General features: G+C 42.8%; 1 protein-coding gene and 1 pseudogene across 3 annotated transcripts; one reads left to right on the top strand and one right to left on the bottom strand.

Moving 5' to 3' along the window:
• Positions 1-15,892: 15,892 nt before the first annotated feature.
• On the bottom strand, positions 15,893-27,832 carry LOC311619728 (high mobility group protein B1-like; annotated as a pseudogene). The gene is made up of 3 exons: positions 27,592-27,832; positions 24,986-25,065; positions 15,893-16,481 (listed from the first exon to the last, which is right to left on the bottom strand). The product of its transcript is annotated as a high mobility group protein B1-like (transcript).
• Positions 27,684-99,750, top strand: SLC4A8 (solute carrier family 4 member 8). 2 transcript variants are annotated; one of them, XM_084877358.1, is made up of 25 exons: positions 27,684-27,875; positions 37,413-37,494; positions 46,807-46,974; positions 47,463-47,598; positions 48,850-49,010; positions 51,664-51,870; positions 53,116-53,207; positions 54,115-54,272; positions 55,166-55,253; positions 56,711-56,857; positions 57,672-57,772; positions 71,524-71,698; positions 72,287-72,420; positions 73,535-73,780; positions 77,331-77,436; positions 78,198-78,359; positions 80,354-80,467; positions 81,161-81,322; positions 82,099-82,350; positions 88,448-88,516; positions 89,756-89,929; positions 92,738-92,875; positions 93,612-93,703; positions 95,770-95,865; positions 96,974-99,750. In XM_084877358.1, the coding sequence occupies exons 1-25, from the start codon at positions 27,831-27,833 to the stop codon at positions 96,984-96,986; spliced, it is 3,318 nt and encodes a 1,105-aa protein (XP_084733484.1). In that variant the 5' UTR covers positions 27,684-27,830; the 3' UTR covers positions 96,987-99,750. The 2 variants fall into 2 exon arrangements, with proteins under 2 accessions (XP_084733484.1, XP_084733485.1); XM_084877359.1 differs by lacking the exons at positions 71,524-71,698; positions 72,287-72,420; positions 73,535-73,780.
• Positions 99,751-107,111: the final 7,361 nt, after the last annotated feature.

Here is a 107,111-nt window from a genome sequence, read left to right as displayed (position 1 = left end):
AACAAATAAAAACAAACAAACAAACAAATATATATATATATATATATAATTGATATTTTACAGAGGGGAAGAGAGAGGGATAGAGAGTTAGAAACATCGATGAGAGAGAATCATCGATCAGCTGCCTCTTGCACACCCCCTCCCTACTGTGGATGTGCCCGCAACCAAGGTACATGCCTTGACCAGAATCGAACCCGGGACCTTTCAGTCCGCAGACCGATGCTCTATCCACTGAGCCAAACCGGTTTCAGCCCCACATTGCTCTCTTTCTGGGCACTGGACACCTCTGTATGGGTCTGGCTCTGTTATCTTTGCTCTGGCCTTCCTCTAACTCTGCTCTTTGACCCCCCCTCTGGGTCACGTGGTTCTGACCCGGCCCTGGAGCCTTAGTGAGGACCCAGCCTGACCTGAGGGTGTTAGCTAGGCTGCACTCCCAGCCTCTGTTCTCCCAGGACGGAGTCATGCCCTCCCACCGCATCCCGGCGCTCCTGAGAGGGTGGTGCCCGGTGTCCCAAGGAGCGCTTCACTCTCCAGAAGCGGATTACTCATCCAGCTTCACTGGAGCTGACTCTGATTTTAAACGTGACTTTGAGTCCCTCAGAATCATTAGTAGCCTAATTTGGAGGCACATGCAGTCTACAGGATGTGGGTCCCACCCTAACGCGTCATGCTCTGGGCTGTTCCCTCCGAGCAGGAAGGAGGGTTCGGGCTCCCTGGCCTCTGCTCCAGGAAGGTCTGTGACTGTGATCTCACCGGCCCTGGTGCAGCCACTCTTAGAAAGTGTTTGGAGTTGTTTTTTTAATTGAAAAAGTCATATAGGCACATAATTACAAAAACAAAAATAAAAATCAAGCACTATCTGAAGGTATACAATGAAAGATACATTTCCTGCTGAAACCGGTTTGGCTCAGTGGATAGAGCGTCGGCCTGCAGAATTAAAGGTCTCGGGTTCGATTCCGGTCAAGAGCGTGTACCTTGGTTGCGGGCGCATCCCCAGTCGGGAGTGTGCAGGAGGCAGCTGGTCGATGCTTCTCTCTCATCGATGTTTCTAACTCTCTATCCCTCTCCCTTCCTCTGTGAAAGATCAATAAAATATATTTTAAAAAAAAAAAGAAAAGAAAAAAGATACATTTCCTTCCTCTCTAGACCTTCAGGCCTTCTCACCAGAAATCATCTATGCACATTTATGACACACTCTTCCTATCATCAAGCATTTCTGCAGGACATGCCTGAATTGCCTGCTCCTCAGGAAGCCCTGTGAATTTCATTTCCCCCTCGCAGTCTTACTTTAATGCTGGGCCATTTTAGAATTTGGTTTTGGGGTGTACTGAGTTTCGTTTTTCACATCAGTGTGCTTCAGGGGGTTCCCCCACCGTACAGCAGGAAATACGGTAGCGAGCAGATCAGCGGGAGCAAGTGAGACAAGCCTAACTCTGAGGCTACTGGCATCAGCTTTGGCCCTTTCCAAGTCCCATCTTTCCATGCAGTGCCTGGAAGGAGACACCCACCTCGGTGTGGGCCGAAGGAGGGAGAGTTGCCCATCCGGTGGAGGTGCTGCTGGCTTCACTTAGCGGGAAAAGTTTGTAGAGAAGCTGACCCGAGCTGGCCTGGGAGGTTAGGAGGTGGGCAGCTGGCCTGCTGACAACCTGTCCGCCCTGCTCATGACTTTACTCTCCCACCGAAGGAACCAAGCAAGTCCCTTTATCCTGCTTACATCTCAGTGTGACATTTGTAAAGTGGGGTTCATGATGCCTGGAGTGGTTGTGAAACTCAAGCAGATAACTGAGGTGAAAGTGTGACAGTTTAGTTCTGCTATATCTGTTCCCCCTTCCTTCTCAACTCCTTCCCATGCCCAGAAGAGAAACCATCAAAGCAAAAAACCTACAACTGTTTCAAGTTCTGTCATAACCATTTATGCATAGAGTTCACTCACCTCTGTTTGCCTCAATTTCCTCATCTGTAAAATAAGTATAATATTAATTTTATTATTGAGTTGTCAGGTTAAAATAAGTAAAATGTTTAACCCATTGCCTAGTACACAATAAGCATTCAGTAAGATCAGAATGTTAGTCATTATCATTAGCTGTTTTCCTTCTTTTTTTTTTTTAAAAAAATATATTTTTATTGTTTTCAGAGAAGGGAGAGAGAGAGAGAGAGAGAAACATCAATGATGAGAGAGAATCATTGATTGACTACCTCCTGCACGTCCCACACTGGGGATCAAGCCCACAACATGGGCAGGTGCCCTGACCGAGAATCAAACAGTGACCTGCTGGTTCATAGGTTGATGGTCAACCACTGAGACATGGCAGCCAGGCCCTTCTTCCTTTTCTACCTTCGACAAAATGATGTTGAAGCCCACCATGGGTAGCTTCTGTGCTAGGCATGGGTAGGACACAGAGATACAAAGGTAAAAAAACACATCTTTCTCCACAGGACATCTATAGTCTAGGAAAGGAAGTTGATAAATGTAAAAAAGAGTATGGCCCTGACTGGTTTGGCTCAGTGGATAGAGTATCGGCCTGTGGATTGAGGGGTCCCAGGTTCGATTCCAGTCAGAGTCATGTGCTTTGGTTGCAGGCGCATCCCCAGGAGGGGGTGGGCAAGAGGCAGCTGATCAGTTTCTCTCTCGTTGACATTTCTAGCTCTCTATCCCTCTCCCTTCCTCTCTGTAAAAAAAGTCAATAAAATATATTAATAATAATAATAATAAAAAAAGAGTATGAGTGGGGTAGAGTCAGGACTATGCTAAGGTGAGTGAGGCACTTGCTTTGGATGCAAAATTGAAGGGGGCACCCCAAAACTTAATGATCAAGTAATGTTTTTAAAAAATCAAAATTAATGCAAAAAAATCTGTGACAAAGAAAATATCAACAATCTATAATAATAAAAGCATAATATGCTAATTAGACTAGATGTCTTTCTGGATGTCCTTCAGGGGCTGCTGCTGCGAGGGACAGGGTGGTAGCAAGGCTGCTGCCTCAGCTCTTGGACCCCCTTGCACGAATTTCGTGCATCAAGCCTCTAGTTTAAAACAAAGAATAGTGCTCTGCTGAGCCATTTTGGAGCTTGAGGCAAAAGAAAAAAAAATGTACCCCATATTCATGTTTTTCCGTATATTTTAAATAGTTATTTTTCTAATAGTAGTAGTTGAAGGAATATTTAAAAATTTAAAAAGTAGGTGTATTAAAACTCTCAACATTAATTTAAGTTTTAATATTTTATTTATACCCAAACAGAATATATTGATTTTATTTTAGTTTAAGTTTATTAAAATTTATTTAAGATCATCTCTGGGTCGAGAGAAATTTTCAAACATGGCAGTTTCTCAACTGAAAATGAAATAAGCAAAGAATTAGATTTTGAAAGTAACATTGGTGAGTTTACTTGCATTAAAGTCAATTTTCTTTTTCCTCAGGCTCCAATATAGCTCAGCAGGGCACTGGATTGGGGTCTGAACAAAGCCTGGAGAAAATGGAGGGGGAAATAAGGGAAAGAGAGAGGGTTTGAAGAGTTGGAGGGTGGTTAGTATAGTATTTATTGTTTTTATTACTTACCCAAATATCATATGTTTAGAAAGAACATATACACACCAAAACACAAAGAAGAAAATAAACTACCTATAATAATTGTATTTAGAGATAACCCCTGTTACTATAGTGGCATAATACATTCCATTTTTTTCTAATCATATATAATTCACATACATATGTATTCCATCAATTCTAAGATGTATATTTTTTTAACATTTCTGAAATCAGGATGTGTCTTAAATTGTTGGTATCATAATTTATTTATTTATTTATTTTTTATTTTTAAAATATATTTTATTGATTTTTTACAGAGAGGAAGAGAGAGATAGAGAGCCAGAAACGTCGATGAGAGAGAAACATCGACCAGCCGCCTCCTGCACACCCCCCACCGGGGATGCGCCCGCAACCAACGTACATGCCCTTGACCGGAATCGAACCCGGGACCCTTCAGTATGCAGACCGACACTATCCACTGAGCCAAACCGGTTTTGGCTGGTATCATAATTTAATTAGCAGTGTTTTTCCTTTACTGATATTCTATATCAGTGGTTGGCAATCCATGGCTTGTGAGCCACGTGTGGCTCTTTGGGCCCTTGAGTATGGTTCTTCCACAAAATACCACGTGTGGGCATGCATGTACAGTGTGATTGAAACTTCATGGTCCATGTGCAGAAATCAGTTTTTGGCTCTCAAAAGAAATTGCAATCATTGTACTGTTGATATTTGGCTCTGTTGACTAATGAGTTTTGCTGAACACTGTCCCATATAATAAAAGCCTAATATGCTAACTGTCCAGTCAACTGGTTGGTCATTCAACCAATCAAAGCATAATATGCTAATGATATGCTAAGGCCACTCAACCACTTGCTATGATGTGCACTGACCACCAGTAGGTTAGCATGCTGCTGGGGTCTGGCCAATCAAGACTGAGCAAGATGGGTCAGACACGCCCTGTAGCCCTCCTGTGGTCCCTCCCTGGCTGGCCAATCTCCCACGTCCCGCCCCGACCGGCCCCGATTGTGCGTCAGTGGGGTCCCTCGGCCTGGCCTATGCCCTCTTGGAATCCGAGACCCCTCGGGGGCTGTTGGAGAGCTGGTTTTAGCCTGATCCCACAGGCCAGGCTGAGGGACTCCACTGGTGCATGAATTTGTGCACCGGGCCTTAAGTATAAATAATGATTTGTCTTTAATCCATGTTAGATGATTATATGTATAGTTATGAAATTATATATATACATATATATGAAATTACATAGGTATATAATTACTATGTATATTACAAAATTGGAATCATATCAAATATACTATTTTATGACTTAAATTTTTTTATTTACTATATCATATATTTTTCAAGGTGATGAAATCCTACCTAATAAAAGAGCAATATGCAAATTAATCATCACTCCGCTCACCCACAAGCCATGCCAGCCAGCCAATCAGAGCGAGTATGTAAATTAACCTCAACCAAGATGGCTGTGGCCACAGAAAGGAGAAGAGAGGCTAAGGTTGCTCCCGGTGATAGAAGCCAAGCTTCTGCTGCCCTGGCTGGCCTAGGCCTCCACTCCAGGCTACAAAGTTTCAATTATAGAAGGTAAACAAATCCAAACAGAAATGGTGTCAGCCACTGAGCAGCAGGAGGCTTGGTTCCACTCCAGGCTACAAAGTTTCAATTGTAGAAGGTAAATAAATTCCAGATACCAAGGCCTCCGTTTGGGTTGCCAGGGGCATGGCCATCCTGCAAACCACCACAGGCCCCTCACCCTGCCTGCCCCACGCCCCAAGGGAACCCCCACCCTGATCTGGGACACCCTTCAGGGCAAACCAGCTGACCCCACCATGCACCAGGCCTCTATCCTATCTAATAAAAGAGTAATATGCAGATTGACCATAACTCCAAAACACAAGATGGCTGCTCCCATGTGGTCAAAGATCCTGTGGACACAAGATGGCCACCACAAGATGGGCAGCAGGGGAGGGCAGTTGGGAGGGACCAGGCCTGCAGGGGAGGACAATTGGGGGTGACCAGCCCAACAGAGGAGGGAAGTTGGAGGCAAACAGGCTGGCAGGGGAACAGTCAGACATCAATCAGGCTGGCATGGGAGTGGTTAGGGTGATCAGGCTGGAACGCAGAAGTGGTTAGGAGCAATCAGAAGGCAGGCAAGCAAGCAGTTGGGAGCCAGCAGTCCTGGATTGTGAGAGGGACGTCCAACTGCCCATTTAGGCCCATTGGACATCCCTGGAGGGGTCCCAGATTGGAGAGGGTGCAGGCTGGGCTGAGGGACACACCCCCCCCCACCCCCCATGCATGAATTTTGTGCACTGGGTCTCTAGTCTCATATAAGATTATGAATCACTTTATGTAGATAAATCTTTTTTTTTTTTTTTTTTTTTTTTTTAATTTAACCAACCATTCATTACAGCAGTGTTTCCCAACCTTCTCTCATGATGAGAATCACCTGGTGGAGTTATTAAAACACAGATTCCTGAATCCCAACTAAGAAGTGCTAAACTAGAATTTTTGGGAACATATAGGTAAAATTGTATACTTAACTAGTGCTCTAAGACAGATGTTATATACAGAGCACTAAGTTAGGTATGCAATTTTACCTATATGTTCCCAAAAATTCTAGTTTAGCACTTCTTAGTTGGGATTCAGGAATTTGTGTTTTAACAACTCCACCAGGTGATTCTCATCATGAGAGAAGGTTGGGAAACACTGCATTACAGGACATTAGGTTGTTTACCTTTTTTGTTTTTCTATTATATGTAGTTGGCTATCCACTAGAGGTTAAGTCCATGTACAGGTTTTTCTTTTCCTCTCTGTCCCACCTCAAGTGAGAGAGGAGTCAGAAAGTCACTTACATTGGCATTTATAAGATAAATCAGCTTGAGTCCCTGATATAGTTCCTTTTTCTCCAAGAAATAGCACGGGCACGTGTGTGTGTGTGTGTGTGTGTGTGTGTGTGTGTGTGTGTGTTAGCTAGCCTGGGAAGCACTGAGGGGACCACTGAAGGTAGTCACAGAGTCTACAGGAAAGAGATTTTTATCAGTCTCTTTGTGTTAAGAGGACCTAAAAGAAGAAATGCTAACTAACCTCTTGGAGGTGAATAAGGGAAGGAAATATAGTTTGAGAGAGTGGTGGGTCAAGGAGGCCCTTTATAGCTGGGAAGTGGCTGTGTTGATTATTTTTTTAAAATATATATATATTTTATTGATTTTTTACAGAGAGGAAAGGAGAGGGATAGAGAGCTAGAAACATCGATGAGAGAGGAACATTAACCAGCTGCCTCCTGCACACCCCCTACTGGGGATGTGCCCACAACAAATGTACATGCCCTTGACCAGAATCGAACCTGGGACCCCTCAGTCCGCAGACCGACGCTCTATCCACTGAGCCAAACCGGTTTTGGCTGTGTTGTTGATTAATTTTATGTGTCATCTTAACTAGGTTATGGTGCCCAATTGTTTGTTCAAACACTAGTCTAGAGGTTGCTTAAAAGGCATTTGTGAATGTCCTTAACATATACAATCAGTTGACTTTAAGTAAAGCAGATTACCCTTCACAATGTGAGTGGATTTCATCCAATCAGTTCCAGGCCTTAAGAGCAAAGCCTGAGGTTTGAGGGGTAGAACAGGGATGGGGAGAGAGAATCAATTCAGCCTCAAGATTGCAACATAGAAACCCTATCTGAGTTTTCAGCCTGCTGGCTTGCCCCATAAACTTTACACTTGCTATCACCCTTGGTCATGTGAGTCAGTTCTTTAAAATAAATCTATGTTCTGTTTCTCTAGAGAACCATGACTAATACAGTGACCATGCAGGAGATAAGATTGTGGACATTGGACAAAAGCTCCTAACAGAGATTCCACTTGAAAGAACAGCTTTTCACAAGTTTAGGCCCAGTTGTCTTGGCCTCTACCCCCTTTGCTGCAGAAAATGCTGGCATCTTTATCTGTTATGAAACCTGGTTTGACATAGACAGCATCACTGGAAACAACACCCCTTCTCTCGGAAGGAGTAGAAAAATAGGTACTATGAGTATCTTTTTTTTTTTTTTTTTTTTTTTTTTTTTTTTTTTTTAAGCGAGCAGTATATAAGCACAGCAGGTCCCTATGACTCAGTGTCTAACTCTTTGCCACTACTTTCTGCAAGTCCCTTCATTTACTTGAATTCTTAGTTTATGATCTCCAGAAAATTTTCTGGTGCTCTCCCTCCCCAATTCTTACAGTTTCTTGTTGGAATTACTCCTCAGTATTTTATATTTTGGTTCCTATTGTAAATATTATATTTTCTGGGAGACTCTTGGTCCATTTAAAAAAATGTAACAGAAGTCTTCTTATATCATACAATGAATAATTTTTCCTCTCTTGGGAAACACGTGGGATTGGCAAATTGTGACTAGGCGCTCTTCTACTTAAATAACTCAAGATTTTCTCCTTAAAAGTACTCAAGATGTCTAGGATCTGTGTGTACCTTTTGCAAAAGAGACATTTAATAATTGTGAAGAATAAAACACATAAATGTTGCAAGGTTTTGTTGTGAGAACTCCTTCTTCCTAAAATTATGATATCTGATTGTTTAATGGCGCTCCGTTTCAGAAGGTTCAGTATGCACACTGAACCTTCTGAAACAGAGGTAATTGGATCTCAACCTAATAATTATTTTGCTCAAAGGGAAGTAATAAAAGGAGTAAAAAACTATCCCCCAGAGCAAACCACGAACCAGCTAGCAGCAGCAAATCCTGTTATCTTTCCCTAAACAATGAGGAAGGAAATTCCTATCTTCTTAGTGTTTGAAAAAAGCAATCTATCTGATAGCATCTAAATGTTGTTCAATATTGTTTTGGATTAAAAGTAAAGGAGAGACCCATGACTATATGGTCAATTAATATTTGACAAAGGAGGCAAGAACATACAATATGGTAAACACAGTCTATTCAGTAAATTGTGTTGGGAAAATCAGACAGATACATGCATAAAATGGAACTAGGCTACCCTCTTATACCATATACAAGGATACATTCAAAATGGATTAAAGACATCAATGTAAGACTCAAAGCAATAAAACTAGTAGAAAGCATAGGCAGTAAAATCTCAGACATTTCTCTTAGCAACATTTTTCTCCTTGGGCAAGGGAAACAAAAGAAAAAATAAGCAAATAGGACTACATCAAACTAAAAAGTTTTTACACAGCAAAGGAAACCATCAACAAAATGAAAAGACAACCTATTTAATGGAAGAAGATATTCACCAATGAAACATCCCATAATACGCAAAATTTATAAAGAACTCATAAAACTCAACACCAAAAACAAACAAAGAAACAAAAATCCCACAAAAAACAAAACAAAAAAATCAGCCAGTTAAAAAATGGGTAAAGGACCTAAATAAGTAATTGGATCTCAACCTAACAATTATTTTGCTCAAAGGGAAGTAATAAAAGGAGTAATAAACTATCCCCCAGAGAAAACCATGAACCAGCTAGTAGCAAATCCTGTTATCTTTCCCTAAGCAATAGGAGGAAAATTCCTTTCAAAAAGAACATACAGATGGACAATAGATGAAAATTTGCTCAAAGTCACTAGTCATCAGAGAAATACAAATTAAAACCACAATGATAGTTCAGTTGTTTAGATCATTGTCCTGATATGCCCAGGTGAGGGTTTAATCTCTAATGAGGGTACATACAAAAAGCAATCAATGAACACATAAATAAGTGGAACAGCAAATTGATGTTTCTCTCTCTCTCTCTAAAAATCAATAAATAAATTTAAAAAAATTTAAAAAACACCATAATGAGATATCACCTGACACCTGCCAGAATGGCTATCATGAATAAATCAACCAACAACAAGTGTTGGAGAGGTTGTGGAGAAAAGGGAATCTTGCACTGTTGGTGTGAATGCAGATTTTTGTAGCTACTGTGGAAAATAGGGTGAAGGCTGGTGTGGCTTAGTTGGTTGAGCGTTGCCTCATCACCTGGAGGAAACTAGTTTGATTCCCAGTCAGGGCACATGCCCACCTTGTGGGCTTGATCCTCAGTAGGGGGGCACGCAAGAGACAGTTGATCAACGATTCTCTCTCATCATTGAAGCTTCCATCTCTCTCTCCATCTTCCTTACTCTCTCTGAGATCAATAAAAACAAAACACAACAACAACAGTGTGAAGGTTCCTAAAAAAATTCAAAATGGAACTGCCTATGATTCCACTTCTGGGTATATAGGCTAAGAAACCAAAACACTAATTTGAAAGGATATATGCTCCCCCCCCCCCCCCCCATGTTCATTGCAGCATTATTTATAACTAGAGGCCCAGTGCATGAATTTGTGCACCAGTGGGGTCCCTCCGCCTGGCCTGTGGGATCAGGCTGAAACTGGCTCTTTGACATCCCCTGAGGGGTCTCAGATTGCAAGAGGGCACAGGCCAGGCTGAAGGACCCCGCCGGTGCAAGATTGGGGCCCAGGAGAGATGTGGGAGGTTGGCCAGCTGTGGGGGGTGGGGGGGACGACGGTGGGAGGGCTGCAGGGCATGTCTGGCCTGTCTCACTCAGTCTCAATTAGCCAGACTAGGGGTGTCGAACTCAATCAGAGAAGGGGCCAAAATCTAAAATCCAGCCTAAATCGCGGGCCGAATGGTTTACTGAACAGTCATAAACTGACAATGTCATAAACTGACAGCGGAGTGCAGTGATGACAGCGCGGTGCGGGCCACATTGCAAGGCCTGGCTGGCTGGATTTGGTCCGCGGGCCTTGTGTTTGACACATGTGAGCCACACCCTAGCAGCAAGCTAACCTACTGGTTGGAGCATCTGCCCCCTGGTGGTCAGTGCACATCATAGCGAATAATTGAGTGACCTTAGCATATCATTAGCATATTACACTTTGATTGGTTGAAGGGCCAACAGGTTGGCTGGATACTTAGCACATTAGGCTTTTATTATATAGGTTGCCACGATATGGAAGCAAACCAAGTGGTCATCAATTGATGAGTGGATAAAAAAGTAGTGGTATAGCTCTGCCCAAAGTATTGTCCTGTATACACTGAAGGGTTGTGGGGGGGCACATATCTAGGTTTTAGGTTTGATCTCTAGTGAGGTCACATAGCAGAGGAAACTTGTTGATGTGTCTCTCTCATTGATGTTTCTCTCTCAAGTCAATAAACATTATATGTATATATATATATAATTTATATATATATAATTTATATATATATATAATTTATATATATATAAATTACAGGCCCGGTGCATGAATTCGTGCATGGGTGGGATTCAGCCAGCTTGGTCAGGTAGAGGAGACATGGGTAGTTGACCGGCCTGTCTGCTGGTCGAACTCCTGGTCAAGGGGACAATTTGCATATTAGCCTTTTATTAAATAGGATATACACTGAGTGGTCAGATTATTATGCATTCAGAGATCATAATCTGGCCACTCAGTGTATATATCTTAACATTTGCAACAGCATGGATGATCCTAGAGGTATTGTGTTAAGTGAAATAAGTCAATCAGAGAAAGATAAATACCATAGATTTCACTTATATGTGGAATTTAACAAACAATATAAAGGAACAAACAAAACAGAAACAGACTCATAGATATGGAAAACAAACTGATGGTTGCCAGAGGAGAGGGAGGATTGGGTAAAAGAGGTATAGGCATTAAGTACAGATTGGTAGTTAGAAAATAGTCATTGGGATGTAAAGGACAGCATAGGAAATATAGTCAATAATCCTACCTACTACAGAGCTAATATGCTGATTAGACTGAACAGTAAAATGACTGTCCAGTCGACCTTCTGGACAAAGCTGGGGTTGTGCTGGCTGGCCGTGACTATGAGGGCCGAGCCTGGTGTACAATTTGTACATTGGGCCTCTAGTATTATAATTACTATGTATGGTGCCAGGTGGGTACTGGAAATATCAGGGGGACACTTTGTAAAGTATATGATTGTTGAACCACTATGCTGTAGACCAGAAACTAATGCAAAATAATAATGCAAAATTAATAATAATAATAATAATGAAAGTAAAGGAGAGGCAATAGAATTCAATACTTGTTCTAATGTCCTGACGTCGCCTTCTTCTTTTTTTTAAAAAAATAAGTTTTTATTGATTTCAGAGAGAAGAAGGGTGATGGAGAAATAGAAACATAAATGATGAGAGAGAATCATTGATCAGCTGCCTCCTGCAGACCCACTACTGGGGATTGAGCCCACAACCTGGGCATGTGCTCTGACCGGAATTGAACCAGCCCTGGTACATGGGACAACACTCTAATGTCCTAAAATTTTTGGCATACTACTTATTAATTCCCACGGAGTCTTATTTATTTTCTATAGGTAATGTCCATACGGCACAAGAATTAAAAGTTCAAAAGTCTTGTGGAGTGTAAGTCTCCTTCCTACTACCCCTGGTGACCCAGTTTTCCTCCCTGAGGCAGCTATTGTTACTGCCCAGAGCCATGCTGATTTTAGTAAGTACCTTAAATAGTAACCTTTTTTCATGATATTGTCTGAAACGGTTAAAGTTATTTTAAAAACAGTCAACTTACTGAGCTCTCTTTGTGGTTCTGATGGATTTCCAGTTGGTTCTCTGGGTTGTACAGGTAGACAAACACACCGACGGCATACGGTTTTGACAAAGTGGAAACAGTTTTGAAGCGAGACCTGAGCCGAATCCTGGCTCTTCCAGTTCCCTGCTATCTAACGTGAGATCCAGCCTTTATAAAGATTGGCCCTCTCCAAAGGCAGCTGTAGGTACAGAGTGGTCCTTCCCCCAGGTGTGGCGGGCGGCGTGGGCAGAGGCCACACAAAGCCAGCACTGTCCCTCTGCGCCCTCTGGGATGTGTTCCCCCTGGGTCTGGGTGTGCAGAGACCGGAGGGCTTTGATCTCAGGGATTTCTAAGGACCCAGAGATCAGGAGAAGAGACTAAAAAGGAAGCCCTTGACGAAAATAGTCTTTTCTTTACTAATGAATGGAGTGTGAGCTAAGTTTGCTGAGAGCAGATTAAAATAGATTTTGTTTGAAATCAAGGACATACAGAAGCTCTTTGAAGAGCTACTGATTATCAGTGAGGTTCCGTAACCCCCAGCCCTACCACGATGGTCGCGGCTGAAGAGCCCTACACAATGGAGATGTCTGTAGGTTTTGTCAGAGTTGGGACCCCGGCCAGAGAGCGAGTTGGTGATATTTGGCGAGGAGTGATACTAAGAAAACCTTTGGTTAGTGAGGGGAAAAACACTTCTCACTTGTCCCCTGTTCCATATAAACAGGGTGCTGCTGTAAAGTCCCATTTCCCTAGGGGAAACTTCTAGACGTGGAACTTGCTGGGTCAAAGGCTATGAACAGTATTAAGGTTTTTTATTCTCGTTCATGGAGGAAATATTGTCCATTACTAGAAAAAGAGATGTAAAAAGTCCCTGCCCTTGGCAACGTGGGGAGAACGGATGGCCGAATAATGGACGAGGTGGCCTGTTTTTCTGAAAAACAGACATGCCACAATGTCTATACTAAATTAAATTAAGAACATAAAATGTGGTCTGGGTGCAGCAGATCACAGGGCATTAAACAAATTGGACTGCCTGGAGATTCATGAGACAGAAAACACCGGAGAGACAGAATGGGGTTATCAGACGGCTCCTTGGAAATAGGAAGTGTGGTGGTGGCAGCAGCTGAAGTTGCATTTACTAAGGGCAGCTTCTGCGTAAATGGGGATAGGACGAGAGGAGTGCAAAGAACTAGCATGTCTCTCTCAGGGAACTCTGTATAATGAGGGAGATCACCAGCTACAAATAAAATTATTCCAGGAGAGAGATTTTTCCCCCTGGTATAAGCAAGAACATTCTAACATTCTAGCTATAGTTGGAAAGGTTAATGCGTATGAAAGCTTTGTGGAAGCCATAAAGTGTTATTGGTGGGGGGTACAGTGCTAGGTACGAGGGAGTCAGAGATGAAAGACTAGTCTTGCCAAAACCGGTTTGGCTCAGTGGATGGAGCATTGGTCTGCGGACTGAAGGGTCCCGGGTTCGATTCCGGTCAAGGGCACGGGCACGTACCTTGGTTGCGGGCATATCCCCAGTAGGGGGTGTGCAGCAGGCAGCTGATCGATGTCCCTCTCTCAATGTTTCTAACTCTTTATCCCTCTCAATTCCTCTCTGTAAAAAAATCAATAAAATATATATTATATTAAAAAAGAAAAGAAAAGAAAGATTAGTCTTTGTCTCCCAGTCTACGGAACCATTTCTCTAGAACAGGGGTCCTCAAACTTTTTAAAGTGGGGGCCAGATCACGGTCCCTCAGAGAGCTGGAGGGCCAGACTATATGAACTACTAATTCCTACTGTAACACCTCGGCTGCGCTCACTGCCCAAAAAACCTGGCGGGCCGGATCAGACTCCTCTGCGGGCCGCATGTGGCCCGAGGGCCGTAGTTTGAAGACCCCTGCTCTAGAATGTGATAAGAGCTGTATCAGAGAAATGTAGATGGGAGGCCCAGGAGGGAGTGATTAGTTTACCTGCTGGAGGAAGAGGTGACATAACCAGATTTGTGAAGAACGAGTAAAAATTTGCCTGGTGGGTTTGAGTGAGAGAGACGCAGGTATAGTGAGGGGCACAAGGTGACCTGGGTGGCCCCCATGATTTGGACTACAAGTAACATGCCTCGGCTGTCCCCAGAATTTAGTGTTCCAGGCCCCACATGCAGCGTTATCAGATCCAGAAGTCCAGTCTGGGCCCCCTGAGGCTCCACGCTGTCCCCAGGATCCTTGGGGTACTAGTGTTATGGAACAACAGAGCCAGCTTGGTCCTGGCTAGGTGGGCTCACTGTGGCAGGAGACTGCACTTACTGAGGGGGAGCCAGCCCAGGCCAGGAGTCCTCAAGGGGGAGGCTGCACAGAGTTAGGAGGCATGTGAAAGCGAGGTCTTGCCCCCAGCGTATGTCTCTCAAACGTGAGACCCTTGCACTCCTAGCTTGGACAGGCAGAATTTCCTTTCATTTTTAAAAAATATATTTTTATTGATTTCAGAAAGGAAGGGAGAGAGATATAAACATCAATGATGAGAGAGAATCATTGATCGGCTGCCTCCTGCACGCTCCCTACTGGGGATCAAGCCTGCAACCCAGGCATGTGCCCTTGACCAGAATTGAACCTGAGACCCTTCTGTCTGCAGGCTGACGCTCTATCCACTGAGCCAAACCAGCTAGGGCTATTTTTTAAAGATATTTTTTTATTGATTTCAGAGAGGGAAAGAGAGGGAGGGAGAGAGAGAGAATCATTGATCGGCTGCCTCCTGGAAGCCCCCTACAGGGGATCAAGCCCCCCAATCCGGGCATATGCCCTAAATGGGAATCAAACTGTGACTGCCTGGTTCCTAGGGGGACACTCAACCACTGAGCCATGTTGGCTGGGTCAGAATTTCCTTTTAAAACTGTTGACAACTTCCACCGGGTGCTCAGCTGCCTGCCTAGTGTGGAATGCACAGATTCTGACTGTAGATAGCTGTATTCATTTCCTAGAGCTTCTGTGACAAAGCACCACTAATTGTGTGGCTTAAAACAGAAATTTATTGTCTCATGGTTCTGGAGAAACCTGCAGAGCTATGCTCCATCTAAAACCTATAGTATAGAGGAACCCTTCTATGCTACTTCCTGGCAATCATTTTTTTTTTAATTAAAAAATTGTATTTACTTAGAAGCATTCAGAATGTCAACAAAACAGCTGCAGTTTTTTTTTTTTTTGTAATTACAGAGTGGTATTCAGTTAACAGAACAAGAATTATTTCACATAAGTTGCATCAGAGACAACTGAAGATGAAAAATCTACCATCCCCCTATATTACTAATTTGCGCTGTACATCAAGAACTGGCTTTCCATGCCAATTTACAGCCCTCATACTGTACTAGGCAAGGTTAGTGATCATTGAAAATACCACCAGGACAGGGCTATCTAGACACATTTGGCACTGGCCAGCGTGGCACAGTGGTTGGAGCTTCAGCCAGGCACAGAAGGATTGTGGGTTCAAATCTAGTCAAGGACTCATAACTGGGTTGCAAGTTCATCCCAGACCCCTAAATGGGGCACCTGTGGGAGGCAAGCAGTGGATGTCTCTCCCGCAGTGATGTTTCTCTTTCCCTCCTTCCTTCCGATCTACTCTTTCTGAAAAGCAACGGAAAAAATATCCTCAGGTGAGGATTAACAACAATAAATAAATAAATACACATTAAAAAACACCGTACAGTTTTAAAACATCTTATACAGCTTACATGTTAGTTGTTTTTTTTTTTTTTCTTTAAAAGGAATGACTTGTGTTCAGGGCTGTTAAATGCTTTATAGACAAGGGGGGAAATCCTGTGCTAGAACCAACTTATTCATCATCATCTTCTAATTCATCTTCCTCCTCCTCCTCTTCATCTTCCCTGCCTTCCTCCTCTTCCTTCTTTTTCGTGCTTTTTTCAGCCTTGACGACTTCCTTTTTGGCCACATCAGGCTTCCCTTCAGCTCGGTAGGCAGCAATATCCTTTTCATATTTCTCCTTTAGATTAGCGCCTTCTTTTCACAGGGCTGCTTGTCACTGGCTGCAGTGTGACTCCACAGCTCTCCCAGCTTCCTGGCAACGTCACCCATGGGCAGGCCGGGATGCTCTCCTTTGATTTTGGGGCGATACTCAGAACAAAACAAGAAAAAGGTGGAAGGAGGCCTCTTGGGCATTTGGGATCCTTGAAATTCTTTTTGTTTTTTCTTAAGGAGGAATATAAGTTTTAATTTCTCTTTCTTGATGACCTTGTCCGCTTTTGCCATGTCTTCAGATTTTTCTCTCTCATTAGTTTTTCATCTCTCTGAGCACTCTTTAGAAAACTCTGAGAAGTTGACTGAAGCCTCTGATGCTTCTTCTTATGCTCCTCACAGCGAGTTTGCACAAAAAATGCATACGCTGACATTTTACCTCTCGGCTTCTAAGGATCTCATTTGCCCATGTTTAATTACTTTTCTTCTGCAAGCTCACAGTCACCCAGTGCCATTTGGCTCGAACTTGCCCCGGCGCTGTCTCTGCGGAGCTCAATGTATTCTCTTCCTATCACTCTTTGTCATTCTTTGGGTTGTAGATGCATCACTCCAATTCTCCGTCTTTGCCTGGCCATCTCTTTATAAAGGCACCAATTATATTGGATTAGGGGCCTACTCTAGTATGACCTCATCTTAATTAATTACATTTGCAATGACCCTATCCTATATAATAAAAGCCTAATATGCTGAGTGTCTGGTAGTCTGTTCATCCGTTCGACCAATCAAAGCATAATATGCTAACGATATGCTAAGGCCACTCACTATGATGTGCACTAACCACAAGGGGCAGATGCTCCAACCTGTAGGTTAGCTTGCTGCAGGGTCCGCCCAACTGGGACTGAGTGAGATGGGCCAGACACGCCCTGGAGCCCTCCCACGTCTCTCCCCGGCCCCGATCTTGCACTGGTGGGGTCCCTCAACCTGGGACCCCTGGGGGGATGTTGGAGAGCCAGTTTCAGCCCAATCCTGCAGGCCAAGCCAAGGGACTCAACTGGTGCACGAATTCGTGCACAGGGCCTCTAGTTTCCAAATAAAGTCACATTCTGAGGTACTGGAGGTTAGGACTTCAGCATGTCTTTTTTTTGTATGTGTATGGGGTGCACAATATTTAACCCCATTTCAGATGACAAGGGCTGGAGATCCCAGTGCTTTGGAGCTGCTCAGGGTGACAGCTCAGGAGCTTAGTGTTTACATGTCTCTGCTGGAAGACCCACGCTGCCCAGGATTGTGGCAGTGGCTGGGCTACAGGGAGCGGGAGCTCTGCCACACGCAGTGATGTGCAGTGTGGAGGAAGGGGGTGGAGTTGAGTCTCTGTCAGGGAGCCATTTGGGAGGCCCTTTTGCAGTCATTCTTTAAGAAAAGAGGCTCTGGCCGAAACTGGTTTGGATAGAGTGTCGTCTGCGGACTGAAAGGTCCCAGGTTCGATTCCGGTCAAGGGCATGTGCATTGGTTACAGGCACATCCCTGGTAGGGGGTGTGCAGGAGGCAGCTGATCGATGTTTCTCTCTCATTGATGTTTCCAGCTCTCTGTCCCTTTCTCTCCCTTTCTCTCTGTAAAAAAAAAAAAATCAATAAAATATATATTAAAAAAAAAGAAAGAAAGGAAGAAAGGAGGCTCCCAGTGTAATGTTCACTCTGGAGCATTTTCCTTCCAGAGCAGATGGGAAGTAAGGAAGGAATCTACCCATTTTTGTTGTTGTTGTTTTATGTTTTTTGTTTTCCTGGATAGATTTGCTTGACCATTAAAAAAAATAAACCCTTTTGGTAATGTGTGTGATATCCTGAAATTTATAGAAGAGAAAAAGGGGAATTAACAGCTTTCATAAAATTGAGCTTTTCCTACCAGACACAGGGTATGCTATTCCATTTGCTCAAGACTTCTTTTGTGCCACTCAGTAGTAATTTTTTTTCCCATGTAGTTCTTGCTTAATACGTGTTTGCTTGATCTTTTATTTCTTTGTTGTTGTTGTTAATATTCACCTGAAGATTTTTCTATTGATTCTCGGAAAGAGTGGAAGGGAAAGGGAGAGGAATCGAACCTGTGACCTTTCCATCCTTGTGCTGATGCTCTAACCACTGAGCAACTGGCTAGGACAATATTTCATTTTTTTGCTTATTACTGTAAGGGGAATAGTTTCTCTCGTTCTATTATCTAATCAGTTGGCTTTGTTTTATAGGAAAAGTATTGATGTTTTGCATAATAATCTTGTGTCCAGCCAGTTTTCTGAATTTTCTTATTGTTTGCAATGGTTTTCAGTTGAGTCTCTGAGGTTTTCCAGGTTTACAATGTTATAATTTAATCTCTTCCTTTCTGATGTTTCATATATTTTATTATTTTATGTTGTCAAGTTCCACTGGCTAATCCCCTCCCTCCAGATTAAGTAATAATGGTAATTGTGATAATTATTTTTATAAAATTTTTATTATATACTTTACATTGAGTATTTCAGAAAAGAAAATAATGACAATGATTTCAAAATGCAATCCCTGGATTAAATAAATATCCTTTATATCTATATTCAATTCATATCTAGAAATGTATGTAGACACTAAGTCAGCTAATAAATAATAAAATAACTATGTAAACTAGAAACCTCAGGGATGAGGAACATATATGATCAATTAAGTCACTTTGCCACCATGTATTTTAAAAAACCGGATTCACATTTGTTTCAATCACATACACATGTATTCCAAGAGTTAAATTAGACAGCTGATGCTAACAACTTAGCACTATGATCTCTGTTATCTTAAAAGATAATTTAATTTAATACAGAGAAAATCAAGAAAAAAATGTTAGGACCCTTGATCAGAAGCTTTCGATCCTCTGATGCTCATGAAGGTTCAAGTAAGAGTGCTTCCTTCCACTGAAACATGATCAGAAGAGAGATGAGCTAAGCACTCTGAACACTAGCTAGTCATCAAGAAATTATTAATAAAGGACTCATGTTAGTAACTAGCCGTGTTAAAAAAGCCTTAGCCAATATTACAAAAACAAAACTTTTAGAGTGATATTTACGAATGCAAGCATAATTGGTGTTTTGCTTTTATACATAATCCTCTTTGAAATGCTGAAAGTGAGTTTCAACTGTGGTTCTTTTGAGAAGCTGGTGGTGCACATGGGATGATCTACCGACTTACCTTCTCAAAGTATTCTTTGGAAGCAGATGTGGCTTGATCCTAGGAGAATCCAGTGTCCAGTTTGTGGAAGTCTCTTGTCTTTTTGATAACAGCCATTCTAATAGGTGTTATGTGATATCTCACTGTAGTTTTGCTTTGCATTTTCCTTATGATCAGTGAGCATCTTTTCAGGTACTTATTAGCTATTTGTATGTCTTCTTTAGGACAATGTCTGTTCAGGTCATTTGCCCATTTTAAAATTAAATTATTATTATTATTATTATTATTATTATTATTATTATTTTTGCTGTCGAGTTGTATGAGTTCCTTATAATTTTTTTTTAATGTTTATTAATGGGTATGTGGGGTAGAGAGTGAGAATGTGATGGATGGCACAAGCTGGCCGTCTGGTGTCCTCCAGGTGAGGTCAGCTTTGGGTCAGACCAGAGTAACATTTTGTGTTACATGACCATCAGGCAGCACAGCCTCTATGAACACTCTCCGTTGGGAGCGCCCGTCCTTCTCCAGCATGTGGCCGCCTTTGTAATCAGCAGAGAGGACTGCCAGGCCCCTGGGGCTTTGCCATAACCCAGTCGTAGCAGTTGGAACAGTCGTTCACCGCAGATTGGTTCCCAAATACATCCATCTCCCTCTCTCTCTACCCTCTCCCCGCTCCCCTCTCCCCCCAAATACCTCTGCACATTCTGACTGTCTGAGTCATCTTGCTTTAGGCATGACTCAATAGTTTGGGGATGATCTGTACTTTTGGCATTTGGCCAGCTCAGGGCAGGAAGTGTTCTGAAGTAGTGCTCACTGGCCTGAGAATTTGTTGGATGGAGGTCTCTTTTCGTTTGATAATTTATGTTTTTGAAAATATCTTTATTTCTCTTTAACCTCCCACTTCTATTTCCAAAATCTTAGTTATGAAAAATTTCAAACATAGAGAGAAGATGTAAAACAAGGACAACAAACATATCTGTAAAGCCTCCACTAGTCTCCACAATTGTTAGCATCTTTCCATATTTACTTTCTATTTCTCTCTCTTTTTATCTCTGCCTAGGCATATCTTTCTATTTCTATATCTATATTGCTATAATATTTGAAAATAAATAGTATGCATCATGATACACTACTCCTAAATACTATAGTGTGCATCTGCTAAGACTAATCACAAACCAGTATCACATACGAAAACAAACATAGCGGGATCTTTTTAAATTCTGTATGTCATTGCTGGAAGTTCTCCCAGTGGGCTAGAATTACAGGGGGGCTTGCTGGAGACAGTAATCCCATCCTGATCATGGCCTCTCAGGAATATAAGAACAAGGGAGGGGATCAGAACTGGCTATACTCTTTGAAGGGCCGTCATGTGGAAGAGTGAGCAGATTCTACAGAGAGGAGTAATTGGAATATTCTAGTAAAGAGTGGAAGTTTCAAGGTGACAAATTGAACCAGGAATGTGGCTACTGGCCTATAATCAGCAGTGAGCTCCCGATCACTGGAAATATCCAGGAAACATTAGATGGCCCCTTCTTAGAGGGATGCTGTGGAGAGAAATTGTGTTGATTAGAAAACTGGTCTATAGGACTTTTAAGTCCTTTCCAATAATTTTTAGGGGACAGGGACAAGAAATTCTAGAGAGGCCCAAACTGATCTTTAGGCTACAATCAGATTGTAACGCCCTTGTTCATTTTGTCTACCCAGCAAAGCTGATTGTGTCTACTTCTGTCTTAAGGCTGGATTTGTTATTTGATATTTATTGGGGCCTTGGTAGTTCTTAGTAAATCTAGCATGTATTCTTTCTTTTATAAGAAAATACCAGAGAAATTTGCCTTCTTTAAAGAGAAGGCTGGCCTTTTCAATTTGACAGTGGGAGTTAAAACAACAACCACCACAAAACAAAACAAACAAACAAATGAAGATAAATCAGTGAAATGCCTTCAAATTCTATGCCTATTCTTTCTTGCCTCAGCTCAAATGTCTAAATGGATCACTTTTCTTTTTTATTAACTGCAAAATAAAAGGCCTCAAGGGATGTTTCATGGAGAATAAGAGTGGCTTGGGTTGAGTTTATATCTGAGTCAGATATGTGCTTCCTGAGATAAAAAGCAGTAATAGTTATTTTCAGAAGAACTTCCTGAGTTTGTTAAGTAAACTAATGAATGGGTATCATTACAAGCTTTCCAAAGTGAAAATTATATGAAACTATCATCTGATAGGAAAGAGTAACAGAGGAGAAACCTTGAGTTTTTGCTATGGGGAGTTCATGCCAATTCTAAAAGAAATTTGTGTTCTCACTGTTCCATTGAAATCAATTCAATTCCATGCAAGAAGTGGCTGAATGGAATTGTATTTCTAGGAGCCACTCAATAAAGTGGAAACTATCAGTAGTTTTTCTTTTCTTTTCTTCTTTTTAAGAAGACCTGAGATTGGCTTTATTTTATTTTTAAAATATATTGTTATTGATATCAGAGAGGAAGGGAGAGATAGAAGCATCGGAAATGAGAATCATTGATCAGATGCCTCCTGCATGCCCCCCAGCGGGGATGGAGACTGCAACCTGGGCAGTGCCCTGACCAGGTATCAAACTGTGACCTCCTGGTTCATAGGTCAACACTCAACCACTGAGCCACATGGCTGGGCAGCATCAGTAGTTCTTGACCCAGCTCGGCTATTAACTGACCTGGGCAAGTCCTCCTTCTAGTCACATTGCAGCTTCCGAGTCCATGAAATGTGCTGTGTACATTTGCAGACGCATTGAAGGGAAATGAGATACGGTGATAAAGAAGTTAAGAGTATATAGAATTATACAAATATGAGGTACTGAATTTGCTGCCACCCTAAGGATTATCCCAGGTCTATTGGCTAAAAGTAAGAACTTCCCTATTCCTACTTAGTATAACAAGCTCAGGAGGCCTTATCCCCCGGTAGATAAAATGTAGAGTGAAACTACTGTACGCAAACCTGATTTCTAAGCAGGGCTTGGTTGGGTTAGAAACAGATAAGATAGATTATATTTAATTAATACAAATGTGTTCAGCTCTGACATCAAGGACTTGGCAAGTGGTCCCTGGTTAACACTTGATTCTCCCAAATTCTGGAACTACTTCCCATATGGGTCTGGAATATTCTAGTAAAGAGTGGAAGTTTCAAGGAGACAAACCGAACCAGGACAAGTTACACCCAAGGCCCGCTTTTCTATTTTGTCTGCCCTTCTACTGGTCCTTCCCGCCACCTCTGTCTCTGTCCAGAGATTCTCGTGACTCCTGAGAAGGCAGAAAGTAGGTTTTTGCTATTGTACTTGTGTTTGGCCTCACTTAGTTTGGAGCAAGATGTAAGTGAGTACAGAACAGGGCATTTCTATGGGTAATGTTGGCGATGACAAATGGAGGGGGACTGATTTTCCCAGTCAAGCGTCAGTTTTTGTGGCGCTTCATTGTTCTTCCCTGTGATGTGCAGTGTTCCAGGCTGGCAGCATGCTGTGAACAAAGGAACTTGTATTCTGTAGTCTCTTTAGCTGTGCTGTGACTTGGCAAGGGCTGAAGGCAAATTGTGCACCTGCATAACCTCTTCGGCTTGATGAAGAATGGTATCTCTTTCCCACTTCCCCTCCCTTCACAGAAATTCTCCCAGACGACAGCACAAACAAGCCCTAATTAAGTCTTTCCTTGAATCTCCACATTTTTTCCACCAACCTGTTCTTGGGTTGAGATGTGTAATTAAGAGGAAGTGGGAGGAAGTAAGTCAGGTATGAGATGCAGCTGGGAATTGGGAGAACCTAATGGCAAGCAAAGACTAGAACCTCTGCCCTGGTGGCCCTTTGGACAGTTTAAATGGCAAGAGGCATGGGAAATTGATGGAGGAATTAAGATGCTTTAGAGTTTAGAAGGAAGAGTTGGTTGCAATTGTATGAGCACATTTTCTTAGACCTTTTGAGTTTGTGTTTTTGCCTTTTTGTCTCTGAATAAGAGAATTTCAATGTTTCTCAGCCAACAGTTAAAGATAATACATGGAAGGTACCTACTGCTTCCCTGGGAAGGCTGTGAACATGCCTTATAATTATACTAGAGGCCCAGTGCAAGGAATTCATGCACTTGGAGAAGGCTCAGCCTGGATTTTGAGAGTGCGCAGTCCAGACTGAGGGACCCCCTGGTGCACAATCAGAGCTAAGAAGGGATGTGGGAGGTTGGCCAGCCGGGGTGGGACCGTGGGAAGGCTCCAGGGCATATTGGACCAGTCTTGCTTAGTCCTGATAGGCTGGACCTTAGCAGCAAGCTAATCTACTGGTTAGAGTACATGTGTCAAACACAAGGCCCGCGGGCCAAATCCAGCCTGCCAGGCCTTGCAATGTGGCCCGCACCGCGCTGTCATCACTACACTCCGCTGTCAGTTTATGACATTGTCAGTTTATGACTGTTCAGTAAACCATTCGGCCCGCAATTTAGGCTGGACTTTAGATTTTGGCCCCTTCTCTGATTGAGTTCGACACCCCTAGGTTAGAGCATCTGTCCTATAGTCCCTTAGTAGTCAGTGCACATCATAGTGAGTAGTTGAGTGGCCTTAGCATATCATTAGCATATTATGCTTTCATTGGTTGAATGGCCAACTGGATGACCAGACACTTAGCATATTAGGTTTTTATTATATAGGATTCAAAATTTGGGGCTTTTGTGTACTTATCAAAGGACAGTCTCATATATTTTACAGGGGGTTCAAGACCTACTTTTTCTCCTTCCTACCCCCTACCACTGGTATTACGGATCTAGAGATACAAATCTGGAAGGATAGCCACATTTGGAAGCCATGAAGAGAGGTTGGAGCCTATAAAAGTTAGAGAAGGATGGAGGTCCAGGCAGCCCCATGAGAGGCAGTAGGTGGTTAAGCTTTTGCACTTATATTAGATACATCCGATCTCAGAGCCCAGTGTCACCATGTATTAACTGTGCCAGCTGTGTGATCTGGGCAATCTACACCATAAGCCACAGTCTTCAGTTCTCTCATCAATAATATGGGAAGACAGAACATACCTCATAGAATCATTGCAAGGATTCATTAAAGTTATCCATGTAGCATGCCTCCTTGCTTCCCTGTTGATGTGTATAGTCTCTCTCTATGTGCATTTTGAATTGTATGCCTCATTCCAGGCCAAGCATCCTGTACAGGCCTCAGAAGGCTGAGTTATGTTCTGCTATTTGGTTGGTTTTTCCCCCCTGCTCTCTTTAGAAAAGTAAGAGTGAGGTGGTGTCCTTGACTGAATGTCCTTTTCCAGCTCCCCCAGCTGGCCGGCTAGGCTGAGAGCAGCATATTTGCATTTTTCCAAGCAGTGTAGGGAGCAATGAAAGCTAGGAATCTGGAGCCTGGAGGGTCTCTCAGGGAATGAGACCAAATTAGTCCCGGGGTGGGGGCCGGGGGGCAGGGCCTATAGGCTGCAACTCCCCAGGTGGCAGCTGCCTCAGGCAGCCTCCGAAGCCAACTCTGTGGCCTAGTTCCTTTTGTAATTTTCACAATACACCAGAAGATGGAGCTCTTGACTCTGAAGTCAAGGGCCAGAGGCTCCGACTTGTTTTATGATTGAACTGGAGGGAAATCAGACCCATCAGAGCTCCTGGGAATCCTCTACTTCCTCAGTCCTCTCTTTACTCTGCCCACTCATGCCCACTCCCATCGCTGGGAGCTGTCTTTCTGGGGGGAGGAAAGTGTGGGCATATTTTTCCTTTGGTCACATCCTTGGCCCCTCCTGAATTACCATGTTGCCAGAGCTAGTCTAACTGACCCCCTGCCCCAGGTTTCCTCCTCTAATTGGCTTGCGCCTAATAGCAGATGTTGGCAATGGTACCACGTACATGGGATATGCTGCATGGAGGCCAAGAACTAGTGGAATCAGACAGACCTGTCCTTGACTCGTCTCACAGAAGCAGCTCTCCTCCCTCCTCAGAGAAGCCCTCCCTGAACACCCCATTTAGAGTAGCTCTCCCCAACCCCATGCCAGTTACTCTCTATCACATGACCCGTTATTTACTTCAGAGAAGCGACCACCACCTGTGACTATCTTGTTCACTCTCTCCCCACTAGATTGTAAGGCTCAAGAGGGCAAGACCCTATTTTTTGTCTTATTGCTGTTTCCCCAACACCCAACACAGGGCTGAATACATAGATTCTTAGTAAATAAGTTTGGAATGAATAAATGACTGAATCCCAGCTTAATGACTCCTTAACTTTGAGAAAGCTGCTAAACTTCTCTGAGTCTCAGTTTTCTTAGCAGTAAAATGGAGAAATAATGATGTTATGAATATTAAATGACACAATGTATTTACACTATTAAACTGGTCTTGATGCATGGAGGTGCTCTCTAAGATCACAGTGTTTCACTTTTTATCATGTGAGAAAACTGAAATCAGAACTTTGGCTATAGCTTTTCTTTACCACATTTTTTTTTTTTTTTTACTTCCTACTGCTCCTCTTTATAACTTTCAACTTTGGTCCAAATCACTGTTACCCTGAATGGGCCATGTGCATTCTTAAGTCTTTGCCTAAGAGTTAAGATACTTATTATCCTTACTGTGGCTCAAATTTTTCTGGTCATTCCAGTTGTTCCAGCATTGTGGTCACTTGGCTTTTATATCTATATGCAAAGTGTCCCCTTGGGAGTTTGACTGACCAGGAGTTCGATTGCTTGCTATGATGTGCATTGATCACCAGGGGGCGACGTGGAACGAAGGAAGGCCATGGCTAGCAGCCAGCATCTGGGGAAGGGAGGTCCTGGCTGACAGCTGGCAGCTGCTAGGGACTCTATCCAGACAGGAATTTCGTGCACTGGGCTTCTAGTATATAGATAACCAGGATTTGGGAGCAGCCCAAGTGTCCATCAGTAGATCAGTAGATAAAAAAGCTGTGGTACATTTACACAATGGAATACTACACAGCTGTAAAAAAGGGATGGAATCTTACTCTTTGCAACAGCATAGATGGACCTAGAGAGCATTATGGTAAGTGAAACAAGCCAGTCAGAGAAAGACAAGTATCATGTTATTTCACTCATGTGTGAAATTTAAGGAACAAAATAAACTAACAAACACAATAGAAACAGACTAATAAAGAATAGACTGATTGCTGTCAGAGGGGATGGAGTTTGAGGCTGGGTAAAAAAGGTGAAAGGATTAAGCAAAAAAACTCCCCAAAACTCGTAGACACAGATAATAGCATGGTGACTGCCAGATGGAAGGAGTGGTGGGGGTAGGTAGAGAAGGGTAATGGGGGATAAATGGTGATGGAAGGAGACTAGACTTAGGGTGGTGAACACACCATATAATATAGAGATGATGTGTTATAGAATTGTATACCTGAAACTATATAATTTTATTTACCAATGTCACCCCAATAAATTCAATTAAAATATATTGACTTTGAAGAAAGGTTAAGAATTTGGTGGGAAATGATGGGGTGGATGCCGGAGTCGAGGGACATGTTTAGTGTAGAGAATGACAGAGACTGTGGCAATGAATGTTAAGACTCAGAAATAGGATCAGGAGCTTATAAAGATTAGCAATATGGTTTTGCCTCAGGTATCCTGAAGCACAACCTTGTTTCTCATTTCAGGGGTGGGATGCAGGGTTGGAATTTTAATATGTCCCTATTTATCTTCAGGTGTAGCTTCTGTGGAGACAGGAGAATGATTTGCAACAGTTCTTTTTGTTCTAATGTGACTCACCTACAGCCTGCTGTAATAGTACATACAGAGGAAAAGGCCCCTTCCTTCCGCTTGGGGACAGGGGATTGGTGGATGATGGTCAAACTCTCTTTTCTCTTAAGCATGTATCAAATGGAATGTGTTACTCATGAGTTTCCAACGTTGCCTTAAACAAATAGTTCTTGTTATTAAGTAATAATTTGCCTTCTTGGAAAAGTTGGAAGCATTTTTGTGTTATTACTTCAACCACCATCTTTAGTTCACCCCTGTGCTTTTGGCTGCCAACCTGAGACCCAGGGAGGAGACCTAAATCCTAGCGAGGCTGTGAAGGGGACAGGATCACTGCCTGCGTATGCTTATCTTTAATGCTCCTTAATCTGGCCACGAGCTCAGAGATTAGCAAGTATTCTCGTCCTTTTCCCTCATCCTCAATTACTTCCTTCTGCAATCCCCCCAAGGGACGTTTCCCTAGAATTTAAAAATCATCCAGAGAATAAAACCAGAATAGACAAAAATCAACACTTTCCCACTTCCCCAGGGTGAGGGGCAGCTGCAAATAGAAGGATGAGATTTTTTTCAGTTTCCAACAAGCAATTGCAAGGACCTTCAAGCCCTGAAGGGAGGGAGGCGGTTTCCACGGCAACCTGGGCTCCTCGGGCTGCCCCCCCACCCCTCGCGGTAGCCCTGGGTACCGCCGGCCAGCGTCCTCCCGTGCTCCGCGCGCTGATTGGCTGCGCAGGCCGCGCGCTGATTGGCCGCGGCGATGCCTCGCGGGCCGGTGGCCACGGAGGCGGAGGAGGGAGGTGGATGGTGGACCTTTGGCTCCGGATTAGGGGTCGCTGTTGGGGCGCTTCGCTGAGACCCGCCGGGAGCGTAGGGGCTGCTGACGCTCGGCCTGGAGCCCGCGGGCGACACCGTGCTCGGCTCCGCCATGCGCGCGGGGAGTAGCGAGCCGGACGGCGTCCTCCGCTATCAGGTAGGGCCCGCCTCCCGCCCCTCCCCGGGCTCAGCCTCCTCATCCTCTGCCCACCTCCCCGCCTCTGCCCCCCGGCTGGGCTCCGCGGCCACTCCCTGAGGGCGAGGGGAGGCCGTCCCGGGACACCAGGGGGCGCTCCGCGAGGCTGGGCACTGGGCAGGGACTGCGAGCGGGTGGGTGACCTTGGGCCGAACCCGGGAGCTGGCGGATCGCCGCCGCATCCCGTGTGACCTCCGTTCTCCTGGGGCCTCCCTATTAGCGGGGAGGCCGGCTTCTGGCCTCGCCGTGTGAAACAGGAACGTGGGAGAAAGAGTAGCCAGGGGCCATCCTTTGGGGAAGCAGGTGGCCTCATTGTGTTATTTCTGGGGGTTTCTGGAAGCGCTGGGGAGATGGGAGGGAGGCTGGGACCAGACCCTGGTAGTGTGTCCAGCTTTCTGACTCCCTCATGGCGCAGGCATCTGACAAGTTCTGGGTGGGGAAGCAGAAATGGGCTGGGGAGGCGTTGAGGAGTCAGGAACAGTGTTTACTTAAGAGAACGAGGAAACCAGGTTTCAGTAACTGGTAGCCCAAATGTTGGGGTGGCTAATGTAAGGAAGAAGCACCGGACTGTGTGTCAGCGCCTGTAGATTCAAATCTCATACAGGCTTGGTGACCTTGAGTGAGCCCCTTGCCCCCTTTAGCCTCAGATCCCCATCTAGTAAAATGGGAATGGTAATCCCTGCTTTGGTGTGAGGGCAAGACGAGGGGCCGCTGGTGAAAGGGCTTAGTGAAATAATGTTTATGGCGAGATGGCCAGTGAGTGAGTGGTACCTTACTCAGTTCTGGACGATGACACCCCCCCTTGCCTGGTGCGATCAGGTGTCACAGTTACTGCCCTGGAAAGAGGGACTGATTGAAGAGAGGGCCTAGTCTGAAGTGGGAGGCTGTGAAGAGAAGGATGGACCTTCTTGGGAAGGATGAGGGGTCTTGGAAACAAGTGCCACATTGACATCAGGGATGGTTTCTGTAAGGAGTCAGCAAAAGCACTGAGTTTGTAGCAGAATGGGTATCAGATACTGACTCTCTTCTTCCTGTGGCAGTTTGGTAGTTTGCTACTAGAAGATCTGTAATTCCTTCTTTGTTTGCTCCATCAAAAAGGAATCTTATCTAAGGTTTTGGAAATCCTTATCTAATATGTTAAGGCCTATTAAGTGTATTATTCACTTACATTTGGAATACAATGATGAACTAAAATAGGCAATGTTTTTGCTCTTTGGAGCTTCTCTGGCTAGTGTGTGTGTGTGTGTGTGTGTGTGTGTGTGTGTGTGTTTGGAGGATAATCACAAGTAAATGTGTTATTATAAACGGTGATAAGTTCTTTGAAAGAAAGACAGACAAGATATGGACAAAGATCTAAAGAATAAGTGTCTCCTGAGGGAAGAGGGAGCTCAAAGGGCTTTGGAGACACAAAGAGCACCATGTGCATAAGTCCTGTGGCAGGAGGGGGTGCATCTGGCTATTAGGCCTGAAAGAGGGCCTGTGTGGCTAGAGCCACAGAGTAAATGAGGGAACGGTGTGAGACATACTCTGGTGTCATAATATACAGGGCCATTGTAGCCCATGCTGAGGAAGCTGGTATTTCTCTGAGGAACAAGGGGAAGACACTCTAGAGAGCAAAAGAAGAGAGAGGGAGAGGGAGGGAGGGAGAGAGAGAGCGTGCCAATGAGAGATCAGATTTTTCTATTAAAAAGATTTCTCTTGCCCGGCTGGTATGGCTGAGAGGTTGAGTGTTGAGCCAGGAATCAAGAGTTCAGGGCACATGCCCAGGTAGTGGGCTCAGTCCCCAGGAGGAGTTGTGTATGAGGCAGCCAATTGATGAAGTTTCTCTCTCATTGACGTTTCTATCTCTCTATCCCTCTCCCTTCCTCTCTTTCTGAAAAAAATCAATAAAAACATTAAAAAAATGATTTCTCTGGCTGCAGTGGGAGAACAGGCTGGAATGAATGTGAGGAGACAGTGTCCTTAACGTGCAGAGTGTGTACAGGTTATATTGCCAAGGTCATAATAACCCCTAACCTTCTGTTAGTGTTCTGTGAAATGGATAATTCCCGAGAGCTTCTGGGATAAGATAGAAAATAATTACCTCCTTTACATCTAGTTCATGAAACTTTCATGGGTGGTAGGATGAGGAGAAGAAACTAAATAGAGTAGGAACAGGAGGACCTCATGAATCATGAAGGCTGAGTCAGGTGACAGACAAATGGGAACGTGGATATACTAGCAGGGAGGAAAAGAAATGAGTGTGGAAGGAGGAAAGTAAATGTCTGACTTGTGGGAGACACAATCAAGCAACTGAAAATTACCAATTAGTCCTCCCAAGTAGGCTGTGAGGAAGGGAGATGGACCTTGCAAACTGAGGAGACTGTATAACTTGTGCAAACAGTGATTCCAGACCTCACACCCAAATAGCGTAAGTCTGTTGTTTTCTCTGGTTTGGACTGTTGCACTAGCCTCTCATGATTCCCTCTGCCTTCTTTCTTGCCATTCTACTTCAGGCCTGGCAGTCAGAGGGAGCTTTTAAAAACACAAATCGGATTATGTCATATCTATCTTGAAACCTTTTAGTGACTTTCCAGTTCATTTTAGAATAAAATCCAAAGTGCTTATCAAGCTTTAACATGATCAAGGCCTCGACTACCCTCTCTGACTGCCTCTCTTCCACTCTCTATGCCTCCCTGCACTGGCTTCTGTTTCTTCGATATGGCCAGCTCCTTCATGCCTCAGGATCTTTGTTCTTGCTGTTCCCTCTGCCTAGGACATTTTTCTACCTAGGCCTTCTCATGACACAAGTGTCACCTCCCTAGAGTGTCTTTCCTTGATCTTTAACCACAGTCACTCCCTTTCATATGATACTATTTTGTTTTCTTAATAGCACATATAATTCATCCGAAGTGTTCTTGTTTTGAATTCTTGTTTATTTTCAAATAGAAGTTTCATGAGGGCAGGGACCAGGCACAAAGTATTTTCATCTAACACAGTGCCAGGTATAATATAGGTTTGTGATTCTAGATTCTAGATTGGATGATTCTCCCATAGTCAAAGCCAGTGTGCCTCTCCTTAAAGAGCTTGTGGCCTTGTCAGGATTAGCACAGGGCAACACACTGTCATTGCTCTCCCTTCTATGCTCTGTGTCTTTGCCCAGATGTTCCCAGCTGGAAATCTTTCCCATCCTCTCCAAAATATCCCATTTTAACTTCCAAGCTTCATATCACTATCATAATATAGTCTGTCTTCTCTGCTCACCACACCCACCAAGTTCTGTTTTTTCTCCCACCCCTATGGAATATACAATACCTGTTCTCTCTACTGCTAACCTGGCAGTTCCCTTTGATGATGATGTTGTCTTTTTTTTGTTTTTTAAAAAAATATATTTTATTGATTTTTTACAGAGAGGAAGAGAGGGGGATAGAGAGAGTTAGAAACATCGATGAGAAAGAGTCATCAATCAGCTGCCTCTTGCACATCCCCCACTGGGGATATGCCCGCAACCAAGGCACATGCCCTTGACCGGAATCGAACACGGGACCCTTCAGTCCACAGGCCGATGCTCTATCCATGGAGCCAAACCGGTTTCGGCGATGATGATGTTTTATGTAAGCTTTTATTGGTATTTGCCACGTGCAAGACACTGTGTTAAGTGCTCTCCATGCATCATTTCATTTAAGTCTTTCAATAACCCTGAGAGCTACATGCTCTTATTATCCCCATTTTTCACATGAGAAAACCAAGAGGAAAAAAAGATTAAGCAATTTTTTCTAATATGTGGCTGCCCCTCTTCAAAGGATGTTTCCTTAATCACTCTGCATTTCTGTAGATTTATCTTTGATTCCTAGACCAGTACCTGGCTCAGAGTGAGCATTTAATAAATGTTCAGAAAGATATGTGTGACAAGGTGTACAAAGGATATTATTAGAGTGGGAAGAGACTGGAATGAGGGGGCCAGCGAAGAGGCTATAATTTAGGATGAATCAATGAAGGTCTGCATTATTGAATTTTGATGACATCTGTAGAGGTGACTATTGAAATTTTAGGAGTCAGTGAGCCCTTAAAGGGCGTGACAATGAAAGAAGATAAGAAAGCTTTAGGGAAGCCTAGTTTGGACTGGAACTGGGGACATCTTCAAAGTTCCTAAAATTTCTCCTATGAGCAGTCCATTCTGAGCAGAAAGAAGTGCTGGAGGAAAAGGTGGAGAGGTCCAGGACTTGCAGGGAGGTTCAGAGAAGGTGGAAGTGGAGGAGTGGGGAGCAAGTGAACTTGGGAAATAACTAAGGCTTTTCTGTGAATTAGGCCTGCTCAGAATGGAAAGCTTTGCTGAAGTCTTGAGAATAACAAACCCTGGTAAGTGGGTGGTCATTGAAAAGCATAGCCAAATAGAAAGCAAGTCATACTCTATATCTTATGGTGGCCCTGAGAAAGCTCCAAGGCAGGAGTTCCTGAAGGAGACTTGAATACTCCTGCCCAATGATGCTGGCACGTGTCAGTTAATATTTCCTGAGGGAATGAATGAATGGCTTTGTAGAGAGCAGGTCAACTTTTCTGAGGTCAGTTTATGAGAAGCAGTCAGTATTTGTTGAATGTTATTGAACAAAAGTATCAATCATAGCAGCTCTCCTCTCACTACATTGCAGTGTACAGTCAATACTCCATCACCCTCTCCAAGGAAGGTAGTAACACATTTACTCTGGTTTGAAAGTTAGAAAGCCATAGGGTATGTGTTGGTTTCTATCACTTCCATAACAAATTACCACAAATTTAGTGTCTTAAACAACACAAACTGATACTCTTACAGTTCAGAAATCCAACAAGGTCTCTGAGTGGGTAAAGTCAGACGTTGGTGGGGTTGGGGTTCTTTCTGGAGGCTCTAGGAGAGAATCTGTTTCCCTGACCTCTTCAGCTTCTCGAGGTTGTCTGCATTCCTCCCTCTTAGCTCCCTTCCTCCATCTTCAAAGCCAGTGATATAGTGTGTCTCAGACCCTGCCTTTGGTGTCATATCTTTCTCCATAGCACTACTCTTCTGCCTCCCTCTTCCACTTTTAGGGACCCTTGTGATTACATGGAGCCCACCAGAGAGTCCAGGATAATCTCTTTAATTTAAATTCAGTTGATTAACAATCTTACTTCCATTTGCAACCTTATTTCGGGGTCATTATTCTGCCTACCATTATGTATTACCCAGTAATCTATATTGGACAGGAGTAGCTGACTCCAAGTGGGCTTCAATAAAAGAATCACTGAGAAACCAGAACCAGTTTGAAATTGTATGCCTTTAGAAAGCTGCTGAAGAGTCAGAATGAGAGAATCCTGGGTGTTCAGGAGCTCATGGCTACCCAGAAGAGGTCTGGGACAGCTGGGACAAATCCTGGTGGAACCCTTTTTTCCTATAGGGTGGCTGCGTTCAATGAGGAAGTCAAATTGAAGTCATTCAAGAGTTGGGGATTTATGGGTCATATGCAGTGACAGAGTCTTTATTTTTCTTTTAAAGATATATTTTTCTTTTTAAGTATGTTTTTAATGATTTTTTAGAGAGAGAGGAAGGGATAGGGAAAGAGCGAGAAACATTAATAAGAGAAACACATTGATCAGCTGCCTCCTGCACGTTCCCTAGTAGGGGTTGAGCCTGCAACCCAGTCATATGTCCTTGACTGGGAATCGAACCCACGACCCCTTCCGTGTGCGGGCCAATGCTCTATCCATTGGATTGAGCCAGTGACAGAGTCTTCAAGGGCCAGAATTAACAGACTTTGCTGGATGAAGAGGAAGATGGAAATGAATAAAAAGATGGAGAACTATTGAAAGTCTCGGGGCAGTTTGAGGGACAAGATTCAGGAGCACTAAGGATTTAATGCCGAAACCGGTTTGGCCCAGTGGATAGAGCGTCGGTCTGTGGACTGAAAGGTCCCAGGTTTGATTCCTGTCAAGGGCATGTACCTTGGTTGCGGGCACATCCCCGGTGGGGGTTGTGCAGGAGGCAGCTGGTCGATGTTTCTCTCTCATCGATGTTTCAAGCTCTCTTTCCCTCTCCCTTTCTCTCTGTGAAAAATTAATAAAATATATTTTAAAAAAAAGGATTTAAGAAGGTAATAATGTGGATCTTGAGCTGTTCTGTGGACATGAGCTCTCAAAAACAACCCAGGTTCTTTGCTTTTAGCAGTAGTATAGTAAAATGTTAATGTGAGGAATACAGAGAAACTTGAGTTCTTCCTATCCCATTTAGCTCTTCTGAGATCTTAGCCTTGATTTAGGACTGTTGTGAGGATTAAGTGAGGTAATATATGTAAAGCACAATGCTAGACCATGATATAGTAAATGCTCATAAATATTTGTTTCTAATACTAATTGCATTAACTCAGTTCGCTGATTAGAAACCCTGGTAGCTACTTATATATTTGCCGATTAAAAAAAAATTGGTTAAATATGTTAGAACTTAAACACTTGACTTTCTTTTGTCCAGGGAAGGGGAGGATCGGAGGGTGGAGGGGTACGATCATGCTATTTATGGTCTCTGGAAACATTGGAACCTTAGGAGAAGAAGATGAAAGAGGTCTTTAGAGGTAACATATCTGAGACTGACTGCCAGAAAAGAGGTGGGGCTGAGTCTGGCAGGTATACCACCCACAGGTGGAGCTGAGCAGTAGAGGTGTGTCAGGGAGAGGGCTCACGGTGGGCTCCACTGCCTGCCCTCTTCCTCCTCCCCTGCAGCCTCTGTGGCTGCTTCTAGGAGCAGGGCCATTATGTAAGGCTCAGCCCTCCCCCTGCCTTTTAATTTGTCCATTAACTGTAAGTGAGAATCTGGTTTGCTACTCAGCTATAATTCATTCATTTTTCAAGGCTCGTAACAATGCTTTCTCTCTCACTATGTGCCTTGCAGTTTCAGTGTCTATTTAACTCCTTTAGTTCCTTTTATCTCACTGTGTTCTTGTGATAGGCATTCACATAAACTCACAGCTGTGCCATGGTTCCTGGTCAGTGAGTCAGGAGGAAATACAGAAAAGAGACTTAGAAACAGGGCCTTTTCTCTAGTTCATCCTTTTTTCCTCCCTCCTTTCTTTCTCCTAAACTTATATAATGTGGATAATATGATTCTAATCTTTTTCTGAGTCATAAGCTCCCCTGAGAATCTGGTGAAAGTTATGAACCTTTCCCAAGAAAAATGCACACTCATACATAATCCTCTGAAGTCCAGTTATAGGGACCCTGGAAATCCATGGTTAAGAGATCTTCTCTGCCATAAATAATGATGGTATCAGAGGAAATAATAGCCACTGGTGAGAACTCTGCAACAAGAACAGACCAATGAGACTTGACGTACCTTTCTTTTCATTTTTATGATTTTAAACAAAATTCATGAATACTTGAAATTTATAGGACATTTCAAGCATGTACCAAAGTAAGAAAGACTGTAAAAATGAATCACCATGTACCCAATGACCTGGCTTCAACAATGAGCACACATCCATATTGATTCATCTGTTTCCACCCATCCTCCAAATCCCAGACATCATATCATTTCATCAGTAAAAGCTTCAGTGTGCATCACTAACGATTAAGGACCATTTTTAAAGATGACATAACCACCATATTACAATAGTATTGTTACATTTAAAATGAACATATTCTTTATATAACCAAATATCCATTTAGTTGTTTAAAATTCTGTGAGTGCTTTTTAAAATAGTTGACTTATTTGAATCAGGATCCACAGTCACATTCAAGCCTGACCTTTTAAATGCTCTGACTAATGGTTTTGACAGTGACTCTGTTTTCTTTGCCAAGACAAAGAAAGTAGATGAATGTTAATTCAGTGAGTTTAGGCTGTGATTAACCAATCTGAATTAAGGAAACAAACAACAAGTCGATTTTCAACCTGAATTTTTCAGACGGTTGACCTTGCTCTTTATATTTTGCTTTCATGGTCCTTGAGTCAAAAAAATCAATCATTCCTCCCTTCCTCCTTTTTTCCAGATTCCTGCTGTGTTCCATGCTATGTCAGGTGTCTGTAGGCAGTATTAAGCATACTAATTAATTGATCCTTGTCCTCTGGATATTACAAACCTGTGGAGGAGCCAACATGAAAATTTCTTATGAGAAAATATGTTATATGACTTAAATAAAAGAGTTCAGAAAACTAATAAGTATTTGCTCATCAAAATTTATTGGATATTTACCACATCCTGGACATTTTACTAGGTGCTAATACATAGGAGTGAACATAAGTACGTACCCTCCTGGGACTTAGAGACATGAAAGCTACTTACAATGGTAAGCTACAGTATTAGACTCTGGGAGAACATAAAGAAGAAAATATGTGGTTTCTGCTATCAGGAAATTCATGATCTTAATCATAAGGTAGACGAACAAATAAGTCTAAAACAAAGGCAAGTTTTTTTCCATCTAAAAGTTAATCCTCAAACAGGACTTTATATCGGAGTCTGTATAACTTAGATGGAAGTGAAACTGACATGCTTAGAAAACTGACTCAAACAAAGCAGCTGTGGGGATGAGGAGGACATTGATGTTAAAGATGTATTTGAAGATTTTGAATAACGTTTATAAAGTGTGACAGTAACTAATATTTCTAAGTTAATTTATTATTTTGCATATCTGTAATCTTTCAGTGTTATCTATAAACTAGAGGCCTGGTGCATGAAATTGGTGCACGGGAGGTCCCTCAGCCCGGCCTGCACCCTCTCCAATCTGGGATCCCTCTCATAACTTGGAACCACTGGCTCCTAACTGTGCACCTTCCTGAGAGAGGGATAGAGAGCTAGAAACATCGATGAGAATCATCGATCAGCTGCCTCTTGCACACCCTATACTGGGGATGTACCCGCAACCAAGGTACATGCCCTAGACCGGAATCAAACCCGGGACCCTTCAGTCCCCAGGCTGACGCTCTATCCACTGAGCCAAACCGGTTTCGGCATGCTGTTGAAATTGTAATACTCAAGTGAAGGAAACGAAAGGTAGGTCACTCTTCCTTGGGAATTATATATAGAGAAAGAAGATGAGCCTTAGGATAAGACAGAGAAGATTTAGGCAGGGAACAGGATGGATAATTTCAAGGACAGAGTGTTAAACAGGCTTAGATGCTGCAGAGGTGAAGGAGACCGACCAGTTACACCAAATGAGACAATGTGGTTGACATCACTTACAAAATGCCATTGTATGGATGTATAGATGGAGTGCAGAGATGAAAAGGCATGAGATCTGCAGTCATAAGACTTGGACTCAGTCCTACTTCTCCTTTTATCACATTTGTGACCTTGGGCAATAATTATTTTTTGTTCTCTGAGTCTCAGGCTGTTCATTTAAAAATAAGAAAGAGAATGGCTACCATATTTGTATCTCAAAGTTATTGTGAGGGTCACATTTAAAAAATATATAAACCATTGTGTTTCTCTTCCCAGTGTTACATAAAGAGTCTGACACATGGTACTTAACTGAATGATGGAATGAATGTGTGGGTATTACTATGACTATTTATTTATGTTTTCACAGAGACCAGATGAAGAAGCTGTGGTGGATCAGGGGGGGACCAGCACGATTCTCAACATTCACTATGAGAAAGAAGAGTTGGAAGGTAAGAACTGCTGTTCCACTAATGGGGGAAACAGTGAGAGGCAGCCTTGTGCGAGGGACAGCTTTGTCATCAGGAGACGGGTTTGAGTTCTAACTCTCACAGGCTGTAAGACTTAGGGGAAATCACTTAATCTCCCTTAGCCTCAATTTCCTTGTCCGTTAAATAAAAGTAGGGATAATAATACCCAATAGACAGCATGTGAGATAGTGCTTTGAGCACTGCAAAGTCCACTATAAACATTAATAAGTGAACTCTTACATGAGAATGTGAAGTACTCAGATCAGTTTTTTTATTCTTTTTTTTTTAATATATATTTTATTGATTTTTTACATAGAGGAAGGGAGAGGGAGAGAGAGTTAGAAACGTTGTCGATGAGAGAGAAACATCGACCAGCCACCTCTTGCACAACCCCCACAGGGGATGTGCCCGCAGCCAATGTACATGCCCTTGACCGGAATCGAACCTGTGACCTTTCAGTCCACAGGCCGACGCTCTACCACTGAGCCAAACCGGCTTCGGCAGTTTTTTGATTCTTGACAACTGCTTAGAAATACATATATATGCAAACTTTTAAAAGAAAAATACAAATAAATTTTAAAACTCAGTTTGGCTATAACATCTTATTTGTACCCCATTTACAATGTTTGCTCTTTCCTTCCAACTAAACCCATTTCTGCCTGGCGTTTTCATCTAAACAAGAAAAGGGAAAACATATGTACATAGAGGCCTGCTGCACGACATTTGTGCACTGGGTGGGGGTGGGCCCTCAGCCCAACCTGTGCCCTCTATCAGTCTGGGACCCCTTGGGGGATGTCTATCTGCTGGGGAGTGGGCCTAAGCCAGCAGACGCCCCGCCCCCCAGGTGTGCTACTGAGGAGGCAAGAGAGGCTCCCTCCACCACTGCTGCATTCGCCAGCTGTGAGTCCGGCTTCTGGCTGAGCAGTGCTCCCCATATAAGAGTGCACTGACCACCAGGGGGCAGTTCCTGCAATGAGCACCTGTTCTCTGGTGGTCAGTGTATGTCATAGAGACCGATCCTTCTGCCATTCGGTTGATTTGCGTATTACCCTTTTATTATATAGGATTCTTTAAGAGTCACAGCACAGAGTTACATAAGAATCCAACTGAGTGGACAGGAAGAGGCATTATGATTGACCTGCTGTTTCTAGTTCACCTTATTAAGGCTCTTCTCCCTTTCTCCCTGCCCCAGCCCTAGCTCCCCACATGACCACATGTGGTGCCCTGCTTTCCTTTTTCCCCTGGGCCCTAGTTTCCTGATATGTGGTGATGCTTGGTTTTATTAGAGAACTTTTAATGAGAACCCACATTTGGCTCAAAAGCCCTTGTGAACTCTCCGCAGCACCCGCTCAATGTTGAAGGCTATGATACAGCAACTCTCTAATGACTGGGACAGCATGTGAAAAATCCTCTCTGTACTGCTTGTTCTCATAACTTTTTTTTTCCTTTTCCATCATCGAACTTGTACAATTCCTCAAGAAAACTTGTCCTTTAAATAAGGGGAGTGAAAGCTCTAGACTCAAGAGGCTGACTCGGTCTCTGTTCCCATGAGGACTTATGTGGGTGGCTCTGTGGAGGTCAGTGGGTTTGGATATATCAACGTTAAGTTTTCCAAACTATTTTAACCAGATGGAAGGGCCAATGTGGGTTTCAGAATTGGAAGAAAGCAGGAGAAGAAAAGGGTGTGGGGGTGGGAGGCTAACATTCGTTAAATGACCCTTGTGTAATAGGCATTTGACTGGGGTCTTTGAACAAGTTGTCTTTTTTTTAATCTTCTCAATACAAGGCCAGGTAGGTATTAGACCTATTTGAGGTCATCTAGCCCAATGATCTCCAACCCTTTTCACCACATGGCACACAACCTAATTACTAAAATTCTGTGGCATACCAAAAACATATTGTTTGCCAATCTGGCGCGCACACACACACACACACACATATAATTTTGATTCATTCACACAAGATACCTATTGTGTTGGCTGTTGTCATTTTTTTTTAATCCTCACCCAAGGATATGTTTTTTTATTGATTTTAGAGAGAAAGGAAAGGGAGAGAGAGAGAGAGAGAGAGAGAGAGAGAGAGAGAGAGAGAGAGGGAAAGAGAGAGTGAGTTAGAGATATCAACATCTATCAGCTGCCTCCAGTATACGCCTCAATTTGGGATTGAACCTGAATATCTGGTGTATGGGCTGATGCTCCAACCAACTGAGCCACCTGGCCAGGGCCATTATCACTTTTTAATTTGGCAATCAAAGGGAAAAGAGATCAGTGTCCCTGACTAAATAGTCAGATATTATACTTTTTAAAAATTTCTTGCATCACACTTATGTGACACCGGTTGAAAATCATTGATCTGATGGCAGGTGATATGGGATGAAAGTTGGCTTTTCCACTCTACCACACCATCTGCAAGGGAGGATGGTATCCAGCACTAACTCCCCAACCTCAACGTTTTGTTCCATTATATAAACCTGTTCATGTATTAGCCTCCTTCGGTCCAGATAATCCTATGGGTTTTCTACCCTCTTATTGCCCCCGGGGCAGTGCTGCTCTCAGTTTAGTTGTTTGGGCCCACTGGACCTTTGTCCTCAGCAGGGAGCTAACCATTTATAAACACTTTTGTCTCATTGCAAGTAGAATAATCAACTTGTGCAAACTCTCTTGAATCCTGAGGACTGTGTTCCATTCTCAGAGGCTAGCTGAGTAATTGCCAATAGGATCAGCTTCTTATGATGACATCATCTATTCTTTGTGCATTCTCCATATTGCCATAAAAAAATAGTAATCTGTGATGTCATTAGAGAGTGATGTGTTGGGAAGGCCGTTTATACCTAGACCTTTTTGAAAACTAGAATCTTATTTATTTTAGCACCATTTTAAAAAAAGCAGTTTAGACAAATGGGGACAAATGGTGCCTACTTCTCAGGCCTGATGTGGTCCTAGAGCAGCTCTGGAGAGAAGAGGAATTTGCTGTGGGGCTGGCCCTGCTGTGGGCTCCACCCCGACTGACTCTGAGGGCAGCTCCGGGGACTCAGTGTGGCTGCACTCAGAGTGACATCATCTTTTGAAGGTGTAGGATAAAATTATATTCTAGTTTGATATGTATGCCATGATACAAGGTTTTGTGACTGCAGATAAATCCCTGGTCTTCTTTCCCCTTTAATCCATATGTCTACCTCATGTGACATAAACCATTTTATCACTCATTTTCAGAACTATTCTGAGACTTAATCTCTGGACATTGTGTGAGACTTTTGTAAATGTTTTTTTTTTTTTTGCTTAAGTTAATTTCATCAGTAGGAGATAGTGCATTAAACTATGCCATTGTTTTTGAAGAGTCAAAAGCAAACATTAGAATAGATTTCCAAAGATAAACTCACGAAGAGCAATTATAGTCCATGATGTGCTTCCGTGGTCTCCCCCAGTCTCCGAGGAACATGGAGCAGTTGCTTTAGTTAGAAGAATGGATTTTTCCATTTTTTCTGGCAGATCATTATTCCTGATTAACTACTAGATTTATGAATCCTAGAATAAGTTTAGGGCCTTCTAATAAGTTTTTAACAAATGTGTAAGAGCCATTTGCTCATATTTATAAGTTTAAAAAAAAGAAAAAGAAAAGGCTTGCATCTGCTCCACATGTTAGATTCCCCCTGTGGTTATTGACTTTGAGTCAACCTATAGCTCAGAGGAGGGGAACACCTTTGGTATGTGCTAATGAGTTCTGTCTGCATTCTTGGTAAACAGCGTGTATGGAATGTTAAATATAGCCTCCATCTGGAGGGTGGATCTCACCTGTGCTTTCTGTCCTGCTCCACAAGATTCAGTCCCAGTTCACTAAGGATTGTTCTCTGCATTTGTATACATACTTATCTTTTAAAAATTGATTTTAGAGAGGAATGGAGAGGGAGAGAGAGAGAGAAACATCAATGATGAGAGAGAATCACTGATCGGCTGCCTTCTGTACAACCTACACTGGGGATCGAGTCTGCAACCCAGGGATGTGCTCTGACTGGGAATCGAACCGTGACCTCTTGGTTCATATGTCAATGCTCAGCCACTGAGCTCTGCCAGGTGGGCAAGTATACATACTTATTAAAAAAATATATACACTGTTACATCTTTTGTATAAGTTTTACTAAATTAATACTTGTGTTTGCAACAGATAGCCTCTGAAGAGTGGTAAATAACGAGAAAAGACTGGAGAATTGGATGGGAAGGAGGTAGAATTTGGGTGAGTTGATATTGTAGGTAGATGAAAGGAATGAAGATTGTGAGGGTAGAGAGGGTTGAATGGCTAGCAAAGTGACCATGGGATTAGTTTAGTGAAGTCATCACAATGCCAAAATCCAGTTAGGTCTGGATTTTACTAGTGCTATATTCATTTCCTAGTGTCCATTTCTTTGTCTTCTTTTCTGCTGATTTCATTCAGAAAATCCAAGTTTCTGCTTGAGTACCAGCATAGAAACTGATGCCTAATTTTCTGATAGGTACTTGGACTTACTTAGCTCTGACCTCTGCTGGGGCTTGTTTTCATTATCGCTTGTCTCACTGGTGTTTTAAGAAGGCAGGCACTGTGGTTGGCTAATGTTTGTGAGAACTGATTAGACCAAAAGAACTTATTAGAGAAGGAAGAGTCCTTCTTAAAGATGCATCTGTAGAATGTCTTCCCTGTTACGCTACTGATTTGCCTAGAAGGAATTTAAATATCAAGCAAAATCATACATTAGTTACTCAGCAAACCTTTACTGAGGTCCTTTTACACTAGTAATCTCTTTTTGCAGCAATAAGTAAAGATAGTGAGACCAATGGAACCGTTGTGAATTTTCCAAAGAAAGCCTTAGCCAAAGCCTTTCCTAGGTCTTGAACATTAGAACCTGGACCAGCCATCATTTGGACAAGTCCTGAGAAGCCATTTGGTTCAACTTCCTTGTTTTACTTTAATAGTGTCAGTAGTGAATAAATTAACCAAGAAAATGAGTCTAATAGCATGGGTTCTAATACCTAATTTTTGTGTTCTCAATTTCTCTTAAGAATGTAGTTAAATAATACTGGCATTATGCCAGCACAAGCCCAGCAGAGATATTGGAGTTTGCTTAAGGAGAAGTAGAGGTCCTAGCCTGGCCAGTACCGGGGGTATTTGCTGAGAAGAGGAGGCATATGGTTGGGATGGCTCTGTTGAAGACTGAAAGTTACCCTCAGCCTGTTCTTCACCTGGACACACTTAGTTTTACAATACTTAGGTCACTATTTTAGGGGTGGTTGAAGTGATTCTCTAGGATCTAAATATGCTTTTCATGGCCCACAGGTTCTTCATGTCTGCGCCTGTCTCTAACTTTCCCCCCTCCTCTCCTTTCCTCTTTCTCCTTGCTCTGGTCCTGCTGGCTGTCCCTTTCCCTTGGAACTAGCCACACACATTGCCATCGGAGAGCCTATGTACTTGATCTTCCCTCTTCCTGGAATGCTCTTCTCATGACCTCTCCTCATCACTGGATGTCTCTTCTAATCATCTTAGCTAAAGTTTCCCTTCTCCATCCTATTCCCTACCACAGATATTCTAGCACTTCATTGCATTTTATTCATACAAATGAGCAATATTTGAAATAATATGTTTTTGTTTTTATGATGTCTGTCTTCCCCCACTAGAATATGTGTTTTGAAGGCAGGGATTTTGTGCAGTTCACTGCTGTATCCCCAGCCCTTGGGACAGGATCTGGTACAATTAGATAACTCCAGCCTGGGTTGACCTGAGTGATGTACCACGGGGACCTAATTAAATACTATAGTCAAACGTTGTTAGTTAACAGATGGTATTTTATTAAAGTGGTAGTTAATTACTTGTTTTCATAGTTTATAGTTTCCACTGATTATATCAGAGGACCAGAATCCCACATCTTAGCAAATGACCTTTTCTAGCTCTATATTTCTGTTTCATTGAAGTTTCAAGATAACTACATTATTTGTTGAAATCTGCCTGTCAAAAATGTCCTGAGGTGTGCCCAAGTCAACAGGACTGCCCTGAGACAGTTAGTGTGCAATAAGTGCGATTCTTCCAGATACTAAATATTTTATTATCCTGCCTGCCTCTCAACACTCTAACAAATCTCTGATCAACTTCCCTTCTAATAATTACTGTTACTTTTTTATTTTGCTTTATCACTTTAGATGTTGAGAGACAGAGGAGGACAAAGAAAAGGAGGGAGAAATAAAGAAAGAGTTGTTAGAGTTGTACCCGCAGGCACTTGAACACCACTTGGAAGTGGAGAGCACTGACAAGGAATCCCCAAAGAAGCTGAGCATAGTCTTAGGAAATCCCATTGCTGGGGAGATGAAAATGAAGAGTTGGTATCTCCTTCCATAGAGTCCCCTTATCCAGGAAGACTTCTCAAGTAAGCTTTTAGTTATCAGGTTGGCTAGGGTTTTCTCAGTCCTCTCATGCCCTGGTGAGTATTTCATCTTCCACAAATATGTTCACTTTAGTTACTCATTTCTTTTGTGATCCCCTTCAAATTATGGGCCTTCTTAGGTCATATTAAATTCTCCTGAGGAGATTCTAGGGGTTTATGCTCCTAGTGCAGGCACTAAGGATATATCCCATTTTCTGGATATGTGGAGGGGTGACCATATATAAGACACTTTTGCATTTTGTTATGTGAGGATTCAAAGAGGAAGAAGTTTTGACCTGGGACCTTGAGGATCTTGCAGTTGAATAGTGGGAGATAACACTGATAGAGGCTTAACTTTAATGCAAGGCATAAAATGAATACACAAGAGAATGCTAGCCAAGGACTCTGGGGATTTAGAAGAAGAAGGTGCCATATCTGATCAGGGAGACCAGAAATAACAACAAGAAGGAAGGTGCATTGCAATGAATCTTAAAGGAGCGAGCCACGTCCGTGTCCAGAAAGCATCGGCACATTTATGGAATAGCAGTTTGGTTTAGGTAGAAGAAAATGTGTGAGATGATGGTGGGTGCAGCAGCCAACGTCATGAGGAGGAGACAGAGTCAAAACCAAGCCATTCAATTGCTCAGGTCGATGCAGAAGGTGAGCATCTCTAGATATCCCCTCACCCTGAATATTTATTTGATACGAGCATGTATAGGATTTTAACTTTTATCTCTCTCAGTTCTCTTAGAGGTCTTTCCCTTTATTTTCCTACTGAATGTATAATTAGTCCCAGAGGAGGAAGCGACTAGAAAGGTGGCTGGGACCCTGAGCGTGCGGAGCATGAAGGGTGCTGACCATGTAGGAGTGAGCAGTTCCAGAGCAGCACTTCAGGAGGCTTGGTTTGTGGGGTTTAATTGGCGTGGGAGACAGGAAGACATTCCCTGCTGTTGTCCAAGTAAGAGGAGGGAAAGGCTTGACAGCCCCAATCATAGGATATAACCCTGAGGGCCAGAGTAGAGGTGGAAATCTAAGGTAACTCTGATGTTTCAAGTCTGGAACGTTGAGAGAATGGCGCTGCTGTGGGCAGAAACATGAAGAAATGAGTATGAGCCTGATTTGGGATGGAGCATGGTGATTTGCTTTGAACCATTTAGGTAAAGGTTTGGGAGTCATTTGTAGTGGTGAATTTTGAAACCAGGGGAGTAAAAATTACTAAAAGAAGAGAAGAAAGGGTGAAGGAGGGAAAAGCGGGAGCCTTGCTTTGATTGTGGGATTGTGGGAGCAATGAGGAAGCACAGCCAGAGAAGTGCAAGTGAGTCAGAGAAGGCAGTGGGACAGGAGCTCAGGGAGCCCCGACCACCAAGGGGAGGAAGTGGTCAAGGGATTTGGGTGCTGCATAGAATGTGGGGGGCTCTCAAATAATGCAATGTATGTAAAATTTTAATTGAACTGAGAGAGACGTAAGATGATGGAGATTTGGTGATAGAACTTAGGTGGTCTTTGGTGTCCCTGAGCGGGCAGTGTCAGAGGAGAGAGGTCACATGCAGTGGCTATGGAACGAGGCGATGATGAGAGGGAGCTAGGTTGGTAGACTGTTCTTGAAAGTGGTTTGATGGAGGAGGGAAGAGGACAAGGCAGAAACATGGGAGAGTGGTACTGCATTGGGAAAGTTTTTAAGATAAAGGAAACTTGAGCAGGAGAAATTCATGGAGGGGATGGATGGAGAGGAGAGAGGAGGATAACTGATGGAGCAGGACTTTAGAGGGGTGGGGGCGATCTGCTTGTTAGCCTGGCAAAGAGGAGAAGCTGGGGGAGGAAAGTGAACCAGGCTGAGGTGGAGGAGCTCACCTGAGAGGGCCTGGATTTCCCATTAAAACATGAAGAGAGGAAATGTGGAGAAGGCTGTGGATTTGAAGGCAGCGACTAAAGACAGGAACAGCTTTTGTGATGGGAGACATTGGGAGCTGGTCAGAGCTAGAGTGCGAGCCGCAGCAACGGGGCAGAAATGAGGGAAGACCAAGGCTCGGTGTCGGGGGTGGGAGCATCCTGGGAGTTTCTGATTCTGGACTCCAGGCCAGGCAGGAAGGCGAACGCAGCAGGTGGAGGTGAGAGAGGCCTAGAAGTCATTACTAGAATAAAATAAGGTTTATAGAAGGAATGAGGGAGTAAGGAAAGGAAGAACTAGAGAGGAATGCTATTGGATCACTTTTTCATGTTCCCCTCTTTTTGTACAATTATTTCATATCTCTCTCTATAACCTTAGCCTCCCTCTGGTTTGTAACTAGTCTCTCATGCTATTCTACAGTGCAGAAAAAAAGGAAACTGATCCTAGAATATATTAGCTGCTAACATTTATCCCAGGTATTGTGTTCAGCATTTTACATACATTACGTTATTTACTCTTCACAAAACCCCACTGAGTTTAAATAATAAACTTTCAGTATTCTTTTTAAAGGCAGTCACAGAGAGATCAGATAACTCGTTCCAGGTCACAAGATGTGAATGATGAGGTCAAGTTTTGGACCCAGGCAGGTTGACCTGGGTACTTTTCCCAGCTGCCTCCCTGCTAAGGCTTGTTGCAGTTGTCATAGAGTGATTGTATTGCCTTTTTAAAAATAAGTGATCAGATTGTTGTTGTAATGACAACTAGCATTTGTACTGGCCTCTAATGTTCATGCACATTGTTTCTTTTGATCTTCACAACACTACTGTGAGGTTTGCAGCCACATGCAAGTGACTTTCGAATTCTAAGATCTCTATATCCTTAGCTCTGGAAGTCTTTGAGGTTTATCATTACAGGGTTGTGACCAGGCCCTCCTCCTCCTCCCCCCCCTCCCCCCCCCCCCGTTAAATATTCTAAACTCCTTTTGCTGAGGGGGTTTCTGTACAGACCTTCTGCTTCTTTTCAGGTCACAGAACTCTGTATGTGGGGGTTCGGATGCCGCTGGGCCGGCAGAGCCATCGGCATCATCGAACTCATGGCCAGAAGCACCGGAGACGAGGCCGGGGGAAAGGAGCCGGCCAAGGGGAGGAAGGCCCAGAGGCCCTGGCACACGGCATCGCCCTGGGGAGAGAAGGTGGGTGTCCATGGCCGGGAGGACTGATGAGGCTGAGGGATATTAAGCAGGTGGTTTTGATTCTCTGCCCTTTCTATCGAGTTTTTAGAGCTTGCTTCCAAGAAGAAAAAATGCTTCTAAGAATCAAAAGTATCTTCCTGAAAACTATACAATTCAGGCCCCCAAATCAATACCATAATAGGTGAAATGATTTGCTAGAGAACTAACCATTCCTTTGGATCAGATTCATCAGATTTCCAGTTTCTTGCGAGTTTTTTTTACGTGGTCTTAGTTACTGTTTTTTTTTCTTTTTCTCCCATGAAACTGCTTTCACAGACGAGATTTTTAAGAAATTTTCTGGGAATAAATAATTTTTTTTATGTGCATTCAGGATTATCTTAAATATGTTCTTGATGTTTTAAGGCCCCAGATGTGATAAGTATGGCAGAATTCTATCTCTGCTCGAGCTGAGGCTGGGAGCAGACCTGTCTCTGTGGTTGATTTTCCAGACACACCATCTCAGCGTGTTCAGTTCATTCTTGGCACTGAGGAGGATGAGGAGCACGTGCCTCATGAGCTGTTCACAGAGCTGGATGAGATCTGTATGAAAGAGGGGGAAGACGCTGAGTGGAAAGAGACAGCCAGGTACGTTCCTAAACTAAACTGGGTCAGGGTTTGCTTGGGTAGGCCATGGTACCTTTCAGCAAGTGACAGGCCTGCCTGGTCTTTTATTTCTTCATGGGAAAAGTGGTGGCTGACTTGGGAACTGATGTTTGAGAGTGTTCTTTGGAGAATCTTGATGTTGACCTCTTTGTGGTATCTCTGGTCACACCTATGCCAATTGACCTTGAGCCTAGAATTGAGGTCCTCTCTTATTTTGGGGGGGCCCAGAGTACTTCATGGGCTATCTTGATATTATAGGTCTGGTTTAGAGGATGCCTGACGGGGTCACCTTGGTGTGGACCTAGCCAAGAAGACAGAGCACAGGTTCAGACTTTTCCTACAAGTGAACCATAGAGTCATTTCAGTTTTAATTTGGTGGGAATCACATAATTTCTGATATTTTAACTTCTTATGGGACAGTCCAACTTCAGAGACCTTGAGATTATAGAGTGTCTGACAGTAAGCTTTTTGAAGTAGTTGTAGAGTGGCCGTGCTTGTCTAAGGCTCAAACCCAAGAAGCCCTTAGATTAACTAGAGCCACGTCTGGGCTCCTCTAGTAACTGACCAGTGGGCCTTGTGGATGATGCCTGAGCCTCGGGGTAGAAGGCAATGTGCATCACTAGCAAAGCGTGGCTCCAGCTCACATCGGAATAGCACTTCCTTGATGCCTGCAGTCCCGATGGATGTTTTCTACAGGTAGAAAGGATTAAACAAGCCAAGCCATCTGATACCAAGTGAAAAGGCAATTAATCTTGTCATTTTGTCTTTGCAAACTGCTAAAGGTCACACCGATAGGCTCTTTAAGGAGAAAAAAATCATTTTATTAATGTGATTTGTCAGTGTATCCAAATGATAGAGATTGGATCTATTTTTAATTGCATAAGTAATACATGCTCATTATAAAAATTAGAAAATAAAGATAAATAAAAAGAAAATAGAAATTATGTTCAAAACCCCAGGAATAATGAGGAATATAATATTTGGTGTCTAATACATGGATGTGTTTGTGTTTTTAAAATTTTATTTAAATAAAAATGGAATTAAACTGCACTCAACCTTGCACTGTTGTACAGTCTGCTGTTTTCACTTACCAATGTACCTGGAACACAGAGAGTAGATTACAATGTTCAGTATGATTATTTTGACATCTTTTTTGTGATTTACATTAAAGATTCACTCTTAAAAAGTCCCCATTTTCTATCTTTGGCATCTAGTTCTTTGTAACGCTTTCAGGTGGCTGAAGTTTGAAGAAGACGTTGAAGATGGGGGAGAACGCTGGAGCAAGCCCTACGTGGCAACCCTTTCGCTGCACAGTCTCTTTGAGCTGAGGAGCTGCCTTATCAATGGAACGGTCCTTCTGGACATGCGTGCAAATAGCATAGAAGAAATCTCAGGTGAGGTTAGGTGAAGGAAAGCAGGGGAATGTTTGTGTAAATTAAGAAGTGTGGTATAGAGCAGCGGTGGCCAACCGGTGGTCCGCGGACCACTGGTGGTCTGTGAGGTCCGAAAGGTTGGCGACTGTTGGTAGAGAGGAAAGAATCTAATGGCTGTGTGTCCCTTAAGCAAGTCACTTAGCGTTCCTGACCTCAACATTCTCAGCCGGGGGATGGGTTTCAAGCTAAGAAACCATCTATTTCACAGACTTATGGGATTCAAATGACATGGTACTTAGTCTTCCATTTTTTTGTTCATTCAGCAAACATTTATTTTATATTTATTTGTTTATGCCTGATTATGTTCTAGGCACAGGAAATAAAGGTAAAATACAGCTCCTACCTTAAAGAAGCTCATCTTTTAGTGGGGGAAAGTAGCTATGGAACAATTAATATAAATGCAACAATGGGAGACATATTTTGACAGTAATTTCAGAAAGGGGCAACTAGGAATTGTGCAGAGAAAAAGGGGTTAAAGAAGATTTTTAAAATATGGCAGCTAGGAAGACATGTATGAAACTGAGTCAAAAGTACCTCTGCTTCTTCAGCAAGATATGGAAGGGAGATGTCTGATGACGTTTTATGGAGTGGTGGAGTGTTGTGTTACTATGTTTTGGGAATGGAGTTTGGCATGTGGGTGCATGTGAGGATCTTTTCCTCGGCTTGGCTTGATTTGGCTGGAGAGGTTAAATAAGGATTTCTCCAAAATTTTCTCCATTTAAAGTAAGTAGTTCTGTCTCTCTGGGATCACATGGGGACCTACCGGAGAGGTCAGCATTGATAGGATCCTGTGTCCCCTCTGAAGATTCTAGGGGGAAGTTATTCCTTGATGCTTCTAGCTTACAGCATCTAGCGTCTCTCTAAGGCTCTGTATTTCTCTCATAAAGATATTTGTCAATGTCATTCAGGATGATCTCATCTGGAGAGCCTTAATTACATCTGCAAGGACTCTTAAAATAAAATCACATTCACAGGTCTCGGGGTTAAACATATCTTTTAAGGGGTCACCATTCAACCCACTACAAAAGCCAAAAGGGAAGAGAGTTTTAATTCATCAATGTCAAATGCTATAGAGAGGTCAGGTTAGGTAAGGACTAGAACATCACATCCATCAGATTGAGCAACTGGAAGGTTATTGATGATTTTATCAAAAGCAGTTTCTTTGAGGTAGCCAAATTACAATGGGCTGAAGAATGTTTGTTTTGAGAACTTTAAGTGATAGGAAACAGGGAGAGGGAGAAGAAGAATGAAAAGTTGAGAGAGAGAGATAGAGAGAGAGAGAGAGAAAAAAAAAGAGAGAGAGAGAGAGGGAGAGGAAGAGGGATAGGTGAAATAGATAAAGGAGGACTTGGGGAGGATATTCTTATCCTGTTTTTGTTTTTTGTTTTTTTTTGTTTTGTTTTCCCCCAAGATGAAGGATCTTGAAGCATGTTTAAATATTGGAGCAAGGAAACAATCAATACAAAGGTTAAGATAGAAAAGCATGGATCTTTGGCTTGAATATTTAAAATAGATTTTCTTTATTACTTTTAGCACTTGGATAGTTATGGATGCAGTTGGAGTTGAGAATAGGTTGAAGTTTGGGGAGGCTTGGGAATAGGTATGTAGGATTGAAGTAAAACTGTTATGGTTTTCCATATTAGATACCTGATGTATTCATATTAGTGATAAATCACAGAAATGTTAAAATGCTCTTCTTGGCTGAAACTGGCTTGGCTCAGTGGTTAGAACAGGGGGTGGGGATTGTCCAGCCAGTGGGCCCTATAAGGCCCAAGAAGTCATTTGGTTTGACCCTGCCAAGGCATAGGGATGAACTAATTAAATGTTTGACCAAATATAGCAGGCTAATTTTTAAGTTAATAATTTTATAAATATCCAAATGGCTCTTGGCAGAAAAAAGGTTCCCCACCCCAGGGTTAGAGCATCAGCCCACAGACTGCAGGGTCATGGGTTCAATTCTTGGTCAAGGGCACATACCGTGGTTGCAAGTTCAATCCTTGGCCCCAGTGGGGGTGTGAGTGGGAGGCAGCCAATCGATGTGTGTGTGTCTCTGCCCCGCTCCCTTCCACTCTCTCTAAAAATCAATGGGAAAAAGTATCCTCATTACTTGGGGGAGGATTAAAAAAACCTTGGGGGAAAGAAATATAGAGGACCTTTGGTAGATGACAGAACAAAATGGGTAATAATGTGGGCTTTTGACTCAGACTGCTTGAGTCCCAGCTCTGCATCTTATTAGACGTGAGACTTTGAGGAATTTTGTAATGTTTGAGCCTCAGTTTCCTGATCTGTAGAGATTGTTATACAAGCCACTTTTCAGAGTTTTTATGAGGATAAGTTTAGATAATCTAGTATAATTCCTGGCACATACAAAGTGTTTAATAGTTTCTATTTCTAATAATAATGATTTGTTATATGAATAAAGTATAACTTACCACAACTGCTATCATCAAAGATACTATTTCAGGAAATTGTATCTCAGTGACACTGATTGAACTGCTTCCGGTGCTCACTGACCACCCCTCTCCCACCTCACCCCTCGCCCTTAACCCACTTGACGTTGGCCTCTTTGGGTCCATTGACCATCAGAGTGTTCATGTTAGCATCTCTTTTCCAGACTTGGTCCTGGACCAGCAAGAGCTGTTCAGTGACCTGAGTGAAAGCATGAGAGTTAAAGTACGGGAAGCCCTTCTCAAAAAGCATCATCATCAGAATGAAAAGAAGAGAAATAACCTCATTCCTATTGTTCGCTCCTTTGCTGAGGTTCGCTCCTTTGCTGAGGTTGGCAAGAAGCAGTCTGATCCACATTCAATGGATAAAAATGGTAAGATTATTAGGAGTGACTGTTGTGTTGTGTATTTTTTTAAAATTATTAATTAGACATTTCAGAATTAACTATAGATACTAATTGACTAGAGGGTAGGGCTCTATATTTATCTAATATGCTTCCATGCTCACTTAGACACGGTACTTTTTGTGACTGGCAGGTGTGTGGCTGGTGCTCTTGTGGCACTAGGGATGCCTGCCTCAGATAGACCTCAGTGGACCCAGGGTGAGAGGTTTGTAGGGCAGAGTGGCCTCAGAACTAATATGGCTTTGGGAGATACCCACTTTGGGGGTAATTTGAGGTCAGAGAAGGTAAACTGGAGATTTTTTGTTACTGTTAATCCTCATCTGAGGATATTTTTTCTATTGATTTTTAGAGAGAGTGGAAGGGAGGGAGGGAGGGAACAAGGGAGGGAGGAAGGAGGAGGAAGAGGAGGAGGAGGAGGAGGAGGAGAGACATCCATGTGAGAGAGTCACATTGATTGGTTGCCTCCCACAAGTGCTCCGACCAGGGCAGAGGATTAAGCCTGCTACCTAGGCATATGCCCTGACCGTGAAGCAAACCATGATGCCCTGGTTCATAGATCAGTGCTCAACCACTGAGCCACACCGGCCAGGCTAGTGTAGACTCTTGAGTTGGCCTTGTAGGCTTGAGATTTTGGCTTCACCACTTGAAAAGTGTGTGACTTTGGGAAACCTCTAAGCCTCTTTAAGTCTAATGTTCTCCTCTGTAAAATAAGGATAATAATAGGTTCAACTCCATAAGTTTATTGTGAAACTTCAGTAACTTAATTCACGTAAGGCCCAGGGGCACTCATTGAATTTCAGCTGCTGGTGGGTTTTGTTCTCTGTGGCCTGGCAGGGGGTAGCTTACATTGATCTTGTCCCCACATTTATTGAGTCACAATGTGCAGGGGGTATGCCTGGGAATCAATATATTTGGGAAGTTCTTCATGGGAGTCTGATATGCTTTCCTGGTTAAAGATTATTGCTTACTAGAGGAAGAAAAGAGGATTACAGAGGTGTTCAGAAAGAAGGTGCAGGAGTAGTGATACTTCTGTCCTCCCTTTACCACTAATTAGTAGGTAAGGAGGTAGGCGTGTGTGGTCTTAGCTTCTTAATCATCTTAACCTCTTCTGTATGAGGGCTTTTGCAGGAGACAGTTATAGCTAAACGATCATGGGTGAGGTGTGTCTGAGGGGGAAAGGGCAGAGACTCAGAGAATTCTGTTTTCTCCAAATAGGTCAAAGTCTGTCTCCTCAGTCTGTTCCAACTACACATCTTGAAGTGAAGAATGGAGTGAGTTGTGAACACAGTCCTGTGGATCTAAGTAAGGTGAGTGGAGACATGGGAAGTTAGCTTTTAGGCCCAAGAGTCTCTCTAGTCCTAGGCTAGTGGAACCCAGAGTAAGCTCTGGTACTCCAGCACCCCTTTTCCAAGACCAGAGCCCCCTCTGGAGAAAAGGAGGCCCTCTGCTCCAGTCTTCTTCCTTCTACTGCAGCCTCGATGGGGCCGACTCTGCAGCTTGTTCCACCAGGTTCACCAGGTTCACCATGCTGAAACTGAGACTTGCCACAGACAACCCTCCCTGACTCAGACCTCCTCATTTTTTCAGATTTATTTTGGCACCTGCTCTCTAGAAGCTCCTTCTTGCCTCCAGAAGTTTTGTCAAAACAATGTATTTGCTATGATCTCCTAAAACTTCTTCATGGCTGGGACTGGGACTTTGGTATCCATGGCCTCACTTCAGTTGCTGGTTCAAGCCATCCTGCCCCCAACCTCCTCTTGCTCTAGTCTACCCTTGACATTGTCTTTCTGAAATCCAGATAGTGTCAGGTCATGTCTCTGCTCATGAGGCAGGGAGCCTTCTAAAAACTTGAATCTCTGACAAAGCACTCAAGTATTTTAAAATGGGGAAAGTTTGACCTAGAGCTTCAAAAACAATTTTCTTTGAGGAAGCATGGTATAATGGACTCAAATCACAACACCTGATTTAAATGATCTCTTAAAAGCTCTTGTCCTGAGCTAGTCCACTTTCCCTGTCTGGGTCTCAGTTGCTTAATTTAAATAAAAACCAAAACTCTTATCCACCTTACAGAGTTCTTGTAAGGATCGAATGAAACAGGGTGAGAAAACTTCTGTTAAATCATAAAATGACATGTGACCGGCGTAAGGCATGAGGAGGGTGATTGCCGTTTGAGGTGACGGCTCCCAGGTTCTCAGGGGCTCTTTGGACTTTCAGGTGGACCTTCATTTCATGAAGAAAATTCCCAGTGGGGCAGAGGCCTCCAACGTCCTGGTTGGTGAGGTGGACACTCTGAACCGCCCCATTGTGGCCTTTGTGAGGCTTTCTCCAGCTGTTCTCCTCTCAGGCTTGACAGAAGTGCCCATCCCCACAAGGTAAAGACAGAAACAGCACGGCTCAGTGCATCATATCCAGACTACAGATTGTGTGAGCTCTGGGGGAAGAAGCAAGCTAATGCCAAAACTTAGGATAATTAATAAATTTTGGGAATGCTGCTTAAAATTCAGCAGCGATCTCAACGGGGTATATTTGGTTAACCTCCATGCAGAATTCTAAGACTTTTAAGGCTATGACTGCACAGTATGTGCAGTCTTGGAAATGGAGAACTGAAGAGCATTCAAAGGACATAGCAAGAGCTGTGTTGCCCTCCCAATTCGGCAGAGCCGTATCCCAGGGAAATGTCTGTGAGCAAAGGCATTGATGTCTCTTTCCACAGTCTGGTAGGATTTGTTTGGCCTGCAAATATGTCCACATTTGTTCAAAAGGCTATTCATGCACTCTGAAGGTGGTGATTCAATGACTCAGAGCCTATGAATTACAGAGTAATTCAGAGGATATGAATTACATGTCCACAAAATAATTTAGACTCCTCTCCAAGGCTTGGTAATTTCCACTTCCTTATTCCTTTCCTCTCCCCATTATTTTCTTATTAGAGCCATCAATGAGATACAGATAACCTTGAATTTGCATTACAATGCCATGTCTTGAAAAAGTGTCTTTTCTATAACAAGGAATCAAGTCCATGAAAACCCCAAGAATTACAACCACATTATTAATGGAGTCATACAAATAGCTTCCATTGTCCATAGTGGAGCTATTAGATCAAGGCAGCTCATACTGCTCCCTCATTAGTCCGCCTCCTTTTATTTGAAGGTACCGCAATGATTTCTGCTTGATAGGCAAGATATTTATCTTGCTGTTAGAGAGGAGTAAGATGCCACTTCTTTAATTTTACTTACATGCTTTCATCCTTTGTGTGTGTTGGCAGATTTTTATTTATCCTATTGGGTCCAGTAGGGAAAGGTCAGCAGTACCATGAGATTGGCAGATCCATGGCCACCATCATGACAGATGAGGTATGCACACTTCTGTTTTTTCTTCATTCAACTCATAAATATTTATTGAGTACTTACTATGTGCCGTGCACTGTGCTAATTATTAAGGATAAAATAATTACAATTGCAATGTTGGCTGGAAGCAGTTCAGGTCACTTCTCTGAATTCTCTTTGTGGGAGGACTGAGCTCTTTGGCGGATTTTTCTTCCTATGTCATCTCTTCCTTTTTGAATAACCAAGGATTCAAAGAAATATTTTTCTTGGGAAATTATTATTGCCAAGTAGACTATTAAGAGAAAAAGATATTAAGGCTGACTTAACTTTCTAGAGATTATTATTAATTAAATGCATCCAAACTATTTACATGCAGAAACCTCAGTCCAGTTCCCCATAAATGAGACCAGTTTGTGTAAGTTGGGATTGTGCTCGGCACTGTAATGTGAATGTTCCAAGGCAGCCAGACTTTCTGGCTGAACCCACACTGCATACCCCAGTGAGGACTTCACTGCTCTTGTAAATTGCAAAGGAGGAGTTTCAAGGCAGGTGTCTTAGGAGGCAGAGGAGATGGAGGCTGTGTTTTATTAGCTCTCTTTGATTGGGATGCTTATTTCACAGAGTACCTTCATTAGTAATTCCATCCAGTTTTTCCAACTATTATGATCAGGAAAATTTTCTTTTCTTTCTTTCTTTTTTTAAAATATATTTTATTGATTTTTTTACAGAGAGGAAGGGAGAGGGATAGAAAGTTGGAAACATCGATGAGAGAGAAACATCGATCAGCTGCCTCTTGCACAACCCCCACTGTGGATGTGCCCGCAACCAAGGTACATGCCCTTGACCGGAATTGAACCCGGGACCCATCAGTCCGGAGGCTGATGCTCTATCCACTGAGCCAAACCGGTTTCGGCAAGAAAATTTTTTTATACATCTTCCTCTTTATTCCATTCTTTGAGGAGATAACAGAATTATACAACTATAGAATTATAGAATGTCTTACACAATTATAAGAATTATACAAATGTCTTATCTCTTCTTATACAGGTAGACATATCTTTTTAAAAATATATATTTCATTGATTTTTTTTTTACAGAGAGGAAGAGAAAGGGATAGAGAGTTAGAAACATTGATGAGAGAGAAACATCAATCAGCTGCTTCTTGTACACCCCCTACTGGGGATGTGCCTGCAACCAAGGTACATGTCCTTGACCGGAATCGAACCCGGGACCTTTCAGTTTACAGGCCGATGCTCTATCCATTGAGCCAAACCGGTTTTGGCCAGATAGACATATCTTTAGTTCTTTTGACTTAAAATCATTTTAACCTTACTCTTCTCTAAGTGCTAAAAGTTTTCTACATTTCAGATCCCCATGACAGAAATAAAAATCAAGAGATTGTATTCATTCTTCACCATAACCATTGGTGATTGTCTTAAGTAAAGTCATTTTCAACTTTCCCGAAGTTTTTTTCTTCTCTGTAGATTTTTCATGATGTGGCATATAAGGCCAAAGATCGGGATGATCTCCTGGCGGGGATTGATGAGTTCCTAGACCAGGTGACGGTGCTCCCTCCAGGGGAGTGGGACCCTTCCATCAGAATTGAGCCACCCAAAAACGTCCCTTCCCAGGTAAGGCATGCACGTCAGCCGATGGTGGCTTAGCGTCACTTACTGAGTGCCCAGCCATGGACAAAGCAAAGACCATGGAGGGTATATGCTTGTTTTGGGACACCTAGGATGTCAGAACAGTAGTGAGAAAATGAATATGCAGTAATACAGATTGGCTCAGGTGTGATAGGGTCAGCCAGAATTACCCAGGATGAGTTTTAAGCCAACTTTTGAAGAATTGATGTGGAATGGCAGAGAGGAGAGAGAAGGACATTTTTTGGGAGTGTAACATGAATGAAACTATTTTAAATTAAAATAGCAACTTGTATGTACAGAACAAATAGAATTCCATATAGGTTAAAGATAGGAAGGATACTCCTACTATTCAATGGACAGTAGGCCAGATGCTTTACATATGCTAATTCAGTCTTTTCAACAACATCCCCCCCATGGGTATTGTTATCTTTAGTTTTACAAATAAGGAATAAAATTATCTTGAAGGTTTTAAGGTAAAGTAAGATTATACAGAGGCAGGTTTGAAACTGGAACTTAGGTTATATCTGATGCCAAAGCCTCCAATTTTTTTGTTTGTTTGTTTCTGAACAAGGCAGAGTTAGAAGTCAGGTACTAGTGGAGAGGAGGATAAATTACATTTTTTGTGTCTCCCCCCCTCCCGTCAATAAACTACCCCAAATCAATAAATGCATTTGAAAACTATAAACACTTGGGAAATTTTTGGCTGCTTTTGGATTATTATATTGGATACTACTCCCCCTGTTAGTAGAAAGAACAGGATAGATGGCTAACTGCTAATTTTGTGGTCATCTGTCAAAAGGAGAAAAGAAAAATGCCTGGAGTTCCAAATGGAAACCTTTGCCACATAGAAGCAGAACCGCATGGGGGCCACAGCGGGCCAGAACTTCAGCGCACCGGGCGGTGAGTTCTGGGATTTTTCACAGCCGATCCTGCTTGCTGGGCAGATGTGTAAAGGAACGAGTCACCCTCTTTGCTTTCAGCCTTCTCTGTGGTATTTTAATTGCCTGGGAATGACTTTTCAAATGGAACCATTGACTATAAATATTACAAATATATCAAATATTGTATTCATTCAGGTTTCTCAGAACACCTACCATGTTCTGTTTCATCTCCAGTTCTTCCCACACATTGTTCCCTCTGATTTGAGGGAATCCTTCCTCATCTCCTGGTTAACTGCTGTTTATCCTTTGTCTCAGTTTAGGTGTTACTTCTTTTGCTGTAGGTGAGGTTAGGTGTTCCTGCTATGTGGTGTCACAGCTTTGAGCTCTGTCCCTGCCTGCCTGCCTTCCTGACACCAACCCATTGTTATAGCTCTTATTATACTTCGTTATTATTGCTTGATTCATTGTCTTTCCTGCTAGAATGTTTGCTTCATAAGGGCAGGGACCCCATTATATTTCTAGCACCCGGCACAGTGCCCTGCACAGAGCAGGCACTCAATATAGGATGAATGCTTTTAGAATGCTGTCTGTTCAGAAACATGAATGGACTAGGTATGGATAAGTATTAATAAGTACTGAGTGATTATTTTCAGAAACTTCCTTAGGATAGAAAAATAGATGTGTGTCTCAGAATAGGTAGTCTACTCTTCTAGGCCAAGATTTTATTTTATTTATTTATTTATTTATTTATTAAATATATTTTATTGATTTTGTACAGAGAGGAAGGGAGAGAGATAGAGAGTTAGAAACATCGATGAGAGAGAGTCATCGATCAGCTCCCTCTTGCACACCCCCTACTGGGGATGTGCCCACAACGAAGGTACATGCCCTTGACCGGAATCAAACCCAGGACCTTTCAGTCCCCAAGCCGACGCTCTATCCATTGAGCCAAATCGGTTTCGGCTAGGCCAAGATTTTAAAGAGTGATATCCAAAAAGGAGGTTCTCTATGGTAGGCGAGAGAAGCAGGCGCCCAGACTAGGAGGTTTTATTTGCCAGGGAGGAAGATGGTAAAAGAGAATGATATTTTGGGGTTGGAGTGATATCCGGTGATGTCCCTAGATCATGGGAGAAGGTTGAGACTGTGGTCCTGACTCTGTAAATTGTGCTAAGAATGATCTGCTAAGAATGATTCTCTGTACAAGACTAAGCTCGTGGAAAGAAGCTTTTAACATTTTCTGTTCCCTTGCTTTCACTTTAGTTTTTCCTCCTTCTATCTTCAGTACCCTCCCCAGTGGAAATTCGTGGTTTTGTGTTTTTGTTTTTGTTTTTTAACTGTGGAGAGTGATTTATTTTTCCATTCTTGGAAATTCATTGAGAGAAAATGCAAAGAGCCTGAGGAGCAGGAGATAAAGACACTTAACTAGCAGTGTCCTGGTCGGGGAGTATGTGTCTTGGCTGGAGGAATGTATTGAGGATGGGGGAAGATTAGCAGATCCTGGGGAAGAATCACTGGAGGAAAGGAGGAGCTCTTTGATCGAAGGGGCCACTGAAAAGAGGAGTAACCTCTAAGGGTTAAGTTTAATATTTCTTTTAAGTAGTGTGGGGTCTGTGTTGAGTGGGGAAGCCAGGTGTTGAGAGGCAGTTCAAGGGAAGCATCTGTCCTTAGACTAGGTTCCAGGAATGAGACTGTCTTAGAGGAGGTGGTGTTTATAAGGGGAAAGGTGTTAGGGCTTGGACTTGATAATATTTCAGAGTTATGGTTTATCTTTGGACTATAAAGCATGTCTACACCCCAAAATTTAGAGTTGAAAGTAGAAGAAATGAGGACAGCAAAGTTTCCTCCAAACAGATAATCATGCAGAGATAAGACTCCAGGTTTCCTTTGGTGTCAGAGGGAGAAGAAGCTAGGGCCCAGGCCATTTGAGGGGGGTCACTTATAATCACTTCATAGAGAGTTTAGGAGACCCATTAGATTGAATTTCAATAGCTATAGAATCTCAGAAATGGTGCCTAACATTCCGCCAAAATATCCTATATAGCTAGGACCATCACATGTTTAACTACTAACCCCAAATGACTTTACTCACAAATTCAAATGGGGTTTGAGGAAGTTCTTCTATAATGTCATGTCAGGAACCTCTGGAATCGACAAAGCTGAAATTGGAAGGGTTATCTGAGCTCTCTGATGGTTTTATCCAGTGTCTGCCCTGTATCCACCTATACATTCATTGTGCCTAGCCAGATGAGAGAGAGAGAGAGAGAGAGAGAGAGAGAGAGAGAGAGAGAGAGAGAGCTTTTGAATGAAAGGAAGAAAGAAGAGGAGGGAGGGAGGGAGGAAGGGAGGGAGGGAGGAAGAAAAGTAGGAGGGAGGAAGCAAGTGGGTATGATGGAACAGTCTCTGCCCTGTGTCCATGCTTGGTGTGGGAGATGCTTTGTCTTCCTGAGCTCCTGAAGTTTTCTTCAGAGCCCTTTGTAAAAGCTTCAAGACACTTTGCTCCCATGATAGCTCTTTAGGCCAGGCAACCTAATGCTTATATCAGGGACCCATACTTCCATGTCAACTTCCAACCCTAGCCCCTCCCCCAGTCTCATTTTGTTGGGGGTGAATGTGAAAGTTCTAGGATGTCCTTCCCCTGTAGATGGACATCCTAGAACTTTCTGGATCCTCTAGGACTGTATAGACTAAAAATGCATTAGCCTGGGTTTTATCATTCTGCACACCATTAGTAGTGTGCAGAGGTGGTGCACAACCTGGGACAGAACTGGGAGACAGGATATTATCCTCATTGGATGTAGAGGTGTTTGTAGGTGTGAGAATATAGACTCTAAGACGGAGAGAAAGGAGATAGGGCGGAGCTTGAAGATGGCGACCGAACAGTCGGACTTGTTCTGACTCTGGTCCCAGAACAGATAAAAGTAACATCTGAGTCGCTCAGGGAGGGTTGATTGGCAGCTGAGGGGCAGCAGAGGTTTCAAGGAAGCTAGGCAGCGATCCACTGGACAGGATTTCCAGCCGGGTGGCCAACACTGCCACAGCGGGGGTCGCGGCGGCCGCGGCGGCGGCGGCAGAGGCAGCGGCGGCGGTGCTGTGAGAAAGGAGTGGCTTCTCTGAGGCCTGGAAAGCCCACTGCGGAGAGGTCCATCCAGTAGCTGAGACGCCCGAATTGGCGCTGGCGCGTGGATTCAAAGGAGTTCTTCGGTCACCCACGGAAAGGTCAGAATTTGCGGGGAAAGCCTGAGAGATCATGGTCCCGCGGTGCCGGCAGCCACAGTAGCCGGGGAGTTCCGGCCCCGCCTCCATGGAGCGCCCGCAAAGCTGAGCCCTAAGAAGGCTGCAGCGACATCTAGTGCTGGGTTTGGCATAAGCTTCCCCAGAAGCGGGAATTTTTTTTTATTTTTTTAAAAAACGCCAGGGGACAGGGGACAGAGTGTTAAGAATCGCGGCTGTCCCGCCAAGGGCGGAACATCTGGACACCTCGGCGCCTGATCCCCTTCACCCCCTAGCTTCGGAATACTAGGGAAGATCAGCCTAGTTGGGCATATCCGGGGAATTTGCAGGGAGAAAGTGCCTCCCTGGAAACAAGGGATCGGAGCCAGAAGAGATAGTCTGGGAGCCAGCTGGCACCCTGCCAGCTAGAGCCATAGAGAAAGAAGGCCGGAGCAACCAAAAAGACTGGGAGGTCAAACCGGAAACACTGACACCTAAGAGCTGAATTACAAACTGCCCTTTTTTTTTTTTTTTTTTTTTCTCTCTTTTTTTTTTCCTTTCTTTTCTTTTGTCTTTTAATTAATCAAAAATAAATGGACACAAATATCTAAGATATAGTCTACTAAAAATTAAGGATTACCTTACAAAACTGAGGTGCAGTGGAAAGCTGGGAACTGCAAGACTGTCTGGTCCGAGAATCAGAAGTGCCAAATACATTAACTGAGGAAGTGAGTGACCAGTACTGGTCATTTTTATGCTAATTTTGCTATACTTTATTTTATTTTCATTTTTTACATCTTTTATTTAATTTTCATTTTTCATATCTTTTACTTAAGAAACAATTTTTTTTTCTTTTTTCCTTACTTGATTTTACCTTTTCAATTATTACATTTTTCAATATCTATCACTATTACTACTGCTATTTTGCAATTTTTTTAAAAAAAATTTTTATTTATTTTTTTTTCTTTTCTTTTTTTTCTCTCTCTAGTACCATTTTATTTTTTCTTTATTTTACATTGGGAGCAACCTTCATTCTATTTTAATCTCTACTATAGCATCACTCAACCCTATCTCAACTCAACCTTTACACTATCACTCTCTTACTAAACTTCACCCTTTAGTCTACAGTTTATCCTATCCCTTTCCGGCTTTAGTTTTTCCTCTATTCTCTCTCTATACCCCCTGCTAAAGCTCTCACTATACTTATAGACCTAAGTTCCAACCCCTGATCCAAGTGTATAAATACCAATCTCTGCACTATATTAACTAGTTAAAAAAAAAAAAAAATCCATTCTCCCCTCTATCCTTTTCGCATTGTATGTGTGAAGGTTGATTTTTGTGAATTTTTATGCCTTTTAGTGAAATTGTTATGCTTATTCCTGTATTGTTATTGTTGCTTTGTATTTTTTTTTAAATCCTCTGTTTTTGTTTGTTTCTTCTACTTCTGTATATCATAGCCTTACTTAATAATAGTGGATATTGTAGTTTGTATTAATCTCCAAGTATTGTTACTGGCATTGGCTGGGTCCAGAGGTTTTTCTATGGCAATTTTCTCCACATATATATAGTTTGTTTCCCATTTCTCTTTTAGTTTGCTTCTTCTCTCTCTTTCTCTCTCTCTCTCTCCCTCTTCTTTTTTTTCCCTGTTTTCCAACTTCATTTTGTCATTACTTTTTTTTTCTTCTTCTTTTTCTATCTCTTTATCCCTCTTTTTTTTTTTTTAATTTACTTAATTTTTTTTTAATTTTAATTTTATTTTTTTTTAATTTTTCTTTATTTTATTTTTACCTTTATTCCTTCTCTCCTATCCCCTAAGTTGCCTTTCTCTAGTGGTCACCTTTATTAGAGGTTATTAATTTTGTAAATACATTCCTGTTAAGTGCCGCTTGTGTTGTACCTGGTAGTGTTGTATTTTGTACCTCAAAATCAACACAGGAGAAGGAATACCACATAACCAGACATCCTGAAAAGAGAGGCCATGGGGAGACAAAAACATAGTCCGCACTTGAAAGAAAAGCAGGCATCACCAGAAAAGGAAGTAAACGAGCCAGAGGTAAGCAGCCTGCCAGAGCAAGAATTCAGAGTAATGATCATAGCATGGCTAAAAAGAATGGAAGAGAAATTTGACAAAAGCCAAGAAGAAATGAGAAAGAACCATGAGGAAATGAAGGAGAGCCATGAGGAACTGAAGAAGAACCAAGAAGAAATGAAAAGTGACATCGCTACCATGAAGAACTCAATAGAAAGCATCAAGAGTAGACTAGATGAAGCAGAGGACCGCATCAGTGAGCTAGAAGATAAGATGGAAAAAAATACCCAAGTAGAGCAACTTCTAGAAAAAAAGATTAAAAAGCAGGAGGAGAGCCTACGGGAGCTTTGGGACAAAACAAAACAAAATAATATTCGAATAATAGGGGTTCCAGAAGGAAAGGAAACTGAGGTAGACATGGAAAAAGTATTTCAAGAAATAATGACAGAAAACTTTCCTGAAATAGAAAAGAAAAAACCCACACAAATCCAAGATGCCCGCAGAGTCCCAAGCAAAATGAATCCCAGAAGACAGACTCCAAGGCACATTATAATTAAATTGGCAAACAACAACGACAAAGTAAGAATCTTAAAAGCAGCCAGAGAGAGACAGAAAGTTACATACAAAGGAACCCCCATCAGACTAGCAACTGATTTCTCAACAGAAACTTATCAGGCCAGAAGGGAATGGGATGAAATATACAAAGTCATGCAAAGGAAGGGTCTGAATCCAAGAATACTGTACCCAGCAAGGCTATCAATCAAAATTGAAGGGGAAATCAGGAGCTTCACAGACAAAAAAAGACTGAAGGAATTTATCGCCACCAAACCAGCAATGCAAGAAATGCTAAAGGGTCTACTGTAAAAATAAAGAAATAAGAAGTGAAGAAGGAACACGGGTATAGAATAAAAATGGCGTCAAATGAGTACCTATCAATAATAACCTTAAATGTAAATGGATTAAATGCTCCAATCAAAAGACATAGGGTAACAGATTGGATAAGAAAACAAGACCCATACATCTGTTGTCTACAAGAAACACACCTCAGAAAAAGAGATGCACACAGACTGAGGGTGAAGGGATGGAAAAAAGTTTTCCAGGCAAATGGAAATGAAAAAAAAGCTGGGGTAGCAATACTTATATCTGACAAATTAGATCTCAGAGTGAAGGACATAACAAGAGATAATGAAGGCCACTTCATAATACTAAAGGGAACAATCCAACAAGAAGAAATAACCCTGGTAAATATATATGCACCCAATACAGGAGCAACCAAATACATTAAAAAACTGCTAGAGGACATTAAGGGAGAGATTAATAGCAATACAATCATAGTAGGAGATTTTAATACCCCACTGTCACCCTTCGACAAATCATCTAAACAAAAAATCAGCAAAGAAATATCAATCCTAAATGACTCACTAGACCAGATGGAATTAATTGACATCTTCAGGACACTCCACCCCAAAGCCACAGAATATACATTCTTCTCAAGTGCACATGGGACATTCTCAAAGATAGACCACATTTTGGGACATAGGCAAAGTCTCTTCAAATTTAAGAAGATAGAAATCATATCAAGTATCTTCTCAGACCATAATGGCATAAAACTGGAAATTAACTACAATAAAAATAATCCAAAGAAATCAAACACATGGAGACTAAACAGCTTGCTATTAAACAAGGACTGGGTTACCAGAGAAATCAAGGAAGAAATTAAAAACATCCTGGAAACAAATGACAATGAAAGCACAACAATCCAAAATCTTTGGGACACAGCAAAAGCAGTTTTGAGAGGGAAGTTCATATCCTTACAAGCCTATTGCAAAAAACTAGAAAAAATAGTAACAGATGATCTAACTCTACATCTCAAAGAGTTAGAAAAGGAGCAACAAGAAAAACCCAGTGTAAGCAGAAGGAAGGAAATAACAAAAATCAGAGCAGAGATAAACGACATAGAGACCAAAAAAACAATACATAAGATCAACAAAACCAAGAGCTGGTTCTTTGAAAGAATAAACAAGATAGATGGACCTCTAGCCAGGCTAACCAAGAAACAAAGAGAGAGGACCCAAATAAACAAAATCAGAAATGAAAGAGGTGAAATAACAACAGACCCCACCGAAATACAACGGATTGTTACAAAATACTACGAACAACTCTATTCCAACAAACTGAACAACCTGGAGGAAATGGACATATTCCTAGAAAAATACAAACTTCCAAAACTCAATCAGGAAGAATCTAAAAATCTCAATAGACCAGTGACTTGGGAAGAAATTGAAACAGTCATCAAAGAGCTTCCAGCAAACAAAAGCCCAGGGCCAGATGGCTTCACAGGAGAGTTTTACCAAACATTCAAGGAAGAACTAAAACCTATCCTCCTCAGACTATTCCAAAAAATTCAAGAGGAAGGAACACTTCCAAACTCCTTCTATGAAGCCAGCATCACCCTAATACCAAAACCCGATAAAGACAACTCAATGAAAGAGAATTACAGGCCAATATCCCTCATGAACATAGATGCCAAAATCCTCAACAAAATTCTAGCAAATCGGCTCCAGCAGAGCATCACAAAGATCATACACCATGACCAAGTAGGATTTATACCAGGAATGCAAGGTTGGTACAATATCCGCAAATCAATAAACGTGATACATCACGTAAACAAGTTGAAAGATAAAAATCATATAGTCATATCAATTGATGCAGAAAAAGCATTTGATAAAATCCAACACCCTTTCCTGATAAAAACTCTTAACAAGGTGGGAGTACAAGGATCATACCTCAATGTAATAAAAGCTATATATGATAAACCCACAGCCAACATCATACTCAATGGGCAAAAACTAAAACCATTCCCTCTAAGAACAGGAACAAGACAGGGATGCCCACTATCACCACTCCTCTTTGACATAGTACTGGAAGTACTAGCCATTGCAATTAGACAAGAGGAGGAAATAAAAGGCATCCAAATTGGAAAAGAAGAAGTAAAGTTATCCTTATTTGCAGACGACATGATATTGTATATAAAAAACCCAAAAGACTCCATTAAAAAACTAATTGGCTTAATAAATGAATTTGGCAATGTAGCAGGTTACAAAATTAACACCAAGAAATCTATGGCATTTCTATACACCAACAGTGAGTTTATAGAAACAGAGACTAAAAAAGCAATTCCATTTACAATCGCACCAAAAAAATTAAGATACCTAGGAATAAACTTAACTAAGGAAGTAAAGGACCTATACGCGGAAAACTACACGACACTGAAAAAAGAAATAGAGGAAGATGTAAACAGATGGAAGAACATACCATGTTCATGGATTGGTAGAATCAACATCATCAAAATGTCCATACTTCCTAAAGCAATCTATAAGTTCAATGCACTCCCCATTAAAATACCAACGGCATATTTCACTGACCTAGAAAGAACTCTCCAAAAGTTCATTTGGAACAATAAAAGACCCCGAATAGCCACAGCAATCCTGAGAAAGAAGAGTAAAGTAGGAGGTATCTCAATACCAGACTTCAAACTGTATTACAAAGCCACTGTTCTCAAAACAGCCTGGTACTGGCACAAAAACAGACATATAGATCAATGGAATCGAATCGAGAACCCAGATATCAACCCAAATCACTATGCTCAATTAATATTTGACAAAGGAGGCACTAATATACAATGGAGTCAAGACAGTCTCTTCAATAAATGGTGTTGGGAAAATTGGACAGATACATGCAAAAGAATGAAACTAGATCACCAACTTACACCATACACAAAAATAAACTCAAAATGGATACAGGACTTAAACATCAGACGGGAAACCATAAAAATACTTGAAGCATCCACAGGCAACAAAATCTCAGACGTATGCCAAAAAAACTTCTTCACTGATACTACCCCTAGTGCAATGGAAGCTAAAGAGAAAATAAACAAATGGGACTACATCAAAATAAAAAGCTTTTTTACAGCAAAAGAAACCATCAACAAAACAACAAGAAAGCCCACTGTGTGGGAGAACATATTTGCAAATGTTACCACTGATAAAGGTTTAATCTCCAACATCTACAAACAGCTTATACAACTAAATAAAAGGAAGATGAATGATCCAATTAAAAAATGGGCAATGGACCTAAATAGAATATTTTCAAAAGAAGACAGAAGGAAGGCCAAAAAGCACATGAAAACATGCTCAAAGTCACTAATTATCCGAGAGATGCAAATCAAAACAACAATGCGGTACCATCTCACACCTGTCAGAATGGCCAACATCAACAAATCAACAAACGACAAGTGTTGGCGAGGTTGCGGAGAAAAAGGAACCCTCGTGCACTGCTGGTGGGAATGTAGACTGGTGCAACCACTGTGGAGAACAGTGTGGAGTTTCCTCAAAAAACTGAAAATGGAACTCCCATTTGACCCAGTAATCCCACTTCTAGGAATATATCCCAAGAAACTTGAAACACCAATCAGAAAGGATATATGCACCCCTATGTTCATAGCAGCACAATCTACAATAGCCAGAATTTGGAAACAGCCTAAGTGTCCGTCAGCAGATGATTGGATCCAAAAACTATGGTACATCTACACAATGGAATACTATGCTGCCATAAAAAAGAAGGATTTCTCATCATTTGCAGCATCCTGGATGGAATTGGAGAACATCATGCTGAGTGAAATAAGCCAATCAATGAAAGAGAAACACCACATGACCTCACTCATTTGTGGATAATAAAGAACATTATAAACTGGTGAACCATAAGATAGATACAGAGACAGTATATCAACAAGTAGACTGTCAAGTTGCAGCGGGGATGGGAGAAAGATCTGGGGGAGATGATAGATCAACCGAAGGACCTGTGTACATGCATATAAGTGCAACCAATGGACACAAAACTCTGGGGAGGGAGGGGATGTGTGGGAGGGAGGAAGGGGGTAAAAAAAAAAAATCAATAAAATATATTAAAAAATAAAAAAAAAATAAAAAAAAGAAAGGAGACAGAATTGAGAACAGAACTCCTAGGTTTGCGTTACCTGGTCAAAAACCCAGGGCTCAGACAGTGTCTCAGACCTCCCATCACCCCCAGGCTGGGTAGGCAGTGATGCCAGTGCGTTCCTGTGTGTAACAAAAGGAAGGTCTGATTAGAGTGTTCCTAGGCCAGACCCTTCACAGCAAAGAAGATATTCTGGAAAGGAAGATTTATATACTTAATTGTGGGTGCCACTCCTAGGAAGGGTTAATGAAAAAAAAAAAAGAATTAGCTGCTATCTCGATGATGCCCCCAACGCTTCAGACAGAGTTCTTCCAAAGCACACCAGACAGACGGCTGGCTGGCCTGCCTCTAAAGCCCCCAGAGAAGGGCTCCCTGAGTCAGTGCTCCAGAGCCTAGCGACCCCGTTTTACTTGTCCTTTCTTGCATCAAGCTTACATTCCTATTCCCGTGCGCCTCCTGCCCCCACCTCCAGTTTGAACATTAAGGAGAGTGTTGAAAGGGAAAGGAAGTCTAAAATGTGGGGAAAGCATCCATGTCTATTAATACCCGGGGTAGATGTGCAATTATGGTCTGATTTTATGCACGAGTGAGGTATGTGCTGACTCCATAAATAGTGTTCAGAAATCATTTCAGTAGTTTTTAATTACACTATCAATAAGAGCCTCAGATCTTTTCTCTCCCCTTTTAATTACAGCCAGGCAGACAGATGTCCTCCCTTTCTACGGCTCCCCATAAATCCATTGCAGATAAATCTTTTGTCTGTTACTCACAGACACTCCTTCCTGAAGGTGCCTCCTGCGCCCAGAGGCTGACCAATCCTGGCAGCGTCTCAGGTTGCCTCAGTGGGGTGAGGCTCATTATTGCAGAAGGAGATTCTTCTCTCAGAAAAATACCCTTCAGAGGAAGGTCATTGGTGATTGAGAGGTGAGAGTCACGTGGTACTAAGATGCTATGTTGGCTAAGGACCCAGAAACAGTAGAATCTTGCCCCAGATTAATTGCAGCTGCTGTAAGTTCCTTGAGGGGCTATTTACCCAGAGAAGAAAGCAAGAAAAAGCACTTAATTACAAACTGGAGTCTTGGTCCCAAACCCTGAGGTGGATCTCTTGTGTTCTAGGTTGGATCCTGTAGCTCCTTCTTAAGCTAGGTTTGCCAGACAGGCTAAACCGAAAGCAGGTCACCAGGCTGGTTCTGCTTCTCTCCCCTAAGCCCAGATCCACACTGGGATGTTACTGCTGTGAATCGAGAATGGGTGAATCCCAGCTATGTCCACCCAAACCAGAGGAAAAGAGCAAGTGGGTGTGATAGAATAGTGTCTTCCCGGTGTCTGCCAGCACACTTATTGTACCTACCGAGAGAGAGAGAGAGAGAGAGAGAGAGAGAGAGAGAGAGAGAGAGAGAGAGAGAGAGAGAGAGAGAGAGAGAGCTCTTTCAAATGGAGAAAGAGGAAAGTGCTTGGTGTGCCTTTTCTCCTGGCATTACAGGTCCCAGACCTTGTGGCACACTTCCAGGCTGCTAAACAGAGGAAAGAAGGAAGGGAGGGAGGGAGAAGGAGAGGGAGGGAGGGAGGGAGGAAGGAAGGAATGGCTGGTCAGATTTCCTTTTATGAGAGAGTAGATTGTTTTTAAAAAAATATATTTTAATTGATTTTTTACAGAGAGGAAGGGAGAGAGATAGAGTTAGAAACATCAATGAGAGTCATCAATCAGCTGCCTCTTGCACGCCCCCTACTGGGGATGTGCCCACAACCAAGGTACTTGCCCTTGACTGAAACCTTTCAGTCCGCAGGCTGATGCTCTATCCACTGAGCCAAACCGGTTTCAGCTGTTTTTAAGTTTTTTATTATAGAAAATTTCAAATATAGAGGAGAGGATAGTATAAGGAACCCCCATGTGCCAGTCTTGTTTCACCTATTTCCCCCCACTTAGTTGTTTTGTTTTTATGTTTTCTAGATTATTTAAAACAAATAACCAGTAGCATGTTATTTTACTTGTAACTACTTCAGTATGTATCTTTGTTTGATAAGGACATTTTACAAACAACTGTCATGCCATTATTACATCTAACAAAATAAACAGTAATTCTTTAAATTTGCATGTTGCTCAGTCCATATGCAATTTTTTGTGATTGTCTTAGCAACATCTTTTTAGAATTAATTTATGTGACCTAGGATTCAATTAAGGTTTGCATTTGATTATTATGTTTCCATTCTATCACAGCCCTCCCTCCTTTTTGTCCATGCCATTGATCTGTAGAAGCAACTGGGCAAATTGTCCTGTAGAATGCTGAATGGCTCTTGCTGTTATTCACCGTGGTACAGTTACTCCACTCTTAGAAGTGACTCAGTGTGGGAACACTGCTCACCTCGTGTGGAATATACTGTCTCATCCTTGGGGGGTGGAGAGGGCTCCTGAGGTCCTGCCACTGAGTCCTGTTGCTTTAACCCCTGAATCCATCCACCTCTGCCTCTAGTCTTGCCCCATGTTCCATTCATTACACCCCCACTAGAGTGATCCTTCCAGGTTGCAGGTTTAATTATGTTGCTTCCCTGTTTACAATCCTTCAGTGACTTGTCATGCCTTTAGGAAAAGTTCTAATTTCTTAAAACAGTTTCCAAGGCTTTTTGTGGCTCAGCTTTTCTAGCTTCTCCAGCCTCGGCTATTGCCCCTCACACCGTCTTATCTAGTCATATCTCGTTCAGCACCTGGAACCTGCCAGGCACTCTCACCTCCAGGTTTCATCCGTGCTAGCCCCTCCGCCTCATCGGGTTAATTCCAAGTCCATTCACTGGGCCCCCGATAAAATGCCCCTCCCTACCCTGTGTTTCCATGGCACCCTCATAGCACTGCCTGCCTCCTGCACTAGGTCTTTGGTCCTATGTTTGCTCACTGCTGCATCTCCAGAACCTGGCACAGTGCCTGGCTCCAGAATCTGCTGCTTCTTATCAACTGCATGAATGAATTATTATGCTAATTTCTCAAGTGTAAGGTGGGTAGAAAGTGCATGTGAAAGAGGCTTTTTATCTAGAAAAGATGTAATAATATTAACAATTTTAATTCTTTGAATTAGTTTTTGCACATTTCCTCATAACAGCTCAAATTTGAAGTTTGAAACTAATAATTTCACATTAATTTTTTGGAACTTTCTATTGAATGGGTAATATACACACCTAAATTAATTCTTTTTATGCTTAGGATAACCATTCAAATGCATGACCTTGGTTGCAAATACAGTCTGTACTGACCCCAGCCTGTACTCTTGCTAAGATGAAGTACATGCAAACGATTCGTTGGGGCACACATGAGAACTAAGACAGGAATGTACATAAGCCCACATGACTCACTGCAGATGGGCTGTGGACTCAGTGATGATTTTTCTCCCCTCTCAGAATGGAAATGCATCTTGTACTTGGGGTAGAATTGAAGCCAAAGTACTCCTTCCGGGCAGAGCGCATTCGAAGAGCTTTTAAATGGGTGCTGCTCACATGCTTCTGTGAAAGAGGGACTGTGCTGGAGGCCTGTCTGCTTGTCTCCACAGGCTCTTTGGAGGCTTGGTGCTGGACATCAAGCGGAAGGCCCCTTGGTACTGGAGCGACTACCAGGACGCACTCAGCTTGCAGTGCTTGGCCTCCTTCCTGTTCCTGTACTGCGCCTGCATGTCACCTGTCATCACCTTTGGGGGGTTGCTCGGAGAAGCCACTGAGGGACGCATAGTAAGAACTTCTTACCACCACTCATGGTCCCAAAGAGGACATCACACGTGGTGGCGGCTGCCACGTCCACTGGGGGAGGAATGGCCTGGGCTGGGACTAAGGAGCCAGAGTCTTTCTGTTGAATTACTGTGTATTCTGATGTCATACCAAGCAGCAACACAGTTCTTGCTTTAGAATAGACTCACTTCTGCTTAAATATCAATTTCCGTAGCTGATTGCCCAGTTGAATTGCCTGTTGCTCCAAGGATGGAAAATAATATATTAATGTCATTTAAAAATAAGATTTAGGTGACTCTGTGTGAATGGTATTACTGTGCTTTCTAAATCTGTTAAATCCTGAAGGGAGTCACTGTAGAACAGGACTTAGTTAAGGAACCATGTGTGGATGGATTTGGGCTTCTGAATTATCAAAGTGATGCCATTTACAGGAGTATTAGACAGTGTGTACACATCGCTCTTGCTAAGACGAAATACAAGCAAATGATTCCTTGGGGCGTGCAGGAGAACTAAGTCAGGAATGTACATAAGCCCACATGACTCATTGCAGATGGGCTGTGGACTCAGTGATTTTTTTTCTTTCCCTCTCAGAGTGCAATTGAATCCTTGTTCGGAGCCTCCATGACTGGGATTGCCTACTCCTTGTTTGCAGGACAGGCTCTCACCATCCTGGGAAGCACTGGGCCAGTGCTTGTGTTTGAAAAGATTTTGTTCAAATTCTGCAAGTAAGATACTTGGTTTACTGAAGACTCTAATGGATGTGTTATTGGGCTATTAGGTTTGAATGACAGGGTCTTAGATATATAAGTAGGCAAACATCATTCTTGACAGTAAAAACCTGAAGAATGAAGATCATTTGGTCTATTGTCATGCCTCCAAGTAGTACCATACCTGAAACAGAATATTGCCTAGTCTTTTTTTTTTTTTTAATCCTCACCAGAGGATATGTTTTTACTGATTATAGAGGGGGAAGGGAGAGAGAAAGAGAGAAACATAGATTGGTTGCCTCCTGTACGCACCCAATGGGGATTGAACCTGCAACTTGGTATGTGCCCTGACCAGGAGTCAAACCAACAGTCTTTGGTGTATGGGACAGCACTCCAACTGACTGAGACTGAGCCACACCTTCACTTTATCTTTAAAAAAACTTTCCCTAGCTAATTCAGACTTCTTCCATTTCCATTTCAAGTCAGTTTTAAATTTGGCCTAATATGTCCTTTTATATTCTGATTGCAATACCCTAATTTCCCTATTTTTTCCTAGAACTGGTTTTTAAATAGACTTTTGTATTAGAAATAGAGCATATGGAACAAGAGCTATATAGCTCTTTTTTACAATATATGTATACATTTTTATTGATTTCAGAGAGGAAGGGAGAGAGAAACATCAATGATGAGAGACTCATTGATGAGGTGCTTCCTTCATGCCCCCTATAAGGGATTGAGCCCACACCATGGGCATGTACCCTGACTGGGAATAGACCAATGACCTCCAAATTCATAGGTTGATGCTCAACTACTGAGCCACACCAGCTGGACCAGCTTTTTTGTCTTAACTTCAATAATAAGATATTAATCGCATTCTGCAGTAATGGCAGAAATGTGTGTGGGACAGTTCTCCATTTTCCATGTTCTTGTGATAGCAGATACTACCCATGAAGCAAACCTGTGTCACAGCTGTCCCAAGGCAGCATTTAAAAGCGAAACACAGTCAGAATCAGGGAGAAATTGGGTTGCAATACTGGTATAGATAAAATGAGATGAAGTAACCATGTTTCTGACCCTTTGTCTCTTCATGCCATCCATCCATGCTCTTTGATGAACTTTTGTCTTGTTTCAGAGACTATGCTCTTTCATACCTCTCCTTGCGTGCTTGTATTGGACTGTGGACCGCCTTCCTATGTATTGTTCTTGTGGCAACTGATGCCAGTTCCCTTGTCTGCTACATTACTCGCTTCACCGAAGAAGCATTTGCTTCCTTAATTTGCATTATTTTCATCTATGAAGCAATAGAAAAGCTGGTTCACCTGGCAGAGACCTATCCCATCCACATGCACAGCCAGCTGGACCACCTCAGCCTGTACTAGTAAGTATGCTTCTGCAAGTCTTTCTTTCTTTTTTTTTTTTAATTGAGCAAAAGGGCCTGAGTTCAATGGCTTATATAGTGTATTATGCCAGGCAGTACTTACACCTTCTGTTATGGAATGTCTTGGCCCTTTGGGAAACAGAGCTAAGGTATGGATGTGGAGAGTCCTGCCAGAGGAGAACAGTCAAGATGGACTAAGATAAAAGTTGAGCAATGCTTTCCAAGCATGTCTTTTGGTTCCAGGCATTGATGCCAAAAGAGTAGTAGTATTTGTGTTTTCAACCATCAAGAAGAGTCTGGTCCTATACAACATTTCTCCTCTGGAATAGTATTCTCCAAATGGTAACTAAAGACTTTCATCCTTTAGCTCTAGCTCTGTACCTCAAGTTCCCTCCTTTCTGGCTGTACAGTTCTGATACAGGGGGTCTGGTTGTGAAGTGGACAATTTCCACCTGAAACTGCCTTGGTGGATAGAGCGCACTGCATGGAGGTGTCTGCTAACTATCAACAACGACACTTTTGTAGATTTCTAACTACCTGTTCGTCAACCCAAAAGAATCAACATTTATTAGAATTTCTAAAAATTGTTTTATCACAAAATAACAACCATTAGGGAGTATAATCTTTGAAGCCTAATGGATTGCCAATCGGCGTTGGAGCTCTGAATTGCCTATTGGCAATGGAGTAAGTCCATTCTTTGACCTTTTTTTATAATTTATTTATTTAACAAGTATTTGCTGAGCATTTATTTGCCAGCACTGTTTTAGGCCCGGGAAAAAGTGATGAATATGATAGACAAAGGATCTATCCTCATGAAACTTGTATCTGAGTGGGAGAAGACAGAAGAAGTGATCAGCCCTGCCCTGAGTAGACTTTGGGTCTGTATACTGTAGTTCTTTATTAATAAAGCTCAAATGGTGTTTTTATTATTGCATTCTACTGTTGGTTCATATGGAGCTGATGTGAAGCTAGAACTTCCCAACTCTTTAAATTACTTTATGTTAATATGTGTGGAACTGATTTTTTAAATGTAATTTTTTAAAAGAGCAGGTTTAGTTAGGTCCACAACAAAAATGAGCAAAAAGTACAGAAAGTTCCCATATACCCTCCTGCTCCCTCATAAGCATAGGTTTCTCCACTATCACTATCCCATACCAAAGTGGTACATTTGTTGTAATCAATGAACTTACATTGATACATCAATATCACCCAGAGTCTATAGTTTACATTAGGGTTTACTCTTGGTGTTACACATTCTGTGAGTTTTGACAAATGTACGGGAGCATTCCATCATTATAGTTTTATATTGAGTAGTTTCACTGCTCTAAAAATCCTTTGTACTCTGCCTTTTCATCCTACCCTACCACCCCAGTCCTTGGCAACCACTGATCTTTGTACTGTTTTTCACAACGTCATACAGTTTGGCAAAATCATACAATATTTGGCTTTCAGATTGGCTTTGTTCATTTAGATGCATTTGAAGGTCTTCTATGTATTTTGGCTTGATAGTTCGTTTTTTAAATTTATATTTTAAATTTTTATTAATTTAATTTTATTTTTTAGAGGGATAGAGGGGGAAGAGAGAGAGAGAGAGAGAGAGAGAGAGAGAGAGAGAGAGAGAGAGAGAGAGGAGAGGGAGAGAGAGAGAGAGAGAGAAACACCAATTTGTTGTTCCACTTATACATTCATTGGTTGATTTTTATATGTGCCCTGACTAGGGATTGAACCCACAACCTTGGCATATTGGGTCAGTGCTCTAACCAACTGAGTTACTTGGCCAGGACTAAAATTTATTAATTTTAAATTTATTGGGGTAACATTGATTAATAATTATATGTTTCAAGTGTACAATTCTATAATTCATTATCTATATATTGCATTGAGTACTTACTACCCAAACAAAATCTAGGCTCCTTCTGTCACCATATATAGTGTGGAGCAAAAATAGATTAATAGTTGTTCATATCCTATATAATAAAAGCCTAATATGCAAATGACCAAACTGGATTGGGGGAACAACTGGTCACTATGACATACACTGACCACCTGGGGGCAGACACTCAATGTAGGAGCTGCCCCCAGGCTGGCCGAGGCAGGTGCTGGGGGTGGGGTGGGGCAGAGAATGGGGAGGCCAGTCACCCCGCAGATCAGCCCTGATCACCTGGCCAGGCCTAGGGACCCTACCCATGCACGAATGTCATGCATCAGGCCTCTAGTAGAAAATAATACAATAATTAATAAGTAATGATATAATAATAAATAAATAATAATAAACTCTGTGTTTCAGGTACTCATAACTATAAACCTACTTTTGCCCTATCCTTCATTTAACCCCCTTTAACCCTATTCATCCTCCCCACCCCTATCCCTTTCTTGTAACCACCATGTTGTTGTTTATGTGTATGAATTCATTTGTTGGTTTTGTTTGTTCACCTGTTACTTTTTGTTTTATATCCCACATATGAGTGAAATCATGTGGTTCTTTCTGTCTGACTTATTTTGCTTAGTATGATATTCTCAAGATCTACCCATGAAGTAGCAAATGGCAGTATTTTATACTTTCTTATGGCTGAGTAGTATCCCATTGTATACTTATACCACATCTTCCTTATTCAATAGTCCATTGAAGGATCCTTAGGTTTTTTCTTTTTAGCACTGAATAATAGTCCATTGTGTAGCTATACTAAAGAACATCCATTCACCTACTGAAGGACATCTCTGTTGCTCCAAAGTTTGGAATTGATTTTTTTTAAACTTAAATCTAGGACTTTATATAGATTTCCGTATCACTTTTCATTTTGTTGATTCCTTCTATTTTGTAAACTGTTGAAATATTTTTGAATTTTAATTCTGTTTATGCTGTATCCTTAGAAGACATGCTCATTAGATTCTTATATGAAACAAAGTTGGTGGGAATGATTATGTTAGCTGAGTGTACAAGGAGCCAGTTCAGGCATGAAGCATGCTGAAACTGGGAGGCAGCATGGTGGCCATGGGACAGGTCTGGTCTGTTTAGATAGAGGAAGAGACCTGGGAAGCCAGGGAATGGCCAAGCTAGTGGATTACTAGGGATGTCACAGTGTTAGGAGAGCTTACATCACAGTTCCTGGAGACTCTGAATTTTAGAGCAATAGTGAGACGGGTATAGGGAGCAAGGCATCTAGCTTTAGAGAAAACTGTTGGGAGCAGAGTGGGTTACCATGTCCTCCTTGCTATGTATATTAGCTTGTCCAATTCCAAAGGGCAAGCCTAAGAGGTAGAAACTAAGAAACCTCTATGGCTCTTTCTGAGTGCATCAGATGCTAAGCTTGGTTGTCGATACAACAGAATCCAAAACCCACACACTAATTTGAGTCCATCTTTATTAACGACTGACTGAACAACCAGGGTGTGGTTGGGCCTCATCCAGTAGAACCAACCTCAGGAATCTGAAGTGAGCAAAGGAGAAGCAAAGCAGGCTCTGATACTAAAGCCTTTAGCCCAGTCATAGCTAACCATACTTTATTGAATAGTTGGCTGCTTTCCTCAGGAATCTTTTTTCCCCCTCCAGCTGCAGGTGTACTGTCCCAGAGAATCCAAATAATCACACACTACAGTATTGGAAGGACGAAAACATCGTGACAACAGAAGTCCACTGGGCTAACCTGACTGTTACTGTAAGTCTGGAGCTGCCAAATGGCCTAGCATTGTGACTACCAGGTTTAAGGGAGTCTTCTAGGTAGAAGCAGGTAGCCCTTTAACAAGCTCTGGCATTTACATAATAAAGCATTTTCCTTCTTTTAAACTATTTTACTGACTTCCCCTTGCACATAAAGATAAAAGAATATTATCTCTTACTTCTATCCACATGCAATAGCTACCCCCCATCCAGTGACCCTGCAGAAATGATATGTGGGGATGAAACCAGGCAGATTGGGGAGCAGATTCCGATTTTATGGAGCTTAAAGGACATTCAGATCAGCAAGGACTCTAATAAAAATAGTCCAAATTGCTAGGGCCCTCTCAGAACCTCGTGTTTTCTTTAAACAGTTCTGGTTTCATTTTCAAAAGTGTCTTAGTTTGGCCCAACCAGTGTGACTCAGTGGTTGAGCATTGACCTATGAACCTGGTTTGATTCCCGGGCAGAGCACATGCCTGGGTTGCAGGCTCAGTCCCCAGTAGGGAGCATGTAGGAGGCAGCCAATCGATGATTCTCTCTAATCATTGATGTTTCTATCTCTCTCTCCCTCTGAAAAAAAGTCAAATATCTTAGTTGAGACCATAAGTAGGCACCCTGCCTGGAAGGGGCCTATCCAAGTGAGACCCACACAGCTGCATGGAGGTTAATGCTGCTGGCAGTGAGTGGTGGACTCAGAAGGCAGCCACCGGTTACTCCCTCTTGCCTGCTTTTCATTATCCAGAATGTTTGTTTCTCCAGGAATGCCAGGAGATGCATGGAGAGTTCACAGGACCTGCATGTGGCCATCACGGACCCTATACTCCTGATGTGCTGTTTTGGTCCTGCATTCTCTTCTTCACCACCTTCATCCTTTCAAGCACCTTAAAGACATTTAAGACAAGCCGCTATTTCCCAACCAGAGTAGGTAGCATGTTCATACATTTCTTTTGTGTTAGAATCCTATATAATAAAGGGCTAATATGCAAATCGACCTCACGGTGGAACAACTGGTTGCTGTAATGTGCACTTACCAGGAGGGACCAGAAGCTCAATGCAGGAGCTACCCCCTGGTGGTCAGTGTGCTTTCCCTACTCAGCCAGAAGCCCTGAGCCAGGCTCATGGCTGACTCTGTGGGGGGCGGGTCTAAGTCAGCAGGTGAACACCCCCCCCCCGAGGGGTCCCAGACTGTGAGAGGGTACAGACCGGGCTGAGGGGACCCCCTCCCCCAGGAATGTCGTTCACCAGGTCTCTGGTCCTAATATAACAGACTCGTCTCAGCCTCCATGCTACTTGCTGAGTAGAGTGGCAGGTGGAGAATTTTAAATGTCCTGGTGAGCCACACTGCAGCATCTCTTCTTCTAGTGTCCAGCAGCCCCTTTCAGAGATGTGTGGTGTGGAATGAGGAGTTAATACGTAAAATATTTTTGATTTAAAAGCCATAGGTGAGTTTAAGGTGGAGTAGTATTCTCTAACAGCTACTAAGTTTCGCTTCTGAATTGCTATTAAGTTTTATTTCTAGAATGCAATAGTTAGAGCTGGCTACTTAATATATATAATTAATATAATCAATTGGGATGATTGCTTTGGATTAGGTAGGGGATCCCAAAGTCTCCTCTCAGGAATGGCTCTTGTAATAGCTTGTGAAATCACTGGTTAAATTGGCTGCAGCAGTGAGAACGCTCCTGTCGTGGTTTGCCTGTATGTTGGAAGCCTCAATGACCTCGCCTTGATGCAGATGACACTGTGTGTCATGCCCAGTATGGTAGGACAGAATTATAGGCCAAGTTTAGAGTGGCCAAAGGGGCTATTCTTTTGAAAAGGAGCTTCAATCAGGAGGGATTGGTAGTTTTTCTGTGAGGTTTCAATCAGGCACATTTGCAGATCAGGATGTAAGAATGGGGAAAGGGGTCAGTTGATTGGCTATTTACTGTACACACATACATCACTAAAACATCCTTAGACTTCAGTGGATCTACACAGTAATTAAGGAGATACATATTAGATACGCTCTGGGTCATTGTTTCCAGTCTGGACGAATGGTGAACAAATGGCAGTTATGTACTAACTACTTGCTTAGGTCTGGGTAAGTGCTGTAGGGGATGCAAAAGATTGGATAGGAAGTGGAAACATGAAACAACCAGAGCATATGAGACAGTAGTAAAGAGTTGGATGTAAGTGCCATAGAAGTTCAGAGGAGAGAAGCTCATAGGAGTTCATGATGTTCAACATGGCTGAGATATATTTCCTCTATTTCTGTTGGAAGTTCAGCTTAAGACAGGCACTGAGCATTTCAGAAGCATTGTATTTATTAAAGCTACACTAAACTATAAAGTGGGTTAGTCCTCTTAGGAAAAAATGGTGATAAATGCTATGGAGAAAAATAAAGCAGGAAAGGCATATAGGAAGAGCGGGGGAGGCAGGTGGCAATCAATTTTAAGTAGGGTCATCATGAAGATCTCAGGAAGGTCATATTTGAGTGAACTTAAAGGAGGTAAGGGAGCGACCCAAGAGATTACTGGAGAAAACGCATTGGAGATAGAGGGATGAGTAAGTTCAAAGACTCGGGTGGAAGTGAGTCTGGCATGGCTAAGAAACAACAGGGAGGTCTGTGTGCTGGAGCAGAGAGCATTAGGAGCTGGGTTCAGAGAGGAAATGATGCCAGTGAGTATGGGTTTCATAGGCCAAGAGGGCCTTTTGGTTTTTAACTCAGTGAAATGAGCAACCATTTCGGGGTTTTGGTGGAGGCATTAACTTGGGCATATTAGCATATTCCTGTTGTTGAAATATGCTTGTATTAATTCAAGTATAAGATTAAAGCATTCTCCTCTGAGAATTGTTAAACCTTTTATAATATTAAAGTCCTTCCTACTGCCTTCATCCTACTAAAACACTTTTCTAATTCTTTTGCATGTCAGGTGCGCTCCATGGTGAGTGACTTTGCCGTTTTCCTCACAATCTTCACAATGGTGATTATTGATTTTTTGATTGGAGTCCCATCACCAAAACTTCAAGTTCCAAGTGTGTTCAAGGTAAACAGATCTCAGGGTACTTGGTACCTCATAGTATCTGCTTTGGAGTTAATTTCAAAGGCCTCTTTCCATATCCTAAACGCTGAGTTTTTCAGTCCTCTATGAGCCTTGCTCTTTATGCTTTCCTTTTCAGAAAAGTGAACTCATCAGGCTTGGCTAAGTTCAAGTCAGAAAAGAGCAAGCCTAAGTTCATTTAATGAACAAAAAGTATTATTTATTGTCACTAATGCAACTTAACTTTTTATTTTTTAAATTAATTTATTTTAAAATTTATTTTTATTGTTGAAAGTATTTCAGATTCCCCCTTTCCCCCTCCCCCGTCGACCCTTTCTACCCTCCATACCCCAGGCCTATGGCACTGTTGTCTGTGTCTATGTGTTATGTTTATATGCATGTACATGTAAGTTCTTTGGTTAATCTCTTCCCCACCCCTACCCTTCCATATATATATAAGGAAGCATATATGCACCCAGGTAAAGAGAACTGGGTAAGGGAAATGTGTAAAAATCTGTTTTTCAAGTATATAGAGCTTATACTAGGGAAAAAGTTACTGTATTCATGCCTTTTTTTTTTTTTTTAAGTATTCTCATTAGGAATAAAAGAGTTGTGGATATGTGATTCAGTTTGATCTGTTTTGCCCTAATGATTATAGTTAACTTAAAATACAAAATAAAACCTTGTTTTTTCCTTTAGCCAACAAGGGATGATCGAGGGTGGCTTATTAGTCCCATTGGCCCCAATCCCTGGTGGACCGTGATAGCTGCAATTATCCCAGCTCTCCTCTGCACTATCTTAATATTCATGGACCAGCAGATCACAGCTGTTATCATTAACAGAAAGGAACACAAGCTCAAGGTAACAAAAAATTCTGACCGACAAAGATAATTTAATTAAAAAAAAAAAATCTGACCGAGAAGGATTAATGGCATCCTATTACATTTTTAAAAAAATTAGGGTAAATTCGTTTAGACCTGTAGCACCTGAATAAAAGAAGTCATGGAAGGAGCTCTTAAGAGTGGAGTACAATGGTATGATACAAAAGAAGCTTGGGCTCCACTACTCTCTCTCCAAACCTATGGGGAAGCTGGACTGGCAGAGTTCCTAATGGTCCTTATATAGCCACTTGCTCTGGGTCAGGCTCATCTTCCTGAGGTTCAGGTCAGGGCGTGGGCCACTGTTTCCTAGAGGCAGGTATTCTCCCATTACTAGGGTTTCTAGACTGAACCTTAAGCTCAAAAGATCATACAGAGGTAGGGTAAGTTCCAATGTATGTATTAGTGAGAGACTTAATGTGATCATCTCTGTACTTTCCTTGCTTAACGCCAATTTAGCAAGGATCTGGAACCCAATAAGGACACTTATCTTTAACTCCTATAATGTCTACCATCTAGAATGGTCAAGGTGTGGCTTGATCTCTGGTTAATCTTCCAAGAAAAGGATGAATATTTGAATGTGTGAGACTCAGAGTGAGATCTGGGGGACTTGCATAAAGTATGGACATTGGCATATTTTGGACAAGCTAAAGTTTCCCTTTTTTTTCTCTGTTCCCTCCAAGCCAGAAGGGGCTGGACTACTCTTAGCTCACTGTTCTATGCCCAACTGATGGTGACGGAGACTCTGTTTCCCTACAGAAAGGCTGTGGCTATCACCTGGACCTGCTCATGGTGGCCATCATGCTGGGTGTCTGCTCCATCATGGGCCTGCCCTGGTTTGTGGCTGCAACTGTCCTGTCCATCACACATGTGAACAGCCTCAAACTGGAATCTGAGTGCTCCGCTCCTGGGGAACAGCCCAAGTTCTTGGGCATCCGAGAACAGAGAGTGACAGGCCTTATGATTTTTGTGCTGATGGGCTGCTCAGTCTTCATGACAACTATATTAAAGGTAATCATTCATTTATTCCTTAGGTAATATATTGAGTGCCTGTTTTGAAAATAAGAAATAGCATATTTTAATTGGATAAGGTAGATAAGATGTGGTTAAGAAAGTCAATTAAAACCCTAACTGGTTTGGCTCAATGGATAGAGAGTCGGCCTGCGGACTGAAGGGTCCAAGGTTTGATTCCTGTTAAGGGCATGTACCTTGGTTGTGGTCACATCCCCAGTAGGGGATGTGGAGGAGGCAGCTGATGGGTGTTTCTCTCTCATCCATGTTTCTAACTCTTTATACCTCTCTCTTCCTTTCTGTAAAAAATCATATATTTTTTAAAAAAAGTTAATTAAGAAAACAAACAAGTCCTGGCTGGATGGCTCAGTTGATTGGCTGTAGGACTGTGTACTAAAAGGTTGCCAGTTTGATTCCCAGTCAGGGTAAAGTCCATCAATGTTAATTCTTTTATCAATGTTTTCTATCTCTCTTCCTTTCTCTCTAAAAATCAATTTTTAAAAATCTTAAATAAAAACCAAAAGAAAACAAACATAATAATTAGAGAATATATGTGATAAAAGGAAAAATATAGTGGTCTATGGTGCTATATAGAATTGCAGGGGTACTGTTTTTTAGTTAATGTTGTTGGAAAAGGCCTCTCTAAGGAGATGGCATTTAAGGCGAGATGGACAGTTGAGATGGCAGAGGGAAAGGGAGAAAGCAGTCTAGTGAGGCTCTTAGGGTGAAAGAATTATATATGTCCCAGGAAACATCATGACCATGTGGCTCAGGGATGCTGAGTCAAGACAGAACACAGTGAAATGAGACTGAAGAGTGAGCAGAGGCAGATCATGCAGGGCCTTGTTGATATTAGTAAAGGTAAACTTTAAAGGATTTTAACAGGAGCGGGACATGATCCATTTTGTATTTTTAAAAGATTACTCTAGTTGATGATTAGACTAAATTTTAGGGATGGGAAAAATAGAAGTAGAGAAACAGTGAGGCTATTACAGGTAAGAGATTATGATGATTTGGCTAAGGAAGTTGGTAGTAGGGATGGATAAAAGGAATGGCTTCTGTATATTTTTGAGATAGATCCAAAGGTCTTGCTGGATGTAGAATGGAGTGAGGAAAATGGAAAAGTAAAAATGTTGACTCCCTGGGTGGAGAGTGATGGCATTTAAGTAGATGGCAATGCCTTAACCATATGCATGTTGTTAGGTTCTAGAACCTCTTCCATCTTTTCTAAAATATATTTTTATTGACTTCAGAGAGAGGAAGCGAGAGGGAGAGAGATAGAAACATCAATGATGACAGAAAGTCATCAATGGGCTTCTTCCTAAATGCCCACCACCAGGGATTGAGTCCACAACCCGGGCATGTGCCTTACCTGGAATTGAGGTTGAAGCTCAATAAACCACACTGGGCACTCTTCCATCTTTGATAAGGGGAGTGCTAACCCTCTCTCCTTTCATACAGGACTGAGGGTGATGGCATTTAAGATAGAGAAGACTGCCTGAAGGAGAAAGTGATTTCGTCAGGAGCAAGGCTGTGGACAGACTTGGGATAAGATGTTCAGGAAGCATCTGAGTGAAGAGGCTAGAGGAGGGTTCTGAACTAAAAACATGAATGTGGGCATCACAGCACATAGGTGTTATTGACAGCCAAGGGAGTAGATAGATCTCTCAGTGAGAAGGTAAATATAAAAGGGAAGCAGGAGCAGAATATAAGGTGCTTCAAATTTAGAAGTTGGGTAGAGGAGGAGACAGCAACAGACTCTGAAGGAGCTGCCAGAGATAGGAAAACCGGGAAGGTATAGTTTCAGGATGCCATGTGAGGGGAATGTTTCAAACAGGAGGGGTAGTTGGAGACTGTTTAGAAAGATGAAGACTAAACCAAAACTATTGGGACCACACAGAGGCCTAATGTGACTTGACAAGAGCAGATACAGTAGGAAAAAAAGGGCAAAAGCTGAGTTACAGGGACTAAAGATTAAACAGGAGTGCAAACAGACAGCTCTTTCAAGGGGTTTTTCTATGAAGTGGAGCAGAAAAATGGGCAGTGGCTGGTGTGAGATGTGGGAAAAGGGATTTTTGGAAAGTGGGAAGATAACTTAAATATGAGAAAATATGTTTTTGTGTGGGTAGAAGACCTGTATCTGGGAAAAATGGGGTGAAAAGGGACCTCTGTGGCCATATCTCCAGGCCTCAACCATTGTGGAAGGATTGGGCCTAAAGTGGCAGTCAGACCATCCCCCAAGGGGTCCCAGATTGGAGAGGGTGCAGGCCAGGTTCAGAGACACCCCCTGCCCCACATACAATTTCGTGCATCGGGACTCTAGTAGGGAATATAATTAATATTGCAATAACTATTTATAGTGCAGGTTGGCACTTGAATTATCAGAAAGAACACTTTGTAACCTATATGAATTTTTATCTTCTGTGCTATATACCTAAAAGGAAGTGTTGAATGCAAACTGTACTAAAAAATAAAATAAGAAGTATCAGTTTTATAAAAGAGGGAAGTGTATGTCCAATAATGAACTACCAGAAAGAGAAATTAAGAAAACAATCCCATTTACAATTGCATAAAAAAGTACTTAGGAGTAAATTTAACCAAGAAAGTAAAAGATCTGTCCTTGGAAAATGATAAGACATTATAAAAAAGAAAAAAAAGAAAAAAGAAAAAAAAAGAGAAAATTATAAGACATTGAAGAAGATACAAATAAATGGAAACATATACTGGCATTCTAGGGTAGGAAGAATTAACATTGTTAAAATGTTCACACTACCCAAAGCAATCTATATTCTGTGCAATCCCTATTAAAATAACAATGGCATTTTTCACAGAACTAGAACAAATAATCCAAAAAAATTTATATGGAACCACAAAAGGTCCTGAAATACCCACAACAATCTTGAGAAAGGAGGAAAAAGTTGGAGTTATCATGCTATTTGACATCATACTATATTACAAGACTATAGTAATAAAAACAGTATGGTTCTGGTATAAAAACATATAGATCCGTGGAACAGAAGAGGGAGTCCATAAATAAACCTACTCCTATATGGCCAATATATTACGAAGGAGGCAAGAATGTGGTCCTGACCAGTGTGGCTCAGTTGGTTGAAGGTTGTCCCATGTATCAAAAGGTCACTGGTTTGATTCCCATTCAGGGCACATGCCTGGGATGTGGGCTCGATCCCCAGTAAGGGGCGAGTAGGAGGAGGAGACCCCTTGAAAGGGCTGTCTGTTTGCACTCCTGTTTACTCTTCCTCCCTTCTTCCCTCCCTCCTTCCTTCCCTCCCTGTCTTTCCCTTTCTCTCTTTCTAAAATCAATAAACATATTTACAAAAAAAAGGTATATACAATGGGGTAAAGATAATCTATTCAAGAAATGGTATTTGTATCATTGGACAGATACAAGCAAAAAAGGAAAGTAGACCACCTTCTTACACCATCCTATCTAATAAAAAAGTAATATGCAAATTAACCATCACTCCACTACACCCACAAACTATGCCCACCAGTCAATCAGGATGGAATATGCAAATTAACCCAACCAAGATGGCTGCAGCCACAGAGCGTGCAGGAGGCTTGGGTTTCCCCAGCAATGGAGGAAGCCAAGCTTTCTGCACACCCTGGCCTGCCTTGGCCTCTGCTCAAGGCTACAAAGTTTCAATTATAGAAGATAAATAAATCCCAGATATCAGGGCCTCTGCTTGGGTCGCTGGGGGGCATGGCTGGCCTGCAAACCACCACAGGCTGCCCCACCCCCCACCCTGATCCGGGACACCCTTCAGGGCAAACCAGTTGGCCCCCACCTGTGCACGAGGCCTATATCATATCTAAAAAAAGAGTAGTATACAAATTGACCATCACTCCAACACAAAAGATGGCTGCCTTCATGTGGTCAAAGATGGCTGCCCCCATGTGGACACAAGATGGCCACCACAAGATGGCCAGCAGGGAAGGGCAGTTGGGAGAGACCAGGCCTGCAAGGGAGGGCAGTTAGAGGTGATCAAGCTTGCAGGGAAAGGCAGTTTGGGGAGGACTCAGGCCTGCAGGGTAGTTCAGTTGTGGGGGATCAGGCTTGCAGTGAAGGGCAGTTAGGGGTGACCAGGCCTGCAGGGGAGGGCAGTTAGGGGCAAACAGGCTGGCAGGGGAGCAGTTAGGCATCAATCAGGTTGGCAGGGGAGTGGTTTCGGATGATCAGGCTGGCAGGCAAAAGTGGTTAGGGGCAATCAGAAAGGCAGGGAGGCAAGCAGTTAGGAGCCAATAGTCCTGGATTGTGAGAGGGATGTCACAGATAGGAGAGGGTGCAGGCTGAGCTGAGGGACACATTGCCTGTGCACAAATTTTGTGCACCAGGCCTCTAGTATATAAGAATAAACTCAAAATGGATGAGAGACTTAAATGCAAGACTCGAAACCATCAAGCTCTTAGAAGAAAAAATAGGCAATAAACACTGACATTTCTCTTAGAAACATTTTTTCTGATATATCTTCTCAGATAAAGGAAACAAAAGAAAAAAAATAAACAAATGGAACTATATCAAAATAAAAAGTTTTTACACAGCAAAAGAAACAGTTAACAAAATGGAAAGACATCTACTGAATGGAAAGAGATATTTGACAATTTTACATCCTATAAAGGGTTAATATTCAAAATTTATGAAGAACTCATAAAACTTAACACCAAAAAAACCCAAAACACACACACACACACACAAAACCACACACAATTCAATTAAAAATGGATTCTGTAAGTCCTTTTTAGACAGACATGTGAAAAAATTCTCTGCACTGATCAGCAGGGAAATGCAAATTAAAACCACAGTGGGATACCACTTCACTGAATGGCTAGCATGAGGAAATCAACCAACAACAAATATTGGTGAGGATGTGGAGAAAAGGGAACCCTCTTGCAATGTTGGTGGAAATGTAGATTGGTGCAGCAGCTGTGGAAAATAATATGGAGGGTCCTCAAAAAAGTAAATATGAAACTGCCTTATGTCCTTGAGTTCTTGAGAAACCTTTCCCTAGTCTTGCTGGTCAAGCTATTTTGACATTTCTAGTGATTCCACTTCTGGTATTATTTGAAGAACTCTAAAACACTTATTAGAAAAGATATATGCACTCCTATTTCATTGCAGTGTTATTTACAATAACCAAGATAAAGAAGCAACCCAAGTGCCCATCAATAGATGAATGGATAAAAAGTGGCAGGACATATATATAATGGAATCTTTCTTGGCCATAAAAATGAATGAAATCTTACCATTTGCAACAGCATAGATGGACCTAAATGATATTATGCTAAGCAAAATAATTCAGACAGAGAAAGACTAACATGATATGATTTAACTTATATATATATAGAATCTAAAGAACAAAATAAATGAGCAAAAAAACACAAATAGACTCATAGATACAGAGAATAAACTGAGCATTGCCAAATGGGTGGAGGTTGGAGAGGGCAGGGAAAAAAAGCTGAAGGTATTAAGAAGTACTAATTGGTAGTTACAAAATTGTCACGGGGGTATAAAAGTATAGCATAGGGAATATAGTTAATAATATTGTAATTACTATATATGCTATATATGGTGCCAGGTGGGTACTAGAATTATCAAGGGGATCACTTCATAAATTATATAATTGTCTAACCACTATTCTGTAAACCTGAAACGAATTAAAATAATATTGAATGTCAACTATTATTAAAAAATAACATTTAAAAAATGAAAAAAAATACACTTTTTCTCTCGCACTAGTAAAAAAAAAAAAAAGAAGAAGAAGAAGAAGAAGTGTGTGTGTGTGTGTGTGTGTGTGTGTGTCCATCCCCACAGAGGAGAAAGAGCCAAATATGGGTAAGACATAATTTAACCAGGACCATATTACACTTATGTGTAATCATTTCATTTCAGAACAAAAGAGTTTTTGTCAGTCAAGTTGTTTTGCCTCTACATCATGAAAAGGCAGCAGAAACTAATGTAATGTTTATATTGTGATTTTGTGACTTGACTTCCCCCTTGGAGACTTAAAAGTTGTTACAGTCTTGAGTGTGCTGATTGATACCAAGTGTAATCTCTGGTCTTTCTGCCCTTTGTGTTCAGTTCATCCCGATGCCGGTACTCTATGGAGTCTTCCTCTACATGGGAGTCTCTTCCCTACAGGGAATTCAGGTATGTATGGCTCAGCCAGTGCAACGTCTTCTCACTGCGCTCACGTGTCCTAACCGGGGGGCCAGAGGGTGGGAGGGGGCAGCTCCAGCACCAACGAGTTCTTGAGAAACCTTTCCCTAGTCTTGCTGGTCAAGCTATTTTGACATTTCTTTGAACTTTGGGCAGAATACAACCATGTTGGCATGCGGATATGATTTTGTGACTTGACTTCCCCCTTAGAGACTTAAAAGTTGTTACAGTCTTGAGTGTGCTGATACCAAGTATAATCTCTGGTCTTTCTGCCCTTTGTGTTCAGTTCATCCCGATGACTCCATAGAGTCTTCCTAGAGTCTCCAGAGTCTTACAGAGTAGCCTGGCTTGATGTCATGGTTCCAGTAATTTGTTATAGTTTTCAACAGGCAATTATTAGGCACACATTAAATAATAGGTGCTTTGTCAGGTGCTGGTCCAGAACCACACATGGACAGTGCTAGGCTGAAGTGTGAGCGAGGGGTTTAGCTGGGGGCACTTTGGTAAAGAGATTGGGGCATGGTGGGAGCTGCTCCAGGTGAGCAAATAGTACTTCCTGGCACACTGCCGGTTCCCATCTGCCAGCTCATCCCTCTGAATCCTTTGAACAGAGAAACTCGGGAGCTTGTCACTGATTAACGCAGGTGATATAATGACGTAGCTGCTTCTCCTATTGGTGGCTGGTTCCTCTTTTTTTTAAAGAATGTCCAGTGGTCATTCTCATATACTGAATTGTAATATGACTGTGGACAGGTTATTTAATCTCTCTGGGCCTTTTTTTTTTGTGTGCATTTTATAATATAAGAATAGTCATACTTTCTATATCCAGAATGTTATGTTTCATTTTATATTTTTACTATAAACAATAATGAGAATCTCCAAACTCCTCCAATAGCCAAGAAGAGATTTGGTTTTGATAATAGAAAGATGCAATTGCTTATTTTATTTTCAGTACTCTCTGAGAAAGAGCTTTTTCAGGATCCACAGTGTGGGGTAGGAAAAAGGAATTTGAACCTAGATTTTAAAAAGATGGATTTTAAATTTGACTCTATCTCTTACCAACCTTTGCCAACTTGCCTATTCTGAGACTTGGTTTCCATTTCTGTCCAGTGGAAATGGTTACTGCCTGCCTTTCAGAGCAGGTGATGTAAGTAAGAGACATGAATTTGCCTAAGAAGTTTCTGACCCAGAGAAACCTCCTGAAAATAAATACCAGTCCCCTTCTTTCAGTTCTTCGATCGGCTGAAGCTCTTTGGGATGCCCGCGAAGCACCAGCCGGACTTCATTTACCTCCGCCACGTGCCGCTGCGCAAGGTGCACCTTTTCACCCTCATCCAGCTCACCTGCCTGGTCCTGCTCTGGGTCATCAAGGCGTCGCCGGCCGCCATTGTCTTCCCAATGATGGTGAGTTTTAAAAAATTATTATTTATTTTTTAAATGGTGATAAAGTACACATAACATAACATTTACCGTCTTAATTTTTAAGTACATTCACATCGCCACCATGCACCTCCAGAACTTTTTTCATCTTGCACAACTGAAACTCTGTACCCATAAAACAGTAACTCCCTCTTCCTTTCTCCCACTGGCCCTTGGTAACCACCATTCTACTCTGTCTCTGCATTTGACTACTCTAGGTACCTCATCTGAGTGGAATCCTGTAGTATTTGTCCTTGTGTGATTTGTTTATTTCACTCATAATGTCTTTAAGATTCATCCATGTTGTAACATGTGCCAGAATTTCCTTTCTTTTTAAAAAATGAATAATATTTCATTACGATATAGACCACATTTTGTTTATTCATTTGTCAATAGACACTTGAATTGCTCCCACCATTTTGGCATTGTGAACAATACTTGACTCTGTGAATAATGATACCAGGAAATAAATGCCTGTTTGTGTCGCTGCTTTCAGTTCTTTTGGGTAAATACCAAGAAGTGGGATTTCTGGGTCTATGGTACTTCCATTTTTAATTTTTTTGAGGACTGTCACGAAATGGTTGCACCATTTTACATTTCTACCAGGAGTGCACAGAATTTTAATTTCTCTACATCTTTGCCAACACTTATTTTCTGTTTTGGGGATTTTTTAAAATAACAGCCATCCTGCCTTAGCTGGTTTAGCTCAGTGGATAGAGCATCAGTCTGTGGACTGAACCATTCCAGGTTTGATTCTGGTCAAGGGCACATTGCTGGCTCGACCTCCAGTGGGAGGTGAGATGAGGGGGGAGCATGCAGGAGGCAGCCAATTAATGATTCTCTCTCATCATTGATGTTTCTATCTCTTCCTCTCCCTTTCTCTCTAAAATCAATAAAAATATATTTTAAAAAATAATAGCCATCCTAATGGGTGTCAAGTGGTATCTCATTGTAGTTTTTATTGTATTTCCCTAACGACTAGCGATGTTGATCATCTTTTCATGTGCTTATTGGCTATTTGTATATTTTATTTGGAGGAATGCCTATTCAAGTTGTTTGCCCATTTTTTAATTGGGTTGTTTGTTTTTTTAGGAGTTCTTTATAAAATCCGGATATTAATATCTATTGATGGTGAGGTTTTGTGTTTTGGTTGGTCTTTGGAGGAGCAGCATTATTCTGGGGACCTTGAGGTGTGGGTGCATGTGTGTAACAGTTTGCCGTGTTTATTTTCCAGGCTACCAGTCTACCTGTTCTTTCTTCCTTCTTCCCTCCCCCACCTTACTTTCTTTTGTGAATCTGACATGGAAAGGATTCTTCATGTTTGCAATAATTTGCACATTACTTCAAAGCAGTAGAGTTCCAATTTATAATTTAATGCAATTAGGAGTTTCTCAAGTGGTGGAAATGCACTGATTTGAGCCACTGGGAGAGAGGAAGAGGTTGTCTAACACTGAGTGACTGGGACAGCCTTGGGAAGTGAGCTGTGTGTGGTGCAGGTGACAAGCTGTTTTCTAAATCTAGGCTGGTGATGAAATTCTTGCCACCTGACTGTTTCATCGCCGCCTCTTGATGCCTTCTCTCTGGCTCCCTCTGTGTCATGAGGAAGCTGAGAATTCAGTGGGCCGTTTGAAAGTTAATTAAAGGGTGGGCCTCCAGAGAAAAAAGGCAGTGTTTGATACTTGTTTGGGTACTTTTGAACCCTGTCTTACTGAGAGAATATTCAGGGTTAGGAAACTGGAGGGGGGTCTCTTTCTCTCTAGTCTCTTAGATGTCTCCTCTCCTGATGGGGCTTCTCAATTTTGTCAGAATATCTCTAGGGTTCTGCATTTGGGTGTTAAGTTCAGGGGCTGAGTGTTTGTTTAAAAACGTAGCAAATTCATGGCAACTCCTGGAAGGGATGCTATCCATTTTAGATAGATTGGGAAAGTAGTCAGAGAAATTCAGGAGAAATGTGGTTGAATTTCGTAAGCTCGATTTGCCTCGTTCTTTGTCCAGCCACCAGAGGTAGCTGGTGAACCTCATTGAATCCAGGCAGGTCATTCTGGGTTATTTGTTCTCCTTTGGCTGAAGTGGCCCTAATGGGGGAAAATGGAGCAGCAAATGAGGCACCCTGAGCTGTTCCTATTAAGGCGATTAGCTGTCAGATTTTAGGCAAGTTATTTTCTCTCCCTGGGCCTCAGTTTTCCATTTATAAAATGACTATCAGATCAGACCAGAGCACCAAGACAGAAACCACTACAGTTCATGATGCAGGGCATAAAGCAAGGATTTTGTGGGGAAAACGCATAGGCAAAGGATTGGCGGGAATCCAGATAGTCCTTCAAGTTCCCTTCACCCCATGGAGAGTATGCTTAGGCTGAGCTGTGTTCATGTTCTGTGTTCACTGTGTTTAGGCTGTGCTGTGTTCACTGTGGCCATGTTCCCCATGCTTCCTGCTGCCCTTCCTGCTGGCCCCATGCCAGGGGAAGTAGCTCTTAGGGCGTCCACAAATGAAGAGTTTTCTCTTTTTAATGAGGGAATTAAATTAATTGCTCTCCAACCTATTCCTCTCTCCCAGTAGCTCAAAACAGTGCATACTTTAGACACTTCAGAAAGTTAACTAAAATATTGTATATAAAACACTTACCTTAGTACCTGGTACAAAGAGGACAGTCAATAAAAGGCAACTATAATGATTATTATGAGTTTGATTTTTGCATGAAGTGTCCTATTCTGCTGTGAAAATAAGATTGTGCTTTTAACAATCAGGAAGTAAATGAGTCCCTTTCATTTACTTTTTTAACTTTCCTTCAGGTTTTGGCCTTGGTCTTTGTCAGGAAAGTGATGGATCTCTGCTTCTCTAAGCGAGAGCTGAGCTGGTTAGATGATCTCATGCCTGAAAGCAAAAAGAAGAAGTTGGACGATGCCAAAAAGAAGGCCAAGGAGGAAGAGGTCAGAGTTCTTGCACCAACTGTACACTTTAGGGCAGCCTCAGATTACAGGACCTAGGCAGGGCCACATGAAAAGTCAGCATGTCTGGAATCCCAACTGTCATATTTAGGAGCTGGGAAGATTCCTCCAGAGCTGTTCTCAGCTGAGAGAGGATTGAGGACTCTTGTCTCTGTCCTTCATTTTTGGATTAGATAACCAGTTGTTTTTTTCCTTTGTTTATCTAGCCTATTCATCAGGTTCACACTTAGAATATGAACACAGAATCAGCTCTTATATCAAATCTAATGGGTCATGTTCTCCCGAAAGGCCTAATTTGACAAGTATGTTTCTTAAATCTTTTTAGGAATTATCCTTCTATCCTTTTTAGTTTTTGTTGAAGAAATTTGGTCTTTGACCTATAGGGTTTCCCACCATTTAGATTTTATTAAATGTGTTCTTGGTGTCATTTAACATGTTTGTTTGTCCCCTGTGTTTCCAGGAATTAATAGTTTAAATCCTCAGAGTCAGGATTTAAAAAAAAAAAATTCTATCCCATAGGTATAAATATTTAGTTGTCTCTCTTTTTGTGATGAGGCAAATGTAGGAAAGAACATAATTATACCTTTCTTTTTTTATAGTAAATGTGCGAAAAATTAGGTAGAAATTACCATGATAGAAAAAATGGACTAGTGTAGACTTATGGTTTTACTTGAAACTTCTACTTTACAAAATATAATAATGTCTTCTTTTCTTGCAGGAGGCCGAGAAAATGATAGAAATGGAGAGAGACAAGTTCCCCTTAGAGAGCAGGAAGTTACTAAGTAGTACTGAAAAGAACAACAGTTTCAGGTAGAATAACAAGAGGTTGACTGTTTTGATTGTTCTGTAAATGTTCTGGCTGTGCGTGTGTGTGTGTGTGTGTGTGTGTGTGTGTGTGTGTGTGTGTGTCGGGTGGGGTCACAGTTGTAGTTGCTGGCATAAAAAGCCAACACTCAGCTTCCCTGTTTGAAAATGTGGAAACACCTTTTCCTTTCATGGTTTACTGGGGACAAGCCCTGAGTGATGCACTAGACCGGTGCTGGGAATCACGAGGCGGATAGAGCTGAGGGAGCCCATGCACTGAGCGTCTCCTGTGCCAGGACTGCGCTAAAGGATTTACTACTCTATGTGCTCTCATCTAATCTTTACAGCAGCTTTCTGCTCTAAGTCTCATTATCCGCATTTGTACAGTGAAGACGCCGGAGCCTGGAGGGTTTTAGGTAATTTGCTCAAGGTCACAATGCTGCTAAGTAAGAAGTTTAAGATTCAAAACCCTGGTCTTTGCACTCCTCAGCCCAGTGTTTCTTCTGCCTTCCTCTGCTGCTTTTCAAAGATGAATAGGATGTGGTCTTTGTTTTCAGAGAGTTCTCAGCCTGGTGGGCATGAAATTCTCACAGTTAGGCGGGCCTTTGGGGACGGGCAGAAGCACCCATTCCAGCTGGGCTCATGACATTCACACTCCTGTGAACTGAGCTGGGATCACAAAATTCCTTCCCTCTGCCAGTGACATCAGCCCTTTCTCTATCGAAGCTTTTGCTCACCACAAGTCACAGGAAGCTAAACGGGTCCATTTGTGGTTTCATTCCTGGCATTTTGTTTCCACTCTGGAAGAGAGACGCGCAGCTGAAAGAAGCCCGGAGGTCAAGAAGGGGCAGAAAAGGAAGAGAGGGGATCTGGGTCATCTAGATCCTGGATAATTTATTGCTGAGTCATTGAATTCATTGTGTTTATACAGAAGGGGAAGTGAGGAAAGTCTTTTCTTTGAACATTTAAAAATTTTTTAAATATATTTATTTTTGACAAATAAAAGTAGTACATATTTAAGGTGTACAAGGTGATATTTTGATGTATATATTGTGAAATGATTACTACAGTCAAACTAACTTATGCATCACCTCCTATAGTTAGCGTTCTTTTTTGTGGTGTGAATACTTGAGACCCACTTTCTTAGCACAGTTCAGATGTACAGTACATTATTGTTCATTGTGCTCACCATTATGTGCATGGTCTTCAGAATTTATTTATCTTATGACTGAAAGTTGGCATTCTTTGATCATCATCTTCCCTTTTCCCCTCTCCTAGCCTCTTGTAATCACCATTCTACTCTCTGGTCTATGAGTTTGATTTTTTTTTTTAACTGATTGCAGAAGAATGGAGTCTTTGGACCTTAATAAACTTTCTAGAAGGTTGTTCTAGAAGGAACCATAGGCTTTGAATTCTTTGGCAGCAAAGTAGGAGCAATGTTCCTCCTCTGTTAGGATATTGCCTGCTCTCTTGGCCTTTTGAAAGGAGACCGTTTGGCTTGTAGAAAATGTCAGAGGACTCTGGGGTTCTAGGAAATGAATGACTGGATTCAAGGTCTTGATTCTCCATTTACTGACATTTGACCTTGGATGGTCAATTAGCCCTGGGAGCTTTGGTTTCTGTGTCTTCAAATAAGGATGTTAATAATCTCTGAATCTGTGATAGTTAAGATAATATAAGTCTTTTATTAACTACAAATGTAAGACATTTGGCTAAGTAAGAAGATGAATGAAGCTTGCTTAGCCCTGTGGCTGGTACAATAAGTGGGAGCTGATGCCACCACCACTGGCATCACAGCACCGACACCAGCTTCCCCAGAGGGGCCTCTCGAAGGAGTGCAGGATTGTGGGGGCGGGACTGGCCACCACCTGGCACACCAGCTCCGCCCTCAGCAGCCAGCACCTTATAGGTCACCTTGCCTGTCTACATCCGACCATCTGGATCCCAGGCCTCTAAGAGCTGTTAGCTGTACCCCTTCAGACCTCATCTCTTCCCTTTTGGCGGTCACTATAGGCTGAGATATGTATCTTATTTGTGTGTCTGACATTTACTGTCCTAAGTATTCATTTCAGATGTGACCCCTCTGAGATTAATATATCTGATGAAATGCCTAAAACCACAGTCTGGAAAGCTCTCAGTATGAACCCTGGAAATACCAAGGAAAAGAGGTAAAGAGAACTATAATTGCTGATTTTTATTTATTTCTGGCTTTTAAAAATAGCAATCATGTTGCAAGTAAAAGATATATTCTTTAGACAAATTCAATTCGTAAAATTGAATTTGTCTAACAAATATCCCTTCTAGGACTGCTACTAACCCCACGAGAATGACTGTAAGGCTAAGAAAGTAAAAATGTTTCCTAACTATTATATTTGAACAGATAATGCTGTTTTGAGCTGAACATTTGTACAGGCCAAAGTTAGAATGGAGTTATTTGGGGATATAAATTTGCTTAATCTATTTAGTTCCCTTAATCTTCTTTCTAGTCCCCATTTCAAAACCTATAGAGCATTTCTCTGCTTACTGCAACCACACAAATTGGGAAATTGCTACAATATTTAGATAGTGTTGATAGTATCGATACAATTCCATAATGAGAATTATCGCCAAGTAAAGATTTTAAAATATTGAATTGCAGATGTTTTCTTATTTTGGAAACTAAATTCTGTGTATCATTTGCCAATAGCATAGATCAAATTTAATCAGGTTAATGAAGAAACTGGAAGGTCTTGAGGTGTCTTTGCCTACAGGGAGGTAGGCTATGCACCCAAATGGAATAATTTAGTCCAAACACCATTTAGGTTTAAGTAGGCAGGTAGCTGAAGGGAAGCTCTTAGGTTTTATTAACTTTACTAAATAAAAAAACAAAGCAGTAGGGAAGCAGTGAGGAGACCTAGCTTAGTCATTCTAGGTTCATTCTGGCAGGCCATGTTTCTGGCTCTCAGTTTACTGGGCAGGAAAATGGGAATAGTACTGACTGTTGCACTCAGAAGACTGCTCTGAGGAGAAACTGGTTATTTCTTCATCGAGTGGGTTAAAATAAATCTGTGCTGAATGTGGGTGAAATATAGGATCTTGTTTCCTTCAGAGGAAAATCCAGGCAGCTGTTGAAATGTATAACGCATATGGTTATTTTTAGTTGAGAATTAGTCTACTTGTAAATGGACTTAAAATATAGCCAGATCCAAATTGTGGTGACATCTTCAAAAGCATTGTGTTAAAAGCAGGAATGAATCATGTGTTCCCTTCTTGTCTAATTGTAACACTTTTATTCAGTCTCTTCAACTAGAAGTATTTGCCGGATGGAAGATTTGGGCCATGAGATGCCTCAGGGAAGTTCTGGTTACAGAGCAGAAGGCAAATTTCTCAGAGAAGAAGCAAGACCCAGTCCGGCCCTGTCCTGGGTCATGTCCAAGCCATGCCGAAGCACTCAGTTATCGCGGTGTGTGTTGGAGGGCATCCAGCTGTCCCCATGCCAGCAGCCACATGGAAACGTGGAAGCAGAAGACCACCTCCTGTTGGTACTTCTCCTCTTCCTTCTCTTTCTCTTCAAAACGGCCACTACTGAAGACCCAGCTTCCCATCTTCCTGACATTTTCTCTGAAACTCTCTGCCACGCCATACGGATCTGTGCTGCCATTGAGGATTCCGTTAATGAGGTCCCTTTTCCTAAAGGATTGGGCAGGGAAGTGGGAGCAAAGCAGAGAGAAAGGGGAAGGCTCTCTAGTCCCATAGTGTCAGTGGGCTCCTAGGCAGCCCTGGGCTTGGTTGGAATGCCTGTTGTAAGGGATGCTGGTCAGACTCAGAGGCTGTCAGGAGGGCTGGCTACAGGAGAGTCAGCGGCCTGGGCATTGGCAGTGCCCATCACTGTAGCCAGAAGACGCCTCTGACCGGGGTGCAACTTTATTGTTTCCTAGGAGCAGTTTGCATAACTCAGCAAGAACCTTGGATGATGAAAGAGCCCAGAAGGACATGGGAGTTGTTTAGCTTAGACAGGAAAAGGCTTGGGGGGAAATCAGTAATGAGAAGGGAAGATGAGGAGCTCCTCTTGGTTTCAGGGAGGAGAGAGTTAGAGACTGAACTTAAATTGCTATAGAAGGATTTTGCTTAGACACTAGGAAGGACTTCCTAAGCTGAAAACTTGTCATAGTGTCTGCTTTCTCAATACCTGGGAAAGGTTTGATAACAGTTTGTGAGTGGGAAGGAAGATAAGGTGTTCTTATTGGCCATGTTGTAGAAACACCCATGTCTTGCTACTCTCTCTTGAGAACACATCTGATTGCATTCCTGGAGAATCCAAGTGCTTATGTAATGTCTCCTTAGCTGCCTTAGTAGTGAATCATCGTCAGCTCAATGGACCCACATCACCTTTCGCCATGTGGTTTCTTCACCATCACGGATTTCTGTTAGTTGACCAATGTTCTGGCTCTCAGATCTAAAAAGCCACATTGGGAAATGAACTGTAAGTGGTAAAATTAATTTTGTATTTAGTTTACAACTACAATTATAGTTTTTTTCCTCTTTTTTGTTGCAATGAATAGCAATAGTTTGGGCTCCAGTGCGTATAGATCTTCCCTTCCTTTGTGCACAGAATATGACTAGCAAGCATGTCAACACCAAAGGAATCCGATCACATCAGTTTTCCAGTTGGAAAATCTTTGTAGAGTGGGATGTTCCCTCAGTGCGCTCACCTTTCCATAGGTGAAGCAGTGGCTACATACCTTAAGGGAATTTTGCATTCCTTAGACTTCTAATATATTAGTGTATTCTAGGATTACTCTGAGGACCTTTGATATTAAAGGAATCCTGCAATTCTTTCATATTTTCCTAACTCTCAGAGCCACAGTTATTTTAATACATAGGTGATTTTCAAAATATTTAATAACTGGCTTAGGATGGGCACCATCCACTCAGAATGGTCACCTGCTGTCAACAAGCAATATGTGTGATCTGTCTGCTGAACGGCACGCTGCTTTCAAACGCTAAAATGATATCCCTTTGAGTTGTGGGAATTGTTCCTGATTTTTCTGATTTTCTCCTTATAAGGAAGCCTCAATTCCTTTCATGTGGTGCAGACAGGAATAGGAATTATTTGAACTACATGGGCACTAAAATCTTTGTGAGCCATCGCTTCACATTTGTCACTTTAGGATAAATGTTGTAATTGTGCCCGTTTACATTTACCTACCTAATCTAGAAAAATCAAAAGGCAACCTGTCAAAGAGAAAAGCTTTCCTGCTAGCTTACCCCATTCCTCTCTGGCTGCTTCCTGGAGTTTGCCTTCTTTCTCACCTTTGTTTTCAGAGAATATGCCTGTCTACGCTGTCTTCCATCTTGCCCCTCCCGTCTTCACCTGCCTCCTCTGGGTAGGGAAGCTGGTGACTGCTTCGCCTATTCCCTAGCCTCAGCGTGGTTGTAAGAAATATAACAGGAAGGCCCTTCGTGCAATGAAACTGGGTGACAATATCTCAGAAAAATCTCTCTTCTGATACGCTGATGTCTTGTGATACTTTGTGTCTGCTCAGCTTCCTCAGAGTAAGGATCCCGCCTTTATTAACTGTGCAGAGAGTGACAGGACCACCGGTGCACTTTGGGGTCCCAAACCAGACCCTCCCAGGTTGTTGCGCCTCAGGAACTTCCGCTGATTTCGAAGGCGGGTCAATACTTGTAGGCAACTAGGTTTTCCTAAGACAATAGCCAGATTCATTTCTGCTACATGTCTCTTCTGTTTCAGCTCCACCAAACACCCAGTCTCAGTTCTGGCTGCTTCCTTGGCTCAGGTCTGTTGCTGGGGTAGCAGAGTCAAGCTGGGCTGTGTGTGGAATAGCAAACTGGGAGTGGAGGTGAAGCAGCAACGTGTGTGTGAGCTCGCGGCACACGCACGTATATGCATGCATATGTGGTTATCCGTAAGCTTTCATTGCTGCTATTAGTCAGTCCGTGCAACCTAATCTGTAGGGATATCAAAATAATATGATCATCCCCCATTTATGGATCCCCCCTCAGACTTCACCAATGGAATAGCTCTAGGACAAACATAGGCTGATTAGTCTGTAGAAAAAGGTGAGAACCTGACTTAGGGGTGGGAAGCAAGGTGGCTAGTTATGAGTCCCGAGCCCCGGTGTTTGGGTCAGAAATGCAGTCACCTCTTTTAGGACAAGGGCAGATTTCAGTTGAGCGTTGGAGGGCCAAGGGGCTGGTGGTGCAGAGGCCCGGGATTTAAGAGAGTGATAGCGAGCGGAATCTTGGTTCTAAGAGGGAAGGAAGAACTAGCATTGCTAAGAGGCTGTGCTACTTCCTAACCCATGAACTCTAAGGAGGGTCTGGAGAGAAGGGGAAGACCAGCAGAAATATGCTGTGTAGTTGTCAAATACATTTGGTTGCATAAAATGCAGGCCAGCCCTTTGAGGCTACATGTGGTTTCAGACTTCTGATGATAGGATAATCGGGAGATCTGATCTTTATCACATACAGCTCCTATCCCTGTCTCCTTATTCAGAGAAATTGGCCTTTAGGATAGAGGGGTAGTGAGCCATACATTTCCAAAAAACAGGAAATATTAGTGTATTCTAGGCTTACTCTGAGAACCTTTGATATTATCATAAAGGAATCCTGCAATCCTGCAATGTGAACATTTGCTGTTTTTCTTTGTTTGGGATGGCTGGCTTTTAATTTAGTAAAAAATGTGTTGTTGTTGTTGTTTTTAAATATGTTTCTATTGATTTTTGAGAGAGAGGAAGGAAGAGGGAGAAAGAGGAAAAGAAACATTGATGCAGGAGAGAAACATCTATGGGTTTCCTCCTGCACACACCCCAACCAGGGACGGAACCTGCACCCTGGGCATGTGCCCTGACCAGGACACAGGATGATGCTTAACCAACTGAGTCACACTGGCCAGTCATAAATGTTTGGTAAAATCTGGTACATGCTAAGTCTCAGGCTTGGTTGATGTCTCAGGCTATGACCACTGTGACCTTCAAGAGGTCTGTGATTCTAGGCATCTGTGGTTTCTAGTCATCCCAAACAGACAATTCCCAGTTCCACATCACTTTCTACCCACTCAACTCCAGACTCTTCTTTAAAAATTAATAAATAAATATATATATATTATTGATTTTTTACAGAGAGGAAGGAAGAGGGATAGTTAGAAACATTGATCAGCTGCCTCCAGCATACCTCCTATTGGGGATGTGCCTGCAACCAAGGTACATGCCCTTGACCGGAATCGAACGCAGGACCCTTCAGTCCATAGGCTGACGCTCTATCAACTGAGCCAAACCGGTTAGGGCCAGACTCTCCTTTTAGTAGAGGAGTCAGCAATTCTCCCTGAATCTTCTCCATTGATTTCAATGTCCATGTTCTGAGACGCCATGACTTCCTGAAGCATAGGAGGAGACCTGACCCCAGGTCCCCTAGCTTTCCTTATAATGTGTGTCAGAAGTACTACCCAGGATGTCTCTCTGCTACTTTACCGGCTTCTCTAAATTGCTTCTTTTGTAAGAGAGTTAGCACCTTCTCCTAGTGCTTCAACAGTGTTTGCTAGTTAGCTGCTGCATTTCCTTGGACTTCTCAGCTTCCCAAGTCACGTCCTGGCAGGACGCTCGGGAGCCCTGCAGTGACCATCCTTTCGGTTGTAGCTGCCGGGCCTCCCTTGTGGGAGGAGGCCTTCCTGCCGGCCGGCCAGGGCTGGCCAGATCATCCAAGTTCTACCTTCTACTAACTCACCTTTTCCAAGCATCCTTCCCGCCTTTTCCTCGGTCTTTCTAGTTCTCCTTGGAGAGAAGAAGTTCTTGGTAAGAGGTTCTAAAAACCACCACCAGTTTTGAGGTTGGTGAGAGAGGTGAGGGGGTTTGCGGTTTCTTGCAAAGGGGCATTATGGTTGTTTTTCTTAGTTAGGATAAAGGATTATGGATTCTCAAGCTTTCAGAATCACCCATATTTCAGTATAAATATAAAAAGACATTCTGAAACCCCAAATAGAAGTGATTTTTTTTACTAAAATTATTCTTTATTATTCTTTTTAAAAATATATTTTATTGATTTTTTACAGAAAGGAAGAGAGAGGGAAAGAGAGTTAGAAACATCGGAGAGAAAGAAACATCCATCAGCTGCCTCTTGCACACCCCCTACTGGGGATGTGCCTGCAACCAAGGTACATGCCCTTGACCGGAATCGAACCTGGGACCCTTCAGTCCGCAGGCTGACTCTCTATCCACTGAGCCAAACCGGTTTCGGCTATTATTCTTTTTTTTAAATTGTATTAATTCTAGAAAGAGAGGAAGTATAAGAGAGAGCAAGAGAAAGAGAAAACTCTTGATTTGTTGTTCCACTTATTTATGCATCCATTGGTGGCTTCTTGTAAGTGCCCTGACTGGGGATCGAGCCCACAACCTTGGCGTATTAGGATGATACTAAATCAACTTAGTTACCCGTCCAGAGCTTTTCTTTATGGTTCTTGGAACCCTTGGCCTCTTAATGAATGGACAGTTGACTCAGTTAACATTTCTTTACCTGAAAGGAGGCTAATTTCATAACCAAAAGAGGTGTGGAGTCATGCTACCCATCACTGCTTGAAACATGAAAAGAGGAAAGGAGAATTCTATGCAATCTTTTCAGTAGGAAAATCCAGAAGGTGGAATGATTCATCCATAGGCCTAATTCCTGTGGGAGATTCTGTGCTCAAAGGGAATGGAATAGTTTCTAATCCTTCAGAAAAGGAATGCCATTCTCCTTCAACCTAACCCACTTTCGGCTCCGGAGAATACTGAGCTTTGTCTTCTAGCTGATGGCATTAATATTTCCTGAGAGAGAGAAGCCACCCACGGCACTGCTCTGAGCCCAGCCGGAATCAGCAGAGCTAGGCTTCTCTTAGCAGGTTTGCAATTGACGCCAACACACAGGTTTCTCACACATGCAATAATGTTGGAGACAGAAGTACCAAACTGAATGTGCAATTACTCCTTTTGCAAAAGAGGCCAAAATCTTCCTCCTCATTCCTTTCTCTCCCCTACCCCCGTTCACTCTCCCCCTCCCTCCACACCCCCCTCCCCCCCTTCACTCCTCCCGGTGACGAGCCTCCCTCTTGTTACCTGTGTGTGTCTGTCTGGTGGTTCGATGCGGCTGCCCTCCCAAACTAAGGGTGTCGGGTGGAGAGCAGAGCAGCCTTCCCATGGGAGGGACAACCTGAGGTGCTGGTAGATTTCCCTGTTTTCTATGTTCTTCTTTCTAGTAGGTTTCATGTAGAGATAGAGATATTTTTGTTTTAGAGATTCCAAAGTATATATTTTTAGTGTAAGAAATGTACCCTCCCCACACTCCATGGTGTAAATAGAACCGGGAACCATGTCGTTGTGATAACCCCATAGCAATCTGCGGCAGGACGAGGCCCCTCTCCCTTACCACCGAGTCTCAGTCCGCCTGGGACGGGGGAGGGGGGGCGAGCCTCGGCCTGCCCAGACTCTCCAGTGCTCAGTGGGCGAGAAATAAAGTCTGTAAACTGCTCACACATGTGGTGTTGTTTGAGTCAACCGAGGGGCTGTCAACGCCAACCAACTGCAGAACGTGTGAGGAAGAGCTGGGAAGGGGTGAGGGGAGGGTGTGTGTGTGTGGACTGTGCCTTGGGAGGGGCATGGCCTCTGAGGGCAGAGCCATGGATCGCTTACACTTACGTTTGGGTAGCGGGACAGGACAGTAAGAAAAGAAAGCTCATTTTGGAGATGCAGCCAGGCTGATGAGAGGAATTGCTAATATTTAAGAACTCTCCACTGCTTCGAAATTCAGATTTAAAAATTTTGCTGTCTCTAGAATTTTGGGTTAGGGTTAGGGATCAAACCTGCAACCTAGGTATGTGCCCTGACCAGGAATTGAACCTGTCACCTTTTAGTGTATGGGACAGCACTCTGACCAGCTGACCCACACCAGCCAGGGTGCAAGCATTTTTTTTAAATGAATGGCCAAGGGCGGTAGTGACCACTCCTGAGCAATCCTGGCAGAGTTTTCTCAGTAGGAGCTTGAGAGCTTGTTGTTCAGATGTAAAGAACTCAAGCACTAAATCAGGTATTTGGGAACCAAGTAAGTCACTGCCAGTGGCCAAATTGTCTCATCATAGCCCACTGCACCCCTCGGCTCAGGGCCCATGGCTTCCCGGTGCTGACACTGGTCAGCCCACAGGTGTGCTCTCTGCGTGGTCTGCACAGCTGCTGGAAGAACAAGCCCGAAGCATGCCCTTACGAGAAACATTTGGAAATAAAAAGAAAGTGGGGAAGAGACTCAGGGAGCCCGGGCAGCGGGGTTTATCACATCATTATCCTCAAAACTCTTAGTTTGAGCGCCCACCTATGCAGGGTGTGGGGGAATAAAGCAGTTTTCCGAGGACCTACAACCGGACTCATCAAAAACAGAGCGTTTGCAAAGCCCAGTGACAAAGGCTGGGTTCTGCAGCTGGAGGAGATCCTTTCAGAGCGTCAGGAGGTCAGCCCCCCAAGGACAGCACAGGGTGGAGGAGGGAGGAAGCACAGGGTGGAGGAGGGAGGAAGCACAGGGTGGAGGAGGGAGGAAGCACAGGGTGGAGGAGGGAGGACAGCACAGGGTGGAGGAGGGAGGAAGCACAGGGTGGAGGAGGGAGGACAGCACAGGGTGGAGGAGGGAGGAAGCACAGGGTGGAGGAGGGAGGACAGCACAGGGTGGAGGAGGGAGGAAGCACAGGGTGGAGGAGGGAGGACAGCACAGGGTGGATGAGGGAGGATAGCACAGGGTGGAGGAGGGAAGATAGCACAGCACAAGGTGGAGGAGGGAGGACAGCACAGCACAGGGTGGAGGAGGGAGGACAGCACAGGGTGGAGGAGGGAGGAAGCACAGGGTGGAGGAGGGAGGAAGCACAGGGTGGAGGAGGGAGGAAGCACAGGGTGGAGGAGGGAGGAAGCACAGGGTGGAGGAGGGAGGACAGCACAGGGTGGAGGAGGGAGGACAGCACAGGGTGGAGGAGGGAGGACAGCACAGGGTGGAGGAGGGAGGAAGCACAGGGTGGAGGAGGGAGGACACGGGCTGGAGACTGGACCCCAGAGTCAGAGTCCTGATGGGAAGTTCTGATGCTTGAGCTGGTGATTCCGTATAAGGAAGCGATTGCATTAACAGCAGAGGCAGAAGAAAGAAGACCTTAAGTGCCAGGTTAAGGAGTGAGCACTCTCCCAGCCACTGTCCACAGGGAGAGGGTGCTCGTTGGTGTTTGGGAGAAGTTCACCAGGTGGCAGTGAGGAGGAAGAATTGGAAGGGGAGAGACCTGAAGTGGGTGCACAGGTCCCTGGGATGGAGGGAGGGCCGAGGGGGGAGACGAAAGGAAGAGACTGGGTGGGGGCATGGAGTGAACATCACTGTGACGTCAGCCACCGGGGGAAACGCTGCCTGTGGACAGAGGGAGCTTGTGGGCGGCGCTCCGGAGGACCTAACTGGGACCACGTGTCCTCCTAGGAGGCAGATTGGACATGTGCTGGGAACTCGGCCCAGCACTGTCACAGAATGGACTCGTGGCCTCGGAAGACAGCGAGCGCCCAGCACCGAGATGCTCACTGGGCGCCGGGCCGCCTGCCAGGAAAGCTGCAGGTGACAGGGACGGGCAGGGCGGGTGTGCCGACAGACAACACCGCCTGGGAGCCGAGGAGAGCGGGGAGGGTGGTGGGAGGGTGGTGAAGGAGTGGGTGGGAACAGATTCTGAGTCAAGTGGAGGGAGCAAACAGTGTAGGGGGGAATGGGGAGGAGAAAAAGCGGGGGGGGGGGGGGGGGCGCTGGGGTCTGCTCTGAGGCCGAGAGGGTGAGGACAGCCCGGCACTGCGAGTCCCCTGCTTGGGGACTTGGTCTTGGGTCACATGGGTGCCAGGTTACACGGATCTAGCTTAAAAAAGGGGTCCACACAGGACAGGAGCGGGAGCTTTCCTGGCCCAGGACCGAGGAGACGGCACAGCGTGCGTGCACTGAGGGGGAGGCGGGGGCAGCAGGGGCTCGCTGAGCAGAGGGCAGGGCACTGTGTGGCACCCTGTAATGAGTTATTGGAAAAACCCAGCGGAGGGAACCTGCATCCTGTCACTGTAGAGAAAGCCACATCCCCGGACATCACTGTGACCTTGCGGATCCATCCCTGGAGCCGGCGCTCGTCCCGCTGGCAGCGGCCCAGCCAGGAGGGCGGAAACGAGCACCTGCCCATGGAGAGACTCGTCTAGGCCCCCTTCCCCCCCCCCCCCCCCCCCCCCCAGCAGCCTGCGCTGTCCGCGTGAGAAATGGCTCGCACTGGCTCTCCCCAGCTCTGGGGGCAGGTGATGAGAGCTAATCGTCTACCTGCATCCGGGTCTCCTCCCCACTTACTATTCCCCTGACACAGCCCCTCCCCACATCCTCGGCCTTCATTCTGCCCACTGGCTCCTCCTCACCCATCCCCTCCCCCTCGCTCAGGGTAAATATGTGGAAGAGTCATATCCCAGAGGACACTGGAGCCTCATTCTCTCCGGGGCTCCCCGAGCTCCAGGGCCCCCTGGTGCCTCTCACATTACTCCCCGCTCCTGCTGTGCGTGCCCTGCAAGCCCTCTCCTGCCTGCAGCGCCTCCCTCATCCACGGCACCCTCAGCCTCCCCAGGGATTGGAACTGGCTGAGGTTTATGGATGCTGTTGGGCTATACAGAGTCTCAAATAAAACACACCTTTTGTGGAGCAGTGCATTGTAGGTGTAGTTATTCCTATTTTATAGAAGAAATGGGCTCAGAGATGCTAAGTAATTCTCCTAAGATCACACAAGCTATTAGGGAGCAGATATAGTAACTCCAAAATCCTTTCCTCCTCCAACTACACTCATTTACCTCCCAGAGCCTCCAGAAAAGGCGAGCCTTTTAACCGGTGCTCACTACCCGAATATGAGAGTATTTCATAATAAATACGTGTGCTTTTCCCACTCCGTGTCCTGCTGCCTTGTCACCCTCGGAGCCTGCTGTGCACGTTCACAGAGGAGATTCTCGCCAGCCTGGCCCAGCCCAGCACCCCAGGACCTTTGAGGGGTGTGATTCCAGCAGGGGGAAGGCCAGAACCTCCTGTTCTCAGCCAGACCAGTGCAGTCAGAAAGAAAGGCTCCTGCCGGTGCCTCGGAGTGAGCAGCACAGGGCCTGTGAGTGGAACCGGGCAAAGCCGGGGAGCGGGCCTTCGGGCTCGGGATGGGGCCTCTGCCCGAACCATCAGACAGCACTGACGCTCCCCGGAAAGCAGCTCCTCTCCAACCAGTCTGTCCCAAACCGGAGGGGCCTGAGGGGCTGGCGTCTTCTGTCTGTCTTTGTGGCAGCCTTTCTGCATAAGCATCTGACCTGATCCCGGAATCTGTCATAAGGGCAGTTGTTCCTGATGTTAGCGGTCAGAGCACTCAGGGCCGAGCCAGTCAGCG

This window comes from Pipistrellus hanaki (assembly GCF_964339955.1).
Source record: "Pipistrellus hanaki genome assembly, chromosome: 3".
Lineage (NCBI taxonomy): Eukaryota > Metazoa > Chordata > Mammalia > Chiroptera > Vespertilionidae > Pipistrellus > Pipistrellus hanaki.
This window is presented reverse-complemented; position numbering and strand designations above follow the sequence as displayed.

Excerpts from the sequence above, each read along its gene's own strand:
- SLC4A8 (XM_084877358.1), top strand. The coding sequence starts at position 27,831 with ATGCGCGCGGGGAGTAGCGAGCCGGACGGCGTCCTCCGCTATCAG. Across the intron at positions 72,421-73,534 it reads ATTTTGTTCAAATTCTGCAA|AGACTATGCTCTTTCATACC; the intron begins GTAAGATACTTG and ends GTCTTGTTTCAG. Across the intron at positions 73,781-77,330 it reads GACCACCTCAGCCTGTACTA|CTGCAGGTGTACTGTCCCAG; the intron begins GTAAGTATGCTT and ends TTCCCCCTCCAG.